A 144,179-nucleotide genomic window follows, 5' to 3' on the forward strand; every position below is an offset into this window, starting at 1 on the left:
CTTTCTTCATTAATTACAATTTGTCTTTATTAGCTCCACACGCCCCCGTGTCCGTTGGGCACGGCCCCGTGTGCAGAAGCGTATATGTACTATCAAGATTTGCAAGATTCTGCGAATCTTAGCATTGACCATGGCCCCGTGTTGAGCTGGGCACGCCCCCGTGTCGGGAATAGAAGCTTCTATAGCTTTTTCTTTTCTTCAAAAGCCTGGACACGGCCCCTTGTCCGCTGGGCACAGCCCCATGCTCAGCTTTCTTCTTGATTTTTGATTTGGGAGATGTTGTCGAGGGGTCGGGCATGACACATTTCTTCCTTTTCTTTGTATTTATGTTGGTTTTGGCTGTATATTTGTTCCTTTTGTTCGTTTAAGCTCATTTGACCCTGTAAATTCAAAAGGAAGACAAAAACACACTTTTTCCAACATAATACTAAAAAAGGGTTAGTTTTGCCTTATTTGATGTAATTTATATGTTGCATTTTACACACATCAAATACCCCCACACTTGAATCTTTGCTTGTCCTCAAGCAAAACTCTTTATTATGTGGCTTACACACCCAAATGGAATGGGTAGAAGAGAAGGTTTGGGCTCGTCTTGAGTGTCGGGAATCCAAGATCTTTATTGGGTTTTATTTTTATATTATTTTCAATCCTATTCGTTATGATTTATTTAGAACGTTTCATAACAGAAATTACTTATTTGGGCATAACATGCCTCTTTAAAATTCCATTTATATACAAGTTCAAATAACTCACGGGAGATCACTCAACACTCGGTCGAAGATGTATTTTTGTGAAACACTCGAGAACGGCATGGAACTTACTTCTACCATATGCTTGCCAAGCAATCAATCCTCCTCCTTTTTAACTATAAACCTTTGTAAATATCAAGAGGACTTGGGGAAAGGTTAGGCTTGGGTTAAAGGTAGGTGGTTTTGGGTTAGTGGTTAGTAAAAAGGGCTAAAAGCGTAAAAAGCGTCGGTTTTCGTGAATTTTTTTTCTTTTTTTTTTTGACATTTATTCAAACTAAGCATATTCAAACAAGATTTTGAGGAACTTGTTTGGTTATTGCAAAATTCTCTCTCTCTCTCTCTTTTTTTTTTTGAACAAGATAACCGAGATTTTTACTAAAACAAAAGGGGTTTGAAAAGAAAAAGGTTTTGGTGGATAAAGGGTGTTTGTTTTGTGGGTTTTGAAACGAAAAGGTTTAGGCTCAAAGGGGTTAACTAGGGGGATTTTGGGTAGGTGATAAAGAAAATGAAAAATAATGGTATTGAAAGGAAAATGGGTTAGTCCTCATGCCTCCATCATTTACTTACTTGGGTTTAAGTTGGTAAGGACCGGAAATGTATCGTCATGGCAAGTTCTAGAGTCGTAAGAACCAAGCGGCTATTCACACAAGAAACGAAAAATGAGCATTTAGTTTAAAGATATATGCTTGTATGCTCAATAAAGGCTCAAAACTCACTTGTTGTGGGAATGGGTTTATAATGTGATCAACTATATATAATCAAATTTTAATTAGATTTGTCGTGCCTTTTCATAATCTTCTTATTTGGTTCTTTTTATCCCGACGCTATCGGTTGTAAAAATATAAACTTTTTAGAACTTGTTATTCTCAAATTAAACCAAGACAAGTAAAAAAAAATGAAAAGTTTTTGAAAAAAATTGGGGTGATTAGCTGTTCCAATAGAGTTTGTGTAAGGCTTGTTATTAGGACTTGCAAAATTCAAGGTTTTAGCATCCCCCCCCCCACTTAAATTACACATTGTTCTCAATGTGTCCCAAAATAAGTTTTTCAGTTGATTAAAATGTGTAAAAGTGGGTTAAAAACAAGATTTTATGTTACTGGGTAGCTGAACACGGGGTGTGTTGGGCTGAGCACGGCCCCGTGGTCAGACTGCCAGTAACAAATTTAAACAGAAGGCTGGGCACGGGGGCGTGTTCAGTGAGCACGGCCCCGTGTCCAGTTACCTGAACTGGGCATTTTCTGCAGAACCTCAGGCACGGGGCGTGTTGTGGTGAGCATGGCCCCGTGCTGAACTTGCTGTAATGAAGAAAAATTATGGGGAGGCTCTGTTTTTGTGCATGGGGTGTGGGTTCAAGTTTCCCTTAGTAACCTCCACCATTTCGAGTGTGTTTTATTCCTGAAAAAGTAAAACTAAACTAGAAACCATAAAAGTTAATCTAAACTAAAACTAAGGATAGTTCCGCGGAATGCCTCCGTGGTGCGCCACGTTTATAAGGGTCCTTGGCTAGACCTACCTTATCGGGTGGTTCTGGCTCATCTTCAATTAGGGGGTCGTCATTGCCGATTGGATGTTTCATTGATCGTTCAAGATCAACAGTTTTTAAATGCTCCTAATTGAATATGTAGGTTGTTGTACTTCCGATTTTTCAAAGCTTCGTGGGTTTTTACAAAAGGTCGTCCCAACACAAGTGGGGTGTCATCAAGGATGACAAAATCGGTTTGGACTACCGTTTGATTTGTTTGTACTAACACATCTTCAACTACTCCTATTGATTTTATTACTTCCCGATTAGATAGAAAAATGGGTATTTGAAGTGGAGAAAAATCACTAATACTTAATTTTTTGAAAATGTAGTTTGGCATTATATTAACACAAAGATCTTTATCAATTGTAATATTACTAATAAAGGAATTTTGAAAGAAACATGGAACCGGTGTAATGTTAATTTCAAATGGATCTTCTTTTATTAGCGTAGTTTGATCATTTGTTAACTTAATGCTTACCGTTTCGTCAATTTTAGTGTTAGTGTTTAACTCTTTTAAAAACTTAGCATGAGTGGGTACCAAACAATGATTTTCGAAAGAAAGTGACAACAGATTAATTTCTTTAATGGGTACTAAACAATGATTTTCGAAACAAAGTGACAACAGATTAATTTCTTTAAAATTAGACTCTTCTTGAATTTTAATGTTATCGGACTCACCTTTTTCATCGTTTAACTCATGTGTCGGTTTTCCACTTATTTTTTCTTCCATTTTTACCTCTTCAACTATCTCTTCTTTATTACGAGTTAATTCTTCCCTTGCACGGGCTTCTTTTATATAGCGCTCGATAGTTTTAAGGTGTTCTATTATCTTTTCGGCTACGGGTGAGATAGTTGGTGGTTCGTCAAAGTGAGTTGAATAAGTATTATCAAAGCTTGAATTCGGAAGTTCGATCCTTGGTTCCTCATAGTACTCATGTGAGGTAGATGGTTCATACCATTGTTCCTCATTGTAAGTATATGATGGATAAGGATCGTAACTTGGTTCTTCATAATACTCATATGTGGGTTGTTCACGCCATGGTTCCTCATAGTAAGTATATGAAGGTGAAGTCTCATAAATTGGCTCCTCGAAGTATGAGTAAGAAGGCTCATACCTTGGTTCATCAAGATATGAGTATGAGGGAGAAGGTTCATACCTTGGTTCTTCATAGTACATATATGAAGGAGAAGATTCATACCTCGGCTCTTCATAGTATGTATATGAAGTGGTTGGCTCGTACCTAGGTTCCTCATAGTATGTGTACGAAGGGGATGGTTCAAAGAGGTCACAATATTGTACCGAATGAGGATTACCACAAATGGTACAATACTCTTCTTTATAATCATCCTCCTCATAGTGGTAGTTGTAATCTCCTGAGTATTGATCCATAAGAATCACTCAGTAGACCACAACAGAGTCTCGGGACCAGAAAACAAAAATAAAAACAGAAACAGAGGCTGAGCACGGCCCCGTTTTCAGTGAGCACGACCCCGTGTTCAGACTCTGTATCTGGGAGTTTGTAAAAAATTATGCAGCACGGCCCCGTGTTCAGTGAACACGGCCCCGTGTTCAGTCTACTGTAATGCAAAAACTACTAAAAAATGTAAAAATGCGTGCGATGTTAAAAAGGTTTTGAAAAACTGATTAGGCCATCGATTTTAAACTTCTTAAAATCCTTGTGTCCCCGGCAACGGCGCCAAAAACTTGATGCGCGTGTAGTGTTGTATGTTTTTATATGTATTTTTTAGCCCTTTTTACACGTTAGTCAAGTTATAAATTTATAAAACACGATATTTTACTAACACCAAACACATATATGAATGGTGAAAATCTTTAAATTTATATAGACAGTAAAATAATGCCAAGACACCACGGACAAATGATAAGGAAGAATCACCTTCAACATAAGAAACTAGTTATTAAAGTCATTAATACATAACCAAATAAAAAGTGGGAAAAGATTAAAAATAAAAAGTATTACACTAAACACTTGTCTTCACCAAGTGATGTAAGAGACTTAGGCAAACATGGTCTTTGATTGTCAAGAACTCTTACGATCAATCTTGGATCCCGAGACGACTCACACACTCTATGATGGATGATGGATGATGGTGTTGTGGTGGTGGTGGTGGTGAAGTGTGGGTGAAGTGTGAGAGAGGTGGTGTGCCAAGGGATGCCTTTGAAGTGAACCAAGCACCCCTATTTATAGCCTGCACAGAAGCCTAGACACGGCCCCGTGTCCGCTGGACACGGCCCTGTGTCCACCCTTTTTCTCTTTCTTCATTAATTACAATTTGTCTTTATTAGCTCCACACGCCCCCATGTCCGCTGGGCACGGCCCCGTGTGCAGAAGCGTATCTGTACTATCAAGATTCTGCGAATCTTAGCGTTGACCACGGCCCCGTGTTGAGCTGCGCACGCCCCCGTGTCAGGAATAGAAACTTCTATAGCTTTATCTTTTCTTTAGAAGCTTGGACACGGCCCCGTGTCCGCTGGACACGGCCCCATGTCCGCTGGGCACGGCCCGTGCTCAGCTGGGCACAGCCCCATGCTCAGCTTTCTTCTTGTTTTTTGCTTTGGGAGATGTTGTCGAGGGGTCAGGCATGCCACGTTTCTTCCTTTTCTTTGTATTTATGTTTGGTTTTGGCTGTATATTTGTTCCTTTTGTTCGTTTAAGCTCATTTGACCCTGTAAATTCAAAAGGAAGACAAAAACACACTTTTCCAACATTAGTACTAAAAAAGGGTTAGTTTTTTACCTTATTTGATGTAATTTATATGTTGCATTTTACACACATCATAGCATAAAATGACTGAAATACCCTCATGTGTCGTGCATATGACCAGACTTAGCTGATAAACTTAACTAGGTTAGTGCTAAAGGACCTATAGTGTAATGAGTTTTGCAAATAAAGGATTGTAACTGTAATTATTGAAGTTAAAGGTTATCCATTGCAATCTGATACATACATAAAGGACGAAAAGTGTAATTTACCTGATAAATATAACACAAATCGACATGTTTATTAGAAAATGGGTTAAAGTTGGCATATCTACAAAACATATATAAACATATGCAAAGAGTTATTACAAGCCATGATATAAATCGACATCATAACAAATTAGAATAATTACTTAAATACTTTCTCCTATAATGATATAATAAAAAATACAATGTGATTCAACCAAACGTAACAAATATTATATCTTTGAATATGTAAATATATGATTAAATGTGTTTAAAATTGGATCCTAACTAGCTATGAAATCGTTTTCAGTTTGTAGAAATCATAAGAATATGATTGAACTATTTAGTTGATAAAAAACAAAATTTTTAATTCCCTTGCACAATGCGGGGATAATTCGGTCGGTATCACCTCGATTCGTTACAGTGCTAACACTCACAAAGAGAGAGAGAGAGAGATAGAGAAAGAGAACTGGTAAAATAAGCAAGTTGAAATGACAAATCCGGAATTTTATAAATTATTATATTTCGAAGGCTATATGAGGGAAAAAAACTATAAAAAAATAAACCCTGAAGCAACTTTGGCACATTGTACATTCGCGCTTTGATGATTATTGATTAGAAAATAGAATTTACATCGAGATAGATCGTAAACGAGCAACAAGCTGCGCCACTACCCCTTTTTGAATAGCAAAACTAAGTCTTTTAAAAACTACGTCTATAGATCTCGGGGTCATAACATTACTATGCGTGACCCTTTGATTACTTGTAAATTTATCACGCAAACTTGGGTTTTGAATTTAAATTGAAACATAGATGAAGATAAGTGGGTTGCAATGACACATCCGAAATTTAATAAACGAGTATACAGGACCCGCGCATTGCGGCGGAACTCTTAGACCAAACAATAAGTAAAAGTAAAAACATGGAACCATGTAACACCCTAACAAATAATAACTTAAATATCGACGCAGCGGAAATTCAAGCCTTAAAATCTCTTTATAATTTAAACACAATACATACATGAAGACCCAATTTCAAAAGATTAAACATTTGTTAAAAGGAAATGTTTACATTTACTTCCATATGTTAAAACATTACATAATTAAAACTACGTGACTGTTCTTCCGTACAATCCTTGCTCTTGACTTGATGTTCAATCCTTCTATTCTTCGTGACGATGCTAAGTCCGCGCAACCTGCATTCACCACATACACCTGCATTGATTAGATTTGGTGACGTCATTCCTAAACTAAACATACGTAATCAATGACTAGTCCGCATTCCTTCTTCCCATACTAATCCTAACGAATATGCTTTCCGTGTACATTCGTGCATTCCAATTCCTTAACCTTGATAAGGACATTAATAGAGTACCTACATTCTCATTTCATACTCAAGACACCGAATTAGTAACTTAATACTCAACTTATTTAAGCAATACAAACACAAACACAAAATTCCGTTCATTCATGCACAATAAATCCTACTTCATGTATAAGTACCTACCCGCGTATGTTTATACACATCTCATACCCACATACATACATGCAAACACACTTACGTACATATATACTTACATAAATACATTCATACATACATACCAACTCTTACATACCACTTACATAATTCCCTATGAATTACTGATGTATCCTAATTACAAAACTCCAGGTAATAGGACATGTACGAACAAACTTATATACATACTCACTCCGACTCATGATTATTATAAGTTTAAGCCTATTGGAATGAAGTTAAATCTACACATACATACCCACTTACTTAATTCATTACCCCGCATACTCACTCACACATCATAAACACTTTTTAAATGCCTTTCGGGTATGTTTCGGATCTTAAGAATGAGTTCCGTACTCGCCCGTAACTAACCAAGCCATTTGGTAGGGTTGAGGAACATTATAAAAACTTAACGAGGCTTGGAATGGGTTCACGGGGTCCGAACTCGAAGAAAAACGAAGAATTGCATAAACTTTTTATTTTGTATCTGACCTCCGCTACCGCTACCGTAGCTTACGGTGGCCATGAAATCCTTACGGTGATAACCTACTGCCTTATGGTGGAAAATGGCTTCAGCACCTACCGTAATTTATGTTGGCTACCGTAATTTACGCTAGCGCCCAGATCAGCTTTCCATTTTAATACCAAAACTTGCATAACTTGCTCGTTTTGCATCTGTTTCACTTGAAACTTGTTTCTAATTGTTCATAAAACATTTCCCTACCTAATTAACTAAAAATCCATACCTTGAGGTCCTTAAACTTTATAAATTACATTACCGTTACACGATTCATGCATATATGTTTGACCCGTTTGATTTCGCCATGCACTTGTCGTTACCTTGTGAACAATTAACAACTTATTACGACTTTACTTTCCATTTACTTACCTTCTCAATCATTCCTACAAGACTCCTAACCTTCATAAATACACTTTAATTATATACTAAGAAGTGAGGTTCGGAACTCACTTACCTTGTGCATCCGTGTTCGTAACCGCTTCCTTGCCTCATCTTGACCCGTTAGCCTTCCATGCTTGGTCCATGCTAGTGTGGTTCCTATTCTTTCATGTCGTCATGCCATAATAATGTTACTATTCATGCTCATTCATATTAACACACATTTTCCAACTCTTATCTACATTGACTTTCACTAACACGCATACGACATGATTTGTCAACCACATTGTTCAATATCTTCGAAATCCAAATTCGTTATCACACATAACACATAATTGGTCTAACACATATTCCATAATCTCTCGATTCTTATATTTGTGTCAAAATTCCTAACCATGCTATAAATTCTCGGTTGACTTTCAGAAAGTCAACCTTCTAGCATATAACTTCCAACTTTTAAACACGCATTCATGTTGATATAGTAGACCATATTAATGACATCATATTCATTTCATACATAATGTAATATGACACATACAACTACATGATCACCTAGTCACATACACAATATACACATAATCAATTTACACATACTTATGCTTTCATGATTCTACATTTGACAACCACATTGCTAAGTTAGACAACTTAACGTAATTCATAACATCATCCTTTACTAGTACGGTCATATGTTATACATTTAGTACACATTCACTTCTTAATCGCAATTAAGTGATTAATAAAAACACATGGCGAGCATCGCCCGTTCAAGCACGATGTACAAGCTTCTAATGCATAATCTTGACCAACACATACATTCAACCCGAATTCTTATACTAGTTCCATCTAAAGCACATTCTTTAAGTTAGTATACTACTAATTACGTCATTACCATACGTCATTCATATATGTCAAGCCACTTCCTAAAAACTCACATCCTAACTTCACTTAGACATTTTATCATACACTTGGTGTGCATACTACTTTCTAAGCATAATGTACAACTCACTCATGTATAATCTTCCATGTTCTTCTTTTCATAATCAAACTCAACTTAGTATCCATTTATTTCATATCATAATCAAATTATCTAAAGTAATTCATCACGTACAACATACTACACCAAAAATTACACAATTATTGAATATGGTGATTCACTCACTTCATCATCCTAAATGGGTTTCACTTCAAAACATGGAATTACCCAAAATCATACACATAACAAGTTCTATTTGGTGATTCTAATACACAAGCATACTTAATGTCATACAAATTCTCGGATTAATCATCCACCCACTTCACACAAGGTCACTAAATCAAAATTTGCAACTTACCACATGCTTGTTAAGGCTAGATCATCAAGAAATAGAGTCCATGCATGAAATTTGGGTTGAATTCATCTCCACTTTAAGCTAAAATGTTGAATTGAAGTTCTCCCCTTTTTCCTTTCATGTAGGTGTCGACACACCCACCTCCATCACATATGTGCCTATAACAACCCTCGGTAAAACCGACACCCTCATAATATTTCTGACATCCTAATATATCTTAAAATATCCCAACATGTCTTTATATGCACCCCGTATGTGAAAACCGAGCCCAAAATACAATATAACATATAAAATAAATTAAAAACAATAATTATTAAGTTGAGGCGGGCCGCATTAACCTCACCTCAACTTAACGCGGGCCGCATTAGAATGCAACCAGAGTCCGCTGAAATCATTAGTTGATGCGGGCCGCGTACGAGTTCGTTTAAGTTAATGCGGGCCGCGAGCGACCTAGAATGTGGCGCAGCCCGGTGATGACACATGTCATCACCGTGTCAAGTCTAGAGGGTGACCGGGCCAAGCTATACGTTGACCAGAGGTTGACGCGGGCCGCGTAAAGGTTAGCCTTACTTAACGCGGGCTGCGTGAAGACGCGATATCAGCCCTATAAATAGAAGGCAACGAGCCTTCAGTCTGTTCGCTCATTTCCTTTCTTTCTTAATTTTCTGTAGTGGCGTTACTATACCCGGGTATTATACCCCCTAAAATAGCGAGGTTCTGCTACGATGTAAGTATTATAACCCCTGGAGACGTATTAGATACGCTGCCCGATTGATCTAGGGTTCCGTAACGGCTGTCGTGGTTCTGCCCGACGTAGTGGTTGGAATGCCGTCTCGGGGAGGGTATTACTAATGTTAAAATGGGTTATTATACTAACACACGTGAATTTGTGTAATTTATAGATTATCTCCAGGAAATCCTTACGAAAAACCTAAAACAGCAATGTGAGTTGATTCACTTTTTGTAAACCTTTTTGTTTACTGTTTTTACAAAACCTCACTTAATTAAATAAATACAAAGCAGTTATTGAGTATTTGTAAAGAATACAATTATAGTGGGTATGTTGGGGTTTTATATACAAAATTGGTTACTGGCGTGGTAACATCCCATAAGTTGAGTATGACCGTACCACTGATGTTAATTGTGATGTCTTGGATACAAATGTAATTGTGGATGTGCCCTCAATACTGCAAATTGGTTTTTACTTAAACTTGATTAAACTGGGATTCACTCACCAGTATTTCCCACTGACAAAATGTTTTTAAAACGCGTTTCAGGTAACAATATGTGAAAGCCAAATAGAAGCCAGCTGGACAGCACTGAAGGCTTGGAAAAGTGGCAATAAAGTTACCTAAGAATATAAAGAGATGTTTTTAATAAATAAATAGGATTTATTCCTATGAAACGTGTGTATTGAAAACTTGGGTTTTACCCATATGTTTAATATTATTAAACGAGGTGGTTTACTCTGATTAAATATTTCCTAACTACGGTCCTGATGAAAATTTCCGCTGCCAAATTGGATAAATAAACGTGATACCACCGAAACTGGCTCACGGCCGCCCGTTCCCGGGAGGTAGGGATCGAGGGCTGTGACAGAAGGTGGTATCAGAGCTATGCCACTGATTCAGCCACAGAAGTGTTCTGCTGACATCAAAATTCAAAATGTTAGGAAATAAATTATGGAAATACGTGTATAATTGTATTTCTTGCTATGTGTTATCTGACTATTTGTTAGTTTACAGTATGAGCGACCAAGGACCTTCTGACACCTATCGTCAACTGTCTGGTTCGCCTAGGAGCGAAGGCACCTCCTCTTCTCAGCCTGCCCTCTCGGGGTATTCTGCTGACACAGAAGAAGGAATCTTTGTGTTTAAGGCTCAGTCTGAAGAGCCATTTCCTCAGAAAAAGAGGGGATGGTTCAGTAGGGGAGCGCACGAGCGTAGGAAAAGAATGAAAAAGTTGCAGGAGCAGCGAGTGTTAGCCGCAGCAAAAAGAGAGACTGATGCTTATAATCAGGATATGCTCAATAGGGGTATCGCTAATATCCATATTTTAGCAACCACTGCTGCTGACCCAAACCTGGAACAAATGCTAGCACCCCAACCACAAAATCCTGACCAACCCATGGAAGTAGAAAACCAGATAGAAATGCCTGATTATAACCCGGAGGAGATACCTAGGGTACCGGCACCAAATCCCCTAGACCCAAACAACTACGACCCCTGGTGGGACGATGTTAGGGACTACGTGCAACAGAACCCAATACAGGAAAATGTGCCAATGCCCAACTTAGGAGCTTACCCAGGGTTAGATCCTCAAGATCCCTACAACATTAGTGATGCATATGTTAGGGAAATTTTAGAGAATCCGTACCCGTACCAGGCCCCTATGCCTCCGTATCAGGAACCCGTACCACAAATTCCAAACCCAGTCCTAGAACCTACACCCCCAATGAGTGCAGAAAATGTCCAAGAACTTAGGACTTTTGGGGAGGAAATTTTAGAAAGCAGTGATAGAATGCGACAGGTGGGAGAACGCCTCGTATGGAAATATGATGAGCGTAATATGGATTTTTGGATGAATCCATATCAGTGAAGGTGATGGCAGAAACGGTAGTAATAGTAATAATAATAATAATAAAATAGTATATGTGTGTATGTGTTAGAAAAAAAAAACAATACGGATGCCTACTATTAGTATTGTAGCTTTACATTTCAGTCGGTATTGTAATTTAAATTTCAGTACTAGTGTGTAATGATGCATACTATATAAATAGAGTAAAAGTCGCAATGCTCGACGCTTTTGGTTAAATGTGCGTGTCATGTGATTGGCTATATTCAAATATTATTTGTGATATTAATATTTGGTAATTGTGTAAAATTCAGATGGCCGACGAAGAAAATCAGGATAATCTGAATAACGATAACCAGAGTAACAATAACGTGGTTAATGAGAATCCAAACAACAATGGAAATCAAATGGATAATAGTGCCGTTCAACACATAGTGGCACAAGGAATTATAGATGCAATGTCATTTATTATTCAAACAGTTCAAGAAGCGAATAATAAAAGTAAGCATAGCAGTAGCAGTAAGCGACCAAGTGAACCGGAACACAGCGTGAACAATGGACCCGTACTTCAAGCGCCCGTTCCCAAAAGAAGAAGAACCATGCCATATGGTTGTTCTTACAAAGAATTCTGGTCCTGTAAGCCAATAGAATTCTCGGGCAATGAAGGACCCATTGCAGCCCTACGCTGGATAGAGAAAACTGAGGCTGTTCTGAAAATAAGTAAATGTGCTGAAGAAGATAAGATAATGTTTGCTTCAAATCTGTTTAAAAACGCAGCCTTAGAATGGTGGAACACTATCCTCCAGTCAAGAGGAAGTGATAGAATTTATAACATGGAATGGGAGGAATTCAAAAATATGGTAGAAAGGAAATTCTGCCCTCCTAATGAAAAGGAACAAATAGCAAATAAATTTCTGAATCTTAGAATGGTCGGGGTAGACAGTAAGGGTTACACTACCACATTCTTTGAATATGCTAGGATAGTACCTACCCTTGCATCACCTGAACCAGTGTTAATCTCCCGTTACATCTGGGGATTAATTGGAGAGATTAGACATGTAGTCAAGGCAGTTAGACCCCAAACCATAGAGGAAGCTGTAGAACTAGCCAATACCTTGACGGATGAACTAGTAAGAACTAGAGAAGAAGACCAGAGGAGAAACCTATCCCAAAGGCTTACTCAAGAATTCCGTTCTGGGAATTCCAATCGTAGGAATGTAGGTTCTACCTCTGCACCATACTGCAAAGCCTGCAGAAAGAAGCATTCCGGAAGATGCTCTATTTACTGCAATTTCTGCAAAGCACCAGGACACAAGGAAAAGAATTGCAAGAAGAAATCCAGTAATGGATTCTGCTTTAATTGTGGAGAAAAAGGTCACATCAGGCCAAATTGTCCAAAATTGGCTCCAGCTGCAAATAACAAGAATCCTAAAAATGCTAGAGCTTTTGTTCTAACTACAGATGAAGCCAAGATGATTCCAGACGTCATTGCTGGTACGTTTTTAGTTAATGATATTTTTGCTAAAGTATTATTTGACTCTGGTGCAAACCAAAGTTTTATTAATACTTCATTTTGCAAACTCCTAAATCAATCATTAACTAAACTACCACAAGAATGTCTAGTAGAGACAGCAAATGGAGAAAACGTTAAGATTTCTGAAGTCTTGCAAGGAGCAAGAATAGAAATTTTTAATCAAAAATTTATTGCAAACCTTTACCCAATGAATCTGGTAGGATTTGATGTCGTGTTAGGAATGGATTGGTTAATAACCAATAAAGCAAATATCTTATGTGATCAAAAGTCAATACAGATAAAATCACCAAGAGGTGAAAAGATCACAATTAAAGGAGATAAACCATCTAGATCCACTAAATTCATCTCTGTGATGAAAACTGCAAGCTATATAAGGAAAGGATCTATAGTGTATTTGATTTCTATAATTACTAACACGAAAGGAAAAGAATTAAAAGACATTAGTGTCCCAGTTTTCAGATGTCTTTCCAGAAGAATTGCCAGGACTACCACCTGACAGGGAAGTTGAATTCAGAATTCACCTGCTACCAGGAACAGCACCGATTGCCAAAGCACCTTACCGTTTGGCACCCGCAGAAATGCAAGAACTAAAGAAACAGCTAGACGAATTGTTGGAGAAATGATTCATACAGCCAAGCTCATCACCATGGGGAGCGCCGATTTTATTCGTTAAAAAGAAGGACGGATCAATGCGTATGTGCATTGACTACCATGAATTGAACAAAGTCACGATTAAGAATCAGTATCCATTACCGAGGATTGATGATTTGTTCGATCAACTTCAGGGAGCTCGATTTTTCTCTAAAATCGATTTAAGATCAGGATATCATCAATTAAAGGTACAGGAAGAGGACATTCCTAAAACCGCATTCAAAACAAGGTATGGTCATTATAAGTTTACTGTCATGCCATTTGGTTTAACCAATGCCCCAGCCGCATTCATGGACATGATGAACCGAATATGTAAACCATATTTGGATAAATTCATAATTGTCTTCATAGATGATATTCTAATTTACTCCAAAAGTAAAGAAGAGCATGCAAAGCACTTGCACTTACTTTTAAGTTTATTGAGAAAGGAAAAACTTTATGCTAAGTTTTCAAAGTGCGAGTTTTGGTTAGAACAGGTACAATTTCTCGGACATTTAGTTAACCATGAAGGAATTCATGTAGATCCAACAAAGATCGAGGCAATTACCAAATGGAAAACCCCAGAATCACCAACTGAGGTTAGAAGTTTCTTAGGATTGGCGGGTTATTATAGGAGATTTATCCGAGATTTTTCTAGAATAGCCATTCCTTTAACTAAGTTAACCTGTAAATCTGTTAAGTTTGAATGGGGTCCAAAACAAGAAGAAGCTTTTAGAATTCTTAAGCAAAGATTAACCCATACACCTATACTAGCGTTACCAGAAGGAACTGAAGACTTTGTAGTCTTTTGTGACGCTTCAAAGTTAGGATATGGATGTGTATTAATGCAACGTCAAAAGGTTATAGCTTATGCCTCTAGACAGCTTAAGAGTCATGAAGAAAATTATTCAACCCATGATTTGGAATTAGGAGCTATAATTTTGCCCTTAAAATTTGGAGACATTATCTTTATGGTAGTAAGTTTACTATTTTCACAGATCATAAAAGTTTAAGATATGTCTTCGGGCAAAAAGAGTTGAATATGAGACAAAGACGCTGGATGGAATTACTTAGTGATTATGATTGTGATATCCAGTATCATGCAGGAAAAGCAAATGTAGTGGCAGATGCTTTAAGTCAAAAGTATCATGAAAAGCCAAAAAGGGTACGTTCTCTTAAGTTAAATCTTCAAGTAGATTTAAACGGTCAGATTAGAAAAGCACAAGAATCTGTAATCAAGGAGGATACTGAAAGATTAAAAGGAATGATTAAAGAATTAGAACAAGGAACAGATGGAATTTGGAGGTTCCATAGAAAGAGAATGTGGATACCTAAGTTAGGAAATTTACGTCACCGTATATTAGAAGAAGCCCATAAGTCTAAATATACGATGCATCCAGGAAGTGATAAAATGTACCAGGATTTAAGGAAAAATTTCTGGTGGATAGGAATGAAAAAGGATATAGCAGCCTATGTTTCTAAATGTTTAACTTGCTCACAAGTTAAAGCTGAACATCAGAAACCCTCTGGTTTATTGCAACAACTAGAAATGCCAGTTTGGAAATGGGAATTGATAACAATGGATTTTGTTACCAAATTACCCAAAACAAGAAAAGGAAATGATACAATCTGGGTGATTGTAGATAGGTTAACCAAGTCAGCCCATTTCCTACCAATGAAGGAAACCTTTAGTATGGAACAATTAGCCAAATTATATGTAAATGAAATTGTTTCATTGCATGGAATTCCTTTATCAATTGTTTCCGATAGAGATAGCCGTTTTACTTCTCATTTTTGGTCAAGTTTCCAAAAAGCAATGGGAACCAAGTTGAATTTAAGCACGGCTTATCATCCTCAAACAGACGGGCAAAGCGAAAGGACAATTCAAACAATGGAGGACATGCTTAGAGCTTGTGTAATTGATTTTGGAGGTAATTGGGACGAACACTTACCTTTAATAGAATTTTCTTATAATAACAGTTATCACACAAGTATCAATGCTGCATCATTCGAAGCACTTTATGGACGAAAGTGCAGAACCCCAGTCTGTTGGGCAGAAATTGGGGAAAAACAATTATCTGGACCTGAGATAGTACAAGAAACAACTGACAAAATCTTTCAAGTCAAGGAACGATTAAAGGCAGCACGGGATCGACAGAAAAGCTGCGCTGATAACAGACGCAAACCCTTAGAATTTCAAGTAGGAGATAGAGTATTATTAAAAGTCTCTCCTTGGAAAGGAGTAGTAAGATTCATCAAAAGAGGAAAGCTAAGTCCCAGGTATATTGGACCTTTCAAAATTCTTAGAAGAATAGGACCTGTAGCCTATCAGCTACAACTGCCAGAGGAAATGGCAGGAATACATGATGTATTTCATGTATCTAATCTCAAAAAGTGTCTAGCTGATGAATCACTCGTCGTACCTCTCAAGGATATAGAGGTTAATGAACAACTCAAATTTGTAGAGAGGCCTCTACAGCTTGAAGATAGGAAAATTAAGAATCTCAAGCATAAGAGATTAGTACTGGTCAAAGTAAAGTGGGACTCCTAAAGAGGACCTGAATACACATGGGAACTTGAATCGGAAATGCAAAAGAAATATCCACACTTGTTCCAGTAGATCTCGAGGACGAGCTCTGAAACAAGGTGGGGAGGATATAACAACCCTCGGTAAAACCGACACCCTCATAATATTTCTGACATCCTAATATATCTTAAAATATCCCAACATGTCTTTATATGCAACCCGTATGTGAAAACCGAGCCCAAAATACAATATAACATATAAAATAAATTAAAAACAATAATTATTAAGTTGAGGCGGGCCGCATTGACCTCACCTCAACTTAACGCGGGCCGCATTAGAATGCAACCAGAGTCCGCTGAAATCATTAGTTGATGCGGGCCGCGTACGAGTTCGTTTAAGTTAATGCGGGCCGCGAGCGACCTAGAATGTGGCGCAGCCCGGTGATGACACGTGTCATCACCGTGTCAAGTCTAGAGGGTGACCGGGCCAAGCTATACATTGACCGAAGGTTGACACGGGCCGCGTAAAGGTTAGCCTTACTTAACGCGGGCCGCGTGAAGACGCGATATCTGCCCTATAAATAGAAGGCAACGAGCCTTCAGTCTGTTCGCTCATTTCCTTTCTTTCTTTCTTAATTTTCTGTAGTGGCGTTACTATACCCGGGTATTATACCCCCTAAAATAGCGAGGTTCTGCTACGATGTAAGTATTATAACCCCTGGAGACGTATTAGATACGCTGCCCGATTGATCTAGGGTTCCGTAACGGCTGTCGTGGTTCTGCCCGACGTAGTCGTTGGAATGCCGTCTCGGGGAGGGTATTACTAATGTTAAAATGGGTTATTATACTAACACACGTGCATTTGTGTAATTTATAGATTATCTCCAGGAAATCCTTACGAAAAACCTAAAATAGCAATGTGAGTTGATTCACTTTTTGTAAACCTTTTTGTTTACTGTTTTTACAAAACCTCACTTAATTAAATAAATACAAAGCAGTTATTGAGTATTTGTAAAGAATACAATTATAGTGGGTATGTTGAGGTTTTGTATACAAAATTGGTAACTGGCGTGGTAACATCCCATAAGTTGAGTATGACCGTACCACTGATGTTAATTGTGATGTCTTGGATACAAATGTAATTGCGGATGTGCCCTCAATACTGCAAATTGGTTTTTACTTAAACTTGATTAAACTGGGATTCACTCACCAGTATTTCCCACTGACAAAATGTTTTTAAAACGCGTTTCATGTAACAATATGTGAAAGCCAAATAGAAGCCAGCTGGACAGCACTGAAGGCTTGGAAAAGTGGCAATAAAGTTACCTAAGAATAAAAAGAGATGTTTTTAATAAATAAATAGGATTTATTCCTATGAAACGTGTGTATTGAAAACTTGGGTTTTACCCATATGTTTAATATTATTAAACGAGGTGGTTTACTCTGATTAAATATTTCCTAACTACGGTCTTGATGAAAATTTCCGCTGCCAAATTGGATAAATAAACGTGATACCACCGAAACTGGCTCACGGCCGCCCGTTCCCGGGAGATAGGGATCGGGGGCTGTGACAGTGCCTACTGACTTTTGCTAATTAATTGAAACTTAAACCCAATTTCCAAGTGTAGTCCTTCTAGTTCGTCACATCATCACACTTGCCATTAATTCCATTCCTTACTTGTTTTACTAACTATTTTAACTAGGTTGAATAGCCTAGTTATTTTATTTCATGTTATATCATGTGAAACATGAAATTTTGGGGTGTTACAAGTCTACCCCCCTTAAACAAGGTTTCGTCCTCGAAACCTGGTTCATTCCCACTAGACAATATCTACCATCGACATTTATTCTAATTACTTTCGTAATTACATAAGAAGTCAGGATATGTTCATACATATATCATATAACATTTAATTCTTCTTTCGTTATTGCAACAAAACTACTATTTCATATTCATATATTCGTGCTTAACTCCAGAGTTAAACATCCTTCTACGTTTTCCACTGTTACATGGTACTACATACACCCTTAGGTAAAATTCCGGTTCATTTCATTTATGTCCTCTTAACTTGTCCATCATTTGTTTTTGTGTATTACTCTCTCTATATTCACATACACGCATTACTTATTGACATTAGTCTGGACCTAAATTTCATTCCTTTATTGACCTTCAAAGGTCAAACCTTCAATACCTTGTTATACTTGTGCTACCGTTAGTTCGTATGAACATGCTATTCAATCTATGACTTTCTATCATACATTCGTAATTAGGAAATTTACTAACCGCGTAGTTTGGCACAATGCATTGAGCCGCTGAAACGGTTCGGCTCATATCTTCACAAATCCATAACTGGACTGATTCCGTTCATCTGTGCTGATAAGTTACCATTCTTGAGCGTCCTTTCACCAATTCTACTAGCTTCATTACTTCACGCATTCTACTATTCTTATTTACAAGGTAATGGTTAGCACATTTTACTTAAATATTTATGCATTTCGATGGTTACTCACCTACAACTCTTTCACATCTTCCCTGCAGACATATTATACATATCATACATTCCATTCTTACATACACATCTTCATTTATTTAATTATGTTATGAACTTTTGCAATTTGACTTTTCAAAGTCAACTGTCACCTCATACTTATCGTATATGCATTGAAGTACACCTTGATTCTTCCTTCCAAATCAAGCATACTTACAAGACATTACCTAAGCTTTTCTTGTGAAAGTTTTTCATTCTTTGTAAATTACGTAAACCATTCATCCAAATTCTAGCCCATCATTCATTTTGACTCTCATGGCTCGATTATTATCATGCCACACACGTAACTTATTCAGAGCTTATTTCTTTCAACTAAGGTTTCTTTCTACTACAATAGCTTTCATCGATTTTACTTACTTAATGAATCAAATACTTCATGCCATTTGAATATTACTTGCTAAATAATTAATAACTTAACTTTATTTGACTTTTCGGAAATCCTACTGTAATACATTCTTAGCTACGTTTTATCAACTACCCAATTCTGACACACCCTTCTCTAGACGAGCCACAAGCTCCTACCAAAAGCATAATCTTTAATATATACCTGGCGCGAGTCAAAATCATTAACTCGTTATCCATACCTTGCGATGGTCATTCCTTCCCAATTTGTAACATTGCATGACCATACATTATGCTCATCTGTAAGTATAGGACTTGACAGTTCAAAACGTTAAATACTGGTTTCAAATGGCGTTCACCATTTGATCTGTATGACTCATTTGTTCCTTCAATTATTCTTGCATACTACGTATTTGCATAAATATATTTATATATGTAAAAGTTCAAATCACAACTTGGATAATATCCGCTTTAAAGAATATTTACTTATTTGGTCCGTACTTACTTATGAATTCGGACTTTTCATTATTATCATTCATTCTTACTTGTTTGATTCGTCTTTCTTATGGATTCAAACTTTTCATTCTTTCATATGTTTTGAATCCGTCTCTCGGATTCCAACATATCATTCATATCTTTCATTCCTTTCATTTTTCGAATCCGTCTCGTGGATTCTAACATATCATTCATACATTCCATTACTTTTATGTTTGAATCCGCCTCGCGGGTTCAAACATATCATCCATACATTCCATTATTCTATGTTTGAATCCGTCTCGCGGGTTCAAACATATCATTCATACATTCCATTTATATGAGGTGCTTTAAATTTTCTTGAGAGTCTTATAATTCTCACCCACACGTCCACCTAAGACTCAATCCTTTCGGACATACCCGCAACAATTATCACGGTCTCACGAACGTCATATATTTCTTGCGTACTGGCCAGGTACACAGTCCACATACTAGTTTCGTGCCTTCATGTAATCATCGCCTTATGTCCGAAGAATTAGGTTTCGGCACGTCTAACATTTCAAAACTTCATTACTATTCCATCATTATCCTTCATTTAAAATTTTCATTCACTTAATAGGTTTTACCATCACATGCACTTACATGTTAAATTTACGTACCTGGGTCAATTTGTCTTATTACATGCCTTAGTGCCGGTCCTAAACCGCATTCACGAATCATCCTCTCCAAGCAATTATGCTTACCTTACACATAACATATTGTTAATTTTCTCCAAATACATACTTAAGTACATACTTACCTTTGCTTCTACCCTTAGATCTTGATCGAGTCTTGGATTGTACGGGTTCCTTGTCACAAGAGCACACAGGTTTGAGTTCAAGTATTTACCTCCTCATACTTGATTTCCCTCAAACCAGGGCTTTGATACCAATTTGTAACACCCTAACAAATAATAACTTAAATACCGACGCAGCGGAAATTCAAGCCTTAAAATTTCTTTATAATTTAAACACAATACATACATGAAGACCCAATTTCAAAAGATTAAACATTTGTTAAAAGGAAATGTTTTCATTTACTTCCATATGTTAAAACATTACATAATTAAAACTACGTGACGCTTCCGTACAATCCTTGCTCTGGACTTGATCTTCAATCCTTCTATTCTTCGTAACGATGCTAAGTCCGCGCAACCTGCATTCACCACATACACCTGCATTGATTAGATTTGGTGACGCCATTCCTAAACTAAACATACATAATCAATGACCAGTCCGCATTCCTTCTCCCCATACTAATCCTAACGAATATGCTTTCTGTGTACATTCGTGCATTCCAATTCCTTAACCTTGATAAGGATATTAATAGAGTAACTGCATTCTCATTTCATACTCAAGACACCGAATTAGTAACTTAATACTCAACTTATTTAAGCAATACAAACACAAACACAAGATTCCGTTCATTCATGCACAATAAATCCTACTTCATGTATAAGTACCTACCCGCGTATGTTTATACACATCTCATACCCACATACATACATGCAAACATACTTACGTACATATATACTTACATAAATACATAAATACATACATACATACCAACTCTTACATACCACTTACATAATTCCCTATGAATTACTGACGTATCCTAATTACAAACCTCCATGTAATAGGACATGTACGAACAAACTTATATACATACTCACTCCTACTCATGATTATTATAAGTTTAAGCCTATTGGAATGAAGTTAAATCTATACATACATACCCACTTACTTAATTCATTACCCCGCATACTCGCTCACACATCATAAACGCTTTTTAAATGCCTTTCGGGTATGTTTCGGATCTTAAGAATGAGTTCCGTACTCGCCCGTAACTTACCAAGCCATTTGGTAGGGTTGAGGAACATTATAAAAAACTTAAAAGGCTTGGAATGGGTTCACGGGGTCCGAATTCGAAGAAAAACGAAGAATTGCATAAACTTTTTATTTTGTATCTAACCTCCACCGTAAGCTACGGTAGCTACCGTAGCTTACGGTGGCCATGAAATCCTTACGGTGACAACCTACTGCCTTATGGTGGAAAAATGGCTTGAGCACCTACCATAATTTATGCTGGCTACCGTAATTTACGCTAGCGCCCAGATCAGCTTTCCATTTTAATACCAAAACTTGCATAACTTGCTCGTTTTGCATCCGTTTCACTTTAAACTTGTTTCTAATTGTTCATAAAACATTTCCCTACCTAATTAACTAAAAAGCCATACCTTGAGGTCCTTAAACTTTATAAATTACATTACTGTTACACGAATCATACATATATGTTCGACCCGTTTGATTTCGCCATGCACTTGTCGTTACCTTGTGAACAATTAACAACTTATTACGACTTTCCTTTCCATTTACTTACCTTCTCAATCATTCCTACAAGACTCTTAACCTTCATAAATAGACTTTAATTATATACTAAGAAGTGAGGTTCGGAACTCACTTACCTTGTGCATCCGTGTTCGTAACCGCTTCCTTGCCTCATCTTGACCCGTTAGCCTTCCATGCTTGGTCCATGCTAGTGTGGTTCCTATTCTTTCATGCCGTCATGCCATAATAATGTTAGTATTCATGCTCATTCATATTAACACACATTTTTCAACTCTTATTGTAACAACTCTCACTAAAATTAACAATTAGGATGATAATTATCCAATAAGGAAGCCCTAATTGAGACACCCAAGTGATTCTGCATAAACCCTAAAATTTCCGAAACAATCGAAATCAGGATCAGGGCCCCTAAAACTCAAGGGGGGTAAAACCCTAGCTGACGATTATCCAGATAACTCGCTGTAAAATTTGAATTTATCGAAACTGTCGGCTCAGCAAGGCTAGGCAGGTGACTAACCTACCCTACCCTACTTGGTCACCCCAGGCGATACGCGGGAGGTGCCACGAATTCTTCCGCGACACGCGGGAGATGCAATTTTTGGGTATAAATAGAGGGGCCTGGGACTTGAATTCCGGTGCTATTTCGACGTAAAAATTCAAAGTATACGTTGAGATATTAGCTGTTTACTACAAAAACACACACTAATCACGAAGTGCTGCCGCAATCAGGGTAATAACTCGATCGCTATTACGATTCAACGTCCGATCGATTATAACTATCCAACGATTGTCCGAGTGCTGCTCAAATTGAGCTTATACTTTGTTATTCGTCGTGATTTCGACTTGAATATTTGAGTGCTGTTCGAATTCGGACTATGCTCTGTTATTCGTTGTGAATCCGATTGAATTATTAAGTATTGCACTTGTTAATCATTGTGAGGGTTTAATCTCGTGAATTGACGTAACTGCAGTATTAAGTTACTAACCTATTGTGTGTACATTATTATCAAATTAGGTTTAATCAAGGCTAATCAGTAGGCTTATACCTTGCCCGTTAAATCTGCAATGTGAGTCATTCTCTTTTTATCAACTGTTTTTCAATACTCCAAATTATTTTCCAAATGTTATAATTACAGGGATTAAGTCGTGGTTATCTTGACCGCTGGCTAGTGGGGTATTGTGCACATTACTAATTTCTCACGGTTAGGCAATAAGCCCTAACAGGGGTTAGGCTAATAAGACCTAACAGTAACAAAACGTCACTAATTGGGTGACTGGACCCAATAGTGGTATGACCATCGTCACACGGGTGGCAAGGCCAGATATTAATTAAGATACTGCCATAGTAATCGCTCTTATGCTGTAAATTATAACCATGTGTCATTTTATCAAAATGAATGATTCACTCAGTATTTCCCCGCTGACAAAACCTTTTTACAACATGTTTCAGGTGACCTACTGAATTAAGTTCACGTGCTACGGAGCACTATCAAGCTTGAAGTGGTGGCTCAAATAAATAAATAAACATGTTTGTAAAATAATGAAATTATGATATTTACGGGGTTTATCCCGAAGTGTAAATAAATAATACTCGGGCATATTTTCAAATGTAAAACGATCCTGTTAAGACTTCCGCTGTAAACATGAATACCATGGGTTTTCTGTCCCGCGGCTCCTGGACCGGGTCAAACCGGGTACGGGGGCCGTGACACTTATCTACATTGACTTTCACTAACACGCATACGACATGATTTGTCAACCACATTGTTCAATATCTTTGAAATCCAAATTCGTTATCACACATAACATATAATTGGTCTAACACATATTCCATGATCTCTCGATTCTTATATTTGTGTCAAAATGCCTAACCATGCTATAAATTCTCGGTTGACTTTCAGAAAGTCAACCTTCTAGCATATAACTTCCAACTTTTGAACACGCATTCATGTTGATATAGTAGACCATATTAATGACATCATATTCATTTCATACATAATGTTGTATGACACATACAACTACATGATCACCTAGTCACATACACAATATACACATAATCAATTTACACATACTTATGCTTTCATGATTCTACATTTGACAACCACATTGCTAAGTTAGACAACTTAACGTAATTCATAACATCATCCTTTACTAGTATGGTCATATGTTATACATTTAGTACACATTCACTTCTTAATCGCAATTAAGTGATTAATAAAAACACATGGCGAGCATCGCCCGTTCAAGCACAATGTACAAGCTTCTAATGCATAATCTTGACCAACACATACATTCAACCCGAATTCTTATACTAGTTCCATCTAAAGCACATTCTTTAAGTTAGTATACTACTAATTACGTCATTACCATACGTCATTCATATATGTCAAGCCACTTCCTAAAAACTCACATCCTAACTTCACTTAGACATTTTATCATACACTTGGTGTGCATACTACTTTCTAAGCAAAATGTACAACTCACTCATGTATAATCTTCCATGTTCTTCTTTTCATAATCAAACTCAACTAAACATCCATTTATTTCATATCATAATCAACTTATCTAAAGTAATTCATCACGTACAATATACTACACCAAAAATTACACAATTATTGAATATGGTGATTCACTCACTTCATCATCCTAAATGGGTTTCACTTCAAAACATGGAATTACCCAAAATCATACACATAACAAGTTCTATTTGGTGATTCTAATACACAATCATACTTAATTTCATACAAATTCTCGAATTAATCATCCACCCACTTCACACAAGGTCACCAAATCAAAATTTGCAACTTACCACATGCTTGTTAAGGCTAGATCATCAAGAAATAGAGTCCATGCATGAAATTTGGGTTGAATTCATCTCCAATTTAAGCTAAAATGTTGAATTAAAGTTCTCCCCTTTTTCTTTCATGTAGGTGTCGACACACCCACCTCCATCACATATGTGCCTACTGACTTTTGCTAATTAATTGAAACTTAAACCCAATTTTCCAAGTTTAGTCCTTCTAGTTTGTCAGATCATCACAATTGCCATTAATTCCATTCCTTACTTGTTTTACTAACTATTTGAACTAGGTTGAATAGCCTAGTTATTTTATTTCATGTTATATCATGTGAAACATGAAATTTTGGGGTGTTACAAACCATAAAATTTATACTAAAACGTAAAACATTATCGTAAAAAATGAAAAGCTAAGTCGAATTGTTAAAAATCATCTTCCTACTTGTTACATATGTAGATGTTATGTAATTTTTTAAACCTTATTAGTATAACATCAAGTTTTCACTTTCTATGTTTGATTGTTGAATAGTAAATTTAAAGACAGGGGTTGGGTTTAATTGACGAAACTATTAAAGATAAAATGTTACTCCCATTGAGGTTAAGGGTTCGAGCTTCATGAACATTAAATGTTTTACCTTTTTTATTCTAAATAGTTGTTCCAGTTTAGTAGTGAGATACAGTCATAAAGAAATTATTTAAAAGTCGATTGTAAATGTTGAATACAATAAAATGGAAAGCGTAGTAATATTTAGTTGAATAAAATATAATTGAAACCTAAATAGTGACATGTATTATTTTCTGAAATGGTAACTGACACCTACCCTGTGTCTTCCCCCTCTCTCTCTCGCTACAATTTCTCTTTCTATAGTCTATCACCACCACACCATCACAAAGCACTACCACACCACCACACACCATCACGACACCACCAATCACCACCACACCACGGTTAGTCATTGAAAGACACCACCGTCATCACTGCCACCAAACACAATCACCACCACCTGCCAGAAAATACCTCGCCTTCATCCTCCGCCACCACCACCGGCCGACTGCCAACCCCATTAGCACCAAACCCCCACGACCAACATCATCACAACAGTGCATCACCACCACCTAGCCGCCGCCACAACATCACAACCACTTGATCGCCACCACCACAACACCACCACCAACTGTTATCATCTCCGTTTCAACAACCAGCAACAACACTTTCATCCTTGGTTGCAACCATCACCATCGTCATCTTTGGCCTTTTGGCGACAGTTTTGGCCATGAGAGAATGTGTGAAGAGAGTAGAGAAAGATAAATGGAGGGTTATGAGATGATGGAAACGAATGGGAGGGATAAAGTGAAAAGTACTGATGATGTTGTGCTTTAATGAGTTATACATATTGCTTTATATACTTGTAAAAAATTGAACAGTAAATGTAACGCCCGGCTCTTTTGTACTTTCCATTTATAGAAAGTTTTGTTCGTATTTCTATTTTTGGAAACCTTGTATTCTTGTAATCGTTCCTTTCGTTGTAATCATTATCAAACCGAGACTTGGATCATTAATGAAGCTTGTATTTTGTTACGTTTATGTTATACGCATTCTATGTATGCTCGTATGTTCGATTTGGTGAATCAATCGATGTTTAATCGTTATTCTTGGAAACTATGTGCGAAACTTGTAATTAATCTAAACTTATGCATTGAACGTGTTTTGAACGAGAACGATACTTGGTTATGACATTTATACGCTTAAACATACTTCGGTTATGATCATCATGCTTAACTACACCTTATACTATGCTTTTATATCAAAACAAGTCCCTAAACTCTCAAACTTACACCTAAAAGGATCAAACAGAAACTACAGGGACCAAAGTGCAACAAAATGAAACATATCAGAAGTGAGGCGCCGCGTGACGCCAAGGCCCTAGACGTCACACGAGCCCCTGTTTTCGGCAGAAGGTGTGTTTCTTCCAGCTTTGTGCACGAAATCCCATTAATCTAACTCACCCAATCACCTTTAATCCACCTCTAATCACCTCCAATCACCTTCTAACTCTTCCATTATAAATACCCACCTTCTCCAACCCATTTGACACTTTCACAACTCTCTAAACTTCACAAAATCACTCTTAATCTGCAGTAAATCTGAGTTTTGGACAGATTCTTGTATCTTCACAAAAGTGAGTGTAACTTGCTCATTTCTCAACCAAATCACTTGGTTCTTCTTCCTATTGCTTTGTTATGTCCTTGGGTTTGAATCCTTGGTTTTTCCTTGGAAGAATCATGCTTGGATTTGCCCTAAAATGGACTGAAACTTTCTGTTTTGTTTATTATTAATCAACAACTTGTTATTTCTTATCCAACTTGTGTCTAACACATCTCACACCAATGTCCTAATGCTTACAATCTCTCCTATGGTTGGGTAAGCTTAAAAACATGGTTGAGACACTTAAAATCAGAGGATTAAACCTCATAAACTTGGTGTTTTGATTAGGGTTTTAACCCACAAGTCATGTCAAACTTAGACTTTGATACATGAGTGATTATGGAACAACTTGGGTTGTCCAAACATACAATCCTCACATGATTTGATGATTTATATTAGTTAGCTTATCTTACATACTCGTATAAACCTTAGTTCGTGACCCTCCTTGGTTGTCTTTACATCAAGAGAAGTGGTGAACTTCAAAGGGGTGCCTAAATGGAAGCTTAGTCTTCCTACCCCATACATGACATCCTTGTAACTAAGAGGTGCCTAAATGGAGATTTAATCTTCTACCTCCTACTTGACATATTGGACCTAAATAATATGTAATATTTAGCCTAAGTATAAGCATATACTCATTCGAACCTTTGATGTTAAACTTGTGTTTACATGTTAAAGAAGTAGAATATCATCCAAGACCTAAACCTTAATATGATTCTAATGGGTTCACTACCCATGAAAAACATTAAATAACCATATTGGTTACCTAGTGTCATATGATGGTTATAAAGTCTAAAAGATGATTATTTTCACATACACATATACCTTCGTTATACTAAGTTATTTCCATATTCTTAATCTTCCGTAAACGCCAAACTCACACACCTACGTTTCCTCGTGTAGAAGGACTAGGTGCTCCAAGCTAAAGCATCCACCAAACTTACTCTCGGATCTTCCAAGTCAAGACTTGTAAACCGTGAGTATACTCGATCCCTTTTTCCCTTTACACTTTGGGATGCAACATGTATACCTATTCAAAACAACTTTTATGCTTAAACAAAACATACTCTATCTATGAACGTGACATGAAACTATTATGAATATTTGCTATGCTTGTATGCTCTATGAACGATTTGGAACGTTATATGCTCATTAACTTTGCTAGCCCACCTTAACAATTATAGCGCTATAGGATTAACGCCTCGCCCGCTATTCTAATTGGGTATTGTTAAGTTAAACATTACCACCCCGCTGAACGATTGGGATTAGGCTATTTTTATGCGTTGTATTCATGGGTTTGATCATATTGTACGCCAAAAATTGCATTGCTAGTAAACTTATTCACTTAGTAACATGTTGGATATGAGTTTTATTCTATTATGCTATGTAGTCAAACTTGTATACTCGCCTTTGCTTTTGCATTGAACTCTATTTTAATACATGTTGCAGGTTAATTATTGAGACGATATGCAAGACGAAACAAGATTTAGGGTGGACTAGATACACACCTAGATTAATCTATCTTTTGTTTGTTATGTTATGCTATGAAACAATGTTGTTATGTTTGTTTGAATCTTGTATGACATTTAGTCTTGAAATGAAATTCGAATTTAATTAAATATTGTCACATAGTGTTATGAAGTCTCTAGCAATCTATACACACTTCGTCTCATCCCGATGTTTCCGCCATCGGTTGGGGTGTGACAGTAAAAGTCTCTCACAAAGTAAAATTACAAATTAATATAGGGGATATATTAGATTATAACATTTATAAAAGAAAAACAAAATTAAAACAAAAAATGTGAGTGTGCAAGTGGCATAGTGTGGTTTGAGGAACAATAGATGAAAACGCAAAAGGGAAAACAAATGTTTTTAATGGTAACTTTATCTAAAGCTGGGTGATTAATTTAAATTTCATGTGCTTAAACCATTTGCATAAATGCTCCAAACATTTTTTAACTTTTGATTTGAAGAAGTGAATAATTGAGGACCTCTAGCTATACCATGCATATAAGAGCATTCATACCAAAGCCTCTAAAATATAATTTATTCGACTCTCCATGATAGAGAAAAGAAATATAGATATGCTATTACGAATCTTTAAATATAAAGATATAACATTCATTCTCTATATCAATCTTTATAAATGTTTGTGAATAGTTGCAAATGTAGAAAAGGGAAAAATAATAAAAAGTAAATGGTTATTATTTAATTAAGTAAACGTGTATACGGAGAATTGGATTTGGTAGGTTTTAAAAGATGAACAAAATTTAGATAAAAGATGAGTTTTGATTAAATGACGAAAGATAATCCAATGTGAATGCTCAGGTATATCACACATTAGATACATATTGATTTACTAATTATATCATTATGTTATACATACTATTGAAATAGGTGGTTGGTGTCTACAGTGTCGCCACCCATATATACATACGGAGCACGAATAGATACATGGGTCAGCTTAATTGGTTGAACATTTGTTTAGCACAAGAGAGAGATACAATCACTAATACCTTGAGTCTTCATTATGTGCCATGCCGACATAGTTAGTATCGTTCCAATTTTATCGGATATCCCTAATAACTGTTTTTTTCTTTGGATTTTGCCACTTTAGTCTATTTCCATACTATATAACTAGAGGTGCACAAAAATTCCGGAATTAGAATTGGTCCTAAGAAAAAAACAGAACTAGTTATTTTTGTACCTGGGTATTTTATACCCGTAACCGAACACGACCATATCCATAGGGTATAGTTAGGGTATAAATTTTGAGCTCAATAATCGTACCCCATTCACACGCAAAAATACCCGGGACCGGTTATACAGTATACCAGAACGTGGTTATACCCTATCCACGATACCGCTTTTGTAATACCTGATAGAATAACCAAATTTTTAAAGTATATTTTTTTGTTTACTTTATAACTTTTATAATTTATGAAAAAAAAAACATATATAAACCAAATAATTTGTACCTGAGTGAATTTATGTTATTGTAATTTTATTTTAATTATTATTACAAATTACAAACCAAATTTAATTTTTAAACAAATTTACTTTTGTGTAAAATAATTAAAGAAAAGCATTTCCTATAACAGGTGATTAATACCTAGACTCATACCCGGTTCCAACATCAGTTATACCCGAACCCGATCATACCTTACCCGAAGGGTATGATTTTTCTCTTCCACACCCGTCCCCAAACCCTACCGAGTTTCGTTCAATATCCAATTTTCTAATATCCAATCACACCCAGACCCGATTCCATACCCGAAATCAGATATTAAATATAAAGATATACCATTCATTCTCTATATCTATCTTTATAAACGTGTATATGGAGAATTGGATTTGGTAGGTTTTAAAAGATGAACAAATTTTAGATAAAAGATGAGTTTTGATTAAATGATGAAAGATAATCCAATGTGAATGCTCAGGTATATCACACATTAAATACATATTGATTTACTAATTATATCATTTGGTTATACATACTATTGAAATAGGTGGTTGGTGTCTACCCATATATACATATGGAGCATGAACAATACAGTGTCGCCACCCATATATACATATACTAGGAGCACGAATAAATACAGGGGTCAGCTTAGTTGGTTGAACATTTGTTTAGCACAAGAGAGAGATACAATCACTGATACCTTGAGTCTTCATTGTTTTTCATGTGCCATGGCGACATAGTTAGTATCGTTCCAATTTTATCGGATATCCCTAATAACTGTTTTTTTTTTCCGTTGGTTTTTGCCACTTTAGTCTTTTTCCATACTATATAAGTAGAGGTCACAAAAATCCGGAATTGGAACTGGTCCTAAGAAAAAAACAGAACTAGTTATTTTTGTACCTGGGTATTTTATACCCGTAACCGAACACGACCACATCCATAGGGTATAGATAGGGTATAAATTTTGAGCTTAATAATCGTACCCCATTTACACGCAAAAATACCCGGGACCAGTTATACACTATACCCGAACATAGTTATACCCTATACATGATACCGCTTTTTTTTATACCTGATAGAATAACCAAATTTTTAAAGTATATTTTTATGTTTACTTTATAACTTTTATAATTTATATTTATAAAATATACATATATTAAAGCTTTTTGTTTGGGCCTTAGCCCATTGTTTGTATGTTGACATGTTATTACATTACATCTTAGGGTGAACGGGGCGCAATCAGTGAGGTGATCGGTGAACCATTTCCCCGATCGGGAACACCGCCGCCATCCCCGCGGGGTCCCGAATCGGGGGTGAAGATGGGCATGGACTCACCGATGGAGGAGGGGGGAAGTTTGGTGGGCCAGCTGAGCATCAACCAATCATAGATTTTCTTTGTTTTTTTTTTTTTTTTGAATAAAAAAATAAGGGGAGTTAAGAGGGGAGTGGCGCCATCAAATGGGGGTGTTAGGGGAGTTTAAGAGGGAAGTTGACATGGCACACGGGGATTGGTTTGGCGTAAGAGAGGGCACTCACCTATTAGGTGTGCACCCCCTTCACCCTTATTACAACATATTACATAATAAGATATAATCATATCATATCACATTACACATGCTTTCAAATTCCACGTCTCTCACAAGTCACACCCCTCCCTATATAACCAACCACCTTCACATACGATTTCTGCAGTCAAGCCTCAAGAGGCACCATATCTCTGTGCTTCCAAATCATCATATTTACCCTACTCCTCACAACCTCTGCAAAATTTCTCTCAAATTCTCATCCTCAACCGCAATTACAACTAGAGCTGCACACTTTGTAGGTATTTACTTACCATTTCTTCAACATTTAACCTTCAATCGTCTCTATTTTGTATTATTTAAAGTAATTTTTATAAAATTTCGGAGCTCTGCTTTTAATTTTTGCCATTAACGAAAACCTAGGGTTTATGTGGTTAATTTGTGAAGCAACGAATACATTTTGTGATGTTTTGCTTCGTTTTCGTATCAGTTTTGGTTCAGGAAACGCGAGAATAAGGCCTGAGATGGAGGAATTATCAAGCAGGAGTAGAGAGGTTAGTAAGAATTTGATTTTCAGAGTTTAATTTTGTTGTTGAGTAGATGATTGATTATTCGTCATTGTTGAGCAATTTGTTTTGTTGAGTTTTTGGCGTTGTTATACGGTTTTTAGGTCGAGTCTTTGCGCATTTCGTTTTGTTTAGTCTTTGTGCAGTGTCTTTAATATGGTCTTAGTTTTAAGTTTTATTAAGCTGGTAGGAATAAATGTAGATGCCGATTTTCTAGGTATTGGTTATCTGTAATAAATGCATATTTAGTAATTTTTAGTTCTGCTGTTTTAGAGGTTAAGGATTAATTGAATATAATATCTATATCCGTAACGATGCCCTGCGACTTTACGATGGAGTTTTCCTTCTTTGTTTACAGATATATATTGCTTTTAGAAGTTTATAACTTTATTGAATTATTGTATGATCTTATGGTCTAGTATGAGTATCCGGTCTTTTGTTATCTTAGGTTATGGCAATTCTGTATTTACGTTGTCGTTAAAATATTAGTAGTTGCTGTTAGATAGTCTTACTCGTTGTTTTCTCGCTTCAAATTTTGGAAACTTCTAATGAAATTGAAGGCTATGTAAGTAGCTCTTACTTAATTGTTTTAATCTGTAAGAAGATGTGTTGTTTGTTCGAGTCTGACTAATAGTTATTATACTGATGACAAGACAGACAGTCTTAGAAATTGAGTTTGTGGTCATCATGAAGTCTACACATGGTCAGGTTTTAATGTAGTGTATTGAACCAATCCAACTATTAAAAGCTTCTTAGAAGTTTACCAGATGAAAGAACTATGGAAAAAGCATCTGATCTAGACTCGATATCTGTAGCGGATTTTCTAAAATCATATTTTGATGCATAGGTTGTAAAATACCCTGATGGTATTATTCTAGAATTAGATTTTTTTTACGTAGTGTGATAATCAGGCTAATACATTTCCAATTGAAATCAGAATGTCGTATGCTCGTTATCATGTGGTCACATTATAATGGAACAAAAGTTATAAAAACATAAACAATTATACTTATTGGTGATATATAATGCTAGTCTTTTGGTGGCCCCCCTTTTCTGATCTTTTATGTCCATTAGCATGAATTCCAAATCAATTTTCTACTCTTTGTAGCAAAAGATTGTCATCGGTTTAATTCATCTTAGTTTGCTATGGTGTATGGGAAAGAACAGAAACAAAGTTTTGGACTTGTGTATATATGGTACAACCGTATGAGGATGTCTAAAGAAACTAAAGAGTTAACACGTGATCACATATAGAATATTTTCTAAAAGGTTTAGCGCACGGAATGTATTTAAGTGGTGTTTTTGTTCTTAGTAATGCATCTACAAGTCTAGAAAACGCTAACGTCTTTTATATACGACGGAAAGCTTATTAATAGATGCTACACAGTCAAGAGAAAATGATTATACATCAATCATTTATAGTTTTACACCTTTTTTAGATTTTTATTCACTCCATTTATAAATTCTCCCTGTTAAAGCCCTACACTTCTTCCAAGGAATCTTACATTTGTATGTAAAGTATCTGTTGCATTCTGCTTTGGTACATTAATGTTCAATCTAATTTTTTTTTCCATTTGGAGCTTGTTAGACCTAGATTTAGTATTCAATGTAAAGCGTAACTGTTTATATTTTAAACAAGCGGATATTGCATGGTATGATCTACAAATTTATGAATTTGCACAACTACTAAGAGCATATGGCCAATTTGTTTATTGTACTAAAGACTGTGATGGTTTGCTGACTTTGCTCACAATTTGTCTCATGGGAACTTACTCCTGTTTCATCACATTTAGCTTCTCTTTTCATACACAAACATGTCCATATTTTAGCACGCATAGTCACACACACACATATATATATACCTGGTATCTATATATACATGTGTATACACATACCAACACTCTCATAGATGTATACATATATTATATATATTATAGGGTATCTGGCTCTATATTATTGTGTATAGTATGTACACGTGCACATGTCCACACGCACTTCTAGTCGATGTAACTCATATATTAATTGCTTCTATATGCAGCCGGTCGATTTGGTTTCTGCTGTTAAAGAGTTGCATATACTAAGTTCTCACGAACTTAGCAAGTTAATCAGGGATGCTGATAATGATACTATTCAATGGACATCCAGTAATGGATCATCAAAACAGGTTGGTAAATTCCCATTAATCATATTATCTATCATTTAACTTTTGACCCGATTAGTGATATGCAATCTTATTAATTCAGATTAATGTGGAAACCCTAGCAAGATATTTATCGTGGCACCTAATCGCAAAGCTTCTGGAATCCAAACAAGATGAAGAACTTTTTAGATACTTATTAGGTGGGCTTAGACTTTTGCATGCCTTGTATGATCTTGCACCTCGTAATTCTAAAATCGAGCAGGTAAATACGGTAAATGTGTTAACTCTTTATCATTAATTCAATTTTTATTCATAAACTATTTTCCACAATACAGGTGTTGCTTGAGGACATGAAAGTATCTGAACACATGTTCGACTTGATCTTTTTCATGATCTTGGTTCTTAGCGGCTTTAAAAAGGTTAACATAGTTCTATCATTAACATAAGATTAGGCGTATATTTTACCTTTATTGTTCTTCACTCACACATATGTTTGTTGACCCAGGAAAGTCAACTTGCTCTACTGCATTCAGCACTGTTGGCCTGCACTCTATATCTGTTATCAGCATTCGTTTCATCACAATCGAATGAGTTGTCACCAGTTCTTCTTGCACACCCTAAGGTGACATGTTACGCCTTATGTCTAAAATCTATCAATCGACAAATTGTTGGTCCAAAAAGATGACTGTGGTCGATGAATGTGTGACAGGTGGATATATTTGTATTTGGTTCCTTTGCTTCTGTTCATAGGGATATTCAGTTTATTCTAGTAAGGCTGTCTGGTCAAAACACCAATGTTAGCATGCAGTCAAATCTTGCTGAAGTCAACCGCCTGTGTCAGCACTGTGAGGCATCTCTACAGTTTCTTCAATCCCTTTGCCAACAAAGGTTATTTCGAGAGCGCCTCATTAAGAACAAGGTATTTCATTAATTAAATATGTATATCTGTTAAATATGAAACTGCTACTAGTATTCCCTAATAGATTCTTGTTTTGTTGCAATATCTGTTGGTAATTCTGATCAAGATTAACTTGATCACATGAACTTCCATGTGCAGCGGATATTTGGTTTAGAGTTGCAGACATAGTTAATGCAGGGAATTATGAATCGAAAAGAAAGAATAACAGGAGTGGACAATTTGTGTAACAGAAATTGTCTTGATAACCAACAATGTTTGCCGGCAATCCAGTTATATACTACATGATTTGGCGGTTTTATTTGGCGGGTAACTGCAGTGGCAGTTATTTAAAATCCGGTTCCCGCTAACAGCCGCTTATTACATATCATTGTCTACTTATCATAACTAAAACATTCACTTATCATTAAATACATAACTAAAATAAGTATAACTAAGTTTATAATTCTAACATAACCCCTCTAAACTTGGTTATGCTTATGAGCTTGCTTGATCACGCTTCGGTTTGCTTCCTCAACGGCCCATCTCGCTTGATTAAAATCGAATTTCTTTCGTTTCTTCATTTGATTCCAGTTGTCGTCCCTCACACCTGCATAAAATGCTACTTGGTTTGGTTCCATTTCTTTGTGCACATCATCTGCAGCATCCTGTCGGCCGCTTCCCAGGCTGTTTGTCTTCTTGAGATCCCCTCTTGAGACTTCATCCTCTTCACTTATCATCCTTTTATCATGCACTCTCTGCTGAACCTTCTTGAATTTGTAGTAATACTCTAGGGTGTCTAAGTACATAGCATAAACTATACGAATGAAATCACCGTCTTTGTATTCAAACCCCATATCTTTAGCGATGATTGGCCATAAATTTTCTGTTGTTACTTCACGGTACCCTCCATCCTTATCGACTAATATATACAGATCCATTAGATCTATCTTGTGATTGTCTTTGGTGTAAGGAGGGAACGGTCTATGAGTAATTCCCAAGTATTCCGTTAAGAACCATTTAACCATTTCTTCGAACTTCTTACTCAGTTCATATTTATACTTGAAAACGTATTCGCGATCGTCTAACATACTTATCACAGCCTTACAATCATTAAATTCATGAAACTCCAATGATTTTAAGATCATTAGATTCCAATCAATCACGGTTTCATCCGAGACATTGAGGGTTTCGAAATATGAATTCAAATAATCGTTTTTGAATTCATCATCTATCCCACACATATTTTGCAATCTTTCTTTCTCCTTTATCCCTAATTCTTCCTCTTTTGTTAGCCCTGTCATTTCATTTTTAGTGTTCATCACCGGAGATGAGAACATCGGGAATATCTTGCATGTATCACCGGTTCTCCGGACAGTAAAACCTTGTAACGTTAATTGTTCTAAACTTAGAACATTCCGGTTGATGTCCGGTGAATAGAAAACACTTGGAACGCTTAGTGTTTCATTTCCCATTTTTACTTCGGCTATTCCCACTCCTCGGATGAATAAGAAATTATTCATTCCGGATCGCGTTTCTACCCCCATGATGTGTTTCACTCTTTTAAAGACATTTAAATTGTTCACAAAATGGTGACAAAACGTTGGATTAACATACCAGATATCGTTCCATTGCCCGCCGTCAGTACCCGTGACTATCATTTCTTCTCGGCAATGAACTTCTTCTCTTTGCGTTCTTATACCATTATTGATTGCTTGCCGTATGAGTTGTGATTCCTCGTCATTTTCTTTGGATTTACAAGTGTAAATCTGATGACCGGGCAAGTGACAATAATAACACAGCCTTTCTCTTCGTGATCGTCGTTTTCGTTCATTCTTTTCATCTATGCAGTGTTGGCAAGGCATTACGGTGTTGGTCGGTTTCATTCCTGCATCATGTCTTTCCGTGGCTCTGATACCACTATGTTGGTAATTCTGATCAAGATTAACTTGATCACATGAACTTCCATGTGCAGCGGATATTTGGTTTAGAGTTGCAGACATAGTTAATGCAGGGAATTATGAATCGAAAAGAAAGAATAACAGGAGTGGACAATTTGTGTAACAGAAATTGTCTTGATAACCAACAATGTTTGCCGGCAATCCAGTTATATACTACATGATTTGGCGGTTTTATTTGGCGGGTAACTGCAGTGGCAGTTATTTAAAATCCGGTTCCCGCTAACAGCCGCTTATTACATATCATTGTCTACTTATCATAACTAAAACATTCACTTATCATTAAATACATAACTAAAATAAGTATAACTAAGTTTATAATTCTAACAATATCTGTATGATGTCATTTGACTGTAACTCTTGTTTCCTTCAGGATCTATGTGAAGAAGGTGGCATTCTTCTATTGGCTCATGACATCATGAAATTGCCATTCTGTGAAGATTCTTATCTTATGGCTGTCTTTTCTAGGCTGAAATCAAAAGTATTAACTATTGTAAGATCTCGTTATAAACCTTATTTTATAAAGAGTAAAATGACATTTTCGTCCCTGAGGTTTGGCCACTTTTGTGACTTCCGTCCAAAGGTTTGTTTTTTCGCATCTGGATCCAAAAGGTTTGAAAGTTGCAAAAGTGGCCAAACCTCAGGGACGAAAATGGCATTTTACTCTTTTACAAATTTCACCTATGGTTATATATTAGTTATTTTGTTTATGTGTACTATTTTTCTTTCTACAGGTGCTGCATCTTTGTGAAGTTGAAAGCGTCTCTTTCTTAGATGTGGCTGCCAGCACTACTAAGGGTTTAAATTTAGCGAAGTCTACTATATCCCAGGTTTCTTTCAATATATATGAATATTATAGTTTATTATATTATCTACAAAACTAAGCTTCCTGCAATCGTGTGATATAGGTTCTCGAATTGCTGAAGGTCATGTTTCGTGGAGATCTCAACGGACTTGCTTCTTTTACAGATAGAACCTATCCAAGGGGACTTCTACAACTGAATGCAATGCGGCTGACAGATATTCTTTCTGATGATTCTAATTTTAGATCATACATCACCCTCAATTTCGTAAGTTTTAAACAAGGCAACAAGTGCATTTTGTTTTGATTCTTACAATTCATATGCTTGCGTTTTGACAGTTTAATATTGCAATTAGAAGTAACAATTTTAACGTGCTTATTTATGAATGAGTCGATATGTTGCCTTTTCCCTATGCAGACTGAAGTTTTAGCGACAATATTTTTGCAACCGCATCAGGAATTCTTGTCTAGTTGGTGTTCTTCTGGATCTAGGCCTTCTGAAGAAGATGCTACCCTGGATTATGATTCTTTTACAGCATCTGGATGGGTTTTGGGTGTGCTTACATCATCAGATGTTCCCGAATCCACTTTCAACGCATCTCGTGTTCCCCGGACTTCCTATGCGTTTCAGAGAACATCTTTGCTCGTTAAAGTCGTCGCAAATCTCACTTGTTTTATTCCCGATATATGTAGAGGTGAATACTATTACCATATGTTATGAATTTGATATATGTTTATCCTTAACGGGTCAAAGTGAAAAGTTTAGCTAAAAGGGAAACATGTCAAATAGCCAACAACTTTTTTGTTTTATTCACAGAGGAGAAGGATCTTTTCCTCAACACATTCATGCAGTGCTTGCAGAAGGAACTTCCTAATTTACCATATGGAGTTTCAAGTGATTCTAGAACTGAAAGAGCTGCTATCATTAACCAAAACCTGCGTATTGATCATTTCAGCACCTCTTTAATTGATTATAATTAAAAAACATGTGATTTTGATTACATACATCTTTTTTATGTGTAGGTTCCCTATCCATTCATGCAGAATCTTTAATTCCAGGATTCCTTAATCATGATGACGTGCAGCTGTTTAGGTAAATCACAACCGTTTTCCTTGGCTTGTAGTTTACTTAAATTGTTGAGTTAACTTCGATTTTGCTCCCGTGGTTAGTCCATTTTAAAACGTTTGCCCCAATAGTTCAAAAATTGCCATTTCCTCCTTGATGTTTCCATTTTATTGCCAGTTTGCTCCTCGACTCTTAACTCAGTTCCCCTCGTGTTCTTCTCCCACGTCGCCAAAAGAAACAGCCACTATGGTGGCGGCGGCGGCGTTTAGGGTTTTGTAGCAGGTTGTTTTTGCAACCCTAAACGCATGGAGGTAAAGTTTACGGTTGTGTAATTGTTGTTTGTTGTTGTAGATGCGGCGGCTAGGGTTTTTGGTGATAGTTGTAGGTGAGGCGGCTAGGGTTTGGGGTGGTGACAGGCAGAAGTAGAAACGAGAAAGAAGAGAAAACTGAACACTTTTTTTTTCTGGTGGTGGTAGGGCGGTGGCGGTGGCCGGCCGCCCTTCCGGGTGATTTGTTCCCTGAGCTCTGATACCAAATTGAACTAGGAAAATTGTATTAGATTAAGTTTTTTGTAATTGGGGTTACAATATTATGATGTTTATATAGAACACCATATTACAATCAAGTCTCTAAAATATCACCTAATTATATTGTCTAATAACACACATCAAACGTGATATACTTTCTCTCTTACATTTAACTGAGATTTTTAGCCGTGTTAGAGTCGAGGAGCAAACTGACAATAAAATAGAAACATCAGGGAGGAAATGGAAATTTTTAAACAAGTGGGGCAAAAGCGTTAAAGTGGCCAAACCATAGGGAGCAAAAACGAAGTTAACTCTAAATTGTTAAAAGAGTTATTTAATAATTACACCCGGGCAATAACTGCACAGACTAACTTGCAGTAAATGTTATAATCATTTTAATTGGGATAATTTATCTGACTCATTAATGTGTTTTGTTTTTTTTTGTATAGGTTGTTCATTGCACAATTAGAGCCGCTACTGAATCAGGAATCTGATACTAACCGAGTTACAGTAAAACTTCATCTCTTGTCTTTGTTTATCGTCAAGTTTACGACCGTAATAACACACATAAGTCAGATCATGAATGTAAGTATATCTTTGACTTGATTCTGCAGGAGGTCAATGCTACAGGTCAAGAATCTTCAGAAAACAAAGGCATATCTGACAATACACCTCTGGAAGAAGCAAAACCGGTAAATATAACTGGAAGTGAAGACCCAAGGACAGATGTTGCTCCAACATCAACTCCTAGGAATTTTCAAGTAACAGAGGGAGACGCTCAGACTTCAGAAACAATTGTGTTGGATTCGAACACCGTGCAGGTAAAGAGTTCTGTTGAAAGAAATGAACATACTTGGATTATTCAATAACGAATGATGACATCAGAGTTTTGAAAACGTGCAGAGTGAGGAAAAACAGTTGAGAAAAAGGAAGCGCAATATAATGAATCACATGCAAATAACCATGATTGAACAGGCTTTGCAGAATGAGCCTGACATGCAGCGGAAAGCTGCGTCGATACAATCATGGGCTGAAAAACTTAGTCTTCATGTATGTAAAATTTGCATTAGTTTTTCATTTAGTAAAATCATGTTTCCGTTTTTTTTTTTTTTTTTTCTGAAGTAATAGTTTATGTTTACTGGTTTGATCTTGCAGGGTTCAGAAATTTCTTCCTCACAGCTGAAGAATTGGTAAGCAAGCATGTTCTTCTTTTCATGTAACCATATCGTTTAGGGCTGGCAATTCCTGCCCAAAGTCATTAAACATACGTGGCCCGGTTTGTATCAGGCCATTGTGGGCCATGGACAGTTACCCAACGGGTTAGGTAGGAATGTGGGTCAAGTGGGCCATGATTTGGTTAGGGAATAATCAATGATGTGCAAGTCATTTAAGATAACCAGTTAACCAATGGTTTTCTACTATTATTTGATTATTATATAATTATATTTATTAGTTTTTAGTTTACTAGTAAATAATTTTTCCGGACAGGAAGTTCATATAATCATAGTATAATTTTATTTAATAATAGATTATACTTCTCATGCAAAATATTAAAATATTGCATTTATAAGTAATAATAGTTTCTATAACTATGTTATTATAGGGTGATTCTACACACCCCTATAATCTTATTATTTTCACATCCCTATACAAGCGGTATAACCTTATATGGCCCGTATAGAATGCTTTTGCACATAAATAAATGCGGTGGAATCTTTTTTTTGTTTTACATGTATACTGGCAGTATAACCTTATATGAGCCGTATACAATTGTATACGAGCAATATAATGTTATACGGCCAAATGTATACGGGCAAGAGAAATTGGTGGAACCTGATGTATACGGGCAGTATAACATTATACGGCCCGTATAAAAATATCGTATACATTGTATACGACCAAATTTATTTTCACATAGTGTAAACGGGCCATATAAGGTACGGCCCGTATACACCATGTGAGAATAAGATTTTACCATGTGGGATTATTAACTCCCTTATTATATTTGGTTGTTTATGAAATAAAAGCAAAATAAGAAAAGAGAATAGCAGGTCAACCCAACCTTACCCTTTTGAGCTGCGGCCTGTGCTCAAAAGTCAAAAGTGCCTTTTCTGACCTGTTATCTAAATTTCCTCTATGTCGTCTTTCAACTTTTTAAAGTCCGTTATTGAAATTAGATTGTTTATGTTAGTTTTTCGCAATGTTATTTTTTTGCACAACAAAAACTTAATAGGTGGTGGATGTCATTGATAATAATATTTTAGTTTTTTCTATTATATTATAAAGCTCCATTACCTTATGCTTATAACATGGTATCTTTAACGACTGTTGTGAACACTCAATAGGTTGAATAACCGTAAAGCCAAGCTAGCCCGGGCAGCGGCAAAGGATAACCGTGGACCTTCAGGTGGTGACAATATTACTTTCACCGACAAACAAGGTGGCTCAGGAACCGACCCCGACCCCGAGAGTCCTGATGAGTTCTTTGACCCAACCCCATCTGCTGGCCAACAGACTCATTCAGTCAGGCATGAGCCAGGGCAATTTGTGGTTCTTACAGATGGTCAAGGCGACGAGATTGGAAAGGGTTGTGTGCACCAAGCAAGCGGCTCATGGTCTGGAACAAACCTTGATGAATCGGGGTTGTGTGTTGTGGACGTTAGTTATCTTAAAGTGGATAAATGGTCAAGTCTTCCGCACCCATGTGATGCTACCGGCACATCGTATGGTCATTCGGAACAGATTATTGGTGTGAAGAGAGTGCTGTGGGATAACAGTAAGCTTGTCGTACAGCAGAAGCCTAGATGATAACTTGTGCTGTTTTCCTTGTTGGTCAAACTTAAAACACATAACTTTCTTTTCTGGCTGCACATATGCTAAAAGGTTGCATATACAGACAGATTTTAGCTTGTATAGGTTGACCGTTAACAAGGCCTTTTAATTTAGAGTATGTTTACAACTTATCTTGCTCTCTCTTAACTATATATATTTCAGATATGTGTAGGTAGGGAGAAGTTATTTAGGTGCTACTAGTTTCATATTGTCAGATATCGTCTTATATTACTCTGGTCGGTTGGGTAATGGGTTAAAACGGGGCATGGTCTGGTCGATATGCAAACAATGTTCTTAACTTTTTTTTTTTTTAATTTTAAAATTTTACAAAAATAGCTAGTTTCTTGATACTGATTTTACTAATTTTCTCTTGCATCTAAAAACATTTTGAATTTCACCAAGTTTATCGTTTTCTTAGTTTTTTACCTTTCTCACATTTGATGTCTTTTAAGTTTTTTTACCCTTATATGTATGTATAGAGGTGCACATATCGGGTACTTTCAATACCCGGTCTTTACCCAAAAAAAAAAAAACTTTCAATACCCGGTTCCGGGTATTGAATTGTAGAGAAAAATCAGGTATTGCAATAACTTGGTTTGATTTCGGTTCTGGTTTTTGGTAAAAAAACAAAACCCTGTGTACCCGGTTCTGGTTTGGGTATAATTTTTTTACAAAGACATACTCGGAAACTAGGTATTATAATAAGGGAAAATCACGAAAATGGCCACTGCAACGCCGTTTTTGCAAATTTGGCCACCTGACACCCCTTGACGAGCCGTTTCAATATGCTGAAACGGCACAAGAATTTTGGTTAACGGCCACCCAATCGTTGTTTGACACGTGTCCGACAAAGGCTGTACGGCTTGAGAAGCATCCAGTTAACGCCACGTGTCCGACAATGTGGAAAGATCTTAGCCAAGCCGTTACAATCAGCTCATGTTCAAAGATCTTAGCCAAGTTCCTTCAACGAGCCAAGCCGTGTTCTTACGACGTAGCCGAGCCGTTACCGTACACGCATGGACCCCACTTCTGCCAGTCGAGCCGTTACAGCTGGGTCCGAGCCGTTTCGCTTACCTGTTTGTGCCGTCTCACTGCTCCGAGCCGTTTCAGCTGCTCCGAGCCGGTACAGCTGCTCCGGGCCGTTTCAATATGCGGTTCGAGCCGTTTCCACTGCTCAGAGCCGTTTGAACTAGATCCGAGCCGGTACAGCTGTCTAATGACGGTTCAACGTGTTGTTCGAGCCTGGTCAACGTGTTGTTCGAGCCTGGTCAACGTGTTGTTCGAGCCGTTTGACCGTCTGTTCCCACTATATATTTACCCACTTGTTTTTTTTCTGTGCTTGTTAAACCAATCCGTCTACCACACTTCAATCTCAGATAAAATGTTATCTTGTTTTCTTCATTTGATTGTCATAGATGTTTTCGTGTATCAAAGACAATAAATATTTATGAAATTACACGTATCTGATAGTGTAATAGACGTGTTCCTGGGCTTTAGTTATCAAATTCGGTTTTGATATTGTTTCTCATATTGGAGTGTCTTTCTCTTCAGAAATGCTACCTCTACTTACCCAGTGAGTGTGGATGGAACTATCGAGCAAAAGACGCATCTTTATCATTGCTACAAGCGTTTTGACTCGAATTCCAGAAGAAGAGATTAGATTCATTCCAAACTTTAAATTTATTGGCCAATTTGCCCTCAGGGAGGTTCTAAGTTCTAAGCAGCTATTTGGTGAAGTTATCTGAAGACTGCTTTCTTGGAGACTGAGCTTTTTTCTCTACTAGCCGTTTCTGCGGTTATGAGATAGGGTCCCGATGAGAAATTCTGTGAATGAAATTGAATCACTTGTTTGGCGAAGTTATCTTTGTATTTTTTACATGTTATATCTTTTATGTAATTTGTATTAAGAAATAATGATAATTACATGTTTTAAATTTTTTGGCTGTTTATGTAATTTGTTGACTTAACAGTTTAACGGAAAAAAAAAATATTTACATAACAAATGTTGGCGTTCTAACTTCCCACGTAACACCCGTTTCCAAGATTACCCACTATATAAACCCTCACCATTTCAATTCACCACGCCGTCCCCATTAAAAAGACTTCACCGTTTTGGATACAATCCTATATCCGACTCCGTTTCCGTTAACATGGCAACTTCTTGGACCGACGTTGACGACATCGCTTTGTGCGAAGCATGGGAGGAGGCAGTGACCAATCCTCCACCACGCGGACAGGGGGCGCTTTGGGTTCGGGTTCAACAGATTTTTGCCCAGCTTCGTGGTGCGGACCATAACCGGAGCGTCGACGCCTTATCGTCCAGGTTTCGGGTGGTGCGGTTGGAATGTGAGAGGTTTGACCGGTATTTCATGAAGGTTGAGAGAGAAATGCCGGACCTTGTTGAGGATGATCAGAAGGCGGTGGCGCTGATCAACTACCGTCATGACGAGGGACATGATTTCAAGCATGTCTCGGAGTGGGAGGCAATTAGGATTTGGTTTTAGTTTTTTTTAGTATGTTTTGTTCTAGTTTTTTTTATGTTTATGTTTAATATTTATGTTATTAATATAAAAAAATTTTGGATGTTATAAACTTTTGTCCACTGCAACGAATTCGTATTCTCATGACATGCTTGAAACATTGTGGGCTGTTTGGCCCAAACATTAGCTAACCTTGTTAACTTAAACTTTATTAAGTTAACAATATTAATGTTATCAATTAATCGTTTTTATTATTTAAGTATTTTTATTTAACTTTATTATATAGTTTAAATAATTAAAATATTAATTAAAAATTAAAAAATTTTATAAATATTATTTTTAAAACGTTCTGGGCTCTTTTGCCCAAACATATTAACAAGTTAACATTGTGGGCTGTTTGGCCCAAACATTGTGGCTGCAACGATTTAAAAAAATAGGGATTTATCTTATCAATACGTTGTGGGCTGTTTGGCCCAAACATTGTAGCGCGTTTGGGCCGTTTTTAACTGTTTGGGCCGTGTTAAACGAGTGTATAACAATTATTAAGTTAACAATTTTATCAGCTCCTGTTAGGAGGATAAACTGGTTAAATTGTTATGCTTTCATACGAAGGGCGCGAGTTCGGTCCATAAAGGGGTCGGTTCTTTAAAGAAAACCCCCCCTTTTTATCCCTTTTTTTTTAAATTTTCAGTTTAGGCCCCTGAAGTTTTCATAAGTTTACTAACTGATCTAACTGTATTTTATTAACCTACTTATTCTTTATGTAGGATATTTAACTAAGTTAGTTAATTTGATTACTAATGTTATCAATTAATCTTTTTTATTATTTAACTATTTTTATTTAACTTTATTATATAGCTTGTTTGGGCCGTTTTCAACTATTTTTATTTAACTTTATTAATTAATTTAATTAATTAAAATATTAATTAATATTTGCACGGTTCATATAGACAAACGGTTAAAAAGTCATACATTTAGTTGCACGATACAACCTAACAATATTACAAATTCATTTCGTGAATTACAGATAAATTTTTAAACTTTCAAACACTGAAAGGTGTTCAAAGTCCTCGTCGTAAAGTATTGCGTAGTCGAGCAGGGCCTCTTCAACGATCTCTTTTTCTTCCATGTTCGGATTATTTTTTTTAACATTTTTGCACCTTCCTAAAAAACGGGTACATTTAAAGCGTAGAAAAGAAAGACGAGTCATTAATGCCTCGACACTACGGGACGTCTCTTGTAGGTGGATGCAGAAATTGTTGAAAATGTTGGTGCACTACATATGTTGATTTCGTCTTGAATCATGTTATGCATTGTATTGTATAGATTAGGGCACGTTTTACGAGAAAACTGGAGAGTATATGTGTTTTAGAGAGTAGGTCCGCTTATGTGTACATGCCGTATGTGGGAACCTAACTGTTCAGGTCCGCTTATACGTACATGTCCGTATGTGGGAACCTAACTATTCAGGTTCGCTTATACGAACATGTCCGTATGTGGGAACCTAACTGTTCAAGTCCGCTTATACGAACATGTCCGTATGTGGGGACCTATTATCACTATAAATACCCCATAAGCGGATCTCATTTGTAACTTGGTGATTTCCATACCGAAGTGCTGCCGGTGTGACGTTTAAGCTGTAAACATTGTCAAATCAATAAAACAGTAGATTAAGTGAAGTACAAGCTATTTCGAACTACGTTTCTTGTTATTCCGCACCTGAAACGTAGTTGAACGCCTCTGAACGACTCATTCGGGTCAGATCACGATCCTACAGAAAACCTGCCCCCAGAAAGCAGGATTGGAAACTGAATAAGTGCCCAGTTCCCGAGCGGCAGCGTACGAAACGATAGCAGCAATATCTTCCTCGTCAGTCCAAGAATCCATTTTTTTAGTGTGAGCTTTGAGATGAGAATGGTGTTTAATGGGAGGGAGTAATGTATGTATTTATAGGTTTGAATGGGGTAAAAATTGGAGGATTTTGATATAATATTAAATATTAAAACATATTAAAAAGAAGAGTTATTTTATTTAACAACATTTGGGCGTGGTAAACAACGCCAAAAATACAGTTTATCAGCCATGAATCGTCTATATGACAAACATATTTGTTTTACGTCTCCAGTAATGTTAATGGGTTTGTCGGTAACGAGATGCTCCATAAGCATACACAGATAAACAGCTTCATTGCCTACGATTGACCTGTTAGAAGTCACGTAGTTATCGTTTAGCTCATGAGTTATGCAGCATTCTGGTTTGCCTGTCTTTTTCCAATACTGCAAATGCACCAGCAAACCAGTTAAATATACCTTAAGCTTCGTCAACCGTGGAATAATAACTGCCCTAAATTTGTCTCCTCGTCCACAAAAGTTTTCAAACGGGTACAAAACTAATTCCTGGGATGCCAACTCTAACCGTACCAACATCCATTCGTTATTGTCAATCGGCAGTGGGAAAAACACAAAATCCACGTCAAAAAAGGAAGGAAATGGGTTTTCTTTACCATTTCTGTCACACTCCAACCGATGGCGGAATCATCGGGGCGTGACACTTGGCGAATCAGATTGCTCAAGAGAATCCATAACAACTACATTGCGATAATATTCATTACATTTGTCATCCCATACTAACAAACAATACAACCACATAAGTTATCACAGATTTCTTGTCATCTCGAACAATTCAAATCCGTCAACCTAGAATTTAGGTGAGTTTCTAGACTTCCTAGCTTGATTTGATGTAGACTTCGACTAATCCTGCAACATACGTTAAAATATTGTCAATACAAAAGTATTGGCGAGTATACAGGTTTGATATGTAATAGTATAATAGATTAAAAGTGCTGCGAATTTCCATGTGCATAACGTAATACACGACATATATACTCACAAAACTGATACTACTAGCTAAGTCCTCGATGCTCGACTCTTCGATGGCATAACTAGACCCCGTCGGGCGCAATAGTACTATACTAGTCTGGGTGGGACGTCACGAGTATAAGTCCTAGCATACATGCAACTAGCATCACGTATATCTATGCAAACAGTTATTCGCAAGTGATAGATTAACAATTTGAATCATTCGTATGATAGGTTCGATTTATAAGGAACGTATGTTACACCCAAAGTTCGATAAAAGGGGTCAAGTATACTCACAGTGCGTATTCGGTTGGATCGACGGGATGGTGCCTGAGAATGTCCTGATTTCAGACTAATTGCATAAGTATTGGGTTACGCGTTGAACGGTATCAAATTACATGAATTTGGACAAGAATTTGAATTGAGCTGGCCCATTCGGATGGACCGCTCGATCGGCCGGGCTGCTCGATCGAGTGGGCCGTTCGATCGAGTGGGCCGTTCCATCGGCTGGTCCAGCCGATCGGCTGGGCCGCTCGATCGGCCAGCCTGTCCAGCTGTTTTCGATGATTTTCGAGTGTTTTTCGGTGTTTTTGGTCGAGACGTTGTTGTGACGCGTTGAACAACTGAAATTCCATCAATTCCGACCTGTTCTATCGGCCGGGAATCACCCCGTTCCATCAGAACTGGCCGTTCTTGGCGGTTTTTCCGTGTTTAACCCGAAATTGGTCGTCTCTTCGGTAGGAATCAGATCCCTGACCAACACGACACTAAGAATGAGTAGAAGGTCGGTCTAAGCTCTGTTTCTACCATTTTTGTGTATAGATCAGATATGAAAACCTTGATTATTCTTATGGAATTTCTTAGATCTGAGTTGTTCTTAGTGGAATGAGGCCAACACTTGAAGTTCATAAGAACCTTGTGATGTGTAACACCTCGAAATTTTGTGTCCAATAATGTATTGACACGTGTCTTGAGTTACACGTGGCATTTAATATTAAATAAAGGACTAATGTTGACAAACCTTGAAAGTATGTAAATTCGAGGGTTATAAATATCATCATAGGGTAAGTATATTGTATAGTAACCCTAAACGATGCATGTACCTTCAAACGAATAAATCATGGATCGTACGGAAGCGAAACGCGGAAGAAAGTGAGAGATTACAAGCTGCAGGGGGGTTAACTGTGTCAACATGTTTAATTATACCTCTGAGTGACCCTTTGACGTACCCGAGGCTTTGTAACAGTAAAATACGCTCACTAGAATGTACTATATAAATTCCGCGAAGTTCCGTTTTAAAACGAGAAAGTTATGATCAAATTCGTATGAGAGGGGTTAAAAAGCGTCAACAACGAAAGTTAAGGCTTTCCAGATAATTAACAAACTAACCGGGGACTTAACAATACGGGTAAATAACACGAGGCCCTTAGTTGTAAATAATCGAGGGCCAAATCGCAAAGTTACCCCTTCAAACCCGAAAGGTCAGGTTATTAATTACCGTAGATTTCGTTATTAATTACAAAGATTTTGGCAATGATTATAAAAGATTCAAAAATCTTGAAAAATAAACCTAACGCGGGCCGCGTAAAGGTTACACATAAGTTAACGCGGGCCGCGAGCCTTCTGCAACTACGCGTTCTGTTATGAGAACTCAGGCGACCCGCGTACAAGTCAGCCTGATCTTTCATGCGGGCCGCATGAACCACCCAGATGCAGAAACTTTGGACAGACTTGTTGTTTGAAGTTGTGAACGATCAAAAGTGCAATAAGTGAAGCATGGGTGCCCCTACTTGCCTCCTAGCATCAAGGGCCACCTGCTGAACATCCATACTCACTTGTAGCCTGAGTTGTAATGATCTAAGGGCCTTTCTTTCACTATAAATAGGCCTACATTGTGCATAAGTTCATCACACCTCAAAACACATCTTCTGCTCATTCTTGAAGCTCCCAAGTGTTCTTCTATAATTCTAAGTCGTGCTCTAAGTCTCTGTAAGTATGCCAAACCTTCTATGGCCTTGTTTTTGCTTAGTTTAGCTTAAAAGTCAATCCGTCGTAACTAACGATTGACTTTGCGGTAAATCACGAATGGTCCAGTGAATTGTCGAATCAAAAGTAGTTATGTGTTGGTATTTATGTGGGTAATAAACCTCTAAAAGGGTTCCCCCTGATCACCACTCTAACTAGTTCAAATGTCGAGTCAAACGTATACTTAAAAAGTCAACAGAAAGCCATTTTTGCGATTCTTGCATAATCTGTAATATAGATGATATGAAACCTGTTTGAACACTTATAAAACATGATATTAAGTATATAAACTTGTCTAAGCTCGTTTGATTCGGCCATTTGCTATATTGACCCGGTTCGGAGCCGAATGTCGCAAAAGTTTGACTTTTGCTTTGACTTCAGTTCTGACCCGTTTTAGTGCAATGTAGATATGCCTTAGGACTCTCTTAGGACCAGGTCACGTGATGGTATCACCCTCTGTTACCGGTTCGTTGTTTGTCCGAGTCTTTTATGCATTTCCGTTAATTGCTTAAAAGTTGAACGTAACGCCCTTTTCAAAATAAAACGAGTATTTCGGACACGTGAAGGGACCATAACCTTGCTTATTAAATTCTAAGCATGTCCCTAAAGTTTCACGCCAATCCGAGGTCTAGAATAGGAGTTATGCTAAATAGCGCAATTAAAAGAAACTTTTGTAATAAACGGCGCGATTAGCATAACGCCTACCTAAACCAAGATTTCGTCACCAAACCTTTTACTCACTATTGTAAATTAATATTTCGGGATTTTTAAAGATTTTTAATCATTTTTAACCTGCTCATAACCTACGGTTATGGCTACGGTTCGGTAAATACCGAATATGCCCTTTTCGGCCAAAACTTGAGTTCTATAAAGTCTTTTGACCCGATTCCAGTTGCTACTGATTTTAAATAATAAATAAAGTATTTCAGACTTTATAAACTGATCGGGAAACTCAGATTTCCTGTAGAACTCTAAAACCCTTTTAAAAGTCCTTAAAATGACCGGAAAACCCCTACGGGGCGTATAATAAACTTAAACTCGTTACGGGCATCGCGGAAGGTATCCTACTGATACCACAACCTCTTTAAGGCATATTGACTTGGGAAACAAGTGTAGGACTCTTACGGTTACCCGTTGCACCTATTGCGCGCACGGTTCGGCTTATGTAACTAGTTTACATAAATTAGCCGATACGGGTCAAACCATATTATTTTGACCCCAAAATCCAGAGTGTGAATATTAAACCCATATAAAACAAGTCTTCGAACTTGTTGGGTCAGAATCACATTCCATTCTCGGTTTTCTCCTTTCACGCGATTAAACCGTATCTATCCCTTGAAACTGACCGGTCTAGGCTACGGCTAATATAAAGACCCGTTAGGATTCTAATAGGTTATTTTAAAACCTTCGTTCCAGAATAGGAGCCCCAGTAAAAGATATCTGTGATTTAATCAATTAAGGACAATACTTGCAAAGGTAAATACTTTTAACTTATTTTCCGTATTACGGGCTTGGGTTACGGTATATATAAAATACCGCTTGATCGAGCATCAAATCTTCCATCGTTTGGTGGTTAATTGAATAATTTGATCGGCTCGTTTAAACAGTCTTGTTACTTAAAAGCCTTTGGGGTCCCGGATATCCTAGGCATCATTTTACGAAATGGCCACGACCTCGACATCCGGGTGTAGGCGTACACCCGGCATTATGTCTATATTATTAAAAGACGTAACCGTTGGTTTACCCACCTCGGTTTTACGAAATGTGGTGTGTCTATTGATCTTTAACCCGGACTAGATCCGGGCTACTGAACGCAAAGAAGGAACATGTAATTCGTTCACAAGATTATAATATTAAATAATTCTCCCAAGTTATAAAAGAGTTTGTGCCTAGTGCATTCAAATCAATTTTTAATAAACATTTTACAAAAGTGACGGTTGAATGTATTTACCAGTGTAAACTGACGTATTTTCCCAAAAAGATTAAGTGCAGGTACTACACGTAATCGGCTGGTTATAGCTCCTTAGCATCTTAAGAAGTCTCGCAAGCTTTGATGCCTTGTCTGTTGAACAATATTTTTATTATTATTCTGATCCCCTGTGGATACCATTCGACTATTTGTGATACATTCGATATTACAATCAAAGGTTGAATTATATTTATCTTTATGCTTCCGCTGTGCATTCATATATTGTGTGGTTTGACTATATTGTTGCCAACTACGTCACGGTAATCCCCCACCGGGCCCACCGGTGATACACGTGGAAAACGGGGTGTGACATGATGACATCACTCTGAACATCTCAATCCATGGCTTTTTGATTAGAAAACGTAGATTTGGACGAGATTCACGAAGAATCGCATGGAAACCATTCGGATCTGAGTTGTTCTTCATGGGATGACATCACCTTTGAAGAACTCCATGGTGACATCACCCTAGAGCACTCCGAATCCGTTGATTTCACGGTTAAAAGTCGGATTTTGAAAGATAGAAAGATGAAGGATTGTATTTAGATCAAGGAAGTACAAGATTTGAGTTGAAAACTTACAAGAATCGCGAGAAATCGGAAGATTAAGGGGCTGGAACGTCTTGGTCGGGTAATAGCAGCAACAACAAGTGTTTGAGGGTGATAGAGGGGTATTTATAGGCAAGGGAGGAGGAAAAAGGAGGAAAGGTGGGCCGGATCGGCTGGCCCGTTCGGTCGGTCGGCCCAGCCGATCGGCTGGCCTGTCCGATCGGACGGCCCAGCCGATCGGCTGGCCCGTTCGATCGGGCGGGCCAGCCGAGCCGTTTGGGTGGCCCGTCCGTACAAAAGCCCTGGGTCCTCGTTTTTGGCGCGATCTCGACTGTTTGGGCCGTATTTTCATATATTTATATAATTATTTAATTATTTATTATAATTAATCACAAAAAGGGCCGTATATACGTATCTATATATCCAATATTCGGTGCGATGATCGAGTTACGCGTGCCTTCGAGTGCGTTCTTCGATGTGATGTGCCACAATGATTATCGGGGCACTACTTACTCGTGTTGCCGTCATCGTCATGATGGCTGGAGACACGGTACTCACCCGATAGTCTTTGTTAGCGTTGCTTGTTTACGTTTTGACACCTCACGGTTATCGAGGAGGGTAGATTAAGCCCTCACTCAACATCATCGTGAGTGTTATAATTTATTGAAAATAGGTTTGTAATAGCGATAGAATATGCGTAATTATTCGATTATACTTTGATTTAGCGATAGATCTGATATAGTTACATTATGATCCGAATCTCTGGTGCTAGGCATAACGAGTGTATCGAGTAGTAACAACGCACGAAAGTGCGGGTTGTTACAATTTCCATAACCGACCACGTTCTTAGGAACCGATTGTAGTAACGTGTCATAGAATTGAGGTGGAAGAATTGTCCACCGCAAATTTAACGTGGGATCCCTTTGTAAATTTCTTCTTCTCCAAGCCATTAGTCGTCCAGTCCATCCCTCAATATGCTATATTAATATATTAATACAAGTTACATGTAATAAACAGCAAAAATACACATTTTGTTAATAAAAAAGTCCTAATGAAATTACCGTTGCTGTTAGGTAGCCATTACAACGATAGCCTAACAAAGTACCCCAAAATTTTTTGTCCAACTCTACATAACGAGTGTCACACCCCAACCGATTGCGGAAACATCGGGATGAGACGAACAAATTGCTCAAAACAACATAACACTAAATGTGACAATATGAATTAAATCATTTTATTAAAACTAAAGAATAATACATTGTTTCAAATAGTGAACATAGATTCAAACATTGTTTAATTGCTAAAATGGGTATCTAAAGCCATCCTAGCTTGTTTCTTGAGTCTTGTACTAATCAACCTGCAATATGTATTAAAATAAAATCAACAAAATATGTTGGCGAGTATACAAGTTTGATACATAGCATAATAAAATATTTGAAGTTGCTCATATCCAACGTGAATAACATGATTACACATTAACAGTATATACTCGAAACGATGTTACTCTATGTGTCCAAGCCAAAGTTTAACGCAATTAACGTGCCAATCCCAAAGAATAACGGGAGGTTTTAACATAGATTAACCTAACAATACCCGCGAGAATAACGGGAGGGGCGTAGCTTTACGGGAGGCTTGCAAAGTTAATGAACACATAGTCATGAGAGTTTACAATAGCATAACATGTATAACATGAATCAAATGTATCACGTTGAATTTGGATAGAGTGTGCATAAAGCTGTTTGAAGTGAATAATGTGATTAGTATAGAATACATATTGCACACAAAAGTGTTAAAATGGAAAATGGGTCATGTATACTCACAGTGATTGCGTTGCGATTTCTTGTAAGTAACGTACAAGTAGAGATTGGGAAATCCAAGAGAACGAACAAGAGTGATTACCCTAGATACATAAACGATCTAGTTATTGTTTATAAACTTAGTAAGTTACAGGTTAATTACATCTTTAATTAACCCATTAATATTTTAGGTTATAAAATGAATTAACATAAGTCATTAATATTTTATTATTAAACTTAAAAGTTTATAGTTAATTAAAAAATAATCTGCTACTAGAAATTACATTAATATTAATAATTAAAACAAATACATATAATCATGTTTTATAAACAAAACCCACATAAAGACGCCTCTAACCCGGATCGAACTCGGGTTCATCCGATTGGAAAATGCTCCCTCAAAAACTAGACTATAGTTCTTTTTGTGATAAACATCCTTTTTATTAATATGATATATAGATAATCAGCTTCAACATAACCAGCTTTTATAAGAAGAGCCATTCGACTGTTATGTGAGTTTTCAACTTTTCAATTCATTTGAATGATTATAACAACAGATTTTTATTGTATCTTAGTAGAGAATTAAACGAGTAAAACAAGGGAAATGAGAACGGCATACCGAATCGAAGTGGATTCGTCGTGACTTCGGTCCTCTTCTTCATTAAAAAGGAACTATATGAAACTGTTATGTGTATAACTATAGTTTTAGTGGATCGAACAGGAGGTTAAACGAACAAACAAAAGAATGAGAATGTATACCGAACGATGTCGTAACGAGTTCCGGCGTAGATTCCGGTTCCGGTGAACTTGCGGTTGTGTTCCGATGGTTTGCGGGCTTCTCCGGCGGCGGTATGAGTTTCTCCGGTGAATGTGAAGGGGTTCGAATGAGGTTGCGGCGATGACGTGATGCCGTCGTGAACCTCGGGCGGCTCCGGTGAACTCCGGTCAGTTTTCTGACGCGAGCTCCGGCGACTCCAATGATTCGAAAAGATGTTGCAAGTAGGTGGTGTTATCGAGAGATAGAGGGTGTCGAGTAGGAACAGAAGGACGTCGGTATTTATAGTGTTTCTCATGTCTCGTAAAGTATGGCAATGATTTATGATTAGTTTGTAACGGAAACGCGGAAATTTATTGCCAAACACAATAAATTAGCGTAACTGAAAAGGAAATTATGATTAATCGATAATTTAGGAAGAAAAAAAAAAGGTCTGCTGTCACTCGTTTTTGGCGGCAACCATTTCTACAAGACTCTTCTTTTAAAATAGGATTTAACAAAATAATTTAAAATCCATTGTGATACCTTTTTTTTAACAATTAAATGCAATAAATCTATGGGTATTTTAGGTGCATCAATTTGAGAATAAATGACGTCTGCAAGAATTAAGTATGAAATAAGCTATACAAAACTTGAAAATATTCTACAAAAGGTTATAACCGATGATGTGTTTTTTTTTTTATTTGCAACCATAAATTGAAGGTAGTTCTTGTCTTGTAACATATTATTAATAATTAATAAGATAATACAAAGATAAACGTAGTGGTTTCAATATCAATTACACTAACATCCAAAAAATATACATATATAGAGTTTCAAGGGTTAGGATCCGGATTTTATTTTTAAACGGGTCGGGTTTTGTAAACCAATTTTGACAGATGTTACAACGAGTGAAAACAGCTGAATAACAGAATGGGGCGTGCCCATCACTGTAAAATGTTGCAACATCTTTTCACCAATTCTCAGATTCGTCGTCTGGAATTGCCCATCTTCCGGCTCTGTTAGAGTGTAAGCTTTGACGGTTAGTTACAAAGTTGTTTTCTTCCGGCACCTGCGGCATAGCCGTTTCAGACGAGGAAGTTTCACCCGACTATCTGGGTGCTCTCCATTTCTTAAGAATCCACGTTGATGATTTACTAACTGGTTGAGAGCAGTATACGTTGTTTTTGTGAGCCATTATCGGTTTTAAGAGTGTTTCAAGTGCTCTGAATGGCGTTCTAAGAAAATATTTTGCGATCTTATTTAACATGAAAAATAATTTTTGGAAAAAATAATTTTTTAAGATGTTTCATGACACACCTTTCAATAAAGCTACTGCCCGAGCCGTTACAAGTAACTGCTCGAGCCGTTTCATGGCACTTGCTCCAATAAAGAGTCCCAAGCGTTTACCGTTTCATGCTCGAGCCGTTTCCACTGCAATGCCGAGCCGTTTCCGCTGCACTGCCGAGCCGTTTCCGCTGCACTGCCGAGCCGTTTCCGCTGCATGGTCCCGCTGCACTGCCGAGCCGTTACCTCTGTCACTTCGAGCCGTTTCAGTTGCTTTTTTATGCCGTTTCCATCACCTGGGCAAGCCCTTTCACGGCGCGTGTTCGAATACGGTACTGTTCCCCGTCAGACGACATTGAAGTCGGGTCAACAATAACCAGTGTCGTTTCCTCCCATGTGACAATCACTTTCCCCACTTTGAACCCACTTTGAATTTCTCCACGTTGGTGCAAAGCAAACCTCTTGAAGACCCAAAACTTTCAAGATCCGAAAGATCGTTGACCCGTCTGGGACCACTAATCTGACTTCTTCGACATTAGTTGTGGGTCCGCCACTATGGACTTCAACCGACACTCGAACATGCCAAACGACCAAGAGATGGAAGATGCTTTCATGGACCCCCCTTCTTGCCCGGTAAAATATTTGCGGATTATTATTGAGTAAAAGATAAGATTTTTATTTGAATTCGTATACTATTTTTAATTTTTTTTCTTTTTATATAGCAAATAGCCATTAAAGTACGAGAAACGTGGTTGGTTTTAAAATCTTTGCGTGACGTGATGACTCCGGTGATTGAAATAGCTATTAGGCAGACGTGTTTCGGTCCATATTTAGACAATAGGTGCACCATATGTGATAGCCTTCTTTTATATGGCGTTGCACAACTACAAATACCGACTCCTTTTCCCCGTATCGGTATTTCGTATAGATTACGCGGGCAGCTATTTACATTCACCCCGAAACAGTTTTGTTTAATAACGGGGCTATGTTTTGGGCATACTTCTTGGTCACCTATAGACCATCCGAACTCATTTAGGAACAAATACTTTGTAGCTGGATCAACTGTTAATTTTGGCCAAATAATGAATATGTTCGGGAATATTAGCCAGTTTAATGAAGCTGATGGCACGAGGATATGTCTCCTCATGCTAATCGGTCAAGGTTTTTTGGGTTGGCAAAAAACCAATGTTGTTGATAGTATGCTTTTAGACCTTGTGGATAATTTAGAAGAATTCAGACAATATCCATGGGGTAATTATTTTTGGGAAAGTACTTATAGTGCTATATACAATTTGTGCAATCGGCAAAAAGAAGACGCTAAAGGTTTTTCTTTGGCTGGATTTGTCTGGCCCTTCAAGGTACCCGTGAATGTCAATTAATATAGTTATTTCGAAAACCATATAAAATTAAATTTAAATAAATTCTCTTGTGTAGATGTGGGTGTTGGAGACTTTTCCTCAATTTAAGAATTCAAGGGAATGGTATCAAGGTGAGACGATTCCAAGATTTTTAGGATGGAAAGAAGGCAAGAAGTTTATGAGGAATAGTGTGGACTCATTGCTTCAAGCAGCTGCAAAGGTAAAACATTTTATTTTTAAATATAGTTAAACAAATAAACATAAACATTTTTATTGTTTATATTAATAAGAGTAAACTGCCATTTTGCAACAAAATAGACTTTTGGACTAAAGTTGCAAAATTTACCAAACTACATAGATATTAATATTAATATTTAATATTTTTATTAATGTTTTTTTTTCTTTTAACATTTGCAGAGACGTGAATTTAGGCCGTCTTTGGTTATATTGCCCACTGAAAATGAGTTGCAAAGCGCGTGGTATTTGTCTAGTTCAAATTATTTAGACGCTGAACGTCGGATGTATGCCAGTGCAATGCCGGGCGAGAATCCGGTTCAAATTGCCACAGAAATACCCATTCAAATGCCCACAGGATTCACGGGTCCAATTAAACCAGAAATGCAGCCCGCCCCAGGTGTCATCACACAAGAACAGCTTGCGTCTGTAATGGGGACTTTGTTTGGTCCCGATGGGGCGAATGAAGGTTACGATCGGGCAACGGATCCACAGGAGATTCCACAACAGAATTTTGTTCCCCCTCCGACCCCGTTTCGATCAAATTACGAGAATGAGCTGATTTCACACTTTAAATCACTCTTGGACGAGAGGCTGTACGAGAACAACCGGAGACTGACCAATATGTTCATGTCAGAGTTTTCGCAATCATATCGATGTTCTCCAAATAAAAAAACTGTCAGCACTCCGGCGACCGTACGAACACCAAAAGAAGAGGCACACACTCAGAGTGATAATGTAATGTGTTTTGTGAATAATTTTTTTTATAATAACAATATCTACCAATAACTGTTAATTTACCTGTCATGCTTTTCTTGTAGGCTGTTGCCGATTCATTTATCAACTACGATAATGCCTACCACGTCTCTATGAGCCCGATGGTGAATGAAGATTTTGTAAGTTTTTCCATTTTATATATTTTAATTACTTGTCATTTTTTTATTACTAGTATAAATTTATAAAAATTCAGTATAAATTGTGTAAATGAAAGTTAATGAAAATATATTTTAGAAAGTGAAATTAATACATATATACAATATTTGTAGAATGAGGATCCTGAAATAATCAAATTGAGACCATCCGAAAGGCTTGTAAAGCCCGCATCAGCTTTGCTATCCCCGTATGTGGCTTACAAAAGATTGAAAGATAGAAAAGCCAAAAGGTTAAGGAACGAGGATAGACAAATTGAATTCATCAAGCAGTGGTATCCAAATTGCGGCAGTAAACATCTTTCCCTAATAGTGGGGAATTCTGTCGGTCCAAATTTTTGGGAGTCATTGCTGGGCATGGACGGTCGCGACTGGTTAAGCGATGATGTAAGTAATAAAAAAAATAATAAAAAAATATATTTTTCTGTATATTGTTTTCAAATTAACTTTAGAATGTCTAACATCATATATTTGGGTGGATGATCCACATGTATCATTCAAGAAATGAAAGTGATCGCTGGAGTATTCTACCCCCATAATTTCAGAATTATTTTCGGTACATGGCCGTCGACCAGAACTGTAAAGGTTACTTTACTAGGCAGGTTGAACCTTTTCCATCAATACATACTGTTGACGAGGTAATGTGGAACGAACTTATTAATTACTGAATAAATGTATTTCGTATTGAATTAATTTAATATTTTGCGTACTAATTATATAGGTTTACGTACCGTTGTATATACAAGGTGCTCACTGGTTTTTAGGCGTTTTCAACCTTGTCAATTACACGCTGACGATATACGACAGGTATTAGCCCGATTTAACTGATTAGTACTCCAAGATACATGTTACTAACTGTGTTAATTTGTTGCTGTTTTAGCCTTTTAAATGCTATGGAAAAGGAAAGGACGGATGTGGTGTGTCATATAAATTTTGTGTTTGACCACTGGCTACGAACTCATGGTTATAATGCCCACAGACCATTACCGTTAACTTACCCTTTTCGAGTTATTTACGCAACCGATGCTCCTCAGCAGTCCGGATTTTTGGGAGACTGTGGAGTTTGGGTTTGCATATTTCTTGATAGGGGGATAAATAAAAAACCGTTGAACGATGATGAAGATACTCAGAAAACAGCGGAACGTATGCGACGTCAACTAGCTTTACTATTTTATGATTCCGTGTTACCAGATACTACAACTGACAACAACCTTGATGATGATGATGATCCCGTATTAGAAGTGTAATTGTATTTTTTTGGTTTAAAAACATTAAATATTTTTCTACTGGTCTCTATGTGTATATATATATGTGTCACTTCCACCTTTATTACACATGTGATATCCTCCATTACCAATGACAAGTATTCCTCCTTCCGTTTCGATCAATCAACAGAATCGGGATCGCCAATGGTCTCCAAATGTTCTTGAATTTTACTACGATGGGGATAATCCTACTTGCTATTCTTCATACACGGGGTTAACACCACTAGGAAAAGATTGGTGGGGGGGGGGGACTGCTTGGATTTACTGGAGCAGGTTTTATTCAAAAAACGGTACCTTAATAATAAATATTTTCGTAATAAAAATCAGTTTCATTATTTTTGTAATAAATAAATTACCGTTATTTTTTAGCACGTAAAAGCATGGTGTAACAAACTCAGTATGAACGAGAGAATGCAAGGACGCTGTCGTCAAACGATTATCGTTGGACAGTTCTACCGCCAAATTTCTTCAACATGTTAAATGAACAAGATATTGATGCAACCAGATACGCAGATGGTTCTACAGCAACATATCCTCCATTCTGAGAAATTGATACGGTAGGCTATATCATTTTTTTTTATTTTATTATATCCGTTTTTTATTAAATAAACAAGATATTGATGCACGACTCTCACTCTTACTCCACACCTATTTAAACACATGTTGGTTCACTACTCAACTAGCATCCCCCTTTTTTCTACCTCATGGCGAATCAAGAAAACAACATTCATCTACACGTTCATATACGTCAACATTTTCCAACCGGTTAACCACCCAAACCCACCCTCAGATAACCCCGAACCAAACAATTCACAAACTCGTAACCCCCCAAACCCGGTGCAACAGCCAACACGTGAAGCACCATTTAGCGGTTCAGGTCAGTGTGAGGCGCTTGATCCGTTACCTAACCCCGATGAACGATAGCGTCCTTTGGACCAGATTATTCCACAAGAAAATTTGGCGGTTACTGCTGACGAAGACTCAGACGAGGAATTGGATTTCGAAAGACTGTACGATAAAGTGCGTTTTGAAGCTTATCGTGCGGAAATGGAAAAAGGGGTAGAGTATGATTCTGAAGCGGAAGACCATTCCGGTTATTAGTTAAATGTCAGGGTTTTTTTTTTGGAATAAGAACTTAACGTGTTTGATGTAGTATTCCCTTTAATTTTTTTTTGCTAAGAATTGTTGTTTTTTAATTTGCAGCATTGATTTAGAACCTAAGATTATTCACTTTTTGCAGGTATACATTCCTATACCGGACAACGAACAAAATTGGTTGCTTTTTAAAATAAATATAAAGTCACTACAATTAAGAATTTTTTTTTGCCAATACTTGTGACACGATTAATTGCGGAGATTCATTTTGCATACACAGAAGAGTACATCAAATTGTGCTAGAATTTGAGTCTCTATTTTTGTGGTTTCTCGGACGTATATCGTACTGGCAACACTCAGAAATAAATGAGACGCATTCCATGCAAATAGTAAGGGATTTCGTGTGGCCTGATCAAACATATCGTATTGGCAAAAATTCAGGAGTCATCATATGTATGCTAATGGAAAAACTTGTTTGGGATCGTTCTTTAACATGGACCGAAGGAAACCTTCAGGATGCTTGTTTCAGATACAGACGATACATGGCAGATGAAGTCTACACCGGGCGCTTCACACCTGTTAATGTTTAATGGTTTTATGTATGCATGTAATATAAAAAAAATTAATAACATATTTTAATGAAATGATTTTCAATATTAATTATTTGCAACTAAATACACTTACTACGTTACTTGAGAAATTAAATTAAAATTCACAAAATAAATTAAAGTATTAAAAGTCTCCCAAGTTAAAAGACGGATATATATAATCAGAAGGAGATTGCGTAAAATGATGAGGATCATCGGTTTCTTTCCCTTTCCCTTTGTCTGGGTCTTTGCGAGTACGAATTTATGACGGCATGGGCTGCCGACAGACATCCCGATGATGACCGTATGAGTTACACCGGGAACAATACAGGGGAGTAGGTTCTTCCCCGCGGGATAAGATCCGGTTGTTTTCTCGAGGACGACCAGCCTGGCGTTTTGTCATATGCGGCGGTTGAAGATTGATAAGGTCTTCTGGAGTCTCCCATTCAGATCTATGAGGAAGAGGATAAATCGCTTCTTCATAAGTTTTCTTATAGACTTCGTTTGAGTAACACGGGAAGCAATACTTACTGCAATCGGTTTCACCTAAAAATTTTGACACGGCAATAACATGCCCGCATGGTAAACCAGAAACCTGCCAAACTCGGCAACTACAGGTTCCATTAACAAAGTCAACTAAACCCCCCTTTCCACTGTCTGCAACAGAATAACTGTTTAACTCAATCCCAGCAACCGTCCAGGTTCTAGACCCTTCAATTTTTTTAAAAATTTTCTTCTGTGCCCATTGTGTAAGTAAATGTTTTTCATGAATACCTTGCAAACGGCGATCGTAAAACCACTTTTGTACAGATTGCCGGAAGAACTCTAAGAGTTGTGTTACCGGCATTTTACGCGAGTGTCTAGATAAAGCGTTAATAGACTCCGCGCTGTTAGATGTCATATAATGATATCGATTGCCTGGACAATGCGCCCTTGCCCATCTACCGAACCCAATAATTGTTAGAGTGTGACGTACTCTAGGAACGGCAAGACAAAGAGCATTAAATGACTCGTTAAAATCAGACAATCGGTACGATTTGCATGTCTTCCACCACAGCTTCTCATTTTCTTTTTTTTTATCAGAGGGTAAACGTAGGTTCATCACTAAATGACGACAGCATAACCCATGATAAACATGTGGAAAGACGTTTCTAACAGCTAGATGTATAGAATTTGCTCTATCCGAAATTATGGCCATTTCAGGTATTTCACCGATACATTCTTTAAGCTTTGACAGAAACCATCCAAGATTCACCATCCTCTGATTTTCCTATTCCATAGGAAATTGGTAAAATTTGGTTGTTTCCATCCATCCTGACTGCTAAAAATAACGTCCCTTTAAATTCACCCTTTAGGTGTGCAGCATCAATGATCACCACCGGTCTTAGATTACAGATAAAGGTACGAATCTGAAACAAAATTATTTAAAAAAAGTCAACATGTAGTTTGTCGAAATAAAATAAAAACAGAGACTGCTATAAGTTACCGCAGCACCAATCGCGACAAAGACCATTTCAAACCGACGCTCGTCATCAGTCTTGATATGTGTAACAGAACCAGGATTTGCCCGCTCTAGATTGTAACAGTAAAATGGTAGTTCTGCAAACGAGTCTCTGCTTGATCCTTGTAAAAGCTCTAGTGCCAGACTTTTTCCACGCCAAGCTTGACTAGTGGTTATCTCAACTTGGAATCTTTGTCTAAAATCTTTCACTATTTCATTACAACGATATATTCTACCACTGTCTTTTAAAGGTTCTTTTAAATAATGAGCAACAACATTTGGGTTTGCCTGACGAACATGTGGGTACGTTAGTGTCTTCGAGCACGTGTGTTTATCGTTAAAACTCTTAACAAAAAACACCCCACTATCTCCAAAACTCCTTGCATGAAAACGCCAAACGCAACCGTCCACCAAACATGACACTTGGTACCGAGTTTTAGAGGATCTATCTACTTTAAACTCAAAGTGTTCTAACAAACATTTTTTTCCCAACTCGAGTTTCATGTCTTCTTTGTTATTAAATACGTGACCTGGTTCAAAAGTAACTGATGAAGATCGCAAACAATTTTCAAATGAATTATCAGGATTTGGCTGGTAGTCGTTTACAACATCATAATTTTCTTCATCAGTACAGAAATTTAAATCAGGAACTAAAAATTTTTTTGGAGGTGAAAAACTAGATGATCCAGCACAAAACCCTTCAACGACATATAATTTATAAATTTCAAAAATATTTTCCATAGCAAAATTATAAAAAATTGCAAGATCTTCATCGTTTATTATATCTATTGGATCACTAAAGGAAGACAACCGAAATGATAACTTCGTAATGTTTGTACAACTACACATGTTTGACACTTTACTTAGAAGAGCAGTGTATGAAAGGTTGGGTTCAATTTCTAAACCACGTCTACTTGAATCAGCATCAGCAACATACTCCAACTTTCCGTTAACGATTTCCCACTTTCCGCTGTTGTATACAACCAAACGAAACGAATCTTCATAATTTTAAGTTGGAAACTTCCTTCTACAAAAAACTAAATGTTTTTATAACTTTAGATAAATCTGTTGCACAAACAAATAGAAAAAAATATATAAGGGTCACTAAATATAAAGTAAAGGATTGAAACGGCTCTGAGCAGTAGAAACGGCTCGAACCGCTCGAACCGCTCGAACCGCATATTGAAACGGCCCGGAGCAGCTGTACCGGCTCGGAGCAGCTGAAACGGCTCGGAGCAGTGAGACGGCACAAACAGGTAAGCGAAACGGCTCGGACCTAGCTGTAACGGCTCGGCTGGCAGAAGTGGGGTCCATGCGTGTACGGTAACGGCTCGGCTACGTCGTAAGAACACGGCTTGGCTCGTTGAAGGAACTTGGCTAAGATCTTTGAACATGAGCCGATTGTAACGGCTTGGCTAAGATCTTTCCACATTGTCGAACACGTGGCGTTAACTGGATGCTTCTCAAGTCGTTACAGCCTTTGTCGGACACGTGTCAAACAACTATTGGGTGGCCGTTAACCAAAATTCTTGTGCCGTTTCAGCAAATTGAAACGGCTCGTCAAGGGGTGTCAGGTGGCCAAATTTGCAAAAACGACGTTGCAGTGGCCATTTTCGTGATTTTCCCTTATAATAATCTATTTTTGGTTATTGAAAAAATCTGGTGTAGGGGCAAAACCCATGCCAACGAACGAGAGGTAGTACTTTTAGAAGTCATTTTCCATCATTAATGGTCACATCAAAGAACCTTCAATCACACAAAAAAAGAAAAAAGAAAAAAAAAAACACTTTAAACGTCTAACTTATATGCATGTCAACAACACGTCTACACCATTTGTATGATTATGCTATATCGTAACTTGCTTCTTTTTAGGGTTAATGGATTTAAACACCCCAACTATTGTCATTTGGTTGCTGGCACTCTCAACTTTGACTTTGGCTTACACCACTCCCAACTTAACACATTGTTTGTCATGGCACCCCCTCGTTAAATAATCACTAACCTGGTTAGGAAAATTAGCCTACGTGTCGATTTAATCTGATGTGGCATGCATGATGTCTTATTTAAATCTGATGTGGCCAATTATTTTTTTAAAGAAATCTATATACTAATTATTATATTTAATAATATACATATATATAATATGTGTATTTATATATGCAGAGCCTCATCTCTCTCTAGTTCTCCCCTTCTCTGTACATCTCCATCTCCATCTCCCTCTCCCTCTCCCTCTCTCCACCAACAACTGCCACCATCAACCATCACCGCCACCACTTCCTCACCTGCTAACATCCACCACCACCACCACCACCACCATTACCATTTACACAAGCCGTCATTTACTATCACTATTTACCCCCACACACCACCGCCCCACCTGAAAACGATTTTAAGGGATCTTTTGGTGTGATCAGAAGGGAAGTAGGAGGGTTACAGGAGGTGCGGTGAAGGATATGGTATCGATTTGGAGGATGATTGAGAAGAAATGTTTGGAGACGAGATGGTAGATGTATAGGGCTTTTAGGTTCGGTGATTTGGTTAGGATTTGGAGAATGATTTCGTCGAGTAAGTGGTTGCTTGAAGATGAAGATGAGTCAAATGATTCTTTTTCTTCGTGTGATGTGTGATATCTCGATGTTCTTTTTGAAGATGATGAAAGTATGAAACCCTAATCTTCGATCAGCACATTTACATTAGATAATGGGCTTTTGTTTAAAGTTCTTGATTTTTTTTGTGAGATTTGAAGGTTTTAGAGGTAGAATTGAGCTTGTTGATTATGGATTATTGTTCCTAGTTCCTGATTTCACGATTTGCAGGTGGCCGGAGGTAGGATGGTTCCGGCGAGTTGCAGATGCAAGAAATCGAAGAAATTGAAAATGGAAGTTTGGTTGCAGCAGGTTGGAATGGCATCAGAGAGTCTTTATATATACTAATGGTGGTTCAAGTAGTAGAGGTGTAATAGGATTTAGATGCGGGTTAACCGATAAGCATGTAATCGAGCCAAATACGGGATAATCTTTGGTGGTTAGTCAGGATAGAGGTGGAGATAAGAGATAACGCAAGAAAAAAGGGGTTAAACGGCTGCGATTGGCGGTTCCGGCGAGTTGCAGGTGGTCGGCGGATTTCATCGGCTGCAATTGGCGGTTCCGGCGAGTTGCAGGGATAATCTTTGGTGGTTAGTCAGGATAGGGTGGATGGCAGCGTAGGGTTATGGTGGGGTGGAAGGCAGGACGGTGGTGTGGGTGGATAGAAGGAAGAGCACAGGGTTTTTGATATGAAGTTTCTGTTGTTAGGGATTGGGGTTTTAAAGATGATGAATCAGTTTAAATGACACGTAGGACATGCTACATCAGCTTAAATTAACACGTAGGCTAATTTTACTAACCAGGTTAGTGATTATTTAACGAGGGGGTGCCATGACAAACATTGTGTCAAGTTAGGAGTGGTGTGAGCCAAAGTCAAATTGAGAGTGCCAGCGGCCAAATGGCAATAGTTGGGGGTGTTTAAATCCATTAACCCTTCTTTTTAAAACATAAAATAAACTTCCTAGGAAGGATTTTAATTAGTCAACTTAAATTTGCACTTAAACGTCCAAATCTTTATAATATGATATTGTTATTTATTTTTTTAAATAAAAATTACCCAATAAAAACGAACATTTTATTCTTTTTAAGTTGAGTATAACTTGCTAAATTTTAAAAAATCGACTAGTTTTTAAAGTTGATAAATTGCAATGTTTTAAAAACCGGTTTTTAAATCGTACCGTGTTAGGCTCATAAATGGTTCAACTGGTTGAACCAGGTTATACCGGACGTTTTAACCGGGTTGACTAATTAACCCTATAAATCCATAAAATACTATTTCAACTCAAAAAATAATGTGAAACTACATCATTCGATAATAAAAAAATTTCAAATTTAATCCATAATAAAAAATAATAATCCAAAAATGCACTATTAGTACCTTTTTGGGCGCTGGGTTTTATTAAGAATGTAAATCTTTACATTTTTTGGCGCATAAAAGATTAAAAGTCCAAATTTTAACCTTTAGTCTGGTACCAGTATACAAGTTTATATCGGTATAACCCAATTTACCGGTAGTACAACTTCTTTGTAATTCCCTCAATTTTTTAACGATATGATTCGTGTCGGCAAAACTTCCGGCATCTGATTTAACCGGTTCAACTGGCCGGTTTAAACTGGTTTTTAAAACCTTGATAAACTGTGCATAATTACGAATATTTGTAATTATAAAATAGGCTCCGTAATTTTGATATAAGTTGTGTAATTATTTTTTGGGTTGTCTAGTTATTTTTATAAGTTGCGTAATTATGTGTGGTAATTATAACATAGGTTGCGTAATTATGATATAAATTGCGCAATTATATATACTTGTTTGGCGCAAGAATATACCCTTTGGTTAGTGACATGTGCAGTGCACAATTTTTTTTTAATATTTTTCTAATAAAAATCGCTATATTTCGTTACCAAATTTTTTTTTTCGAGTAACAGTTATGAATGCACATGTGCATATCTATCATTTCTTGGACAAATTCGTAATATATTACCAGTAGTAGACAAATGCACTTTCATTTACATTACCATATGCAATACACTACTTTTTACATTACCAATATTAAAAATGCACATATGCATCATTATGTATAACCATGATATAACGTGTTTTTCCTACAAAAAGTTTGTGATTTTAAATGATGAAGTAGGCCCATATACATGTTTTTTGGTTAGTTATATCTAGTGGTTGATGGTTTGATTATATTTGTCACTTGATGATGTAATATTTTGTTTGGATGGTATAAAGGGTGTTGATGTACATGTAATAAAGTGAAATATTGGTAATGGTATTGTATTATGGATGGTAGGAGGTAATGGTATTGTATCACGGATGGTAGGAGGTAATGGTAGTGTTTTATGGATGGTATGATAGATGAAAGGGAAGGTGTATTCAAAGTGGTGTACCAAAACAAGTTATAACATGTTCATACATATAGATGCACATGTGCATTTCTAGTGTTGTTAATGTTATAACAAGTTCATACATATAGATGCACATGTGAATTTCTAGTGTTGTTAATGTTATAACAAGTTCATACATATAGATGCACATGTGCATTTCTAATCTATACTATATTATAATGCATGAGAGAGGGATTCCCAAAAGTTAAGAACTTCTTCCCCCCTTATTTATAAATAAACCCCTAAAATGAGGGTAAAGTAGTCTTTTAAACCATAATTATTTTTTAGTCCCTCAATCTATTACATTTAGATCCTTGATATTTAACATAATTATAGGTAATATCTATACTATATCTATACTGTATTATAATGCATGAGTGAGGGACATTTTAAGATACTCAAAAATAAGAACTTTTGTCTTCTTAATTTATAGATAAACCCCTAAAATGAGGGTAAATTGGTCTTTTAAACACTAATTATATTTTAGGCCCCTATCTTATTACACTTAAATCCCTGAGTTTTAATAAAAATATAGATAATTAGTTACATTTTCCTCCTCTACACAACAAACCTATAATTCTTTTACGTAATCTTGTCATATCTTATAAACTATATTGTTTTAAAAAATCTAGAGGTACTGTGACGATCTACTCATTTTTACCGTCGTTTCAATACCTGCATCGGTTAATATTAACGTGCAGATTAAAATGTACAAGTAGATTGTGTGTACATTAGTGTACAGGAGTTCAAAGCCTCACAAATAAAATATATATTAAAAGCTTAAAATACTAACATTTTTAAAACAAAAACTATTGTTAAAAAATGGTCAAATATCAACAAATTTCCTACTTTAAAGGCAAAAAAATTGGATAACGAGGATGGAAAATTTTTAAAATTTAAACTTACGTAGAGCGTATCAAGAGGATAGATTCAACATTCAAAATGAAATCTCCAAATCTGGCTGGCACTCTTTCTCAAGAAACCCTACATACTCCTCAGTGACTAAATTCAGATCATCAAGGTATGGATTTCACCCATTTACATCTTAATTTCCCTTCTAATCAAGTGTTTTCTCCGTTATCTTGATATATCCGGGGCCATGGTGACAAAAGGATAAAGAAAAACAACAAATATGGAGTGGATTAACTGAGGGAAGCTGTTCATGTGAGGGCAAAGAGAGGGAAATTTTAATTGGACCTTCATTCCTTCTTCACATACACGATATTCTATTTTGAGATTTCGAAGATTACAGAGGTATGTTTTGCTTTTACAAGAACCCTAATTACAAAAGTTGTGGCTTTTAAGATAGGTGGCTACAAAGATCTTGAATGGTAAGGAACCAAAGTTCTGCAAATACGATGGTGCTCTTTCACAGTTGTCGCAAAATGTTAATGAGAAGTTGAATGTGGTTGCTGAGGTAATTTTAGAGTCAAGTTGATTATTTTTTATTTTGACTTTGAAAGCACATATTACATCTGTTATAATCTGGTGAATTTGCTTTGGATATGTAGTTGATCTCGCAACTCTAGGATTTCAAATTGCAGTCGGAAGTTTAATTTATCTCCATATCGTGGACCTTCATAAAAAGCTTGATTTTTATTGTTGAAGAAAATGTAGCTGATTATCTAGCTTTTATGTGTGGTTTATTTTAAGCAAATCAACGTAACGTCAAAAGGGTATATGATCAACAAAAGACATTACTGTTAAATATGGAGTTATATATATCATATTTGCAGGACACATATGTTTCTATTTGATATTCATTTTTATTTGTGAAGGTAAATCACATCAGGGAGCTTCCTCAAAACAGCAAAATGGTAGTCATGCACAGAGACAGTCTTGATGTATGCTTTAATTCTTTTTTTTGTTCATATTGTTAGTTTTGATATAATTTGTAATTTGTCTTTTTTTTTCTTTAAACCAGGTTCTTATCAAGGATGTTGAAGCTCAACCCATCTTGATCTGGTGAGTCGTTGTAGTTAGGGAGTGGCAAAGTAGATTGGAAAAGGGTTTGTGCACAATAATAGATAAACTGGTCCTTTTTCTAACACGTTCTTTTATGTGCCTATTAGTTGTGATGACCGTCAAGGATGGTGAGAGGGTTTCTATAATGGTTTCGCCATTCAATTTAGGTCGAACATGTGAAAATGGTTCAAATACATGCAACCTCTTAAAGTGACATTATTAATAAAACTAGATAATTACTGTAAGGATATAGTCTTTTTAATCATATATTACTGTCGGTTTGTCATCACTTAAAATGTAACCAAGTGAGTTATTTGAGTAAAATAGACAAAATTGTTTTTTGATCAATCCAAATCGACCCTACTTGACCTATTTTGACCAGTACTGAACTATACCAAAACTGACCCAAGATCCTTAACTATCATGCCCTATGCGCCCCACCCATTTTGACCCGTTTACTTATGAACTGATGGATTCGGGTTCATTGCTAACAAGTTAAATGAATCAAATGAAAAGGGGTTATGGTTCAAAAATCATTTAAACTGTGTTTTACAAGTTTACTACCTATGGCATTCTGACAGATTAACTTAAAATTTGATTATTAATCAACAAATTTGATTCAACATTCTTGATGTATGAGAAGATGAAGCTGTATTAGTTCGTTCTCTGGAAATATCAGATGCAGATGCAGTGGTGGATGATCATGATGAGGTATGTGTCCATAAATATATTTAAATTAAATTTTGTTTTGAGATCATTAGATTGACTTTTTTTAGAAAAAAATGATAGGAGGACGCTGGGATGGTGGATATTTTAAACGAATTTGTTATGAATATCAAAGCTTGCGATGGCAGAAATCAACTTGCACTGGTTGAGTATGTTGAAGATCCATATGCTAATTATAGAAAGATAAAGGTATATGGCTCCTTTGATTTTAAACAGTAAAACCATGCACGTTACTTGATGCTAAAAAAATGTATGGTTTAATTTCTTTAAAATGATTTTGGATTCTTTTAGTGATACAGTTTTTGCTTTCATTGCTACTTTGTGCCCTATGTGCATTTTTGTTAGCTTTGTTGCTGCTAAACCCCTCCACCCCTCACACACAATAAAAGTGGTGCACCATTCATTCTTTTTCCAAGTTTGATTGCGTTTTCTTGTAGTCAGAAATGAAGTAATTTCGTCTATATCTCAAACAAGTTGAATAAAAAATAGTTAAACGGGTTGAAAATCACCAATAGTTTCTTTTTTTTAAATGAATCCAATCGGTAAAACTTTTTAAACGACTACAATTCGTGATTTTGATTATTGTATTTTTTATGGACCAACCCATTACTTCTGTTGTATGCAATAATAATTCTTAAATTGTATGTAAGAAAGAATTCCCTTCTCGTTATCTAATTTTGTTGCCTAGGGATTTTGTTGATATTTGACCTGTAACTAACCGAAGATTAATCGTAACCAAGCGTATACGAACCTATAGCTAAGTATTTAATATTTTTATAAGGGTGTCCGGGGCGTATTCGGGGAAGTGATTCGGTGAGGGGTTTCCCCGATCGGGAACACCGCCGCCATCATCGCGGGGTCCCGATTCGGGGTTGAACTTGGGCGTGGGTTCACCGATTGAAGAAGGTGAGATGGTGGGGCCAATCAACTTTTCAACCAATCATTTGTTTTCTTTTTTTTTTTTTTTTTTTTTAAAAAAAACCCAATTCACCTAAGAGGGGAGTGGCGCCATCAAATGGGGGTGTTAGGGGAGTTTAAGAGGGGAGTTGACGTGGCACACGGGGATTGGTTTGGCGTAAGAGAGGGCACTCACCTATTAGGTGTGCACCCCCTTCACCCTAAATATATAATATATAATATTATCACACACCCTATTTGTTAATATAAAATATATAATATTTTATCAAATAAGTGATGAGATATATACAAATTTAACTGGTGTGATCTATGATTATCTAATACTTTTTAAAGTTTTAATAAATATAACCTGAGATGAACCGTCCGAATATGATCTTTCCATGAGCAGGTTTATCCCACGTTATAAATTGAGAATTTATCCCACATCGAACGGATGAGAAAACATTGCTCGAAATCTTGCTTTAAAAGGATTGGACACTAAGAAAAAACTTAAACATTGATCGAGTCGACCCAATTTTCATAACAGATTAAACAAAACCTAAATAATCAAAATTGATAACTTTTGAAATACTTTAACTGAAAATTTTGGTTTTGATTATGGTTATGCCTTAAAACTGAACCGACCCACTTCGTACACACACCAAAAATCACCAACTAAAGTGTTATGCTCCCCGCCGCATCGCACGGACACGTCACTCACCGGCGCGCGGAGGGGGGGGGGGGTGAACTCCACGTGTCAACTCATACCCCCAACCCCCGCCCCACCATACCCCACGGTCTTAATGGCGAATATCATTTATCAGATTTGATTTATACAAAATCCAGTTTTGATCTTAATTAGTTTATGAGATCTGACTTATAATTTGTTTTTAACACAACAATAACCATGACAATGTCGCGGGAACTTCATCATCATATCAACAGCAGCCATGACGACAATATGCAACATTTAGCTACTTATTCCATTGGATGGAGGGTATACAAAGTTACCAATTCTTTGTAAAGGGTAAAAACATCGAATCATTTGTCGTAGATAGAGAAAAGGGTATGTTAAACATTTCAGGTTGAGTCATTCATTTGTAGCCTTTTTTGGAGTCGCTATTAATTTTTATTTTATTCTTTGGTTATTAAAAGTGATTTATGAAATTTATTCCGATTTATATATAATTTTACTACTTGCTTGCTTGTACTAATAATTAGTTTAGCTTCATACTGGATGAGATATTAATGTAGCATAAATGGTTTTTGAACGAAGTGATAAATTAATTGGCTGAGTCTTTTTTCAACGGAATTGACGAGTCTTAAATATGTATATGCATGTATTTATACATCTATTTCATGTATTTATACCTCAATTTCATATACTTTAAAACAAAAGTTTTAGCCTAAGTTTTGTTTTGGTTATTAACCGAAATTACAAGAACCAAACAAAAAACCATCTAACTGATTAACGAAAATCGATTGGTTAATAAATAGACTAACCGATGACTTTGATTTCAACTTTAATTAGATAAGCACTACAATGAAATGGATTAATCAATGACTTCGCTTATGACGTATATCCACTGTAATGATTCTACAATAAACATTATACGAACAAGAAAACTACCAGAAAAGAGTATCACAATGCAAATTGTCACCCCCGCCGCATCGCGCGGGCACCCTACTAGTATTGTTAATGTAAAAAGTAGTGTATTATGAATGGTAGTGTAAATGAAAGTGCAATTGTCTGATATTAGTAATGTATTACAGAATTTGTCAAAGAAATGATACATATGCACATGTGCATGGATAATTGTTACACGATTTTTCTTTTGGTTTTTTTTTTGTGACGAAATATAGCGATTTTTTATAAAAAAAACAATTAAAAAATTTTTTGAGTTTTTTTTTTTATTTTTTTAGGTATTTTTTGGTTGTGTTCACACTTGGTTCTGGCGGTTCTCGCAATAAAGGGTGGTTCCTAACGGATCCTTCTCCTATATATATATAGGGTCAGGATTTAGAGAGAACGGTGAAAAGTATGAGAACGGTGAGAACAATTTTGGTGGTGACATGTGGCATTGATGTTAAATTACACTAAGGGGTAATATTGTCAAAAACCCACTCACGTGAACTGAGTATTCAAATAAAACGCCATGACCAAAAAAAAGCTATTTTTTAAGCTATAATTTACAACAGCTCAAACAAAAACATTTTTTTTGAGCCATATAGCTCAAAAAACGCCATAAACTCCCATTCACGCAAAAAAAAAAAAAAAAAAAAAAAAAAAAAAAAAAAAAACCTATTTTTTTGAGCTATAATTAACAAAAGCTCAAAAAAACCATTTTTTTAGCCATATACTTCCCACTAAAACACCATAACAAAAAAAGCTAATTTTTTAGCTATAATTTACAACAGCTCAAAAAAACCATTTTTTATGCTATATATCTCAAAAAACGCCATAAGCTCCCCGTTAAAACGCCACATCAAAAAAAAGCTATTTTTTTGAGCTATAATTTACAACAGCTTAAAAAAACCATTTTTTTTTGAGCCATATAGCTCCCATTAAAACGCTATAACAAAAAAAGCTATTTTTTTTAGCTATAATTTACAACAGAAAAACAATTTTTTTGAGCCATATAGCTCAAAAAAAGCTCCCAGTTAAAATGCAAGCAAAAAAATCTATTTTTTGAACTATAATTTACAACAGCTCAAAAAAATCATTTTTTAGCCATATAGCTCAAAAAAACATTTTTTTTGTCTAACCGCCTAATTAATATCTTTTGAGCTCGGAAAAATTATAATTTGTACTGTAAAAATGCCATAAAACACCCAGTTCAGAAAAACGCCATGAAAAAAAACTTAATTGAAAACGCCATAAAACACTCAGTTTAGAAAAACACCATGAAAATAACTAGTTAAAACGCCATAAAAACACATAGTTTAGAAAAACGCCATGAAAATACCTAGTCTAAAACGTCATAAAACACGCAGTCCAAAAAAACACCATAAAACCCAGTTAGTTTTTTTTGAAAAGTATATCAATAGTATACTCGTTGGAAAGATAAAAAAAATGCTGAGTTTTATGATGTAATTTTTTTTTGAAAAATAATCACGTATAAAAAAGTTATTGTCGTTTAAATACGATGGGGGAAAATGACATGTGATTGACATGTGCACCTTTTTTGGATCTTCCTACTTTACCCCTCCTGAAAGTTCCAAGGCCCCTATTATTTACAAATATGCCACCGCATCAATCTCAGCCACAAGCCACTAAGATCTTGTGGCTGAGAATCGTTCTCATCGTTCTCACACTTTGAGGCGTTCTCTCCTGATATATATATATATATATATATATATATATATATAGTGGAGAGTTCAAATGAGAAGAAATTTTTTGTGAGAAGAAAAAAGAACAAATTTCAACCAATAAGAATGCTTTATTTTACTTCATTTAATATAAGTATTTAATGTTACTATAAGGGTACATTGGTAAATCTACATAGGTCATTAATTTGTAGTCTTCCTCTTTAATAGCTAATACATTAAATTTTTTGTAACTTATCTTCAAAATATATATTTTTTTTCAAAAAAATTAAATAAAATAATTTAAAGTGTAGGATAAATTAGAAGTTGTGTAGGATAAATTACGAGTTGTGTAAGATAAATTTCAACGTGTAGGATGAATTTTGAAATATGTAGGACAACTTTTTGATGTGTGTAGGCAAAAAAAGTTAATGTGGAGGACAATAGTCTTTATGACTAATTAATTAGTAAAAAATGATAATAAATGAGATAAGTGAAAAATTATTTAATATTTTATAAAATTACCCTTTGTTCTTTTTTTTCTCAATTAAATTTTCTTCTCAAATGAACCTTCCCCTATATATATATATATATATATATATATATATATATATATATATTAAAATGTATTGGTCCCAACATCTTGTTGATATGTTGGTTTTGAATGCATTTGCCTTGCTTTTCCAAAAAAATAAAAAATTGTAAACTTTTAAATATATTTTAATTATTAACCTAAATTTAAATTGATTTTTTTGTTTGTAATTAAAAATAATCAGATACCCACGTTTAAAAAAAATAATTAAAGTTTTACTCAAATAAAACAATAATTTGCCGTAAAATTATTAGAAACAACCTTATAAAATCATATATATTTAGATACTAGGTTATAACCCCGTGTATTACACGGGTTAAATAAATGAATTTTGTATACTAAATAATAAAATAATATATCTTTAAAAACCTCTTTTATTGCACGGGTTAAATAAATTTAATTTTATATATCTATCTATACTATATAATAAAAGAAACCAAGTTTTAGACACGTGTCATTCATAGAAGGTATCCTCAAATCTATACTTATCTTATATTAACTAAATAAAAAAATAATAAATTAATATTAAATCTTATCATACTTTAATAAAATATTATCCTCAAATCTAAATTGTTAATTTAATATATTTTTAAAACAAAAATCTTTCTTTCCTACTTATCTTATATTAAATATATAAATAATAAATTAATATTAAATGTTATCCTACTTTTTTAGAAATATAACCTTTTTTATATATATGTTCATAACCTACATTTACAAGAAACTAAGGATCACGTGCACCTTTACATTTTTTTTGGGTAAAGGGTTACCCCGGTAAATTTTATAAATCACCAAACAAAAGAAACAGGGTGTGCCAAGACACTGACACACACTACTAGTCAAGACAAACCAAGACTAGAACCATCCAACAACACAACCAAAGACAAAAGAACATACAACCAGAAACAAAACAAGACCCAGCAAAACAACCCCCTAGCATAACAAAACAACGGAAAACAACAACTCTAGCCCGGGTCACAAAGTTTGTTTCTCCACACCCATTAAAAAAATATTTGGATATTAGATCACTGGAGTATCATCGTGTCACCAGCAGAGATAAAAAATATATTAACGTTTAATTGTTTGTAAAGATAGAGATTAATTTACCTTTCAAATTCATAGTCATGCTTCAACACCAAAACAGAATGTACTTTGTTTCTTCAATTCGTTTTGATTGGGACCACAAGAGAATATATATAGTTTTTGGGTCTATAAATCCATCTCCATATACAACTCTATTTTTTATTTACTTAACGGATTAGGATGAATGTTAGTCTTTCAAATTGAGCATTATAAGTTACCTTTTATGTTTAGATTTTCGATTCCCACAAGAGAGGTTTTCCCAAATTAGGTTTTCTCATGAATTGGTGTATAGGCATCATGCCTACTGGAGATGAATATGATCGTTAATCCGGTGATCAGAGATTAACAACATTAGGGTTCTGTTAGTCAAGGTCCATTGGAAGCCAATATGTTAATAGTTGGGACAGCCAATGGTTATTTTTGAAATTGGAACTGTTAGCGGCCAACATCGAATAGTTGGGATTATTAAAATCCAATATTCCTTTCTTTAATATAAATTAATATAATGTAAAGAGTTAAATGTCATTTTAGTCCCTGTGGTTTGCGTCATTTTATCTTAGTCCAGCGAATAGTTGGGATTATTAAAATCCAATATTCCTTTCTTTAATATAAACTAATATAATGTAAAGAGTTAAATGTCATTTTAGTCCCTGTGGTTTGCGTCATTTTATCTTAGTCCAAAGGTTTTATAATACAGAGGGTTTATAAAGATATAACTTTTTATTGATTGGTATATAAAATTACATGTGCTCAGCCCATACAATATATGAGGTTATTAAAAATGTAACTTTTTTCATTATTTAATATATAAAATTAAATTTACTCAACCCGTACAATACACGTACAATACACGGAGTTCTTAAAGATATAATTTTTTTTTATTATTTGATATATAAAATTACATTTATTCAACCAATGTAATAAACGAAATTTTTAAAGATATATTGTTTTATTATTTAGTATATCAAATTACATTTATTTAAGCCATGTAATAAACGAAGTTTTTAAAGATATATTATTTTATTATCTGGTATATAAAATTACATTTATTCAATCCGTGTATTACACGGGGTTCTAACCTAGTTAAATATTAAAAAGTTATATCTATAGGAACCATATTGTACGGGTTAAATAAATGCAATTTTATATACCAAATAATAAAAAAGTTATATGTTTAAAATCACATGTATTACATAGGTTAGGTTGAATAAAGTAATATTGTTTGCCAAATAATAAAAAACAGTTATATATATTTAAAAACCCTTGTCTATTACACGGCTTGAATAAATATGATTTTATATACCAAATAATAAGAAATTATATTTAAAAAAAACTAATAGATATACTCGGTACGCGATAGATATGGTGATTGCGGGGATGAATTATTGAAAAGAAGATACCGTGGTCAAACATGTTATTCAAGAAGCAAATAAGCAACCATTTGAGTGATAAAATATAAATTATATTTAAAAATCCGTAATAAATCTAAATTTAAAAAAAATTAAGACTTTGCTATTATTAGTAAACCATCCTTAATTGTAGATAATTATTATTTAATTTAAATAATTAAATATTAACTGAATTATTATAAATCTTATCAACTCTAAATCATTGGCATAAACTTAACTTCAAATAGTAAAGTCTTATCTAAACTAAAACTTCAAATCGTAAAGTCTTATCTAAACTAAAAAGCATTGTTTCACTTAACAGTTGATAAACATGAATATTATTTATTGTTAATGTTATTATTGTTAACTATGAGAAATTATATTAAACAACTTATTAATCAAACCAAAAATTTAAAATAGTATTAACCTAATTTAAAAAGTAATAAAAAAATCCATTTTGATTTAGACAGATTTTTTTTAACAATAGATAAACCCGTGTAATACATAGGGTTTTTTAAGATATAACATTTTTTATTTATTATTTGCTATATAAAATTAAATTTGTTCAACCTGTACAATACACAGAGATTTTTTTTAAATATAACTTTTTTATTGTATGGTATAAAAATATATTAAATTAACAATTTAGATTTGATGATAATTTTTTATTGACGTATGATAAGATTTAATATTAATTTATTATTTATTTAGTTAATATAAGATAAGTATAGATTTGAGGACACTTTCAATGAATGACACGTGTCCAAAAGTTGGTTTCTTTTATTATAGTAGATAGATTATTCAACCCGCACAATACACGAGGTTCTTAAAGATATAATTTTTTTATTATTTAATATATAAAATTATATTTACTCAACACACGTGTAATAAATGAGGTTTATAAAAATATATTGTTTTTTATTTAGTATATAAAATTACATTTATTAAACCCGTGTAATACTCGGGGTTCTAACCTAGTTATTATATATATATATATATATCAATCTTTCACACAAAATAAGTTATCATATGTTCATCCACTGGAAATATAAAAAAAGTTGTAAAGGTGCAGGCAAAATCATTTGAAACTACCAAGATGAGTTCGTACATATTGCAGTCATACATTCTTATGAGATCAATACAAACAAAGTACAAATAACTTCATAAGTTTTTCTTGCTGTGCTACCATTTTGGCATTGTTATGAAATCCTTGTTTGGAATGTACAATGACACTTGACATATGAATGAAACCCTTCTATCAACAGGAAGATATGTACTGATTCTCTTGTGCAAAATACATTCATAATCTGTTGTTTTGGTAGAAAATCTGTAAGATGTTGAAATAAAAGCGGAAATATGAACTTGTGTTGTCAAATGTATGCAAGCGAGCTCCTATCGTTATCAGGCTGGGGCCGGCCCCTAGTAGGAGTTGGTGGTCTTTGATTATTGAGCTCCTACAATATCCAACAAAGAACACATGAATCACAGAAGTTGTAAATAGTCGGCTCTAAAGGCGGGCAGGTCGGCTGGTTGGATATTGAACAAAAGATTCAAAACGGGTTCGGATTGGCCCACAAACTTTAACTTCTTCAAATAGCCCATGGGACTAGACAGAAAGCTCAAAAAACATTACCTGCATCCAGTGGCGCTCTTCGACGGATGTTGGAGATGTTTCTGGTTCAAGTGGTGGTGGCAACGGGTGAATCAGTTTTGGAACAACCACCAATCCTCTGCCGATCACTAGTAAAGCTCCAGCATTATTAGCAGTCCCTAAATCCAATTAGCACAGTTAAACTACTCATTAAGACATAAACAACCAATGCACTGAACCAGAAAACAACCAAAGCTTACCACAATAGTTTGTCGCAGAGAAAAGGGTAATTAACTGTCCGTGAGCAAATCGCTCGAACCCATCCATTACACATTCGTGTGCTCTTATAATCAACTGAAGTTTGTTTCTATTACAGAAGTCTGTAACCCTGTCAGGCTGCAAGTAGTTACGATTCATTAAGTTCCGGTAATATTATCATCCCCTATATGTTACCATCATTGACCCAAACAGAACCAGTTAAGACAATAAATAAATAACAATAATAAAGCTACTTCATTTGAAAAAAAAAAAAAAAGCAAGCATAGCATTAGCATACCCCGAAAGTAACAAGGCCCGGTCCCCTTGCATTTGGTCTCAAACCTTCCACGCTATCGTTTTCGGTTGGGTCAGACCTGCAACAAAAAACATGTATCAACAATGTTGAACTTTAAATTGTTCTGGAATTTTATATATCAATAATACCATAGTAAGTCCATCAAGACAACAGATCCAGCATCCATGTTTATGGGTCTTTCTATTTTCTCAATCTGTTCAACTGTATGAATCGACCTTCCTATGCCACCATGCATACATATAATCTTTTGCTCTATAAGTGCTGCAAGCGGAAGATGGTTAAACAGCTGATTAAACCGTTTCCATGCCCAGATTCCGTCGTTCTCTCCCTGCACAGCGCGTGCAAAACCATATATAACAACCATCTTCTAACAAGTAAAAAAACATAATAATGAGCGTTCCACACACACCATTCTTTCAATGCATTCAGGACGGAAGCCAAAGAGTGCATTTACATCAGCAGCTTCATGGTTCCCACGTATTAAGTGAAAATTTTGGGGATAATTAATCTGGAAAAAGTAAAAAAAAAAAAAAAACAGAATATTATCATCAGGTTACCACACGACCACCAGTATTAAAATAAATCATTAAGGGGGATACTATATAAGAAGCTTTCCTTAAGAGCAAGAAGCAAAGTGATTGTCTCCAGGCTATGTTGTCCTCTATCGACGTAATCTCCAAGGAATAAATAATCGATATACCTGAAAGGTAGTAAGAATGTTATAACGTTCGTGTTGGAAATATAAAGTGGCATCACATGTATGAGCTTACGTTATATCTCCAGCACTGGAAGGGAATCCATATTCATCAAATAGGCGCATAAGATCGGTAAACTGTCCATGTAGATCACCAAACACTTTAATAGGAGCTTTCAGATCAAGAACTGTAGGTTCTTGTATGAATATCTGCTCAGCAGCATAGCAAAGCTCTCCCACTTCATAAGCATCCAGAAAAAACTTCCTGTCTGCTGGTGGGCTCCAGTTTCGAGGCTTAAGTAAAGTAGCAATCACCTGAAAAATATCACCTTATTTTGCATACTTCAACTTTTCAGTTTCAACCCATTAATTATGAATGTGGTTGTTTTTCGTTCATCTAAAACGGGTCAGTCAAACGGGTCGAACACTGCATGTGGCATGGAGTTTTTATTTAAAACATACAACCTCCTAGAAAACATATTTCATTTATCTACAGTATTATTGTAATAATATTGTTTTTCTAATTATATTTAACACAATCATAATTTATTGTTAATTTTTTAGCTGAAAAAAAAGTTCATACGAGTCAGCCTACACGGTCAAATTTGACGTGTACTACAAGATGGCCCGTTTCAACCAACCCACCCATCTTGCCACCGCTAAAATCAAGAAAAGAAGAACTACACAGTCAACACAACTTCCGATTCTACCTTTTTGTGTAAGCCTTGAGGTGACTTCTGCCTCATGAACCTTTTTGCAGACATGTCATTTTGGAAAGGCATCATACGCTTACTCTCATTTTCAAAATGATCCAATGACAACTGCCTTACCAACCCACCGAGGTTTCCTATGGCTTCTCTGGCAATTACAACCTGCAGCAAATATATAACATGCTCGTTTAGCCAAAAGAATAAAAAAATCCAGCACATAAATCATAACGAAGAGAACACATACAGCTCTTGGGTGAAGTTGCACATCCCGGGGTCCTGTACCACCCTCTGAGCTACCCAGCATGGTTTGCGAGCTTATAAATTCGTTAGGATTTGCAATATGTGTTTGTGCAGCTTGCCAGGTTGAATAAGTAGCATTCACTTCAGCCTGCCTTTGAGCAGATTCTTTGTCAACACTGAAAACATAAAAATGTGTTTTATTAATGAAAAGTTCAAAAGGTACAAACTTTTTGCATGCATAAATAGTAGGCCCAACCAAAGAAGGAAAATCAAACATAACCTTAAGGTGGTGGATAAGGGACTTTCAGACCCGCCGTCAAGAGATATAGGATCAAACGGGCACAAATGATTTGCCCTAGGAGTTGTCATGTTTGAACCCTTTTCAGATGTTAATTCAGGATTATTGACATCCGAATGAATTGGTGAATTCTCTGCTATGAGAAAATCACCTAACAACACATCTGCTACACAAAAAAAAAAATGTATATTAGGACTCAGGTACCAAAGTTTAGAGTAGGCTGCAATTGAGCCAAGCCAAACTGAGCTTGAGATCAACTCAACCATCTTAGCCAAAGCTCGAACTTAATTTAATTTGATAGCTTAAAGAGCCTTCATTCAGCATGTTCGAGCTCAACTCGAGAGCTCAAAGCGCTCAAAAATATTAATAAAATCATGCTCAAATTAGCTAGCTCAATTCAAGGGCTCGTGAAAATTTGACTAGACCGAACTTGAGTCTGAGTTTGAGCTTGAATAACAGGACCTATATATTACACCGTGATGTAGTTTCGCGTGCAATCAAATGGCTCAAGAACGATTGATTAATCAAAGACGATAAAACGAATCAGAGGGTTCAAGAACAAAGTTCTTATCATTAAAAATCAATCAAAAACTAAAAAATAATAAACTCTAGATCCCCTTATATAGGTGAGGAATCATAACTCAAATGGAAACCAAATCACAAAATATTAAGAAACTAAAACTCAAATAATATCTGTATATATCCCTGTATCATACTCCCCGTCTTCGGAAAAAAACTCGTCCTCGAGTTTTGTCCTCAAACCAAAGCCACCTGGATCAAAAGGAACATCAACCCGACTATCATATATTATTATCATGATGACCCGCCTAAATAGCTTAAGTTTACAAGTCGCCTCCCTCGATCCAAGACTCGTACCACCTGTTGTTGAGATATTGAGATGCGACAATAAGTTGCCATCACCATTGGAATTAAATTTATTGGTAACTTTGTCATAAAGCTGCCCCATATATGTGGAGCCATTATCTTCAACTAGTTTCTCATTTTTTTCTTGAAATCCACGGGTATGTCCACTATGAAGGGGTTCATAATTTTCATTTAAATCATCCCCATCCACATTAATAACTTTATCTCCTTCCTTATGAAGAATAACCAAAGGTGATCCCAAAGTTTGTGTAATTCTAATAATACAAGACCTGAGCCGAACCATATAATCACCGAGATCACACCTCCCAAAGAAACGTAAATGAATATGATGGCGGTTCAAAAAGGAATCAAAAGCAGTACCTTCATCAGATTCAAACTTTTTTGATCGGCTACAAAAGGTTGGATATTCAAGATGGTGATGAAACTCATCAACTTTCCTGAATTTGACATCGCTTATCTGACGGACTTCCAAGGTTTCGATCGCACACCCGGTCATCCAAGAATACCATTCCCCGTCCTCGTATTCATCATACACGGGAGGAGAATCAAAGATAGTGTCGCCGTTGGTAGGATGCTCCTCATCCCCGGATAACTCGTCCCGGACAAGTTCTTCCGGTTCCGTTTCCTTCCACGTCGACGGTAATACTAATCCCAATCCAGGGATTAGAGGTTGTAGTTGTCCAACCCGCTCAACCGATCCCAATCCAGGGGTAAGCCATGCGAGTTGTCGGTCATGCTCAACCTCACGATTGAGCAAATCCGAAGCATCTTCACCGTTGCCTCTATCGGCAGTTCTACGATTATGCGAATACTTACTTCCACAACAAGCCATTTGAACAACCAAGGCTCTGATACCAACTGATGCAGTTTCGCGTGCAATCAAATGGCTCAAGAACGATTGATTAATCAAAGACGATAAAACAAACCAAAGGGTTCAAGAACAAAGTTCTTATCATTAAAAATCAATCAAAAACTAAGAAAAAAATAAACTCTAGATCCCCTTATAATGGTGAGAAATCATAACTCAAAAGGAAACCAAATCACAAAATATTAAGAAACTAAACCTCAAATAATATCTGTATATATCCCTGCATCACACTGGGCTCAAAAAATTGATAAAATGAGCTCAACTTATTTATGGTCCAGATACTGTGTGTGTACATCAAAAAGAATTTGCAAAACATATACAAGGCTAAAAAATCTCGACAAGAAATCAATTCAAGTTTTTTATAAGCTCGAAGCCAGCTCGTTATACATTGCGAGCTTGTTTTTTGTGAGCTCAAACTCAAAACTAATAAAGGCTTTACTTGAATTAGCTCTGTAATATCTAGATACCGTTATACGTTTAGACGTATATTTAACTTTTGAAAATGTCTCTAGTATGGTAAGTTAAAATATTTTTCAATTCTAACCCAAACCAGTAAATGTGGCCCAAATGCAGATTAGATTGATTAAAAATATAATTTAATATTTAGTCTTCTATTTTGTGAAATTTTAAAATATTTCCTAGCTTAAAAATCAATTTCCTAAATTTAAACTTGGGTTAGCACTTGATGACACCAGCTATATGTTGATCAACGGTGGACTATATAATATCTAGAAATTTAGACTTATAATAATAATAATATAAGACTTAGGTTTTCTGGTGGTTTTGAGACTTTTTGTTTCTTGGATTCTTGCTTTTATTGGAAACTGTTTGGATTTTGATATCTGTAATAGTGACATGCCAGCCTATTGCGGGTTGGGGTGTTACAGTTATGGTATCAGAGCCCAGACTCTTTCTTGTAGAAAACTTAAACAATAAAAATTAAACATGTGAGTTAATTAATGGGTAGACGTCGGGTTAGGATTCCATCTGTGTCATCTTCCGCACGCTTTGAAACTTTCCTCTTTTCACATGTGTATCTATTTTCAGATGCCTCCTCGAAGAAATGTGAACAACAACGACGTCCCTTTGGAAACTCTGATTGCTAATGCTGTCAATACAGCTATTGCGGGTTTAGTTCCCAACCTTCTACAACAGTTGCAGCAGAATAACAACAATGTACAGCAACCACCAGGGGGAAACAACAGTAACAATAACGCTCCTGTTACTATCCTTGATTGGCTTGAGCGCTTCAGAAAGGAAAAGCCAAAATCGTTTAGTACCGCTGCTACACCAGTTGAGGCGGAAAACTGGATTGCTCATATCAAGAAGTTGTTTGAAGTGATGGGCGTGGCTGATGCGTTCAAAGTTAGGCTTGCTAGTTATAAGCTGGAGGACGATGCTCATAGGTGGTGGAAGACTCTGAAAGAAGCTCGTGGAGGAGATCAGTATGCAGCAACACTTCCTTGGGCTGATTTTCGCACTTTGTTTTATCAGCAGTACTTCACCGACGCTGACAGGAGTGAGTATCTGAGAGAGTATGCTTCTATCAGGCAGGGGGATGACGAGCCTATTATGGAGTTCAAAGCTCGTTTTAGTCGTTTGGTTAATTTCCTGGGCCCAGCAGCAGGTACACCACAGCAACAGACCGAGAATTTCAAATGGGCTATATGCGATCATGATAGGAAGTTCATCTTGAATCTTCGTTTCACTGACACTACTGAGGTAGTCGATGCTGTCAAGAATTTGAATAATGAGAAGAAGTAGCGTGAGAAGAAATCGGATGGTGATCGCAAACGCTCTAGGGAGAACGACCAGGATAATTCCGATAATCAGGGTGGCAATGAGAAATCCCAAGACCGTGAGGACCGTTCTAATAGGTATTACAACAATAAGTCGCGAAGTGGAAGAAACCGTTATCAGAATCGTAGGCCTGCACAGAATCAGATGCAACAGAGCGATGCCCCTGGAGCACAGCCACATAATCAGCAAAACCCGAATCAGAATCATGCTGATATCCCTCCTTGTACTCATTGTGGGAAACGTCATGGTGGAGCATGTCGCCTTGCTAAAGGTCGTTGTTTCAGATGTGGAGACTCAGACCACTTGATTAAGGATTGCCCTCGGCCTGAGCAGCGAGCTAATACTGGTGGGAACACCAAAACTACTAGGAGAGGTCGACTTTTCGCACTCGCAGCTAATGCCCTAGGTACGCTTTCCGGTTATGTGCAAATTGGTGAACGTGGTTCATATGCTTTTTGATATCATGATGCGACACATTTTGTAGTATCACTTTTATTTGCAAAGTATTTGAAGTCCTTGCATACTGCTTTAGAGTATCCTCTAGTTATATTTGCTCCTTTTAGAGATACCTGTTTTGATTTGATTTAGTATCCCTCTATTGCTATCTCAGAAACTCGGTACCTTAGTATGTATGATGTCTAAATGTTTGCAACGTGTTAAGTCTATTCCATGTCCGTTATGTGTGAAACGTTCGTATCCGTTTTTAGCAATTTTGAGGACAAAATTTTTTTTAGTGGGTGAAATTGTAATATCTAGATACCGTTATACGTTTAGACGTATATTTAACTTTTGAAAATGTCTCTAGTATGGTAAGTTAAAATATTTTTCAATTCTAACCCAAACCAGTAAATGTGGCCCAAATGCAGATTAGATTGATTAAAAATATAATTTAATATTTAGTCTTCTATTTTGTGAAATTTTAAAATATTTCCTAGCTTAAAAATCAATTTCCTACATTTAAACTTGGGTTAGCACTTGATGACACCAGCTATATGTTGATCAACGGTGGACTATATAATATCTAGAAATTTAGACTTATAATAATAATAATAATAATAATAATAATAATAATAATAATAATAATAATAATAATAATAATAATATAAGACTTAGGTTTTCTGGTGGTTTTGAGACTTTTTGTTTCTTGGATTCTTGCTTTTATTGGAAACTGTTTGGATTTTGATATCTGTAATAGTGACATGCCAGCCTATTGCGGGTTGGGGTGTTACAAGCTCAACTTGATTTTGATCTTTATAAAAATTCAACTCATTTGCCCCTACTTTAGGGAGGAAAGTCTTACCTCCTCGAAGACCACCATACACATATAAACGAGAACCAACTGATGACATTGCATGCCGACAACGACGCATGAGATCTAAAGACGGATCTTCATTTTGTTCATTGTCATTGTGTGAAGAAGTCACCAAGCCATGTCTATCTAACCAAACTCCAGCAGCAGTGTCCAAAACTGTAAAATATTGTAAAGACTCGGTATTTACTTCACTGAATCAAATACAATTTATATGGCAAACATCATAAGTAAACCAAAAGTTAACCTGCAACAGCCGATTCACCCTCTACCACACGCCCTCCCTTAAGAGCACCTCCCGTGACATGCAATCTAGTGCCAACAAAAACCTGAGAGAAAACCACTAATTTTCTAAGAAGAAAAAGTTAAAATCCGGAAAAATAAACCATTTACTCTTCGTTTTTAGTTTAAAAAGGAAGTGTTTAAGACATTAACAAGATTGTTTCAATAGGCGTGCCTTGTATGAAAAGCTATTACTTACCGCAGCATGTTGGTACCTTGATGACGGTGAAACTCCAGGTGCAAGAGTCCATTCCCATTGTCCATTTTTATGCATAAGTAGTCCATAAGCATCTGCTAAGGGCTGTTTATGCCCAATTAAAACCAATGTTCAGCACAAATAAACCGATTTTGAAGTAATCATGTATTAGCACTAAGTCCTACCACGCCTGAAGTGTCTCTTCCACCACAAAGCAAAAACATACCATCCGAGCGAGCACTAGCTGTAGCATACCTGAGAAGAGTAAAATACAAACAGATTCATATGCTTATAATGTACAAGTAAAGCTAGAATTGTTAAGACAATGTATAAATATAACATCGTTATAAACTCTTCATACGGATCCACTTGACAAGTTCCAATATTGTACGCGCAATTTAAATACATCCTTACATTCTAGCTGAAGGTTTATCTCCTCCTGTATTCAGCCTCAGCCATTCATACGGTTTTTGAGCGGTATCCAAAGTCCATGCATCCGAAAGCACTTTCTTTCCTAGAGAAACTCAATACTATAATATGTTTCTGAATCCTAATAAAGAGAGTAATTGCAAAAATGTGATATGCACTAACCATCGTTGCCACTAAAAGTAACAAGATATCGTTGGGCAACCAAGTCCATGACATGTCCATAACGAGGACCAGGACCCTGCCCTTGAACGACGACTCTGCACTCAAGACAAGAAACCAAACCAACATCTAAGGGAAAACAACTTTATAAGTCCAAGTTTTGATTGAATTAAGCTTAATTACCGATGCCATTTGTATTTGTCATTAGTTAAGTCGAGTACGTAAAGATCATCAGTGGAATGGCCAGCAGGACCTATGCCTCCCTAGCAATGCAGCATTAACTTTACCATAAATCACAAACATTTAAGGATATTCGATTATCGTACTACTAATTTAGGTCATAAATGTTGTTACTAATCACCTGAAAGGATTAGGTTCAAGAGTGAACACTAGTGTAGCTTGCGAAATGAGTGAACTAATCCTGGCCATACACGTGTGTAGATCAATGGCCAGGATTTGATGTTGAAATACACTAGTGTATTTTACGATTTGATGATGAGATCCTGGCCATACACGTGTGTAGATCAATGACCAGGATTTGTTCACTCAGTTCGCAAATACACTAGTGTTCACTCTAGAACCCCACCCTCACCTGAAATACAACCATCGTTCCAACAGCCGCAGCGGCATGAGCAGCCCGAGGTGAAGGAGCTTCCCCAGCCGGTCGCATTCTGAATAAGTTTTCACAAATCAATATATGATTAATAACCAAATTAACAGAATATTATCATCCTGCACTAACAATATACAACTGAAGCAACCTGGTCCATTTTTTCGTATGAATATCATATGCATGCACAGAATTTGTCACACCAGCTAATCCTGAATCCCAAAAAAAAAAAAAAAAAAAAAAAACTATCATTTTGCATGCATAAAAAAATTCCATGCACATATAATAATTAAAAAAAAACAATGATCATTACGAATGCCCGCGTTGGTGGATGAAGCGCCTCCTTCAATGGCGGTAGCGCCGCCGAATAATATTAATCTAGGACCATGAGATCTGGTTGGTGCAATGGCTGTAAGAGTGTGGCCGCAGCGAGGGCCAGGCGCGTCATCATCTGTGTCCCAGTGCGCGTCCAATGGGAAATATGTTGGAGCCGGATGTAGCCACGGCTTCGAATCCATCAAAACCGAAACCAACACCCCACAATTTTATTATATACACGAGAAATAACTTGTAACAAATATATATAGAAGCATGTGAATGATAAAAATGAATCAAACACAAACCAACTTTGTGCTAAGGTGGTGAATGGAGCCGTGGGTTTTGACACCTGAATATTGGGATTGTTCGAAAAGTATCTACGTAAGGGATATGAAATTGAGAACAAATTTGTGATAACAAAACTTGATAAAACAAAATGGGAATTGAAGGATAAAATTATTATGGCAATGTGATTGAGGATTTGAATGTGGTAATTGAATTGTATTGAAACTTTGGTGGCATCATTTGATAAATTAAAATCAGGGAACGGAGGTGAAATGGAAACTGATGAGTTGACATTTTCTATATGGAAAGTGGAATGCGTAACGAATTGTGTTTTTTTTTTTTTTTTCAGTAGTTTTGCTAGGCTAATCTATTTATTTCTAAAGATTAAACTATTTATGCCCTTTTGTATCGATGAAGAGCACAAGGAGTCGTCCCATTTTTTCATGGTATGATACGTTAATGCCATATCAAATTTCACAAACTTTTCTTATTTTTTATATCTTCTCAGATTTTGCGATGTCGTTTCAGATTTCCTCAAAACTAACTATTTTGACTTAATTTAAAGTTTTATATTTAAAAGGATTTTATTAGCTTAAAAAAAAATGTGCATTAACTAAAAACTAAAAAAATGAAGATAAAAAACATAAATAATTTACAAACACCGTGCATTAACTTAAAGTTAAATAAAATGAAGCTAAAAACATAAATAACTTACAAACAATATAAAATAAATAACTTACAAACAATATAAAAAATATATAACAAATTAATTTGATAAACAACTAATTAAAAAAAGACAAATAAATTGTAACAAATTAATTTGCCTTCCATTCTTTATAATTGGAGTGTATGAAATACTATAATTTTTTATGTTGACAGAGTTGGTAGAATTATTCTTTTAAGCGTGGAAAGAAATCATTTCATGTATCACTTTACTTGAGTTTTTTTTCGTATATGTGTTATTAAAATAATTATTTACCGGGTACGTGATATATAAATTATTATTATTATTATTATTATTATTATTATTATTATTATTATTATTAATTTTAATTAATATAACAATTAAGGATGCTTATGAATAGTAATTTTATTGTTTTCTGTGTAATTATTATTATTATTATTATTATTATTATTATTATTATTATTATTATTATTATTATTATTATTATTTATTATTTATTATTTATTTTTATTATTATAACAATTATGGATACCCATGAATAGTAGTTTTTATGTTTTCTTGTCTAATTTTTGTGTTTAACAATTATGGACGCTTCCTATTGTTGTCTTAAACGAGTTGACGCCAGCCCGCACGTTGCGGCGGGATGTCAATTACGAATGTTTTAGTATTGAGCTAAACATGATTAGTGCTGACTTACTTACAAATGTGGTAAGTAGAATGGTGACGTACGAATTGTATTGGTAAAAAATTTAAACAATTGTTATCGCATGCTTAAATGGCGTTGGGCGTTGTGTTATATACATTTGGTTATTATGTATGTGCGTTGAAAATGTGGTAAAGATAATTGTTGGATGCGACACTAAAAAATAAATGATAAGTAATATACGACAAGTAATGGTAACGATAACAATAGCATATCAAATGGGTAAGTTAAAGCTTCAAATATAACATGGTTTAATAGGAGGTATCCTGATGAATGTCATTTTGAGTTTCTTGTATGCAATGAAATAATGAAAAAGATTAGTAACGCAAGAACAACGTAATAATATTGTTTAGGCACCCCCAAAAACACTTCTAACATTCATTTTAGTTTGCCTATGCTAATTTTTTTATATATTATTAATGAACAACACACAAACACAATCGATAAACAAATGAGAACAACGAAATCCTACACTATTGCTTGTTTAGGCACCCCCAAAAATACTTGAAACATTCATTTTAGTTTGCCTATGCTAATTTTTTTTATATATTAATGAACAACACACGAACACAATTGATAAACAAATGAGATATAACAACGAAATCCTACACTATTGCTAGATTTATATAGTACCCTGAAAAAAATCCTATTCGAACACATATACATACCACATGCCACCTCATTCACAACATACCACGTCGACCAACTTAAAGTCTCAACGCCGATGGAGAATTCCAAGCCCGTCCGTAAACGCCGTTGATAATGCCGACGACGGTGTGGTATGCGCGACGTGGAGAAGCATAAACGCCACAGATCCACGCCCACACCATGTGGTGTTAGGGGTGCAGAGATACACAGAGGTTCTATGTGATGTCAATTAATCTAAAAAAGAAACATTTAAGGCATATTAAGAAAAGTAAATGTTAAATTCTAATCGGATCATGTGTGCAAATTGGTAAATTCGTCTATAATCATCTATCGAAGAACACAAATCAACAAAAAAAAGAATATGAAAAGTAAAAGTAAAAGCAAATATTAATAAAATTATGCAATAAAACACATGCTAATTAAAATGTCAAATTGATCAATTATTCCATATATAAATTAGCAAGTTATATGTGCATAGTGAGTTGTACATTGTGCTTTGGGCATTTTTCAAAAAAAAAATTGATTTTTTACTTTTAACCCAACGGGTTTTACCTTTTGCAATTTTAACCCTACATAATTTGTTTTTTAACTTTAACAAAAAACTTTTCATTATTTACAATTTAACTTCACAACTTTTATCACTTATACTTTTCATCTTTCGTAAATTTTCGTATTACATATAGTACTAAATTTTTCGAGTTAATACGACGCAACGTGCATGTGTGGTTCAATGTTTTTACCTCTATTTTTCCATGTTTGACAGGTTCGTCTCAACACGCATATCCTAGGTCGAGTCAGGGTTGGTGGTCGATGACGGTTGTGTGACATTAGTACTATTTGACACCGTTTTACGCCCCGCCGCAACGCGGGGTGTGCTTTGGGGGTTCTCAAAAAAAATATGGTTATGCATATGGTTGTCATAACGTTGGCTTTGGGGGTTTTCCAAAAACAATTGTTTTTTTTATTTTTCATTCAAATGTATTTCATAAATTACTTTTAACCCAAAACTATTTGTTTTTTTTTTACTTTTAACCCAAAACTTTTTATCTTTTGCAATCTATCCTCATAACTTTTTTACTTTCAACTTTGGTCCTTTATAGTTTTCATTTTCCGCAAATTTTTCGCTTTATGCTTGGTTCTAAATTTTGTGACTTAAGACATCGCGACGTGCGTCTTTGGTTTAACGTTTTTACATTTCGTTCTAAATTTTGCGAGTTAACATGACGCAACGTGCGTGTGTGGGTGAACGTTTTTACACCGTCTATTTTTCCCCGTTTGACAGGTTTAACATAACGTGCGGTCCTAGATCAACTTAGTTATAACTAAAGAATCTCCGCCGCATTGCGGCGGGTCGCAATCCTAGTTAAACCTAAATGACATTCACACTGCAAATATCAAAAGTAGAAGCTTCAATGCATGAACCATGAGTTCGGTTAAGATCGTGTAACCGGTAATCACTTTAAAAAAAAAAGATATGCCGAGTTCTTAGAAATAAAGACGATAAAGCATTAAATCAAATATGCAATATTAATTAAAAGAAAACAAATTTATGAAAATTTGTAGAAAGACTAATACCATACTTACTAATTAAAAGGCAAGAAACAGAATAACTTACTTGGGAAAAACAGTTACGAAATTAAGTATTCAAATAAAAAGTATCTAGATGTAAAGGTTAAATGTTTAGATTAAAATCAGCGAGCGCTAACATGATGTCTCAAATAGTCATTGCGATTCAAAAAGTAGAAAAACACAGTGTCGATTTGTTGCAATTCAAAAGGAGAAAAACACAGCAAACATGGAAAAGGGATATGCTTGAACCGATTTAAGAAAGTTTAATCGCCGGAATTGCTCGCCAGAAAAACAAATAACTGATCGGGCATTAAAAAAATCGGATTGAACAAACTTGAATGATTCTGATCAAGGATGATGTTGATGTTGTGTAATAAATAAAGAACGTCCATCTGATTGATGATTTACTATACCTATGAATTATCGAATTAAAACACAACTTGCGATTCAAGAAGGTAATAAAAGAAAAACATGTGAAGAGGCATATAGTTGAATCTATTGAACATATATTAAAATTGTTACCTTTTGAGGTTTGATTGAAGCGTTATTGAGTAATAAAGAGACGGAATGTGAAAGAATAGGTTTGGTTGAAGCGGTTATTTTTAGTGATGGAATGTTGAGCAGATAATGATAAATGCCATGCCTTTTGTATTTGTATGCGCTTTTTGTATATTTGTATCATAAATGACTTTGGTATGTATAGACATGATGTTTAAATCAAAGGGTGTAACTCAAGACATGATGTTTAAACCAAGGGGTGTGATGCTTAGACCAAGAGGTGTAACTCAAGTTGGTAATTGTATTAGTATATAATTTCATCTTTAGTCCTTATCTTTCTAAAATTATATGTGTTCTTTGTGATTTGGTGGCTTGTTACTCAGATAGTCCTCCCCCCTACCGATATATTTTTACATCCCACAGCTTCGGCAGATCGCTTAGCTCCGTTCATCTTCGGCGCAAGAGTAGTTTAATAGAAGTTAACTTTTTCAGTTAAGCGCGTGTGAAATGACTAAACTACCATTATTAATTAAAACTAGTAAGTAAACCACTAAGAGGTTGTTTGTTTAGCTCTTAATGAGACTCTTAATGGTTCTGATTCAGCTCTTAATGAGAGTCTTAATGGTTCAGACTGTTTATTTCGCGAGCAGATGTCTAAATGGTTCAGACATTTGCCTCTGAATGCTTAAGCATTATACTGAGTCTGAATGGTTAATACCTCTAATTTGAATTAGTCGGACATTTGTCTCTGAACGGTTAAGCATTATACGTGCCGATAGGCGGGATTTGTCTGGTACTACACCGGTTGGTGTAGAGACATTAACTATATGACGATGTGTCACCTGTTGACGTTAGGTTATGATGATATGGGCGGGTACAAAGTCATGGTGAAATAATGTGATTTATAACATGTGTATATTCATGAACTCACCAGTGATAGCTAACATCTATTTTAAGCATGTGTTACAGTTAATAAGGCATGATCGTGAGCTATAGTCCAGGCTTGTATCGATGTGATGGAATAGTATACCTCAGACTCTTAATAGTGGATAGAACTGTATATTCTAGATTGTGTAATCTGGTGAAAGTTTTGTAATATCAGACCAGACTTAGTCTGATCTGATGTTATATTTCAGTTTTCAGATATTGTATTCTAAGTTGTTATCAATAAAATAAGCACTCTTTGTATCAATTGTGTTATAAAGCATCATTATCGGTTGAGGTGTCACAGAATTTGTGGGACGGATTGTGAATGCTCTTACGGCGGGTGCCGAAGTGGAGACTCAATCAGTGTTGCATTTCGGTGCAATCATTATAACAAGCGAAAGAGAAAACCCCAAATAACTATTTTTGTACCCTTCGGCTATTTTTGTAACAATCCTTCTTTGCATTCCAAATGAAAACAATATTTGTTTATGAGTTTATCAGTTCCAAAGCTTACATCCCGTCGCGCTTAACCTTCTCTTTAACCTGCAAATAACTTTTTTTAACAGAAATTTGGATCACTAACGGACTATTGGAGTACCATCGTGCCATCAGCGGAACCACCCGATCATATGGATCTCCACTAGGCATAATGTCATACATCAATTTAGGAGGAAATCGAATCCCCCCCCCCCCCTCATGTGGGAATCGAACGCAAGACCTATTGGTCCCAAAATCTTATCTCATTCCTAGATGTCACTAGGTTATAAAGCGATAGGCTAACCTGTAGATAAATATTTGGTATAATTGATGATCAACTATATCCGTTTATTCCTTTTGGGTGGTGTGGGAATTACACTCTCTCTAAATATCTAAATATATATGAGCAAACTTTGACTACTTACAAAAAAAAATGACCTTTTTTTCCTTTGAAAATATAAAAGAAGTTTATTCAATAAATAATGAATTTTGCAACCGTGGCTATATAATGATCTTAAGACATATATTTAGCAAGGGGATGGTTCAAATGAAAACCACTTTTATCGCGAAAACTCGAAAACTAACTAAAAAAAGCCTAAAAAACACATAAATTTTTTTTTTCAATTTTTTATTAAAAAATCACTAGTTTTTTATATAAAAAAAAAACTTTTTTTTCAAAAAAAAAAAAAATTTGTAGTGCACATGTGTAATAATTCACATGTGTAGTACACATGTGTAATATTACACATGTGCAGTACAATTTATTTTTTTTTTTGAAAAAAAAGTTTTTTTTTTTATATAATATAAATAGCGAAAATTGGTATGCAAAAAAAAAAAAAAAATTGGTATACTTTTTAGGTTTTTTTAGTTAGTTTTCGAGTTTTCGCGATAACTAGTGGTTTTTATTTGAAGATTCCCCTATTTGGCAAATCCATATATCCTTATACCAAAAGGAACCCTTCATAACTGCTTGGAAGATATACACAGGCTTCCTAAAGGTGTCAACAACAACATACTATATTAGACATTAGAACAAAAAAAAAACTCCAGAATTTGTTCTAAAACACGAGAGTTACTCATTTCTTTTCTTAAATTTTGATACACGAATTACTAAGATGTCACACCTCAACAGGCAATGAAACACAAAAGGAATGCAACAGACACCTTTGGGACAAGCGCAACGCTTATAAGGATTCTATATTAGACATTAGACTGTACATCATGTTATATTGTTGATTAGTTATGTAAATACATAATGGAAAACATGTAAAAGTGTACCTGCAACTCAGCAACCACAGCAGGGATAGATGTAGACAACATGATTGTCAGCTTGGTCTGGTTTCCGGTTAAGGTGTATATGAGTGATGAGATTAGGAATTCCTAAGAATGATGAACTCGAGAACAAGGGAGAGAGATACCGCTCCTAACAACTGGTAACTATATACTAATTTTTGGGCAAACCCCCCAAAAAATCCGATCTGCTAAATATATACCGATATGTGCAACAACATACCTTTTTTATGCATTATTTTTATCCATATAATGCAACAAATTGAATATTTTGTAAAAAAAATGTAAGTATGATGCATCAAATGTTTAAAAAGCTGTATCATAAATACGTACAGATTTGACCTTTATTTTTCACTAAGGAGACAACAGAAAAGCAAAGAACTTTTCAACCAACTAAATGAAACATTAGAAAGTAGGAACCTAAGAGTACAGTTAGGTTCAATTAACAAACTCATCAAGAGTCCAAAAAACATCCTGAAAACTATAAACTCAAAATGAAAACTATTGCTAAAACATAGATGTGCCACCTCATAAATCACAGGCATCAGATTCAAGAGAAAAAGATGAAAAAATTCAGTTACCAACAATTATTGAAAGAAGAAACTTCATAAGTATTAAGCTGCCTGACAAAGCTAGAGAAATTGTTGTGCTTGAAGTATCTAGGAAGAAGATTGGTAGAGAAAGCATGTGGGTCCCATACAACAAAGCTTTGACCACCTCTACTCCAAGAAACAATGTGATCTACACTATGATCATCCACCATATCATATATCTTTGTCAGAAAAGGTGGAGGTCCAGCCTCATGTAGGCCTTCAATTGGTTGTGGCATGTCCACCATCACAGGCTGTTTTTCTCTTGAAGGACACTCTTGTTTGACAGCCGGGTAGTAAGGATTCATCAAATTTTGCCAGTTAAACCTGATCAACCCTTGAAAGAAATCAATATCTTTCAAGAGTAAAGCTCTTAATTTTTTTTATGGGTGTGATCTTTTTTTTTTTACAGAATTTGAAGTCTGTTATTCAAGATTTGCGGGAAACCTTAGAAAAAACAAGGAAAAGAAGAAAAAACTAAGAAAGTTCGTTGAGGCAAAAGGTCAAACACTTGGATTGCATGACAGTAAACCTGATCAAACCCTAAAAGAAATCAATATCTTTCAAGGGAAAAGTTCTTAACTTTGATATGGGTATGATCTTTTTTCAAAGATAATGAAGTCTGTTATTCAAGATTTGCAGTAAACCTCATAAAAAACAAAGAAAAGAAGAAAAAAATTAAGAAAGTTGGTTGAGGCAAAAGGTCAAACAATTGGAGTGCATGACAGAAAAAATAAACATTATAACATGCTACATAGAACTAGAAGCATGTTGAGCCTTAGCTGTTTCCTTCAAAACAGCACCCACAATTGCAGCCTGCTCAAGACACTCAGCCTTATGCAGTGAATCCATAAGTACAACACAAGTGTTAGGATACACATAACATCCTTTCAACCTAGTATCTTCAAACAACATATACGCTTCCATCGCGCGATTCGCTACACTCAACCCTTCAATCATAGTATTATAACAAGCCGAGTCTGGAACACCGCCACTTTTCTTAAACCTCTCAAAAAGACGGTTAGCCTCCAACACGTTTCCAGCCCGTGCTAGCCCGCAAATCATAGTAGTATACGTAACCACATTCGGTTGCAACCCGTGTTTCTGCATCTCTTGCCAGAACACAAACGCCTTGTTAAACTTTCTAACTTTACATAATCCGTTTATAATTATGCTATAAGTTATCGCGTTCGGGATACACTTTAAATCCTTCATCGAGTTAAAACACACTAGTGCTTCGTCGATTTCCTCGGCTTTCACTAACGCGTCGAGCATACAGTTCCACGTGTATACATTCGGGGTCAAACCTTTTTGCATCAATTCTTCCATAATCAAATAAGCTTCATCGATTCTACCGACTTTTCCGAACCCGTCAACAAGACTGCTATACACAACTACATTTAACTGAACACCGAGAGTTTTAGCTTCTTCGAAAAGCATGTACGCTTCATCAAGCCGATCGATTTTCGCAAGCCCGTCGATTACCGACCCGTAAGTGACGACAGTTGGCGGATACCCCTTCACTTTCATTTCTTCTAGAAGCTGGTACGCTTTGTTCACATTGCCGGATTTGCAAAAACCGTCGATAACGGTGTTATATGCAAGCGTATCCATAACACACCCTTGTTTCTTCATCGCGTTATAGAGTTTATAAGTTTCGCGCGCAAACCCTGCTTTTATCAACCCGTGAATTAGTATCGAGTAGCTTCGGGCGTCTGGTACAACACCGTGACTCTTAATTTCTTCAAATAAAGCTCGACCTTTTTCAGTTTCACCGGCTTTAAAAACGCAATCCATGTACGTATTCAAAAGGGTTAAATCCGGAACAATCCCACCGCGTATCATTTCTTTATAAATCTTATGACCGTCTTCCGTTCTTCCTAATTTAAAAAAGTTTCTAATAAGTGACGTATACACAACAGCATTCGGAGTCACACCAGCTTCCAACATCCGTTCGTATAACTTGTACGCATCATCAACTCTATTATGCCGGCCTAATCCCTCGATCAGCGAACAATAAGTGTAATCGGTTGGTGCGCAATTACGATCCAGATTTTCAAATATTTCATACGCTGCATCGAGTTGTTGCGACTTACACAATCTGTCGATCATTATGTTCACGGTCAAAATATTGGGATACAAACCGGCTTCTTTCATGGAATCTCGAATCTTTAACGCAATATCGAGCTTGCCCGACTTGCAGAGATTATCTATAAGAATATTATACGTCGATAAATTCGGTGACGCGTCTTTCTTCATCTCTTCGAATAACGTCAAAGCGTCATCTAATTTTCCTTTTTTCCCGAGACAAGTGAGTATACAATTATACGCCACCACGCTTGGAATCGAACCTTTCGATTTTTGTTTCTCGAGTAATTGAAACGCTTCGTCGAACCGTCCAGCCATTCCGTAACCCATGATCATGGTGTTGTAAGCATACGCACACGGGACTTTCTTAATAAGAATCATTTCGTTAAATAAGTCAATCGCATCATTGAGCTTATTAGCTTTGCATAGAACACCGATCATGCTAGTGTATGTGACATCATCCGGCACGATACCGTGAACTTTCATTTCGTGAAAGAATTTCCAAGCCATATCGACTTTTCCCGCCTTACCGAAGCAGTCGATACACACGTTATATAAAACGATATCCCCGTCAACGTAATTGCTTCTCATCTCGTCTAATAACGCAAGAGCGGAATTAACGCGGCCAGATCTAGCAAACACGCGGATTACAGTTGTGAACAGGTGCACGTGTACTTCATACCCGAGCTCTTGCATTTGGTGAAATAATGCGAGTATGAGATCGGGTTCGTTAACGGTTGAGAGCGCTCCTATCAACGTTGTGTAAGCGGAAAACGCGGGACGAAATTTGAATTTTCTCATTAGTTGAATTATATCATAAGCTTCTTTTAACTTATGAGTCTTGACACAGCTTACGACTAACTCGATACATGCGGTGTTAGATGGGCCGAAGCCAGCAAGATTCATTTCTTCGAAAACTTGTTCGATTCGATCGAAGTTTTTACTTCTTGCCATCACCATGAGAAGCGAATTGTACGCTTCAGGACAATGCGGTTGATCGGTTTTACTTCCGGCCCATTTGAAATAATTTATCGCGAGATTGACGTCTTTTAATTTCCGTAAAACAGAAATCACAAGATCGCTTTGCGTACTTTCGTTGTATTTCAATAAAGCATTTTCCAAAGATGTTCCCCATGGACCGCCCTCCAAGATCCGACACACAGAGTCAACCACTTGCTTTTTTCCGTCAAATCGTGTAATGTGTTCTTGATCGATTTCGTTTATAGAAGAACAAGCTCTTCGTTGCAGATCAAAAGGCGCAATATGTGTGGATGATAACCTCTCACATAGAACACCGATATTACCGCGTAACTTCCCTGTAACAAAGGCAAAATTAGTATATAGATTGGTCCAAAAAGATGTGAATTAGTAGTTAATCATACCTCGGCCTGTAACAAGAGCCTTCATCATTGAATTCGATTTTTTTTACATAACCATCTTCTTTAGTGATATGATTGAGCAATCGCGAAATGTTGATAAGTTGAAAAAACGATGCAGCAGAAACGATTGCAACGTTTTAGTCGATTGTAAAGAATTAGTATTCAACGAGTATGAGGTGTGAGACAAGGATACCCTGCAGTTGATGACAACACTGCTGTTTTATCAGATACACAATATTCCTGAAAAATGAGCAGTAGATATACCAATGTTGCTTAAACCCTAACGCCCAAATTGACCCGTTGATGATGCGTAAATGAGTCTAAATTGCTACCTCTACTGCAAACTATTCAATTATCTTTTGTTCTTATGTTGATTTCTTGTTCCAGCTAACTTTTCCTAACCCTAATCTTCATCGCCATTAGCATTTAGCAAAACAAGACCAGAACATGTAGAAACTTGGTTAAAGCGACAACCACATTAACCTCAATCAATCATACAGTTTCCCAAAACAAGAATCTAAGTATCCAACAACTCCTACAAAATCCCAATGTGAATCCATCAAACAACTCAAACGACATCTAAATCGTCATGAATATTCACATAGGATTCCTAACTATGGTTTCGATGTGTATTTGAAATTGAACAAGTAAGAAGAAGTTTAGAATGCATAGTGAATTTACAGAAAATAAATCAACCAAAAGTGAAATTCATACCTTTCAGTCGATCAAGAAGTGTAGAATAGATTGTTAATAGGTTGATTTAAGGGAGTATTTGGGTAGAAATTGAGAGCGTACTGTACTGGTAGAGTAGAAAAGATGAGGAGAGCGTAGATGAGTAGTTGTTAGGGTAAAAACCCCATTCTCTTTTTCTTAAAGGGTCATTTACATATTTCCCCTTCCTAAGATCATTTATTACATATCTACCCAACCTTTAAAATCAATTACACATTTCCCCTTTCTAAACCATATATATTACACATTTACCCATTTCATTAAAATATATTACATATATACCCATTTCATTAAAATTACTCTAATTAATTTACTATTTTACCCTTAATAATCTATTTACATACCCATTTCATTAATTACATTTGAATCTCCATAAACTAATTCTGGTGATATCTTGTTGCGGGTTGATTTGTCCCAATAGATATGATTAACAGTTTAACACCTACCTCACCACCGAACCTTTTCTGCTTCACTCCAAAAAGAAGATTTGTTGTACGCTGAACAAGGTAACCAGATTTACACCAAACTCGACTATTTGTTCACCATCGCCTTAGGGTTGCTTGCAAGTGAAACGATGTTGCTAGGGATGGAGGAAATCCAACAGGCATTTCTGGAAGGAAACAAACTGAACGTTGGTGTTTTTTAGAAAAGAGCTATGAAAAGGGTAATTGGGTAATTTTATAAGAAAAGGGGAAATGTGTAATTAATTTGAAAGATTGGGTAAATATGTAATAAGAGCACTTAGTAAGGGGATATATGTAAATATCCCTTTTCTTAATGGCCCATCCTATCCTGACCATTCACTTTTAATTCTGATTTTCTTATTACCCATCTAGACCCATTAATAATTTTAATCAACCCATGACCCAGCACTTAAAATTAAAGTCCAAATTAACCCAAATTTAGGTATTTCATATTTGGGTAGAAATTGCCGGGCCTACAAATGAGGAACGCGATGGTTGGAGGGCTAGTTGTTGTTTGGTGTACAGAAGAACATGAACGCGATGGTTGTTTTGGAGGTCGGACTTATTAAACCCTAATTTTCAGCTGAACGTTATCATGTTGAAGTTAAAGGCTAGAACTAGGCTGTAAATATTCCTTTAAAACAATCGACATCTACACCCACATGGAGGACCTAAGCATGTGTTTGTATAAATTTGTTCATCCAAATTTGTTGCATAAAGCAACTCTTCTGATATCAATGTTGAATGTATTTTATTACTGGGACTACCTGGCCGGCTCATAAGGTGGACCACCACATAAGGCCCATAACCCTTTAGGGCGCAAAAAAATCTTCGTTTTGTATTTAAAAAATAAATATAAACCTTAAAAATTTAGTCATGTTCATATCGTAGAGATGGTTAGTTCATTCAATAATTATACTTGGGTTGCAGGTTTGATTCTTGTCACTTTTAAGTCTTTTTTGTTTCCGAGGCACATTTAAATTTAAAATTACTTAATACGGTGGATTGGAATGGTCAAAAGAGGCAATGGGAAGAGGAATAGACCTTGCTCTTTGGTATTGATCATGTGACACAAATTTACACATAAACACTGTAAGAGTAAAATAAAAGTTCAATAACTCAATTCTCTTATGAGTTTTCTTTGTGTATTTTGTAAGTTATACTTTTTATATTATTTTCATAGTATACCAATAAGGTTATACATAAGCCCATATATATAGGGCATCCAAAAAAATATTATATATATCATTTTTTATTTTATATTTTAAGTTTTTTTTATATATTGTAGGGCCCGATTTTCACTACTATGAACCAAAAAAAGATAAACTTAAGAATCTAGAACTTATTTTACATGTTTTCTTGGTTGAGATTTGGATATTTAAAAAAGTTTCAAAACAATATATCTGTTTGAAGTGGGTTTTAGTTCAAGTATTTCATCAAACACCTGGTGTGCATAAAAAACTATCAACTTAACATGACCAATAATATCAAACTATACATACCATTTAAACACAAAATGGTGAGTTTTGGTACAAGCATTTCATCAAACACCTGGTGCACATAAAAGAACTATCAACTTAACATGATCAATATCAAAATGGTGGGTTTTGGTTCAAGAATTTCATTAAACACCTGGTGTGCATAAAACAGTTATCAACTTAACATGACCCATTATACACAAAATCAATGTTTTGAAGGTCGGACCGGACTGGCTGGCCAGACCGTAAAACCGGTGAAAAGCCCATCGGGCCGGCGTAGTGTTTAGATGCTGCGGATGCCAAATTCCAAGGTGCATCTTGTGGTCGTTGCATCTTCTCAAGTTGTTCACCAAATTCCAATATGAATTTTCTCTCGTCCCTGCCAAATTCTAGAGACAAAATCATTAATAACCTTATATTACTTTCAGTCAAGATTGTTACCGATGAATATTAACCTGCATAACACATCAACCTTTACATGACATACACTTGCATTGGGCTTTAAAAAAACTATGAAAACACTTTGTGTTGAACGAGTACTTCTTCTCTAAGTTGTATTCGTTATTTGTAAGCTTTGCTTTCTTTCATCTATATTCTATTCATGTTAAATTATTTCATAATTAAATAATATAGAAAGACAGAAGCATAAAATAAAACAAACATGAGGGGCGATAAAGACGAGAGATTTGGGGGAAATAAACAGACAAGTCGAGGCTTCTTCCAGAAGAAGCATAATTAGGGGAGAATACAACAACATACATCTCAGATTCCTCGATAGCTTTCAACAGTTGTAAATTCACATCTTGACCAATAGGGAGCACGGTGTGGTTAGATATGCTAAAACTGCTGCGATCAAGTTGTCACACCCCTATTTCCACGTGTCTCACCGGTGGGGGATTACCGTGACGATGTTGGTAACAATATAGTCAAACCACACAATTATATAATGCACAGCGGAAGCATAAGATAAATATATATTTCAACCTCTGGTGATAATATCAATGTATTACAGAAGTTGAATATCCACAGTGGATCTTAAATAAAGATAAAATATTGTTCCATCAGATACTGCAATCAAGCTTGCGAGACTTATCACGACGCTAGGGAGCTAATACCAGCCAATTTTCGTTTAGGTACCTGCACTTAATCTTTTTGGGGAAAATACGTCAGTTTACACTGGTAAATACATTCAACTGACACATTTAAAAATGTTTATTAAAATTGATTTGAATGCACAAGGCACAAACTCTTTTATAACTTGGGAAAATTCATAATGATCTTGTGAGCGTTTTACATGTTCTTTTATGCGTTCAGTAGCCCGGGTCGTGCCGGGTTAAAGATTTATAGACACACCACGTTTGCGTAAAACCGTAGTATAAAAACCAACGGCTACGTCTTTTAATTTTAATGTCGACACTTTATACCGGGTGTACGCCTACATCGGGATGTCGATGGTCGTGGCCATTTCGTAAAATGATGCCAAGGATATCCGGGACAACGGTCATTAAACCCCCCAAAGGCTTATAAGCAACAAAACTGTTTAAATGAGCCGATCATATTTAATCAATTAACCACCTAAGCGATGGAATTATATAATGCTCAATCAAGCGGTATTAATATACCGTAACCCAAGCCCATATAGGGGAAATAAGTTAAAGTATTTACCTTTGCAAGTATAAATCCTTAATTTAGATCAAGTCACCGATAGCTTTTACTGGGGCTCCTAATCTGGAACGAAGGTTTTTAATTAACCTCTTAGAATCCTAACGGTCCTTATATTAGCCGTAGCTTAAACCGGTTGATTCCGATACATATATGGTTAATTCGCACGAAAAAGGCGAAAACCGAGAATGGAGTATGATTTGGACCCAACAAGTTCAGTGACTTGTTTTATATGGGTTTATAGTTCATACTCTGGATTTTGGGGTTCAAATAATATAATTTGACCCATATCGGCTATTGCACGAAAACTAGTTCCATGAGCCGTACCGTGTGCGCAAATAGGCGAAACGGTTAACCATAAGTGTCCTACGCTTATTTCCTAAGTCAATATGCCTTAAAAGTATTTTGGTATCAGTAGGATACCTTCCGTAATGCCCGTAACGAGTTTAAGTTAATATTATGCCCCGTAGGGGCTTTTCGGGTATTTTAAAGACTTTAAAAGGGCTTTTCGAGTTCTACAGGAAATCTGAGTTTCCCGAACAGCTTATAAAGCTTAAAATACTTTATTTATTATTTAAAACCAGTGGCAACTGGAATCGGGTCAAAAGACCTTGTAGAACTCCCGTTTTGGCCAAAAAGGGCGTATTCGGTATTTACCGAACCATAGCCATAACCGCAGGTTATGAGCAAGGTAAAAATTATTAAAAATCTTTAAAATTCCCAAAATATTATTTTACCACAGCGGGTAAAAGTTTTGGTGACGAAAACTTGGGTTAGATGGGCGTTATGCTAATTGCGCCGTTAATTACAAAACTTTCTTAAAAGTGCGCCTTTTAGCATAACTCTCATTCTAGACCTCGGATTGACGTGAAACTTTAAGGACATGCTTATAATTTAATAAGCAAGGTTTTGGTCCGTTCACGCATCCGAAATACTCGTTTTAATTTTGAAAGGCCGTTACGGTCAACTTTTAGGCGAATGACGGAATTGCGCAAAAGACTCGGATAACTCATGAACCGACCACAGAGGTTTATATCAACATGTGACCTGGTCCTAAGAGAGTCCTAAGGTATATTTATACCTCACTAAAACGGGTCAGAACTGAAGTCAAAGCAAAAGTCAAACTTTTGCGACTTTCGGCTCCGAACCGGTTCAATATAGTAAATGATCGATTCAAACGAGCGCAAACAAGTTTATATGCTTATTATCATGTTTTATGATTGTCAAAATAGGTTCCATAACATATACATTCCAGATTATGTATAAATCGCTAAAATAGCTTTCTGTTGACTTTTTAACCGCACGTTTGACTCGACATTTGACATAGTTAGAGTGGTGATCAGGGGGAACCATTTTAGAGGTTTATTACCCACATAGATACCAACTCATAACCACTTTTGATTCGTCATAAGACTGAACCATTACTGATTTATTGTAAAGTCAAACCGTAGTTACGACGGTTTGGTTCTTAACCATTTACTAAGGAAATGTGGAACCACAAAGGGTTAGATCACTTACAGAGGTTGTGTTCTTGCTTATAGAGCAGAGATGAGGACTTGAGAGCACTTAGAATGATCAAGGATGTGAGTTTGAGTTGTGTGAATTGTTATGAGCTTAAGGCATGCTATTTATAGCCAATGCCAAGCAAACATGATCATTACAACACTTACAATCAGACCAGAGGTGATGGTAGGTGTCCCCTAAGTGTTATGGGTTGAGCATAGGGTGCCCATGCCCCATTTGTTGGTTATTGATCGTTCAAGGCTCCAAAAGTCAAGAAAACATCAACATTCTGCATCTGGGCACTTTACGCGGCCCGCATGGGAGTTCCCATGCACTTTAACGCGGGTCGCCTAAAGTTCAAATATCAGGCGTGTTATTTAGGAGGCTCGCGGCCCGCCTCAACTTAACCGTAACCTTCACGCGGGTCGCGAGAGGTTAAGATTTCAGAATTTTTTAAATCTTTTGTTATGATTACAGAATCTGGCCATTAATAACGAAATCTTTCGTAATGATTTACCTGACCTTTCGGGTTTGAAGGGGTAACTTTGCGGTTTGGCCCTCGGTTATTTACAGGTAGGGGCCTCGTGTTATTTACCCGCGCTATTAAGTCCCCGGTTTATTTATTAATTATATTGGAAAGCCTTAACTTTCACTGTTGACGCTTTTAACCCTCCTTACGAATTCGATCGTAACTTTCTCGTTTCATATCGAAACTTCGCGAAATTCATATATATTATTTTAGTGAGTGTATAATACCGTTATAAAGTCTTTGGAACGTTAAAGGGTCACTCAGAGGTATTATTAAACATGTTGACACAGTTAACCCCTGTAGTTTGTAATCTCTCACTTTCTTTCGCGTTTTGTTTTTGTACGATCTATAATTTATTCGTTTGAAGGTTTAAGCATTATTTAGGGATACTATACAGTATATTTACCCTTGTTGACATTTTATAACCCTCGAATTTATATCCTTTCAAGGTTTGTCAAAATTAGTCCTTTATTTATTATAGATGCCACGTGTAAACAAATGACACGTGTTAACACATCATTAGACACAAAAATTCGAGGTGTTACATCCTCACCCCCTTAAAATAAATCTCGACCCGAGATTTACTCAAATAAATAGGGGTACTTTTCTTTCATTGTAGCTTCGACTTCCCACGTATATTCAGGACCTCTACGAGCATCCCATTTGACTTTTACAATCGGTACGTGCTTTCTGCGAAGCTTCTTCACCTGTCGATCTTCAATCGACAAAGGTTTTTCTATAAATTTTAAGCTCTCATCTATATGCACATCTGTGTGTGGAATCACCAACGATTCGTCGGCGAAGCACTTTTTGAGATTGCAGATGTGGAACACATTGTGAATTCCATTGAGCTCTTCAGGCAAGTTCAACTTATAGGCGACTGATCCGACCCGTTCAATGACCTCAAAAGGTCCTATGTATCTCGGACTCAGTTTGCCTTTCTTGCCGAAACGCATCACCCCCTTCCAGGGTGATACCTTAAGTAATACCTTTTCACCCACTTCGAAGTGAAAATCCTTACGCTTTGGATCAGCGTAGCTCTTCTGCCTATCGCGGGCAGCCTTGAGACGTTCCCGGATCTGTACAATCTTGTCCGTAGTCTGGAAAACAATCTCTGGTCCCGATAATTGGACCTCTCCTACTTCCGCCCAACAAACAGGCGATCTACATTTCCTACCATATAATGCCTCAAAAGGCGCAGCCTTTATGCTGGTGTGGTAGCTATTATTGTAGGAGAATTCGATCAGGGGTAGGTTTTTATCCCAGTTACCACCTAAATCGATCGCACATGCACGAAGCATGTCTTCTAGCGTTTGGATAGTACGCTCACTTTGACCGTCCGTCTGTGGATGGTAAGCCGTACTAAAGTTTAAACGCGTGCCCAAAGATTGCTGGAAACTTTTCCAGAAATGAGATGTGTATCTAGTATCCCTGTCGGAGATAATCTACACAGGTATGCCGTGTAAGGCTACAATCTTATCAACATAAAGTTGGGCTAACATATCGGAGCTATACGTCTCCTTGATGGGTAGAAAATGAGCTGATTTAGTCAGCCTATCGACTATGACCCATATTGTATCGTTTCCTTTCCTGGTTTTGGGTAACTTGGTTATGAAGTCCATAGTTACGCATTCCCACTTCCACTCGGGAAGTTCAGGCTGTTGTAGCAAGCCAGATGGCTTTTGGTGCTCGGCCTTGACTTGAGCACAAGTCAAGCACTTCGCTACATGGGCGGCTACAGACTTTTTCAAGCCTATCCACCAATAATTTGCCTTTAAGTCTTGGTACATTTTGTCAGCACCCGGATGGACTGAGTATTTGGAACTATGGGCTTCCTGGAGAACAACATCTCGTAGTCCTCCATAAATCGGAACCCATATACGTCCGTTCAGCCTAAGAATTCCATCCTTGCTAAGAGTCAACTGCTCCTCAGTTACTCCCAGCTTTTCATTAGGATAATTAGCTTCCAACACAGCCTCACGCTGCGCAGCTAATATCCTTTCTATTAAGTTGTTCTTTACTTCAATGCTCTTGGCATTGATTCGAATGGGTTTTACCCTTTCCTTTCTGCTCAAGGCATCGGCGACCACATTCGCCTTGCCGGGATGGTACCTGATTTCACAGTCATAATCATTCAGGGTTTCCATCCAACGGCGCTGTCTCATGTTCAACTCCTTCTGGTTGAACAGGTGCTGGAGGCTTTTGTGATCAGAATAAATCACAAATTTAATACCATAAAGGTAATGCCTCCATAATTTCAGTGCAAATACAACGGCACCCAACTCCAAATCATGGGTGGTGTAATTCTTTTCATGCACCTTTAATTGTCTTGAAGCATAGGCAATCACCTTGCCCTTCTGCATAAGCACACACCCCATGCCTGTGTGTGATGCATCGCAGTAAACTACGAATTCATCTGTACCCTCAGGTAAGGTTAACACAGGTGCGTTGCTTAGCTTCTGCTTCAGTATTTCAAAGGACTCTTGCCGCTTTGGGCCCCAAATGTACTTTTCTTTCTTCTTGGTCAAGGAAGTCAAGGGCGCAGCAATCCTTGAAAAATTTTCAATAAACCTCCGGTAGTATCCTGCTAACCCCAGGAAACTACGGATTTCGGTAGGCGTCTTTGGCTCTTGCCAGTTCATGACTGCCTCTACCTTAGCGGGATCCACTTGGATACCACGCTCGCTCACAACGTGTCCTAAAAATTGAACCTCTCTTAGCCAGAATTCGCATTTTGAGAATTTGGCGTAGAGTTTCTCACGTTGTAGTAATTCGAGAATGCAACGAAGGTGCTTCTCGTGGTCAGCTTGGCTCTTGGAATATATAAGGATATCGTCGATGAAGACTATGACGAATTTGTCCAAGTACGGCTTGCAAACGCGATTCATGAGATCCATGAACGCAGCCGGTGCATTTGTGAGCCCAAAAGGCATCACTAGGAACTCGTAATGACCATAGCGAGTCCTAAATGCAGTCTTGTGTACATCTTCATCTCTGACCCTTAGTTGATGATAACCCGATCTCAAGTCGATCTTGGAGAAGTAGCTTGCTCCTTGCAGCTGATCGAATAGATCATCGATCCTTGGTAAAGGATACCTATTCTTTATGGTAACTTTATTTAGCTCTCGGTAGTCGATGCACAACCGCATCGATCCGTCCTTCTTCTTTACAAATAGGACAGGAGCTCCCCAGGGAGATGAACTAGGTCTGATAAAACCTTTCGCCAGCAGTTCATCCAACTGGGTCCTCAGTTCTTTCATTTCCGTTGGCGCTAGCCTGTAAGGTGCTCTTGCTATCGGAGCTGCTCCAGGAATGATGTCAATTCTGAACTCCACTTGTCTATCTGGTGGCAAACCAGGTAGTTCTTCAGGAAAAACCTCGGGGTATTCAGAAATGACAGGAAGATCCTCGATCTTCGGCTTTGGTTCTTCAATTATCACCTGAGCCAGGTAAATTACACAGCCTCTGTTCAAACACCTTGAAGCTTTCAGCATAGATACGTCTTCGGGCAATCCGTAATGCGTATCCTCTCGAATGGTAAGAGATTCACCACTCGGAGTCTTTAAAACTATCTGTCTTTTGCCGCAAATGATTTGGGCCTGATTACGGGATAACCAGTCCATGCCTAGCACAATGTCAAAACCCGCTAATTTGAAAGGAAGTAGAGATAAAGGAAAAGAATGGTTCCTAATGGACATTTCACATCCTTCTAGAACAGTAGAGACGGTTTCGATCGTGTCGTCTGCTAACTCTACTTCGTATTTCACGTCAAGGGTTTTGATTGGCATATTTAGTAGTTGGCAAAATTTCTGGTCTACAAAGGACTTATCAGCGCCAGAATCGAATAGTACTCTTGCAAATATATTATTTACGAGAAAAGTACCTGTAAGCACATTGTCGTCCTTAACCGCTTCCTTTGCATCCATACGAAAAACTCTCGCATTCGACTTCTTCGTCTCCTCCGCCTTCTTGGCATACTTCGGGCAATTACTCTTTATATGCCCCTTTTCATTACAATTATAGCAGGTTGCATCCTTTATCTTTTTGCACTCCACGGTCTTGTGATCCTTGGACTTGCATAGTCCACAGGATGGAGTCTTTTGTTGCGACTGTGAACCAGACGCAAACCTACACTTCCCGGAGTGAGGTTTCTTGCAGACCTTGCAGTGAGGTCTTCCATCAGCTTGCCCCTCCTTCTTTGCCTCCGACCCTCTATTGCCCTCACCGTTTCCACGGTGCTTTTTCCCAGACTTTCGTGAGGTATCATCCTCACGTTTTCGCTTTTCAGCCTCCTTGCTCCTTTGTGCCCTCAGACGGACAGCATCAAGTGTAAGAGACAAGGAGAGGTCAGTAACTGACCTGAAGGTCGTCGGCCTAGAGGCCTTCACACTGGCCTTGATTGCCGGCTCTAAGCCCCCAATGAAACGGGCAATCCTTCTAGGTTCTGGCGTCACAAGATATGGCACCAGGCGTGACATGGTGTTAAAGCTGGTCAGATATGCCTGACAATCCAAGTTTGTCATCACTAGTGAGACAAAATCCGCCTCAATCTTCTCAACCTCGTGCTGAGGGCAGTAGTTTTCTTTTATGAGGGCAATAAACTCCCCCCATGACATTTTGTATAAGGCAGACTTACCTGAAGCCTGCACCAGAGCTCTCCACCACGCCAGGGCCTCGCCCTTGAATGACTGGGACACAAACTTAACCACGTCCCTCTCAGCGCACCCGCTGATGTCCACTATCGTGTCCATCTCGTCTAGCCAGGTGATACAGTCAACCGCACCTTTCTCCCCTGTAAATTCACGGGGCTTACATGATACAAAGTATTTGTAGGTGCAACCCTTAGCACTGGACGCATCAGTATATTCTCTGTCGCGATGAACGCTGTGCTCAGTAGACGAATGCTTGTCGTCATCTTTCTTGGGTTCAGAGGGTGGTTTGGAGTGTGTCTTTGGTTTAGAGGGTGGTTTTGACACAGTTCTGCCTTGGGACTCAGTATTTTGACGATCAATAGCTGCCTGAACAGCATTGGCAATCAGAGTCTTCAGTTGTGCACCTGTCAAATGTACTGACGCATTGTCATATTCGTCATCTTCATTTGTGTGGCTGTTCTCTCCACTGGGATCCGCCATTGTAACTTGAATCTGTTACAGAAGATAACAAAATTTTATTTAGGAGATTATTATATAATTGTCTTTTATGACAATTTGTCAACCATGGTACAAAGACCATATTTGGTTAACTTATTATTTCATTATATATTAGGATCTGAATATCTCCTATTTCAACTATATAAATAATATTGGCGGCATAAAGCCTAATCATGATGATGTTTTATAATATTAGCCGAGATTTCAGAGAATCAAAGGCATAGAGATTTGAACCGTAGTTCTTTTATCTCCTTCTGACAGAGAGTCATAGACTACCACTGCCTTTTGTCTTTATAAGACAATTATTTTGGCCCATAGGCACTACACCTCTAATGGATGTTTAAATATAGTCGGCCCGTAGGCACTACATCACTAAATGGATGTTTTTATAGTACTGACCCGTAGGCACTACACCACTAACGGATGTTTTAATAATATTGGCCCGTAGGCACTACATCACTAATGGATGTTTTAATAATACTGGCCCGTAGGCACTGCATCACTAATGGATGTTTTTATAATATTGGCCCGTAGGCACTACATCACTAATGGATGTTTTAATAATACTGGCCCGTAGGCACTGCATCACTAATGGATGTCTTTATAATATTAGCCCGTAGGCATTGCATCACTAATGGATGTCTTTATAATACTGATCACCTTTATTGGTGATTTAACCCACGATTTATAAATCATTTAGTTGGGTTTTGAAATCCTTAAGGGATTATTGTATAGGAATGACGTGCGTGATTTTAACGAATCACATCTGCCATGATTGTTAACATGCGTACAGAGGTTAACAGGGAATCAGAATCCTTTCATTTAGGTCGTACCATCTTGGCTGGATCTTAAAAGACACCAAGCTAGGTTTCACCTTTTAAGATTCTTTATTTAGGCAGATCAATTAAAAGGATTGGTTTTGATTTATTTTATATATATTAAAACAAAACTCATAACATACATTCCAAAATCTCAAATACAATTACATATTGCCCTAAACGGGTCTTTCAATAGTACATACCCCCAGAGGGGTTTTTAAAATAAGTGACAAGTCCACGCAGGGACTAATACAAGATAGGTGTCCATGCAAGGACTAAAGATAAGTCCACGTAGGGACTGAAATACGATAAGTTTGTCCACACAGGGACTTATTTTAAAGTAGAAATTACATTCGTACAACTATTAGGGGCTAGTGGTCACGTTTCTTCTTTTTGCCCTTTAGTAGGTTCGCCAAGCCCTTGAGAAATCCTCGGTGGCTTTTCTTTTCTTCCTCGAACTCTCTCTCCACACGATCTAGTCGATGGAGTATTTCTTCTTGTTCAGGAGGAGAGAAACGTGGTTGTGGCGCTTGATGCGGAACTGGAGGTCTGGGAGGTATTGGATACCCATGAGCTGAGTAATCCGGTGGTCCCATGTTTCCATGTGCTCCGTCAGGGTAGCGCGCATTATATCTTGCCGACACCACATAGGGGTCGCGCTCATAGCCGTAGTTGTATTGTGCTTGTGACGGTTCGAACGGGTTGTAAGCCGTCGGACCCGTATAAGCAGGTATGGGTTGGTCATACCCAAATGGTGGCGAATTTCGTGCAGCTGGTGCGGAGTTCGCCTCCTGTATAGGACTTGAAGGTCCTTCTTCTTGTAGTGGCGGATAGTGGCTACTACTAGAATGTCGAGGAGTGCTGAAGTGGATACCCCCTCCTCCTCGTGTAGACATACGAGCATTTGTCCTCCTACGCCTCGGCGGATCAGGTATTACTAGTTGTGCCGGTGGCGGAGGTGGTGGCGTAACTGCCTCAAAGCGTGAATCCTCAGAGGGATCCTGTGGATGTCTCGGTGGTTGAGATGTCTGTCGAGATGGCGTGTAGTACCATTCATGTCGGTCAAACATCGCTTGGAAACTGTCAGGTCCTTGATAGGGCGTTCCATGGAAGGATGACCCATCAGAAACTTCTATCGGATGCGTGGGCGTACCACGAGCTGGTTCAGTAGGATCCTCATCTTCCTCCATGGGATCTTCAGAAAAGTGGTCTTGTGGACCTAGCGGAACAAATCCTGAAGGTTCCTGTATGTAGTCAGCCGGATTAAACTGACCTATGTAGTATGGAGTAGGGTCGTCATAATTCCGGTGCGAAACCGAACGTTGTAGAGGTATGAAGGAAGGTTGTGGGTTGTTGGGATTATTCTCTGAGTCTGGCCCAAAGGAGTGCCGGTAGGACGGCGTCGAGCTGTGCGAAGTGGAATGCCTCGCGGGTTCGTAAAGATCTCTTCGTCGTTGTGGTTCTTCGCTCCTTGTCATCGAAGAATGTCTTGTACCAGATGGTCCAGCTTCTTCATCGTGATGTGTCACGATTTCTCCTCGGCCTCTTCTTCCCCTTCCTCTTCCTCGGAATATAACGGGTGGCATTTTCCTGCTCCAAAACTTATTAAAAATCAATCGAAAATAAAGACAAAAAGGAGTATTAATCCGAATTTGTCCTAAGTTCTTGTCTAGACTCAAGTATGTGCAATTGTGTCATTGAGATTAAACACAATAGGATAGTGTTTAATTCACTCAATGTTGGCTCTGATACCAACCTGTCACACCCCTATTTCCACGTGTCTCACCGGTGGGCCCGGTGGGGGATTACCGTGACGATGTTGGCAACAATATAGTCAAACCACACAATTATATAATGCACAGCGGAAGCATAAGATAAATATATATTTCAACCTCTGGTGATAATATCAATGTATTACAGAAGTTGAATATCCACAGTGGATCTTAAATAAAGATAAAGTATTGTTCCATCAGATACTGCAATCAAGCTTGCGAGACTTATCACGACGCTAGGGAGCTAATACCAGCCAATTTTCGTTTAGGTACCTGCACTTAATCTTTTTGGGGAAAATACGTCAGTTTACACTGGTAAATACATTCAACTGACACATTTAAAAATGTTTATTAAAATTGATTTGAATGCACAAGGCACAAACTCTTTTATAACTTGGAAAAATTCATAATGATCTTGTGAACGTTTTACATGTTCTTTTATGCGTTCAGTAGCCCGGGTCGTGCCGGGTTAAAGATTTATAGACACACCACGTTTGCGTAAAACCGTAGTATAAAAACCAACGGCTACGTCTTTTAATTTTAATGTCGACACTTTATACCGGGTGTACGCCTACACCGGGATGTCGATGGTCGTGGCCATTTCGTAAAATGATGCCAAGGATATCCGGGACAACGGTCATTAAACCCCCCAAAGGCTTATAAGCAACAAAACTGTTTAAATGAGCCGATCATATTTAATCAATTAACCACCTAAGCGATGGAATTATATAATGCTCAATCAAGCGGTATTAATATACCGTAACCCAAGCCCATATAGGGGAAATAAGTTAAAGTATTTACCTTTGCAAGTATAAATCCTTAATTTAGATCAAGTCACCGATAGCTTTTACTGGGGCTCCTAATCTGGAACGAAGGTTTTTAATTAACCTCTTAGAATCCTAACGGTCCTTATATTAGCCGTAGCTTAAACCGGTTGATTCCGATACATAGATATGGTTAATTCGCACGAAAAAGGCGAAAACCGAGAATGGAGTATGATTTGGACCCAACAAGTTCAGTGACTTGTTTTATATGGGTTTATAGTTCATACTCTGGATTTTGGGGTTCAAATAATATAATTTGACCCATATCGGCTATTGCACGAAAACTAGTTCCATGAGCCGTACCGTGTGCGCAAATAGGCGAAACGGTTAACCATAAGTGTCCTACGCTTATTTCCTAAGTCAATATGCCTTAAAAGTATTTTGGTATCAGTAGGATACCTTCCGTAATGCCCGTAACGAGTTTAAGTTAATATTATGCCCCGTAGGGGCTTTTCGGGTATTTTAAAGACTTTAAAAGGGCTTTTCGAGTTCTACAGGAAATCTGAGTTTCCCGAACAGCTTATAAAGCTTAAAATACTTTATTTATTATTTAAAACCAGTGGCAACTGGAATCGGGTCAAAAGACCTTGTAGAACTCCCGTTTTGGCCAAAAAGGGCGTATTCGGTATTTACCGAACCATAGCCATAACCGCAGGTTATGAGCAAGGTAAAAATTATTAAAAATCTTTAAAATTCCCAAAATATTATTTTACCACAGCGGGTAAAAGTTTTGGTGACGAAAACTTGGGTTAGATGGGCGTTATGCTAATTGCGCCGTTAATTACAAAACTTTCTTAAAAGTGCGCCTTTTAGCATAACTCTCATTCTAGACCTCGGATTGACGTGAAACTTTAAGGACATGCTTATAATTTAATAAGCAAGGTTTTGGTCCGTTCACGCATCCGAAATACTCGTTTTAATTTTGAAAGGCCGTTACGGTCAACTTTTAGGCGAATGACGGAATTGCGCAAAAGACTCGGATAACTCATGAACCGACCACAGAGGTTTATATCAACATGTGACCTGGTCCTAAGAGAGTCCTAAGGTATATTTATACCTCACTAAAACGGGTCAGAACTGAAGTCAAAGCAAAAGTCAAACTTTTGCGACTTTCGGCTCCGAACCGGTTCAATATAGTAAATGATCGATTCAAACGAGCGCAAACAAGTTTATATGCTTATTATCATGTTTTATGATTGTCAAAATAGGTTCCATAACATATACATTACAGATTATGTATAAATCGCTAAAATAGCTTTCTGTTGACTTTTTAACCGCACGTTTGACTCGACATTTGACATAGTTAGAGTGGTGATCAGGGGGAACCATTTTAGAGGTTTATTACCCACATAGATACCAACTCATAACCACTTTTGATTCGTCATAAGACTGAACCATTACTGATTTATTGTAAAGTCAAACCGTAGTTACGACGGTTTGGTTCTTAACCATTTACTAAGGAAATGTGGAACCACAAAGGGTTAGATCACTTACAGAGGTTGTGTTCTTGCTTATAGAGCAGAGATGAGGACTTGAGAGCACTTAGAATGATCAAGGATGTGAGTTTGAGTTGTGTGAATTGTTATGAGCTTAAGGCATGCTATTTATAGCCAATGCCAAGCAAACATGATCATTACAACACTTACAATCAGATCAGAGGTGATGGTAGGTGTCCCCTAAGTGTTATGGGTTGAGCATAGGGTGCCCATTCCCCATTTGTTGGTTATTGATCGTTCAAGGCTCCAAAAGTCAAGAAAACATCAACATTCTGCATCTGGGCACTTTACGCGGCCCGCATGGGAGTTCCCATGCACTTTAACGCGGGTCGCCTAAAGTTCAAATATCAGGCGTGTTATTTAGGAGGCTCGCGGCCCGCCTCAACTTAACCGTAACCTTCACGCGGGTCGCGAGAGGTTAAGATTTCAGAATTTTTTTAAATCTTTTGTTATGATTACAGAATCTGGCCATTAATAACGAAATCTTTCGTAATGATTTACCTGACCTTTCGGGTTTGAAGGGGTAACTTTGCGGTTTGGCCCTCGGTTATTTACCGGTAGGGGCCTGATGCGTGTTAGTGTATATATATTTTTAGATGTTTATTTAAGCCCTTTTTACACTTTTAGCCAAGTTTTAAATTTATAAAACACGATATTTACTAACACTAAACACACATATGGGCAAGTGCACCCATCGTGGACGTAGTATAGTGTTGGTAAGATACCGAGGTCGTCCAAGGACACAAGAGCTTTTAATACCGGTTTATCCTCAACGTCTAATCAAATCAAAAAGTTAGAAAAATGTTTTAAACTAAGAAAAATAAAAACTAACTAAATGCTGAAAAATAAAAATAAAATAAAAACAGATAGACAAGATGAATCACTTGGATCCGACACGTGTATTAGTATAACCTTTGATTATTTTTGTGACACCTCGGATCTTTCCGGATAACCTTTCGATGTAACAAACGTGTACGTAATCGACTAACAGTAAAAATATATAAAAACTATTTGCTATTATGTGTTATGTGCCGATTTGCTTATGTGTATGTATATATATATATAAGTGTTATACACGTAAACCGAAACCACAAGCAACCCGACTCGAGACCATGGTCTCGAGTGAACATTAGTAATGGGCCGGCTAGGCCTTGGCCTCGTAGGAATTAAACCCAACCCAAGCCCACACTCGCAACACTATATAAACCCAACCCCACCTCCCTTAACCATTTTACACACTCTCTTCTCACACTCTCATCTCTCACACCAAAACCCTAAAGCTCTAGCAACCAAGACCACTCTTCTCATCCTTCTCCTTCTTCTCGGGTCAACCAACATCAAGAACCTACTCGGTTTTAGCTCGGAACCGCCAACCGGGAGCTCATTCATCGATCCATCATACCCGCACACCTTGAATCTATAACCGGTTAGTGGTTTTAGCTCTTTCTAGATGTTCATGTGTTAATAAGGTCACTATGTGTTGCCATGATTCTTGCTTGTATTAATATAGGATGATGATATAAATTTCGGATAAAAGATTTGATGCTTGATTATGTTTGAAAAGCATGCCTAGATAACTTAGGGTGAATGTTTATGAAAGTATGTGAGTATTCGGTTTTGGGGGAGATAGTTTTGTTTCCGGTTAACAAGGGTTTGGTTAAAGGGGATTTGGACATGATGTTGGATTGAGTGTTCATGACTTTCATGATTTGAGATTGTGGTTAAATATTGCTTGAATAACCTGATTTTGGTTAATTGTCAGTTGGATACTTGTGATTGAATATGTTGAATGTGTGAAGAACAATTTGAATGTGTTATGAACATGATAAATATTTGAAATTGTGCTTGTTTGATCTGTTGTGGTTTGTAATCAGACAAGAAAACATGTTTTAGTGGAAATGGTACATATTGGTTTCATGAAAATGCATTTCCATTGGTTCGTACATATGACAGGTTCTAGAAGGTCTTCATGCACACGTAACTACGGTTGCGAGTCGCAACCTTTGGTTGCTACTCGAGACCGCACCAAGATCTGTCGAGACCTCCCGGTTGCGAGTCGTAATCAACGCGTATCGATCTGATTGCGAGTCGTAACCACAGCTGCTTTGTCGGAATCGCCGGTTGCGAGTCGGAATCTCTGATTGCGAGTCGCAACCAAAGCATGACGAACCGAGACCTCGCTTGCGAGTCGCAACCTTGGTTGCGAGTCACCTCCGTCTCGACTGGGCTGATATTGGGCCAACGTACTTGTTGGATTGTCTGTTAACTGGATTGCTTGTGTAACTGCTTCGGCCCAATAGCCCCACTGTTTGTATGTTGGACTTCCTGTTGACTGGGCTGCATGTCTACCTGCTACTGTGGTTATCTGCATTTACGTTAAGTGTGTCTTATACGTGTTTACTTGTACCCGACTTGACCCATATTTGGTAACCATGTTAGGACGTGGTGACCAACATACTTAACCAAGTAACGTATCATACCGAGCAACCCAAGGTGAGTTCACAACTTAAAAGCATGCGTCCCGGTGGTTTGGGACACGAGACTAAAACAACCCTATCCCCTTGTAAAGGGGATACCGTCTACACTCCTTCCCTAGTTATTGGGAAACAACTTACTTTATCTTCCCTTGTATTGGGAAACCTTTTTAGTTAATTACTGTTTATACGGATTGCAACTAACGGCACTAAACGCAACTCTATCACTCAAGTCCCTACTACATAATACCGATTAGTCGCCGGTGCCAGGCGAACGGGTTATTAGTTGATAGCGCTATTTAGGTCTTACCAGCCTCACACCGTGCCATGGTATGGGATCGGTCGTGAACTAATGTACTCAGGCATCCGTCAATGATGATAGAACATTGACATCGGGGCATCCTGCGGAAACGCATTCGGTTACCTAGTGTTCGGTATTGGAAAAACAGTTTAGTCGCTAACTTTTGGGGTAGCTCCCCATGGCATGTATAAACGGATAAATTAACTGGTGAAACAAGTTTTTTTTGGTAATTAAAACTGGACAACTAGTGAACTCACTCAGCATTATTGTTGACCCCTTTACTGCATGCTTTGCAGGTGGCCAGTGACTGGAGCAGCTACTTGGGATGTGTAGTGGTCGTCTGCCCGTGTGTTGGGCATTTATTATGCTTACCTTATGAACACTGTTTAAAAACTATTTAATTATGCTTCCGCTACTTGTTACTGTTTAAACTTTAAAACCTTTAACTCTGAACTTGATATTTGCTAATTTTTATGGTTAGCAAGTATTACTTTAATATTAACCAATGCTTAGTATAATTGGTGGCTGGATCCTGGTCAGTCACGCCCCCGAAGCGGGTGTTATCCGCGGGTGGATTTTGGGGGTGTGACAGATTGGTATCAGAGCCATTGGTTATAGTGAACTTGGTTTTAAAAAGGGGAAAAATCTTTTTGAGAAAAACCAGACTATAACCCGTGACTCGTGACGACACTACACTCCAAGTACAAGGCTCGACTTATCTGACCTCATAGCTCGGACCCATAGTTACTTGCTTACTTGTCTTATGCTTTCTGCTTTACTATACGTACTAGTTACCTGATTAGATAGATGCGTCTTCTCTCTTCTATCTTATTCTCGCTATGTTACGACATCACACTCATACTATGTTTTCTGGTTATGAAGACAATGAGTGGACGCGGACGAGGAAACGTCAACATGACCCCGGCTCAGTTCACTAGCCTGCTCAACACTGTGGCTGCAGCTTTCGCAGCTCACCCGATAGGTCAGCCTGCACCTGTGCAACCACGTGTTTGTACCTTCAAGACCTTTATGGATTGCAAGCCTCTTCCTTTCAATGGCACGGAGGGTGCCATAGGCCTTCTGCACTGGATTGAGAAGGTCGAAGCTGTTTTTGCTGTCTGTGAATGCCCAACTGCTAATTGGGTGAAGTTTGCTACTGGTACTCTAGAGGGAAGCGCACTTTCATGGTGGAAGGCGCAAATTCAAATGCTTGGCTTGGAGACTGCAAACGCTACTGCGTGGGAAGATTTCAAGGATATGATCAAGGAAGAGTACTGTCACAGGGATGACATCCACAAGCTTGAGAATGAGTACTATGAACTCAAGATGGTTGGGTCAGAGATTGAGACCTACACCAAGCTGTCCAACGACTATGCTGCTCTTTGTCCAAACATGTCTCGACCTATGTACCGAAGGATCGAACTGTACATCAAGGGTCTGGCTCCAGAAATTCGAAGCCACGTGACTTCAGCCAACCACACTACCATTCAGCCGATCGTTCGACTTGCTCACAAACTCACGGATCAGGCTGTGGAAGAGGGCAGGTTGCCCAAAAGGATCAGTGCTGCGGAAGGAAGTCCTAGTGACAACAAACGGAAGTGGGATGGAAATCAGGGCAAGGATGCTAACCCTACTCAAGCCCCAGCTCAGCAAAGGAAAACTGACAACAGCAAGGGCAATCAACAACAGGGTGGCTACCGGGGAAACTACCCTAAGTGCAACAAGTGTAACAGGCACCACAATGGGGCATGTAACAAGGGTCAGTGTCAGCGATGCCACAAGATGGGGCACGAAGCCAAGGATTGCAGAAGTCAGTTCCCAGCAAGGCAGAATCAGCAACAACCTCAACAGCAACAGCAGCAGGGAAACAACAGAGCTTGTTTTAAATGTGGGGCAACAGGGCACATGCGAAAGGATTGCCCTGAACTGAATCAGAATCGCAACAACAACCAGGGAGCTGGGAACAATGAGCAGAATAACAATGCTGGAAATGCAAGGGGCAGAGCTTTCGTGATTGGAGCTGGAGAAGCTAGGAACGATCCCAACGTCGTGGCGGGTAAGTTCCTACTTGATGATCGTTATGTTTCTGTGTTATTTGATTCCGGTGCCGATGCCAGTTATGTATCCCTTCGCATTAGTAAGAAACTTAAGCATTCGCCCGCATTATTAAGTTCTAAGCATACCGTCGAGATAGCTAATGGTAAGAACATCGAGGCCACGCACGTGATCCACGACTGCACCCTAGAATTGTCTGGCCATACGTTTAGTATCGATCTTTTCCCTGTCAAACTTGGAAGCTTCGACGTTGTTATTGGTATGGATTGGTTATCCAAACATCGTGCTGAGATCCTCTGTCAAGAGAAAGCAGTTCGTATACCTCGCCGTTCTGGTCAACCCCTCATCGTCAAAGGCAACAAAAGTGGAGAAGTCACAGGCATTATCTCGCTTCTAAAAGCCCAGAAGTGTTTACAGAAAGGGCACACCGCTATCCTAGCACTCGTCACCAATACTCGCGAAAAGGAAAAGAGGATTGAAGATTTTCCTATAGTACGCGATTATCCCGAAGTATTTCCTGAGGAACTACCTGGACTCCCTCCTCACCGTCAGGTCGAATTCCAAATCGAGCTAGCTCCCGGAGCAGCACCCATAGCTCGTGCACCGTACCGATTGGCTCCTGCAGAACTGAAGGAACTCTCTACGCAACTACAAGAACTATTGGATAAAGGATTTATCCGTCCTAGTTCATCACCCTGGGGAGCCCCAGTACTCTTTGTCAAGAAGAAGGATGGCACATTCCGAATGTGCATCGACTATCGTGAGTTGAACAAGGTTACCATCAAGAATCGTTACCCTCTCCCGCGCATCGACGACCTATTCGATCAGTTGCAAGGGTCGAGCTACTATTCAAAGATTGACCTGCGATCAGGCTATCATCAGCTGAGAGTTCGTAATGAAGACATCTCCAAGACTGCATTCAGGACTCGTTATGGTCATTACGAGTTCCTCGTCATGCCTTTTGGAATGACCAACGCACCTGCAGTGTTCATGGATCTTATGAACCGCGTATGTAAACCTTACCTCGATAAATTTGTGATTGTGTTTATCGATGACATCTTGATTTACTCGAAGAGTCAAGAAGAGCATGAACAGCACCTACGCCTTATCCTCGAACTTCTTCGCAACGAGCAACTGTACGCCAAATTCTCTAAATGTGACTTCTGGCTTCGGGAAGTCCATTTCCTCGGTCATGTAGTTAATAAGGACGGAATTCACGTCGACCCAGCTAAGATCGAATCGATAAAGAACTGGCCTACGCCTAAGACCCCCACTGAAATTCGCCAATTCTTGGGCTTGGCAGGCTACTACCGCAGATTCATTCAGGGATTCTCCAAGATTGCACAACCTCTCACAACACTCACTCAGAAAGGCGTCGCCTACAAGTGGAATACAGCACAGGAATCTGCCTTTCAGAGGCTTAAGGATAACCTCTGTAGCGCTCCTATTCTCTCGTTGCCTGACGGCACGGACGACTTTGTGGTTTACTGCGATGCGTCTATTCATGGGCTCGGTTGCGTGCTAATGCAACGCGAGAAAGTTATCGCCTACGCCTCTCGACAACTCAAGACGCATGAGAAGAACTACACGACGCACGACTTGGAACTAGGAGCAGTGGTTTTTGCTCTTAAGATATGGAGACATTACCTGTACGGTACCAAGTGCACTATTTACACCGATCACAGGAGTCTCGAGCATATCTTTAGGCAAAAGGAATTGAACATGCGACAGCGTCGATGGGTCGAACTCTTGAATGACTACGAATGCGCCATCAAGTATCATCCGGGCAAGGCCAATGTCGTGGCAGACGCCCTCAGTCGAAAGGACACCGTACCAAAGCGCGTGCGAGCACTGCAACTTACCATCCAGTCTAACCTCCCTACCCAGATTCGAAATGCCCAAGTTGAAGCATTGAAGCCGGAAAACATTAGGGCTGAGTCTCTGCGTGGATCGAGACAGCAAATGGAACAGAAAGAAGATGGTGCTTACTATGTGACAGGGCGTATCTGGGTTCCACTCTTTGGAGGTTTACGTGAACTCGTGATGGACGAAGCCCACAAGTCCCGCTACTCAGTACATCCTGGTTCGGACAAGATGTACCATGATTTAAAGACTACCTACTGGTGGCCTGGTATGAAGGCCCACATAGCAACATACGTTAGCAAATGTTTGACTTGCGCGAGAGTCAAGACAGAATACCAGAAGCCAGCAGGTCTACTCCAACAACCAGAAATCCCGAAATGGAAATGGGAGCAAATTTCCATGGATTTTGTTACAGGGTTACCTAGATCTCAACGAGGAAATGATGCTATTTGGGTAATCGTAGATCGATTGACCAAGTCCGCGCACTTTCTGGCTATTAAGGAAACAGACAAGTTTTCTACCTTGGCAGAGATTTACTTAAAGGAAGTAGTTTCGAGGCACGGAGTGCCAACCTCGATTATTTCCGACCGAGACGCTCGATTTACTTCGGAATTGTGGCAAGCTATGCACAAATGCTTTGGCTCACGTTTGGATATGAGCACTGCTTATCACCCGCAAACGGATGGACAGTCCGAACGTACCATCCAAACTCTAGAAGACATGCTTAGAGCGTGTGTGATCGACTTTGGCAAGAACTGGGAGAAGCATCTACCGTTAGTAGAGTTCTCATACAACAACAGCTACCACACTAGCATTCAGGCAGCACCTTTTGAGGCATTGTACGGTCGTAAATGCCGGTCACCTCTCTGCTGGGCGGAAATCGGTGATAGTCAAATCACGGGCCCAGAGATGGTGGTAGATACAACGGAGAAGATTGCCCAGATCAGACAACGCATGGCGGCAGCTCGTGACCGTCAGAAGAGCTACGCTGATAAGCGTAGGAAACCATTGGAAATTCCAGGTCGGTGACCGGGTTCTACTTAAAGTCTCACCCTGGAAGGGTGTGGTTCGCTTTGGTAAACGGGGCAAGCTTAATCCGCGATATATCGGACCATTCGAAATTACCGAGAAGATCGGTAAGGTTGCTTATAGATTGAACCTGCCTGAAGAACTGAGTGCGGTACATAACGTTTTCCACGTATCCAACCTGAAGAAGTGTTTGTCGGATGAAACACTTGTGATTCCTTTTAAGGAACTGACGATTGACGAACAGCTACACTTTACTGAGGAACCGATTGAGATCACTGATCGAGAGATCAAAATCCTCAAACGTAGCCAGATACCCCTTGTACGAGTTCGTTGGAACTCGCGACGTGGCCCAGAGTATACCTGGGAGCGGGAAGACCAGATGAAGCACAAGTATCCCCAGCTGTTCCCTAACGAAAATCCCAGCACTGAAGCTACGAACGAATTTCGGGACGAAATTCCAAACTAACGGGGGAATGATGTGACACCCCGTTGAAACGCTTTCACTTACACTAGCTTGACAGTGGCTGCCTTAACTTTCGGGACGAAAGTTCCTAAAACTTGGGGATAATGTGACACCTCGGATCTTTCCGGATAACCTTTCGATGTAACAAACGTGTACGTAATCGACTAACAGTAAAAATATATAAAAACTATTTGCTATTATGTGTTATGTGCCGATTTGCTTATGTGTATGTATATATATATATAAGTGTTATACACGTAAACCGAAACCACAAGCAACCCGACTCGAGACCATGGTCTCGAGTGAACATTAGTAATGGGCCGGCTAGGCCTTGGCCTCGTAGGAATTAAACCCAACCCAAGCCCACACTCGCAACACTATATAAACCCAACCCCACCTCCCTTAACCATTTTACACACTCTCTTCTCACACTCTCATCTCTCACACCAAAACCCTAAAGCTCTAGCAACCAAGACCACTCTTCTCATCCTTCTCCTTCTTCTCGGGTCAACCAACATCAAGAACCTACTCGGTTTTAGCTCGGAACCGCCAACCGGGAGCTCATTCATCGATCCATCATACCCGCACACCTTGAATCTATAACCGGTTAGTGGTTTTAGCTCTTTCTAGATGTTCATGTGTTAATAAGGTCACTATGTGTTACCATGATTCTTGCTTGTATTAATATAGGATGATGATATAAATTTCGGATAAAAGATTTGATGCTTGATTATGTTTGAAAAGCATGCCTAGATAACTTAGGGTGAATGTTTATGAAAGTATGTGAGTATTCGGTTTTGGGGGAGATAGTTTTGTTTCCGGTTAACAAGGGTTTGGTTAAAGGGGATTTGGACATGATGTTGGATTGAGTGTTCATGACTTTCATGATTTGAGATTGTGGTTAAATATTGCTTGAATAACCTGATTTTGGTTAATTGTCAGTTGGATACTTGTGATTGAATATGTTGAATGTGTGAAGAACAATTTGAATGTGTTATGAACATGATAAATATTTGAAATTGTGCTTGTTTGATCTGTTGTGGTTTGTAATCAGACAAGAAAACATGTTTTAGTGGAAATGGTACATATTGGTTTCATGAAAATGCATTTCCATTGGTTCGTACATATGACAGGTTCTAGAAGGTCTTCATGCACACGTAACTACGGTTGCGAGTCGCAACCTTTGGTTGCTACTCGAGACCGCACCAAGATCTGTCGAGACCTCCCGGTTGCGAGTCGTAATCAACGCGTATCGATCTGATTGCGAGTCGTAACCACAGCTGCTTTGTCGGAATCGCCGGTTGCGAGTCGGAATCTCTGATTGCGAGTCGCAACCAAAGCATGACGAACCGAGACCTCGCTTGCGAGTCGCAACCTTGGTTGCGAGTCACCTCCGTCTCGACTGGGCTGATATTGGGCCAACGTACTTGTTGGATTGTCTGTTAACTGGATTGCTTGTGTAACTGCTTCGGCCCAATAGCCCCACTGTTTGTATGTTGGACTTCCTGTTGACTGGGCTGCATGTCTACCTGCTACTGTGGTTATCTGCATTTACGTTAAGTGTGTCTTATACGTGTTTACTTGTACCCGACTTGACCCATATTTGGTAACCATGTTAGGACGTGGTGACCAACATACTTAACCAAGTAACGTATCATACCGAGCAACCCAAGGTGAGTTCACAACTTAAAAGCATGCGTCCCGGTGGTTTGGGACACGAGACTAAAACAACCCTATCCCCTTGTAAAGGGGATACCGTCTACACTCCTTCCCTAGTTATTGGGAAACAACTTACTTTATCTTCCCTTGTATTGGGAAACCTTTTTAGTTAATTACTGTTTATACGGATTGCAACTAACGGCACTAAACGCAACTCTATCACTCAAGTCCCTACTACATAATACCGATTAGTCGCCGGTGCCAGGCGAACGGGTTATTAGTTGATAGCGCTATTTAGGTCTTACCAGCCTCACACCGTGCCATGGTATGGGATCGGTCGTGAACTAATGTACTCAGGCATCCGTCAATGATGATAGAACATTGACATCGGGGCATCCTGCGGAAACGCATTCGGTTACCTAGTGTTCGGTATTGGAAAAACAGTTTAGTCGCTAACTTTTGGGGTAGCTCCCCATGGCATGTATAAACGGATAAATTAACTGGTGAAACAAGTTTTTTTTGGTAATTAAAACTGGACAACTAGTGAACTCACTCAGCATTATTGTTGACCCCTTTACTGCATGCTTTGCAGGTGGCCAGTGACTGGAGCAGCTACTTGGGATGTGTAGTGGTCGTCTGCCCGTGTGTTGGGCATTTATTATGCTTACCTTATGAACACTGTTTAAAAACTATTTAATTATGCTTCCGCTACTTGTTACTGTTTAAACTTTAAAACCTTTAACTCTGAACTTGATATTTGCTAATTTTTATGGTTAGCAAGTATTACTTTAATATTAACCAATGCTTAGTATAATTGGTGGCTGGATCCTGGTCAGTCACGCCCCCGAAGCGGGTGTTATCCGCGGGTGGATTTTGGGGGTGTGACAATTTTCGCACTTTTGCACTTGTTTAAGAGATTATCTTAGTTATTGTAGTAGGCCCCTTTTTCGAAGGTGACGTTACCCTCAACCCAGTAGTTTGAGTCAGCAAGGATACAATCCTAAAGGGTCGGATTATTGAAAGATAATGAATTAAGTTATTAATGCAAATTATGGTAGGCCCCGTTTTCGGCGGTGACGTTACCCTCGGCTAAGTAGTCTGAGTCAGCAGAGATACAGTCCTAAATAGCCGGGTTATAGTATTAATAGTAGTTAGCTTATGAGGGGGTCAAAGAGTTTGGATCCCCGCCATCCAATACCTATGGGCATTGAAGGAGATCCTACTAAATTTGACCCAGGTCCCAAGCAGGACCTCTAAACGCTGAACAAGGGCAAGAGACCTTTACCAAACCGTTCCCTTAACCCCCGACCAGGTAGCCAACATACCTCCATATAGACCGTGGAGATATGAATGGTGAAAATCTTTTATTTTATATAGACAGTAAAATAATGCCAAGACACCACGGACAAACGATAAGGAAAGATCACCTTCAACATAAGTAACTAGTTATTAAAGTCATTAATACAAAACCAAATAAAAAGTGCAAAAGATTAAAAATAAAAAGTATTATACTAAACACTTGTCTTCACCAAGTGATGTAAGAGACTTAGGCAAACATGGCCTTGATTGTCAAGAACTCTTACGATCAATCTTGGATCCCGAGACGACTCACACACTCTATGATGGACAATGGATGATGGTGGTGGATGATGGTGTTATGGTGGTGGTGGGTGGTGGATGAAGTGTGAGAGAGGTGGTGTGCCAAGGGATGAGAGAGAATGACACCAAGCTCCTCTATTTATAGGCTGAACAGAACGCTGGACACGGCCCCGTGTCCGCTGGACACAGCCCCGTGCCCGTCTGACATTCTCTCTCTTCATTAATTGTAATTGCGAATTACAATTAATGCGCCTGCTGTACTTTCAACACGCCCCCGTGTCCGCTGGGCACGGCCCCGTGGTGAGCAATGGAAGCTTCTACTGGTTTGTCTTTTCTGCTGCTTCCTGGGCACGCCCCCGTGTTCACTGGACACGGGGCGTGTTCAGACTTCTGTTCTCTTCTCTTTGTCTTGGGAGGTGCCGTTGAGGGTCCGGGCAGTCTACTTTTGTTCCTTTTCTTGTATTTATGATAGAATTAGTGGTCTTTTTGCTTCTTTTGTGATTTTGAGCTCATTTCATCCTGAAAATACAAAAGGAAGACAAAAACACTCTTTTTCCAACATTAGTACTTAAAAAGGGTTAGTTTTATGCCTTAATTGATGTGTTTTATATGTTGCATTTTACACACATCAAATACCCCCACACTTGAACTTTTGCTTGTCCTCAAGCAAAACTCTTTTAATGTGGCTTACACTCCCAAATGGAATAGGTAGAAGAGAAGTTTTTAACTTGTCCTAGAGTGTCGGGAATCCAAGGTTTGTATAGGTTCTATTTTTATTTTATTTACAATCTTATTCGTCATGGCTTATTTTGAACTTTTCATAAGATAAACTACTTATTTGGGCATAGCATGCCTTATTAAAATTCCATTTATATACAAGTTCACATACCTCACGGGAGATCACTCAATCACTCGGCCGAAGGTGTATATTTAAGTGAATCGCTCGAGAGCGGCACGGATTTACATTCTCCATATGCTTGCCAAGCGATCAATCCTCCTCCTTTTTAACTTTTACCTTTGTAAATATCAAGAGGTCTTTTTGGGGTGAAGGCTTGGGTTTAAAGGTGGGTGGTTGGTTAGTGGTTAGTAAAAAGGGCGAAAATCGTAACAAGTGTCGGTTTTTCGTGAAATACCTTATTTTTGGTGACATTTATTTTTGAAGTATTTCTCCAAACAAGCTTTTTGTAGCTTATGTTTGTTTTTGACTTCATTTTTTTTTTTTTTCCGTCACGTAAAGGGTATGTTTATGAAAAACCGAGTTTGTTACTAAAATAAAGGTGAAAAAATGAAAAAGGTTTTTGGTGGGTAAAAAAAAATTGTTTCGGGGGTAATGAAATGAAAGGTTTAGGCTCAAAGGGGTTTTCTAGGGGGATTTTGGGTAGGTAAAAAAAATGAAAAATAATGGTTTTGAAAGAAAAATAGTTAGTCCTAATGCCTCCATCATTTACTTACTTGGGTTTAAGTTGGTAAGGACCGGGAATGTATCGTCGTGGCAAGTTCTAGATTTGTAAAGACCGAGCGGCTATTCACACAAGAAACGAAAAATGAGCATTTAATCTAAATATGTGTATTTTTATGCTCAATAAAGGCTCAAAACTCACTTTTTTGTGGGAATGGGTTTTTAATGTGACCAAGCATATATAATCGAATTTTAGCTAGACTTGTTATACCGGTTCATAATTTTCTTATGTTAGTTCTTTTTATCACGACGCTATCGGTTGTAAGTTTGTAAAAATATAACCCTTTTATAACTTGTTATTCCCAACTTAAACTAAGACAAGTAAATAAAAAAAATGAAAAAGTTTTTGAAAAAATTTGGGGTGTTTAGCGGTTCCAATAGAGTTTTGTGTAAGGCTTGTTTTAGGATTTTGCAAAATTCCAAGGTTTTAGCATCCCCCCCACACTTAATTTACACATTGTCCTCAATGTGTCCAAAAATAAAGTTTTTGGTTGATTAGAATATGTAAAAGTGTGTTTAAAAACAAAGATTTGTGTTACTGGCGCTCTGGACACGGCCCCGTGTTGACCGGGCACGGCCCCGTGGTCAAGTGCCAGTAACAAAAATTATAGAAGTGAGACAGAAGCCTGGACACGGGGGCGTGTTCGCTGAACACGGCCCGTGTCCAGTTACCTGAACTGGGTGATTTCCTGCAGGGGGCTCAGCACGGGGCCGTGTTGGTTGGGCACGGCCCGTGTGGAGCCTTCTGTTATGGAGATTTTTGTCGGTTTGTTCTGTTCTTCTGCATGGTTCCATTTTTTCTCGTTCCCTTTTTCATCCATTACCACCACGAGTGTGATTTATTCTGCAAAAACTAAAAGATTAAACTAAACTAAGGATAGGTCCGCGGAATGCCTCCGTGGTGCGCCACGTTTATAAGGGTCCTTGGCTAGACCCAATTCCCGGTCACACGTCTTTTGATTGGAGTGCCTTGCCTCCCAAGTTACACCGTCGGAGAGCGGCATCCAAGCTTGAGTCGATAACCTTCATGTAGTGGATCGGGTCGTCATCCTCTATTCTTTTCCCAACTCCGAACTTTACCTCATCGTCCCCATATCTCAAAGTTAGTGTCCCGTCATTCATGTCCACTACTGCTTGTGCGGTGGCAAGGAAAGGTCTCCCTAGAATAAGAGGGACCTCGGTGTCTTCCTCCATGTCGAGTATGACAAAGTCAACAGGATAAACGAATCTGCTTACCCTTACCAAGACATTCTCGATGACACCTTGCGGGAACTTGACCGATCGATCCGCGAGTTGTATGCTTATTTTTGTGGGGCTTGTGGTTCCCAAGCCAAGCCTTTTGAACATTGAAGAGGGCATGAGGTTAATGCTAGCCCCTAAGTCGGCCAAGGCATTGCGAACGGGAGATTCCCCTATTGAGCACGGAATCGTGAAACTTCCGGGATCGATTTTTTTTTCGGGTAGTTTATTGAGCACGAGGGCAGAGCATTCTTCGCCTAAATTAACTAATTGCAAATTTTCAATTTTCTTTTTATGTGTAAGGAAGTCCCTCATAAATTTAGAGTATTTGGGCATTTGGGTTAGGACTTCGATAAAAGGAATATTGACATGCAATTGTTTTAGCAAACTTTCGAATTTTGCGAATTGCTCGTTGGTTTTTTGACGAATTAACCTACCGGGGTACGGAACCCGAGGAGCCTTGGTAGGCTCTGTTGATGGGGGAGGGTCCTTCTCCTGCAGATTTGTTGGCGTTGATTCTTCCACGGCTGGAGGTACTTCTGCAGGCCCTACGGTCCGGTTTCGTAGCGTGATGAGGTGAACTTGCGCCTTCGGGTTGGTTTCGGTATTGCTGGGTAATGCGCCTTGTGGTCTTTCGGAAAAATTTTGAGCTAGTTGATTTATTTGTTTTTCTATGTTTTGAATGCTAGCCTGTTGATTCCTAAAGTTTGATTCTAATTGTAGGAATCTTTCCGAATTTTTCTTGTCAGTGTCAGAGACGAGGCGAGATATAGTATCTTCGAGCCTTTCCCTTCCACTTTGTTGTTGAGTGAAATTTTGTGACTCATTTCTTGATTGCTGAAAGTTTGTTCGTTGTGGTTGTTGGTTACTACTATTGCCGGGCTCCCTCCAACCAAGGTTTGGGTGGTTTCGCCATCCTTGGTTGAAGGTCCCTGTTGGAGGACCCGACGGCCTAGGTCTATTATCAATGTAGTTTACCATTTCTTGTTGATCGTCCGTTTCTTTCATGCAACTCCAATTTTCATGTGACCCACCACACCCCTCACAAGCCATAACCGAGACTGTTTTTGTCATTTCTAATTTTTTTATTTTTGAAGAAAGGGCCTCGATTTGGGCTTGTAACGAGGTGCTTTCGTCTACCTTATGGGCGCCCGGGGCGATAGTTTTATTTCCCCGGGGAGTGTGCCATTGAAAATTGGTTTGAGCAATTTCCTCAATCTGATTATATATTTCGTGTGGGCGTCGATTACCTAAAAGTCCCCCGGAGCTAGAATCAAGTGTCTGCCTAGTATGTGGCAACAACCCATTGTAGAAAGTGGATACTTGTTGCCATATTGCGAGGCCGTGATGGGGACACTTGCGTAATAGCTCCTTGAACCTTTCCCAAGTTTCATACAAGGATTCCCCGTCCTCTTGTGAGTATGTGTTAATTTCAGCCATTAATTTAGCAGTTTTGGAAGGAGGGAAATACTTATATAGAAATTTTTGGGCTAGTTCATCCCAGGTGTTTACCGATCCAGCTGGGAGGGTGTTGAGCCAAGCTTTTGCTCGGTCTTTTAGTGAGAATGGAAACATACGAAGGCGGATGGCGTCGTTCGATGCTCCATTGATCCGAAATGTATCACATATTTCTAAGAAATTAGTTATATGTAGATGGGGATCCTCGTCCGCGAGCCCGTGAAAGGTTGCGGAGTTTTGGAGCATTTGTATCAAGTGCGGTCGAAGTTCGAAGTTATTGGCTTCGACATTCGGGGCATTGATAGCGGCGCCGAGATTACCTACGGTGGGCCGTAAGTAATCCATGAGGGTACGTTGGTCCGCCATTGGGGGTGGGTCACCCGAAACTTTCTCTTGGTTTTTGGCTTTTAACCTTTTTCTGAGAAAGCGTTCGGGTTCTTCTAATGGTTCCTTTATGTCTTTATTGGAACTGGAGCTCATACACTACGCGAGGTTGGCGTCGGGTTCCAAGTCCTGCAATAAAAACAGAAAACAATGTTGGTCAGAAGGTTCACCACGGCCCCGTGTCGAGCGAACACGGCCCCGTGGTCGGAGGTACAGTGGTTGTTTTTCAGATCCCAGTTACTGGAAGTTGGACACGACCCCGTGTTGCACCGACACGGCCCCGTGGTCAGCCTTCTGTTAACTTGAAAAACAAAAACTGCCAGTAATGTTGCTGAGCACGGCCCGTGTCCGACCAGGCACGGCCCCGTGCTGAGCTCTGCAGAAGCTGAAAAATCTAAAAAAAATCCTAAAAATTAAAGAAAAATAAAAAGATGATTAGGCAGTTGATTCCTAACTTTCTTAAAATCCTTGTGTCCCCGGCAGCGGCGCCAAAAACTTGATGCGTGTTAGTGTATATATATTTTTAGATGTTTATTTAAGCCCTTTTTACACTTTTAGCCAAGTTTTAAATTTATAAAACACGATATTTACTAACACTAAACACACATATGGGCAAGTGCACCCATCGTGGACGTAGTATAGTGTTGGTAAGATACCGAGGTCGTCCAAGGACACAAGAGCTTTTAATACCGGTTTATCCTCAACGTCTAATCAAATCAAAAAGTTAGAAAAATGTTTTAAACTAAGAAAAATAAAAACTAACTAAATGCTGAAAAATAAAAATAAAATAAAAACAGATAGACAAGATAAATCACTTGGATCCGACACGTGTATTAGTATAACCTTTGATTATTTTCGCACTTTTGCACTTGTTTAAGAGATTATCTTAGTTATTGTAGTAGGCCCCTTTTTCGAAGGTGACGTTACCCTCAACCCAGTAGTTTGAGTCAGCAAGGATACAATCCTAAAGGGTCGGATTATTGAAAGATAATGAATTAAGTTATTAATGCAAATTATGGTAGGCCCCGTTTTCGGCGGTGACGTTACCCTCGGCTAAGTAGTCTGAGTCAGCAGGGATACAGTCCTAAATAGCCGGGTTATAGTATTAATAGTAGTTAGCTTATGAGGGGGTCAAAGAGTTTGGATCCCCGCCATCCAATACCTATGGGCATTGAAGGAGATCCTACTAAATTTGACCCAGGTCCCAAGCAGGACCTCTAAACGCTGAACAAGGGCAAGACCTTTACCAAACCGTTCCCTTAACCCCCGACCAGGTAGCCAACATACCTCCATATAGACCGTGGAGATATGAATGGTGAAAATCTTTTATTTTATATAGACAGTAAAATAATGCCAAGACACCACGGACAAACGATAAGGAAAGATCACCTTCAACATAAGTAACTAGTTATTAAAGTCATTAATACAAAACCAAATAAAAAGTGCAAAAGATTAAAAATAAAAAGTATTATACTAAACACTTGTCTTCACCAAGTGATGTAAGAGACTTAGGCAAACATGGCCTTGATTGTCAAGAACTCTTACGATCAATCTTGGATCCCGAGACGACTCACACACTCTATGATGGACAATGGATGATGGTGGTGGATGATGGTGTTATGGTGGTGGTGGGTGGTGGATGAAGTGTGAGAGAGGTGGTGTGCCAAGGGATGAGAGAGAATGACACCAAGCTCCTCTATTTATAGGCTGAACAGAACGCTGGACACGGCCCCGTGTCCGCTGGACACGGCCCCGTGCCCGTCTGACATTCTCTCTCTTCATTAATTGTAATTGCGAATTACAATTAATGCGCCTGCTGTACTTTCAACACGCCCCCGTGTCCGCTGGGCACGGCCCCGTGGTGAGCAATGGAAGCTTCTACTGGTTTGTCTTTTCTGCTGCTTCCTGGGCACGCCCCCGTGTTCACTGGACACGGGGCGTGTTCAGACTTCTGTTCTCTTCTCTTTGTCTTGGGAGGTGCCGTTGAGGGTCCGGGCAGTCTACTTTTGTTCCTTTTCTTGTATTTATGATAGAATTAGTGGTCTTTTTGCTTCTTTTGTGATTTTGAGCTCATTTCATCCTGAAAATACAAAAGGAAGACAAAAACACTCTTTTTCCAACATTAGTACTTAAAAAGGGTTAGTTTTATGCCTTAATTGATGTGTTTTATATGTTGCATTTTACACACATCAGGGCCTCGTGTTATTTACCCGCGCTATTAAGTCCCCGGTTTATTTATTAATTATATTGGAAAGCCTTAACTTTCACTGTTGACGCTTTTAACCCTCCTTCTACGAATTCGATCGTAACTTTCTCGTTTCATATCGAAACTTCGCGAAATTCATATATATTATTTTAGTGAGTGTATAATACCGTTACAAAGTCTTTGGAACGTTAAAGGGTCACTCAGAGGTATTATTAAACATGTTGACACAGTTAACCCCTGTAGTTTGTAATCTCTCACTTTCTTTCGCGTTTTGTTTTTGTACGATCTATAATTTATTCGTTTGAAGGTTTAAGCATTATTTAGGGATACTATACAGTATATTTACCCTTGTTGACATTTTATAACCCTCGAATTTATATCCTTTCAAGGTTTGTCAAAATTAGTCCTTTATTTATTATAGATGCCACGTGTAAACAAATGACACGTGTTAACACATCATTAGACACAAAAATTCGAGGTGTTACACAAGTGCTCCTCAGATGTGGCTAATGAAGGTTTTGCCAATATCGTCAAATGAATGGTTCATGAAGGCATCATTCTTTGGCTTTTTACAGGTGCTGGTTCATCATCAAAATAACCTGGATCCTTCTTCCTCTTAGAAGAAGAGGAAAAGAGGGATGATGATGTGGATGAGGATGGATCCATTTTTTATTTTCAAATGTATGTCCAACCACAACCACAAAACAAAACAGAGCAATAATTACTTTAATTTTCTTTGTCATTGTAATTTTCTCAAATCAAATCACACCTGGAGACCCGAAACCAAAAAGAAAAAAACAATTGCCAGACTATATCAAAATTATTATTGACCAAAACCTGAAACTAAAAACACTGAAACGAACCAAACGATTCACTGATACATTATTAAAGCAGGATTTAAGCTCTCACAAAATAAACACATCAAAATTATCTTTCTTCTTTCTTTTTTAAAGAAAGTAACTCACTTTCTTGAAAATTTCCTTAGTAATTATTTTTTGAGTTGAGTGGTTTTAACCACTCAAGTTTAAGATTAAAAAGTTTAACGCTCTAAGTCCCTAACCGCTCATTTTATAATGTTTTGAGTCCAACTTTTTAACACTTGTACTTCTGATTTTGGACCAAATTTGTTAAAACCACTAAAACACAGGGACTCAAAACATTATAAAATGAACGGTAAGAGACTCAAGGCGATAAATTTTTTTATTTTGGACTCAAGTGGTTAAAACCATTAAAACACAAGTACTCAAAAAATAATTTAATTTTTTAAGAAAGTAACTCACTTCGAAAACTATTTATATTTATATTATATTATATCATATCATATAATATGATATGATATTATCTATATATAATCTAAAATTTAGTTACATGTTCTGTTTTAAAATCAACATTTATGATGTTTTAAATGCAGTATTTAAAATAATATTGATTAAAATAATCTATAATCTATACTATATTATAAAGCATTTCACAAGGGTTCCTGCAAAAGTTAAGTAATTACAAACTATAATGCTTATGGTGCAACACTTAATTAGCTTAGTAAAAGGGGTAAAATTGTCTTTCTGCATGTAAATAGATTTAATTTTATGCATTTAAAAGGTAATATGAAACGGTGTAGATGGTGTGTTTAAACTAATTTACGTATTTAATGTAAATGACTTGATTTTTTCATTTAATAGGTGAATATAAAACGATGTGCATTATATTGTATTTAAAGTTTTCATTAAACTCGGTTGGTATACGCAGTGTAAGCCCAACCCACCTACCCAAACCCTAACTATATAATCCCTTTTATCTTTCTTTCCTCCCCTCATTTGCACCAAACACTTGCCCCAAATATTACAGCTTTCTAGACAAACACAAACTTCAGATTGTTACTCGACAAACACACCCATTGCAACTTTCTAGAGAGAGAGAGAGAGAGAGAGTCAGGAGAGTGTGAGAGAGGGGGACGACCGACTGCCACCATGGGCGGTGGAGCTCCGGTGGCGGCGGTTGTTGGCGTTGTTTGGACTGTGATCGAGCGGCAGAAGAGAAAGACGGGGCATGGTGTGCGACGGCAGTGGTTTCGTGGCGGCGTGCCGTCTTTCCGACGAAACAACATCAGCAACGACATCAATATTGGAGGTCATTTGGACCTCCGATGACAGCGACGTACGGCTCCGGGGTTCGGGTTCAGATTGGGGTCCTTAAATGTTCGGTTTTGGAGGCGACACAAGGTATTGGGTTTCTACATGTAAGAACTTAAACTCATCATCTCCCATGTTCTTTTAACCATCAATCATTTGACTCAAAGTTTTTAAACCCTAAGGTATTGTTGATGGATCTGTGGAGGAACTCGGCTGTGGACTAACAAGCCCAAGATTGAGTCTATCATATTGGTCAATACAAACCTATCAGGTTGATTGCTTACTTCTTTTATTTTCGTATAGATGACAAAGGTAAATGTTCAAAATGGTTTTTTTTTTCCACTCAAGTTATGTTTTTTGATTCTTATAAAGATTTGCAACAACGGCCCAACTTTTATAAACAACTTATTACGAAGCGGATGGGCTACATTAAAGTTTCAACCTGTCAAGGCCGGTCCTAAGAATTCAGGCGCCCTGTTCGAGCCCGGAAAAGACGTTTAACGAAATAGATAATGTAAACATTGTTGTTATTATTATTATTGAAACTAAAATGCGTATTGGGCTAATACCTTATAGGATTAAGTTATAAATTTTGAGATTGATGGTTTTAAATGGGCCTAAGGTATAAGTCTATGTTTTATATGGGTTTTCTATTAAAAAAATGTCCCATGGCCAGATATGCAACATGCCTACATCATTTCCCTCTTTGTTTTTATTTTTCCAAGTTTACATGTTTGACATGTTATCACTAAAAATAAAGATAAAACAAACCCTTTTAAGATAAACGGGTTGATGTGAGTCTTAAATTGTTTGATCCTTCATATCATAACCAACGCATAAGATTGTATTGCATAGTTCATGGTTGTAAAGTTTAAAATGCAAGACATGATTGACAAGGATATCATTCAAATGCAAGAGAAGAGGAAATTGGGGTTTGAGGGGTAAACTTATTATTTTTCTTCACTTCACTTGCATGATTATACATACTTGCAGTTTATATAGTTTTGTTTTACAGGACTGTTAGTGGTCGTAATGAAGCTCTGGAAAAGCTAAACCATAAACAAATTGTTGTCTTAACAATAGTTAACATGTATATAGTTCATCTTAAAAATGTATTTTTGGTATTCGTTATAAAATCTTTGTTTAAATACTGAAAGTACACTGGTACCTAGAATCCAATATAATCATTGTTATTCAAACCATTGTATTTATTGTATATGTTATTGTTGGTATTGCTGTTTTAACTATTACGTTGTTGGTGTACCTATTGCTTTGGATGGAAATTTTAATGACCACTTTATTGAAGCAAATGATGGTTTTGATACAATTAGTAAGGTGTGTATCTAAGGATCTCTCTCAATAACTTCATATAGGGAAGCATCATAGATTACAACTTCATGTTTTCTACCAATGATTTTTATGGGTTAGTCATGTATGGAAAGTCATGCGTGCACATATGTTAAGATATTTGATTTGACTAACTCATAGCCGTTGCTTATGTTTACTTGCTTAAACCTGTTGTAGACAAGAAACTACTAAGGGGAAGGGCGGCTACATGGGCATGCATTAGCGGCAGAAGATTTCGTGAATTATTGAATAAAACCGGAAGCTTTATGAACTCCTTTAAGTTTTTTTTCTGTAATGTATGTTTTTAGACTTGGCATACATGTTTGTTCTTAAACACATTCCACAAACAAAGTTTCCTGTGCTATGCACGCCTTAAATTTTGTGTGGCCGGCTTATGGTACAAGCTCTTATGGCGTTTTGTATGGCTTCTCTTACATTGTCTTTTGGCTAATTACCTTTTATCCATGCATAAACATTTTTCCCGAACGCACCACAAAATGAAAGACACTAACTGTTGGTCATGCCGTGCATCGCACGGGCCTACCCTCTAGTATAATATTATATTATAGTACGTTACGTTATGTTATATGTAGTAAATAGTTTTGATTGGTGCATGTATTCAAAGCTTATAGGTCCATGTTTTTTAACGACAAAAAATCTCACGTGTAAACCCACCCTGCTCGAGGTTATGTTCAAGGTTGACTCCTCGACCGCCATAAAACCGTGCCCCCTGATGCGCGAGAACCAGATGGAATCCGTAAACCCTTACCTGTCGTTAGGTTCGAACCCAAGTTTAAAACCCTGATTCATCCCTTCACCCAGATGTACCTCGAAAATGGCCCAAGAATGGATGACAGGCCTTCGACAAGCCCATGTAGACTGAACAGTTGCGAAGAGCCCAACAAAACCGAGAAGCCAATCAGCAACACGTCTATACATAATACATCTACACTTTAGCCCCCTGCATCACTTTAGCCCATTATCAACTCAGCTACACTTAGCCCATTTCTCTTTTAATCACAAAATATAAAAATAACAAACCGAATTGAAACAAGAATCAAATATAAACACGTATCTTCTTTTTAACAATACCCATTAATTCTAAAAAACACTCATCACTTGGATTGTGAGACATTTTTTTTGACACCGGCTTATATCACTGTTAAAGCAACAAATAATAGATCAAACGTAGTAGCAAGGATGGTTAGGCAGAAGGGTTAAAAGGTTTAACCTTGCCTAACGCAGGTCGTGGGGTCCCCTCACGTATGCAAGACGTGGAAGGAGGTTCACTAGTTTGCAGTGGCGGAGCTTGACCAAAAGATTCGAGGGGGCGTAAAGTAATGGGACCCAAAAAACTTTTTTCCTATCGTTATGTTTCGGTTCGGGTTGGGTCGGGTTGGATATTCGATTCAAATAGGGTCAAATAATAATAGTTCCAAATAAAACAAAGTGTATATTTACCAAACTACCCATCATTTATATACAAAGTTTATAAATATTTAGAATATACAATTTAGGAAAAATAATCTGGGGGGCGATCCTATATAATTTTAAAATTTTCGGGCGAAAAATCGCAACTTGTACACTTCTAACCGAAATATTGGGGTGGGCGGGTGCACCCCCGAGCACCCACTATCCTCCGCCTCTTCTAGTTTGTTTTTGTTGTTTGAAGATCCTATTCTGAAGCGTGTTCATAAAAGGATGAAGAAACAAAGAGAATAAATGTGAGTTGGATGTGAATGAGAGCAACTTGCATGAAGCAAGTACACAATGTGAAGGACCAGAGTTTAAGGAAACAAGTCTGATCGGAATGTCCTAACTCAGTGAATGAAGTGTCAATTATATAGGAGAAGACATATCCCAAAGAGGTATTCATTTGACTAGTGACCTAGCTTGCAGCGAGGGGCTTACCCTTTCGGGGGTTGAAGCCTTTTGACCCCTGGATAATAGCATGTGTTCTGTGGATCTGCGTTGCTTTTACGGTTGTGGTTGGTGAGACTGTCTGGGGATGTGACTTATTTACTGTTCCCGTATTGCTTTACTTTATCTTCTCAGCTTTTCCAACCATTGAACCTTTTAACCTTTTGGGGGTTTACATATTTAGTCATTTTATTTAGTTTTGGGCTACCCCCGTCTTCTCTTCCATGAGTATTTGTTGATATCCTTTGTAAGCATCAAGAGAGCATTTGAAAGGGTAACCGGTGAGCGAGTCAACCTTGAGGTCGATTTCCGGTAATGGATAGCAGTCCTTAGGACAAGCTTTGTTGAGATCTTTGAAGTCTATGCACATTCTCCAAGAGTTGTCTGGTTTCTTGACCATAACTGGGTTTGCAACCCATGATCGGTACTTGACTTCTCGGAGAATGTCAGCCGATACGAGCTTCTCAACCTCCTAACAAGCAGCTAGGCTTCTTTCGGGTGCTAGGCTTCTTTTCTTTTGGACCACAGGTTTAACATCGGGTGGTATTCTTAACTCATGCTCAGCAATGTCTCGGGGGATTCCTGTCATGTCTTCTGGACACCAAGCGAAGACATCGCTGTAATGTGTCAACAATTTCTCCAGATAAGAGAGAGTTTCCTGTGAAAGGCTTGGATTGACCCTTATTCTTTGTTCAGGGTACTTAGGATTTATGATAAGCCTTTGCTTGTCTTCTTCACTTCTGGGACTTTCGCCTTCAACCATGTATGCCTCTTGAGAGGGTTGAAGGGTTGCTATCCCCCTCTCAGTTGGGAATTTTACCGTGCCATATCCAATGGACACGGCCATGTAGAAGGCACATTGTCCCGGTCTTCCTATGATCACATCATAGTTTGAAGGTATGTTGATAACCACAAAGGTGAGTGGCTGGACTCGTTCCTTCTGACCTTCGCTGAAACGAACATTCAGTGTCAGTTGCCCTAAAGGCTTGAGGGGGATATCAGCAATACCTTTTATGGAGGTTCCGGAGGGTTGAAGCCTTGATCGCTCTTCATTACTTAAACGGTTAAAGAATTTCTCGAACATGATTTCAGTGGCTGCCCCCGTGTCCATGTATGCCCTATATGTTTTCAATGTTCCAATGGTAGCTTCTACAACGAGAGGGTTTGAAAGGGGGCCTTTTTCTGTTGGGGGGAAGCAAACACATTGAAGCTCCCAAGCTTCCAACCGCTGCCTTTTATGAGGAACCTTTTCATCAGAATCCACCATATTGACTTCCTTTCCCTTTCCTTCAGCCATTTTGTCCCGAACCCCTTTTACCAAATGAATGAGTTCCCCGGACTTAACAGCCTCTTCGATTCTTTTCTTGAGCTGAAAGCAATCGTTGGTGTGGTGGCCCTTTTATTCATGAAACTCACAGAACTGTGTAGAGTTCTCATTTTTCCTGCTTTTGGGGAGAGGCCTAGGAGGCCTAAAGTTCTGCTTGACTTGTTCTGTTGCAAGGATTTATTGGGGAGTCTTTGTGAGGGGGGTGAAGCTCATGCCTTTCTCCCTGGTTGGAGGGTTCCGGCCTTCAGACCTTCGATGGTCTGAACCCTTCTGTCGTCTGTCATAGGAGCTATAGTTCCCTCTTTTCTGACTGGGCTATTACTTCGCCAGCTAGACCCTCTTTTCCTTTGTTCTTTAATGTCAACCGCCTCCTCTCCCCGAATATGGGCTTCTGCCCTTTCGAGAGCTTCTTCCAATGTCTTGGGCAGGGACTTGTTGAAATCTCTTGTGAGATATTTCGAGGTGATAGCGTTCATGAAACTGGCCACCCTCATTTTTTCATCTGCCCCTACATAGGTCAGACCTTCCTTCTTGTATCGTTCAATAAACTCGCGAAGACTTTCATTGTCACGTTGTTTTATTTGAAAAATGACTGTCGCATCTTTGACATATCGTCTCTGCTGGGAGAAGTTGGCCAGAAAACCCTTGCTAAGGTCATCGAAGCTTCGAATGCTTCGAGCAGGTAAATCGTTGAAACAGATCCTGGCAGATCCGATAAGGGTTTGCATGAACATTAGACAACATTCAGCATTTGACCACTTCTCAATCCTTGCTGCACCGGTGAAGATTTGAAGATGGTCCTCTGGGTCCTCAGACCCATCATACGTTCTGATGTGGGACGGCATCTTGATCTTTGTTTGAAAATCATAATCGGCTATTTGCTGTGAGAAGCATGAAAGGTTACTTGGCTTATAGGGTTTGGCCAAGTCTTCTTCGACCCTTGTACCCACATTATTATTACCATTGTTGTTCCCCTGAGTGGCTAGCACTTGATTGATGAAGTGTTGCCACGGGAAGCTGGCCATCATCTGGGTCATCATTTGGGACATAGGGTTGAAGCCTTGGAGGCTTCCGGATGCAACTGGGTAGCTAGCTCCAAGAGGGGTGCTCATAACTGCACTCCGTGTCAATGGAAGCACGGACAGGGCTTGTTCCCATGAGGTTGTTGTAGAAGCTGGAAAGCTTGTTACCGGAGACTGTAGGAGCTGATCTAGGGTCAGCTCATGACCCAGAGGGGCACCACTCATGACCGGCTGAGATGAAAAAATGGGACGTGTTGTGGGGTTTGCCATTGTAGACATATATGGAACAGGGTTTGATGGATTACTGGGACCGGCTTCATTCCTGGCTGTAAAAGGTGGAATGGGAAGTCCGGGAGACAGCGTTGGCTCAGGTTCATCATAGTCTAGACGAATCCTTATTCCCTTATCCTTCTCTTTGTTCACATACTGGTTGAGGAGATACCTCAACTCAAGTAAATTGTTGGCAACTCCCTCGGGGTGTAAGTTCAATACGTGTTGGGGTGTCAGTGACGCCAACATTAGGGGAAGGAACTCCGGATCTAGAAGGAGTTGGAGTGTTAAAGGTAAGAAACTCGGGTGTGCTCCCCGGAGTTGAGAAAGAGGTTGGAATAGCCACATGAGCATGGCTGCTACCCGGAGTTGAAGTGTTTGGTACCTGATTCACTTCACCCGGGGATCCACTTTCAGACATGGCGATTTCAAGAGAGAAGAGCTACACTACTAGGTCTTTTTGAGGAGAAATAGCGGTGTAGCCCCACGGTGGGCGCCAACTTGTTGAAGCAACAAATAATAGACCAAACGTAGTAGCAAGGATGGTTAGGCAGAAGGGTTAAAGGGTTTAACCTTGCCTAACGCAGGTCGTGGGGTCCCCCACGTTTGCAAGACGTGGAAGGAGGTTCACTAGTTTGTTTTTGTTGTTTGAAGATCCTATTCTGAAGTGTGTTCAGAAAAGGATGAAGAAACAAAGAGAATAAATGTGAGTTGGATGTGAATGAGAGCAACTTGCATGAAGCAAGTACACAATGTGAAGGACCAGAGTTTAAGGAAACAAGTCTGATCGGAATGTCCCAACTCAGTGAATGAAGTGTCAATTATATAGGAGAAGACATCTCCCAAAGAGGCATTCATTTGACTAGTGACCTAGCTTGCAGCGAGGGGCTTACCCTTTCGGGGGTTGAAGCCTTTTGACCCCTTGATAATAGCATGTGTTCTGTCGACCTCCATTGCTTTTACGGCTGTGGTTGGTGAGACTGTCTGGGGATGTGACTTATTTACTGTTCCCGTGTTGCTTTACTTTATCTTCTCAGCTTTTCCAACCATTGAACCTTTTAACCTTTTAAGCGTTTACATATTTAGTCATTTTATTTAGTTTTGTGCTACCCCGTCTCTTTTAATCACAAAATATAATAACAAACCGAATTGAAACAAGAATCAAATATGAACACGTATCTTCTTTTTAACAATACCCATTAATTCTAAAAAACACTCATCACTTGGATTGTGAGACATTTTTTTTGACACCGGCTTATATCACTATGCCAAAAGCTCTTTGATAAATACCAGTTAAATATTGTCAAAGAAAACAACCATGCTAGTGTTTAGGCCATGGGGTATAGGGTTTGGGTTGAGGCGTGGGTTGGGGGAAAACGCCCAAGTCACCATCCCGGGTGGGCTTGGGTTGGGGCTTGGCTTTCAAGCCGGGCGTGGGACGGTATGGCCAATCTAGCTGGCTGCCTCCCATTGGCTCACCCGCCACATCATAGCGGATTCAAATTTGAATTTAAAATTCAAACGGTTTGGGGACACCAAACCGCCACCCGGTCA

At 37.8% G+C, this 144,179-nt stretch overlaps 5 protein-coding genes and 5 long non-coding RNA genes across 19 annotated transcripts; 3 read left to right on the forward strand and 7 right to left on the reverse strand.

The window, feature by feature from the left end:
* The first annotated feature begins 31,596 nt into the window (after nucleotides 1–31,596).
* LOC110941322 (nodulin homeobox) lies at nucleotides 31,597–42,406 on the forward strand. Of its 2 annotated transcripts, none has more exons than XM_022182944.2 (18): nucleotides 31,597–31,789; nucleotides 31,978–32,041; nucleotides 34,092–34,217; nucleotides 34,297–34,455; nucleotides 34,529–34,612; nucleotides 34,699–34,815; nucleotides 34,903–35,112; nucleotides 37,420–37,539; nucleotides 37,781–37,876; nucleotides 37,955–38,116; nucleotides 38,267–38,543; nucleotides 38,666–38,788; nucleotides 38,872–38,941; nucleotides 39,891–39,951; nucleotides 40,056–40,262; nucleotides 40,345–40,491; nucleotides 40,597–40,631; nucleotides 41,787–42,406. In XM_022182944.2, the coding sequence occupies exons 2-18, from the start codon at nucleotides 32,012–32,014 to the stop codon at nucleotides 42,247–42,249; spliced, it is 2,487 nt and encodes an 828-aa protein (XP_022038636.1). In that variant the 5' UTR covers nucleotides 31,597–31,789; nucleotides 31,978–32,011; the 3' UTR covers nucleotides 42,250–42,406. The 2 variants fall into 2 exon arrangements, with proteins under 2 accessions (XP_022038636.1, XP_022038637.1); XM_022182945.2 differs by having other exon boundaries at nucleotides 31,631–31,785.
* An 11,568-nt stretch (nucleotides 42,407–53,974) lies between these two features.
* Nucleotides 53,975–54,984, reverse strand: LOC118491146. Its single transcript, XR_004890581.1, has 3 exons — nucleotides 54,708–54,984; nucleotides 54,568–54,630; nucleotides 53,975–54,052 (listed from the first exon to the last, which is right to left on the reverse strand). It is a non-coding gene; the product is annotated as an uncharacterized LOC118491146 (long non-coding RNA).
* Nucleotides 54,985–61,719: 6,735 nt separating this feature from the next.
* LOC110943623 lies at nucleotides 61,720–62,655 on the reverse strand. Its single transcript, XM_022185361.1, has one exon. The coding sequence runs from the start codon at nucleotides 62,653–62,655 to the stop codon at nucleotides 61,720–61,722; it is 936 nt and encodes a 311-aa protein (XP_022041053.1).
* A 25-nt stretch (nucleotides 62,656–62,680) lies between these two features.
* Nucleotides 62,681–65,213, reverse strand: LOC110943622. The gene is made up of 4 exons (XM_022185360.1): nucleotides 65,158–65,213; nucleotides 63,822–63,928; nucleotides 62,944–63,656; nucleotides 62,681–62,866 (listed from the first exon to the last, which is right to left on the reverse strand). Exons 1-4 carry the CDS (start codon nucleotides 65,211–65,213, stop codon nucleotides 62,681–62,683), a joined length of 1,062 nt encoding a protein of 353 aa, XP_022041052.1.
* A 3,589-nt stretch (nucleotides 65,214–68,802) lies between these two features.
* LOC110941321 lies at nucleotides 68,803–72,686 on the forward strand. 7 transcript variants are annotated; one of them, XR_004890583.1, is made up of 6 exons: nucleotides 68,803–69,351; nucleotides 69,446–69,610; nucleotides 69,713–69,778; nucleotides 69,859–70,610; nucleotides 70,689–70,814; nucleotides 72,468–72,686. It is a non-coding gene; the product is annotated as an uncharacterized LOC110941321 (long non-coding RNA). The 7 variants fall into 7 exon arrangements; XR_004890584.1 differs by having other exon boundaries at nucleotides 72,471–72,686; XR_002593997.2 differs by lacking the exon at nucleotides 72,468–72,686 and having other exon boundaries at nucleotides 69,859–69,899; nucleotides 70,481–70,610; nucleotides 70,689–70,942.
* Nucleotides 72,687–79,185: 6,499 nt separating this feature from the next.
* Nucleotides 79,186–88,131, reverse strand: LOC110941320 (serine/threonine-protein phosphatase BSL1). The gene is made up of 19 exons (XM_035989471.1): nucleotides 88,110–88,131; nucleotides 87,930–88,055; nucleotides 87,753–87,852; nucleotides 87,524–87,593; nucleotides 87,342–87,443; nucleotides 87,108–87,189; nucleotides 86,852–87,019; nucleotides 82,761–83,741; nucleotides 81,981–82,161; nucleotides 81,705–81,876; nucleotides 81,461–81,622; nucleotides 80,827–81,065; nucleotides 80,671–80,756; nucleotides 80,466–80,563; nucleotides 80,185–80,384; nucleotides 80,039–80,114; nucleotides 79,743–79,878; nucleotides 79,525–79,661; nucleotides 79,186–79,345 (listed from the first exon to the last, which is right to left on the reverse strand). Exons 1-19 carry the CDS (start codon nucleotides 88,129–88,131, stop codon nucleotides 79,262–79,264), a joined length of 3,222 nt encoding a protein of 1,073 aa, XP_035845364.1. The 3' UTR covers nucleotides 79,186–79,261.
* A 2,969-nt stretch (nucleotides 88,132–91,100) lies between these two features.
* LOC110939176 lies at nucleotides 91,101–93,355 on the reverse strand. Its single transcript, XR_002592038.2, has 2 exons — nucleotides 93,267–93,355; nucleotides 91,101–91,409 (listed from the first exon to the last, which is right to left on the reverse strand). It is a non-coding gene; the product is annotated as an uncharacterized LOC110939176 (long non-coding RNA).
* A 3,829-nt stretch (nucleotides 93,356–97,184) lies between these two features.
* Nucleotides 97,185–100,857, reverse strand: LOC110941319 (pentatricopeptide repeat-containing protein At3g06920). Of its 3 annotated transcripts, none has more exons than XM_022182939.2 (3): nucleotides 100,708–100,857; nucleotides 99,997–100,187; nucleotides 97,185–99,930 (listed from the first exon to the last, which is right to left on the reverse strand). In XM_022182939.2, the coding sequence occupies exons 2-3, from the start codon at nucleotides 100,022–100,024 to the stop codon at nucleotides 97,277–97,279; spliced, it is 2,682 nt and encodes an 893-aa protein (XP_022038631.1). In that variant the 5' UTR covers nucleotides 100,025–100,187; nucleotides 100,708–100,857; the 3' UTR covers nucleotides 97,185–97,276. The 3 variants fall into 3 exon arrangements, with proteins under 3 accessions (XP_022038631.1, XP_022038633.1, XP_022038632.1); XM_022182941.2 differs by having other exon boundaries at nucleotides 99,997–100,205; nucleotides 100,708–100,841; XM_022182940.2 differs by having other exon boundaries at nucleotides 99,997–100,842.
* Nucleotides 100,858–102,639: 1,782 nt separating this feature from the next.
* Nucleotides 102,640–103,564, reverse strand: LOC110939175. Its single transcript, XR_002592037.2, has 2 exons — nucleotides 103,427–103,564; nucleotides 102,640–103,056 (listed from the first exon to the last, which is right to left on the reverse strand). It is a non-coding gene; the product is annotated as an uncharacterized LOC110939175 (long non-coding RNA).
* A 32,747-nt stretch (nucleotides 103,565–136,311) lies between these two features.
* Nucleotides 136,312–138,486, forward strand: LOC110934926. Its single transcript, XR_002588731.2, has 3 exons — nucleotides 136,312–136,846; nucleotides 136,922–137,010; nucleotides 138,264–138,486. It is a non-coding gene; the product is annotated as an uncharacterized LOC110934926 (long non-coding RNA).
* The last annotated feature ends 5,693 nt before the right edge of the window (nucleotides 138,487–144,179 follow it).

The sequence above is a fragment of the Helianthus annuus genome, chromosome 4 (genome assembly GCF_002127325.2).
Source record: "Helianthus annuus cultivar XRQ/B chromosome 4, HanXRQr2.0-SUNRISE, whole genome shotgun sequence".
Taxonomy (NCBI): domain Eukaryota; kingdom Viridiplantae; phylum Streptophyta; class Magnoliopsida; order Asterales; family Asteraceae; genus Helianthus; species Helianthus annuus.

Bases quoted from the DNA above. Each gene is read 5' to 3' on its own strand.
- LOC110943623 (XM_022185361.1), bottom strand. From the start codon at position 62,655: ATGGCCATAATTTCGGATAGAGCAAATTCTATACATCTAGCTGTTAGA.
- LOC110941319 (XM_022182939.2), bottom strand. From the start codon at position 100,024: ATGATGAAGGCTCTTGTTACAGGCCGAG. The intron at 99,931-99,996 runs GTATGATTAACT...CCTTTGTTACAG, and splicing joins GGCTCTTGTTACAGGCCGAG to GGAAGTTACGCGGTAATATC.
- LOC110941320 (XM_035989471.1), bottom strand. From the start codon at position 88,131: ATGACAAATACAAATGGCATCG. The intron at 87,190-87,341 runs GTAAGTAATAGC...GTTTTCTCTCAG, and splicing joins CAAGGTACCAACATGCTGCG to GTTTTTGTTGGCACTAGATT. The intron at 82,162-82,760 runs GTTTGAGGACAA...TTTGTGTAGCAG, and splicing joins TTTTGATCCAGGTGGCTTTG to ATGTGTTGTTAGGTGATTTT.
- LOC110941322 (XM_022182944.2), top strand. From the start codon at position 32,012: ATGGAGGAATTATCAAGCAGGAGTAGAGAG. The intron at 37,540-37,780 runs GTAAGATCTCGT...TTCTTTCTACAG, and splicing joins AATCAAAAGTATTAACTATT to GTGCTGCATCTTTGTGAAGT. The intron at 39,952-40,055 runs GTAAAACTTCAT...TTGATTCTGCAG, and splicing joins CTGATACTAACCGAGTTACA to GAGGTCAATGCTACAGGTCA.
- LOC110943622 (XM_022185360.1), bottom strand. From the start codon at position 65,213: ATGGTGGCAGTTGTTGGTGGAGAGAGGGAGAGGGAGAGGGAGATGGAG. The intron at 63,657-63,821 runs GTAAAGTGTCAA...ATGTCGTTGAAG, and splicing joins TTCATACACTGCTCTTCTAA to GGTTTTGTGCTGGATCATCT. The intron at 62,867-62,943 runs GTAACTTATAGC...ATTTTGTTTCAG, and splicing joins TTGTCGCGATTGGTGCTGCG to ATTCGTACCTTTATCTGTAA.